This window comes from Myotis lucifugus, unplaced genomic scaffold, assembly GCF_000147115.1.
Source record: "Myotis lucifugus unplaced genomic scaffold, Myoluc2.0 scaffold_157, whole genome shotgun sequence".
Taxonomy (NCBI): domain Eukaryota; kingdom Metazoa; phylum Chordata; class Mammalia; order Chiroptera; family Vespertilionidae; genus Myotis; species Myotis lucifugus.
In genome coordinates, this window is record NW_005871205.1 from 1206277 (window position 1) to 1337550 (window position 131274).

Sequence of the window (131274 nt, forward strand, 5' to 3'; positions counted from 1 at the left end):
TGGAATTTAGCAATTCTAATAACTTAGAGATTTGTCTCTTTAAAGTAATATGTCTTGGTTGTGCTTCTTTTTTAATTTTATTTCTGGTGGCAAGTCTTACATATTCAATTCCAAAGCAATACCTAAGGGGCTATATGAGGTTAACCATAACGTTGTAATCTTTTTTTAAAAAAATTTTTATTTATTGCTTTGAGAGAGAGAACAACACATCTATTTGTTGTTCCACTTATTTATTCCTTGATTGGTTGGTTCTTGTATGTGCCCTGACGGGATCAAACCCACAACCTGTTGTATTGGGACGATGCTCTAACCAACTGAGCTAACCAGCCAGGGCACATTGTTGTAGTCTTTGAATGGCTGTATTGTAATTGCTTGTTTAATGGTTCATCTCCCTTGTTAGGCTATAAACTCATTGAGGGCAGTGATGCTCTTGTACACCACTGCATTTCCAGTGCCTAGAACGGTGTCTGCTATTCAGAGTATTTGTTGAAGAATGAACAGAGTGACTTCCCATTTGAAAACACATGACAAAGGAGAAATGCCGAAAGCTGCCTCATGTAATGAAATATTGAACTTCTGATTTTTTTCCTTGAAACCTGGTTTTTGTAACAGGAAATAATGTCAGCCTCATGAATTTCATTTTTTCTTTTAATAGTAAACAAAGTGAGGCAAAATTTCATGGAAAGGGTCAAACCTCAGAACCTTTACAACCTAAGTTTAAGTCCAAGATCTGTGTCAGCAGCTTAACCTCTACCAACAGTGGAGAGTTACAAATTGGGTATTATGTGAGGATTAATCACATAGTAGCTTCAACAAAAAGTTAGCTTCCTTTTTCCTTTTCTTCTCATATTACATAATTAAAAGTAATTCAGCTTCTCTTCATTTCAAAGTAATCTCCATACTGTTATGTTATTTGGTTAAAAAAAAAAAATGGGACTAGTAGGCCAGCTTCTATGGGAAACAACTAGAGTAGCAGTCAGGAAACCTAAGGTAGTCCTGGCTTTTATTTATTTGTTTGTTTGTTTGTTTGCTTAAATTTTTTTTTAGGGAGGTAGGGAGAGAGAGAGAGAGAGAGAGAGAGAGACTTATTCTCTTTCAGTGATGAAAGAGAATTATTGATCAGCTATAAAGACGCTTCTAAAATGTCAGTATTACCCAGAAAAATTAACTATAAAACAACACAGAAACACTGTTTTTCTTAGGCACCTGAGGTATCAGAGCTGCCATGCCCCCACCCATACATCATAATTGTTCATTTGCATCATTCATTTGCATCATTCACTTTCCTGAAGCAAATTAGTACATTTTGAAATTCATATTTCATGGAGCTACTTAACTAATTGCTGCAATCAGCAGCAATTTATTATAGTAGGGCTGTTAAATCGCTCTGAGGTTGGCATACCATGTATAGTGTGTTTTTTATGGTCATTTTTTAATGATGAGTTTTAATAGGGAAAAATGGTTAATTTGTTCATATTCTCCTGAAAGCCTAACTTAGGCCCTATGTTTTTTCTTTGCCCAATGGTAACTTAAAAGGCCATGGCAAAGTCATTGACCCAGCCGGTGCACCAGCTGCCGGAGAGGCTGTCCCATTTAGAAGGACAGGAAGAGAGAAAGAGCACCCTGTTTCTCCTCTTGTTTGGAGACCCTCATTAAATTACTCAGAAACAATAATCAGATAGCTGCTGTTCAAGTTAATGGCACCTCTGAGTCCCTGTCAAGAGAGCTTTATTTAATGTGCAACAGACCTGGAGTGATGCAGGTGCCTTTTCAGGCCCTCATTTAATTTAAGCTGCTTTTGTTGGCATGGCAACTAGTTGAGACATCTGGGAGACATTATGCTGGGGATTGAGACTTCAGAGGATTTCTGCTAGAGCAAAGCAGAAACCTTATTATAAAGTGATATGTGTGGCTTCTAAATTTCTGCACCTACATTGTTAAGTCTTCACATTCAGGAATTGTATTTTCCAGAGAAATAAATTTGTAAAAGGTCAGCCTGGTTGTTGACTTGTTTTCTATGAAGAAAAAACTGCTTTACTTGAGGAGTGAAAAATATATTTCCAACTAAAACTTGACAAAACATAATCTCTGCTGAGTGGCTATTTTAATCAGTTTGTAAAAATTATACATTTAAAATATTTCAGTCTGTTATATTAAAAAGATATTAGTGGAGGGGAAAGAATATCTGCACAAAGGTAAACCAAATGATAAGTGTAGCCTGGCCTGTTTGGCTCAGAGGTCGAGCGTCAACCTATGAACCAGGAGGTCACGGTTCAATTCCCAGTCAGGGCACATGCCCTGGTTGTGGGCTCGATCCCCAGTAGAGGGCGTGCAGGAGGCAGCCAATCAGTGATTCTCATCATTGATGTTTCTATCTCTTCCTTTCCCTTCCTCTCTGGAATTAATAAAAATATAAATTAAAGACAATTATTTTTAAAATGGTAAAGATAGGCAGGGGCTCTTTGTGGTTTTGCCATAGACTTTCTGGTTAAAATAAGAGTTTATTAACTGACCCCCATTCTTTTCTCACCTAGTCTATCATCTCAAAAAGCAGAGATATGAAAGTAGCACTCTTAAACTCTCCTTTCTTAAATATTATAACAGGAAGTTGAATGAAAGGTTTTTCAAGTTCACTGATCCTGAGGACAGAGACATGGTGATCTAGTCATTTGTGTTTAGCGGAGGGAATACCTGCTGGTTTATATTTTGGGAAATAAAATAAGTTATTTTGTGAGAGAAATTACGCACATATGTATGTGGTCTTAATGTAGAAGAATTGACTTATCATGCTCTATATTCATTTTGAACACTTTGCTTTTCAATTTTTTGCTATCTGGTAATACTTTGTGTTAGGTTGAACCATATGAAATTATTATTTTTGTTGGTCAAAAGTGGTCCCATATTGTCCATTCAAATCCAGTAGGTCAATAACACCCTGATCTGGAAATAATGTTTTGTAAAAAATGGCAAATGAAATGTAAGCATTTTTTTCTGAAATGATTAATTATTTTTAAAATATCTGGTTAAAACCAGGACCATGCCAGCCAGACAGTGTTTTCTTTTTTCCCTTTCTTTGAGAATGTAGTCACTGTCAGAAGAAAGCATATGACATTATTTTATACTTATTCTCTGTTTTTGGTTCTTGTATCAGTTTGTTTCTTTTATAAATCAAAACAAGATTTTTCCAGTACCAGCACTATGAATGCAACTTGATAACTTGAAAATTAAGGTGTTTTCTCTCTGCCGCTTGCATGCATACCAAGTGTGTCTACTGACAGTAAAGATTCTGGCATCATAAGTTGGCTGCCAGTTTTGTGGATATGGGAGACAGAATAGAATAGAACCTGCTCTTCACTTCAATGCAAGAACTTTTCAATCCTGGCAGGAACAAAAAATTGTCAATTAACCCAGCAGACATGACTGACATCCCACAGTGCTTCATACTCTATTTAGGATTTTTTTCTCTGAATAAAACCTCAAGTGACAACACAATACGGTGATGGCAGTTGTGAAGTGTTTCTGGTTTTGTTTTGTTGCTTTGTTTTTTCCTTGTGTAATGTTTCTTTGTCTTTGTCCCTTGAGATTCCTGGAACCAACTCAAGAATATTGGTACTTCTGATTAAGGCTTAATGGTACAAATAGAAGTTTTTTCCTGGCTCTATCCTATGATTAAGATTCTAATAGGAAAATTATCACCCCAGTAGAAAATTGAGCAAAGGACAAGAACAATTCTCTCTCTCTCTCTCTCTCTCTCTCTCTCTCTCTCTCTCACACACACACACACACACACACACACACATACACACACACACACACACACACACACACTCACTCTCTCTTTTCCTTTTTTTCTCTCATACTCATACATACTAGTATGTGGCCAATAAACATTTAATCAGTTTTTAACATGAAAACACAGATGATAAAACACAAATTCTTATTGCCAGTCTTTCCTGCAGGGTCCATAAAATGTCAGTAAAGGATTAAAAACTGCAAGAGGCAGAAGCCTATGCCGGCAGTAGTGAGAACCCAAAAACAGGTTGGTTCTTGCTATAGAATATCAGAACAGCTCAGAAATTGGAAACATCCGGTACCTCAGAAAGTAGGGATGCAGGTAGGCCTAAATTCAGGATTGGTTGCAAGCCTCTGTAAAAAGTAACAAGATGTTTAAATCTTAGTAGAGTTGCTAGAACAGCCGTGGGCAAACTACGGCCCGCGGGCCGAATCCGGCCCGTTTGAAATGAATAAAACTAAAAAAAAAAAAAAAAGACCGTACCCTTTTATGTAATGATGTTTACTTTGAATTTATATTAGTTCACACAAACACTCCATCCATGCTTTTGTTCCGGCCCTCCGGTCCAGTTTAAGAACCCATTGTGGCCCTCGAGTCAAAAAGTTTGCCCACCCCTGTGTTAGAACCTAGTAGGTAATCAATAGTGCATTCACTCAACAGATGTTTATAGGGACTTCTTTTATGCAGGCATTGTTTCTGAGAGTTGGGGATAGATATGAATGAAACAGACAAAAGCCCTTGCATGGAGCAGGGTTGGGCAGACAAACAATAAACTAAGTAAATTACGTAGATAAGTGCTAAGGGGGGGAGGGAGTAGAGCTGTGTGAAGGGTGGCAGTTGGACAAGACATGCATGATGCAGTATTAGAGTGATCAAGGTAGGTCTCACTCGAGTCAAGCAAAAACAAACAGGGTGAAATAGCCTAGTACAGTGGTCGGCAAACTCATTAGTCAACAGAGCCAAAAATCAACAGTACAACGACTGACATTTCTTTTGAGAGCCAAATTTTTTAAACTTAAACTATATAGGTAGGTACATTGTTATTAACTTAATTAGGGTACTCCTAAAGCTTAGGAAGAGCCACACTCACGGGGCCAAAGAGCCGCAGTTTGCCGACCACGGGCCTAGTAGATGTCTGGAGAAGCACAGTCCAGGCAAAGGGAACAGCTAGAGCAAAGGCGCAAGGCCAGAGGTTGTCTAGCATGTGTAGAGAATAGCAAGGAAAAAAGTGATCAGAGAGAAGGTCAGAAGGCCAGATCATTTATGGCCCTGGAAGGACATTTTTAGGACTTTGACTTTTACTCAAAATGAAATGGGAAGCTTTTTGCAGAATAGTGACATAATCTGACTTTCATTCTAAAAGATTGCTCTGTGAAATGCATACAGAAATAAGATGAATTGATGAAGGGAAGGAGCCATGGATAAAGTGTGCTAAAACAAATATGGCAAAATAGTGCAGAATCTAGGTGATGGGTATGTCACTGTTTAATTCTTTCAAATCTTATGTGTGTTTGAAAATTTTTATAGTAAAAAGTTTTAAACTGTTAAGAAAAATTAAATCTAACCCTGATGATCTATAATAATAAAAGCATAATATGCTAATTAGACCAGGCAACCTTCCAGACGAAGCCGTGGTGGTGGGGGCCGAGCCCCTTTCATGAATTTTGTGCATCAGGCCTCTAGTAATATTATAAATTAGCTAATGTGTATCATTTTATAGGATGATTCTAACATTCTGTACTGAACTATAAGGAAATTCTGCATGCCAAATCTCCTTTCCTCACTAACCTTCATTATGAATAGAATGTATTTCTTTGAAAAGAATCTGGTTGCCCTGGCTAGTTTGGCTCAATGGATAGAGCGTTGGCCTACAGACCAAATGTCCCCGGTTCGATTCCGGTCAAGGGCATGTACCTCAATTGCAGACTCTTCCCTGACCCAGGCCCAGGTCTATGCAGAAGGAAACCAATCGATGTGTTTCTCTCACATCCATAGTTCTCTCTGTCTTTCCCTCTCTCTTCTACTCTCTCTAAAAATCAATGGAAAAATATCCTCGGGTGAGGATTAAAAATATAAATCAATAAAGGGGAAATTTGATTCTTTAAAAAAATAAAAGAATCTGGTTAATAAAATCTAAGATAAAAATCTTACCTACGAGTGTAAAAGCCATAAAAATTATATTTTCTAAATAATAAAGTGACTGTTAACTTATAAACAAAACAAAAATGTAACAGTAAAAAAATGTATTCTAGCTGTTATATTTTAGAAATCTAGGGGTCATGGGCCAGTGTGGTAAGAAGTGGTCAAATTCTGTGGCTAGATTTTCAAAAGACCAACAGAATTTTCTGTTAAGCAGTCATGTGCCACATAACATGTTTCCTTCAACAATGTACCACATATATGATGGTGGTCCCATAAGACTATATTGGAGCTGAAAAACTATTGCCAAGTGATGTCATAGCCATCATAATTTCCTAGTGCAACACATTACTCATGTGTTTGTAGTGATGTGATGTAGACCAACCTACTGCACTGCCAGTCGTTTAAAAGTATAGCATATGCAATTATTTATAGTACATAATACTTGATAATAAACACACTGCCAGTCGTATAAAAGTATAGCATGTGCAATTATTTATAGTACATATTACTTGATAATAAACAATTGTGTTACTGGTTTATGTTTTTACTATATTTTTATCATTATTTTAGAGTGTATTCTTTCTACTTATAAAAAAAATAATTTTGAAAAGTTGGCCATATTATGCCAGCAGCCTCATACATCTCATGTTTACCATGTCTTTTGATAGCACCATTTTCTCTTGTGCTTGATTTAATATTGTGTTGTTTTATTCATCATGGCCCCTAAACATACAAAATCTGCTAATGTTGCTAGTAACAGACTATGTTGAATTATTGACCTGGATATGAAATAAAAGTGATTCAGGACTACAAAGGTGGAAAATGAGGAAGGTTATTGGTCAGTCAAGCATGCCCCATTCCACCATAGGTACGATCTTGAAGAACAAAGTGATGGAAGCTGTTGAAGGATCTGCTTCATTGAAGCCATCAAGACTAACAAAAAGTTGAGAGGAACCTATATCAAACATGGAGAAACTTCTAATGACCTAGATTGATGACCAAACACAGAAGCATATCCCTACAAGCCCCATAACAATCAAGGCCAAAGCAAAAAGTTTGTTTGCGATGTTGAAAGAAAAGGCTGAACTTGACTACAATGTTGAATTTACTGCTAACTCTGGGTGGTTTAAATGATTAGAGAATTGTTATTCATTACATCATGTGAAAGTGATTGGTGAGTCTGCAAATGCTGATGTGAAGACAGGTGAAGAATTTTTGAAAATTCTAGATAAGTGATTGAGGAAGAAAATTACTTGCCAGAAGAAATACAGCTTATAAGCAAATCTATGATGGAAAAAAGCAATCAAGCAAACCACCATGGACATAGTTCTGAACCGAGTGACACTTTCTCAAGAAGAGCCTCAGGCAGTCCTTCAGTAGGTATTTTAGAAGACAATGTTATCAGAGGAGATGACAGCTTCATGCATGTTACTGCCCCTGAAGAGTTTTCAATGAGATACGGTGTGGAGTGGAAAATAGTGATATCAATTATCCTGATCAATATAGGTCTAGACCCCTGGTCGGCAAACTGCAGCTCGCAAGCCACATGCGGCTCTTTGGCCCCTTGAGTGTGGCTCTTCCACAAAATACCACGTGCGGGCGCGCATGTACAGTGTGATTGAAACTTCGTGGCCCATGCACAGAAGTTGGTATTTTGTGGAAGAGCCACACTCAAGGGGCCAAAGAACTGCATGTGGCTTGCGAGCCGCAGTTTGCCAACCACTGGTCTAGGCTAATGTGTGTTCATGTCTTTGTTTTTAAAAAAATTAAAAAATTTTAAATAGAAAAGCTTATTCTATATAATATAACCCTAATATGCAAATCGATCAAATGGCAGATCTACCTGTCGCTATTATGCGCACTGACCACCAGGGGCAGATGCTCAACACAGCAGCTGCCCCTAGTGGTCAGTGCCCTCCCAGTAAGAAGCAGCGAGTAGGCAGACAGTGAGGAGCAAGGGGTCCCGGACTGCAAGAGGGCACAGGCCGGGCTGAGGGTTAATTTATTATTGAAGAAAGAAAAATATTTTTTGGTAAATTTAGTGTAGCCTTAGTGTCCATGATGTCCTAGGCCTTCTCATTGACTCATCACTGACTCACCCAGAGCAGTCCTGCAGCCTCCATGCATGTCCTATGCAGGTGTACTATATTTTTTATCTTTTATACCAGTGATGGCAAACCTATGACACGCGTGTCAGAGGTGACACGCGAACTCATTTTTTTGGTTGATTTTTCTTTGTTAAATGGCATTTAAATATATAAAATAAATATCAAAAATATAAGTCTTTGTTTTACTATGGTTGCAAATATCAAAAAATTTCTATATGTGACACGGCACCAGAGTTAAGTTAGGGCTTTTCAAAATGCTGACACGCCGAGCTCAAAAGGTTCACCATCACTGTTTTATACCATATTTTTACTGTACCCTTTCTCCGTTTAAATACACAAATACTTACCATTGTGTGACAGTTGCCAACAGTATTCGGTACATGCTGTAAAGGTTTGTAGCCTAGGAGCAGTAGGCTATCCCAGATAGTCTAGGTATGTAGGAGGCTATTCCATCTAGGTTTGTGTAAGTACACTCCACGATGCTCACACATGGACGAAATCGCTTAATAATGCCTTTCTTAGAACGTATCCCCATCAATAAGTGATGCATGATTTTACTTAAATCAAAAAACTCAAAATGAGTTCTCAACTGCAGGCAGGCTAAGACATGAATCTGTTCTGTTCTAGACCTTACCTTTGCAAGAGCTCTGAATTCCACATCTCCATTGCTCCACAGGCCCTCACCTTGGATCATCTGCTGTGTGTTCATTGAGCAAAACCCTGAGAATATAACAGAATATAAAGCATGGGAAGCTTAAAATTTAATAAGGAAGATATAAATATATAAAAATTAAATAAGAGAATTTGTTAAGATTACATGACAACTTCAATTTGAACTAACCATTTTACACATTTTTAGGAGTACTATACTTAACAATAACAGTTGATAAGTAGGTCATCATCTTTTCCATTGGTGCCATGGTGACCTAGGGTGAGACCACCGACTCTCTCGTTGGAAATAGACTCTAAGTCTGGTCTTCACACTCTTCCTGGCCTGGCTATCATTTAAAATGTTTACCCTTATTTTTCTCTTTTATAATGCTGATTATAGGGAAGTCACTTGGTGGTTCTGCTAACTTTTAAACTAAATTCTTAAAATTTTGCAATGTCTTCTGAGGGCTGGGTTCTCACCTCTATTATGCTGTCTAGAAGCTTTCTTTTCCTACGCTTTTACCTGCCTTAAAAATAGAAGTTCTTCTTTTGACCTGGAGCCCACTTTGAGGGCATTGGGGGCTGAATTCTCTGAACTCTCCTTAACTTAATGCCTCAAGATATGTTGTCACAGAATTGATGCAGAGTGACCTACATAAAATTATCGTGTCTCCTCAACCACTCAGCTCAGATCATGTCAAAGTTTTTCTTTATCAGATTTTGCGAGGTAAGATTTTCTTCATGAAGAAAAAGATAGTGTCACTGTAAATGAAATGTTTTACTTTTCATTTGAACTTTAACTAATCTGACTTTCCAAGGCTTTCTTTTTTCCTAAATACTTTTTTCTTTTGACCAAGGTATATTTAATAATCTCTATACTTGATATTAAATAAGAGACTTTTAAGGATAGCCAAATGGTTTTTATTTTTAGTGATGGAATAGAGTGTCCTAATTTATTAGGCAGTTGAGTAGGTCCATCTATACAGGTGAATAAGCAGGATGGTTTGTTAAGCAGCAGTGGTTTAGTAGGAGATGACTACTAATAAATTGAAAAGTCACTGTGTGTTCCCTATGGATGTCGTCCTTTCTTCAAGCCAGTATTAGGTGGTCCTGATCAGAGTGTTGGCTGAGTCCAACTCTAGGAAAACAAAATGATTATTAAAGTGAAAGCATGGAGGAGACTGATAGAAACAGCCAGCTAAATAATTCTCCATTCTGGCTTATTAAAGAGCAAGGACTTGATAGAGAAGCGATTTGGGCTGACAGTGTTGGAATTTTCTCTGGCCATCAGGTGTGTCCTTCAGAATTTTTGCTATTACAAATTGAGAATTGTTTTTTTTTTTAATATATTTTATTGATTTTTTACAGAGAGGAAGGGAGAGAGATAGAGAGTTAGAAACATCGACCAGCTGCCTCCTGCACATCTCCTACTGGGGATGTGCCCGCAACCCAGGTACATGCCCTTGACCGGAATCGAACCTGGGACCTTTCAGTCCGCAGGCCGACGCTCTATCCACTGAGCCAAACCGGTTTCGGCACAAATTGAGAATTGTTTACAGCTGACACAGCTTTCTGACCTAGAAAAATACTCCCCCACCTCCCACTGTCAAGATTCATAGAATTAAGACATTCTTTATAAAGACTGAAAAGCATCAGCCAAAAGGATGAAAACATATGCACAATATTGAAACTAGAAAGCCCACCTTCTGTAGTTGTGTGTTGCTATTCAGCAGTGGGGGGTGAGGGGAGATTTATAATTGTAAAAAAATGTGATTTGCTGTATTTTACTCAAAGGACAGCCTTAAAGCTATGACCTTTGTCTGGCAGTGCTAAAGCTCCCTGTCTTTTAAAGTGTAGTTAATTACCCTCTGGATTCTCCGAGGTAGTAAATACTGCCAACAAACATGGGCAAGTTTCTGAATTTTGTTGCATCTGTCCTGGGAAAGACTCCCTATTGGCTGATGGGAAGTATTTTGTTGAAGCATGCTCGGAATCACAGGTTGGGGGTCATTAATAGCAGAGCTCCAGTAGCCACACTTATGAGTAACTTAAGGATATTGGTCAGCATTAAGGCCAGAAAAGCTTATCTATCCACAAACCTAAATAATCTTTTGAATTATCTCTAGATTATGTAAACCTTTGATGACACTTTATTTTACTATAGCAAAATAATATTTTTTTTTTGAGCTAAGACTAAGTCAAGCTTTTTAATTATGATCACTAAGCATTTAGTTAGGGAACCATTTAAAATCCTGTATTCTCTGTTTCTATGGTTTTCCCCAGATCAGTGGTTGAGTAAAAGGAATTAAATATCTGCAATTAAATCTGCTTGTTATTTCAGGTTTGAAATATCTTCATTCAGCTGGCATTTTACATCGAGACATTAAGCCAGGGAATCTCCTTGTGAACAGCAACTGTGTTCTAAAGGTAGCTTTTCCATTTATTTAAATATCTGAGAAAAAATCAGAATGTCAAGGCAGGTTTAAGAAAAACACATTTTTCTGAAAGAAATCCTTATTTTTATTTTCATCACTTAACCAAATATTAAAGAACCCAGTTTTCTCTAGTGATATCACTAGTCATGGCCATAGTAACTAATTTATAGTATTGCCTCATGGTTTCTTCATGATATTTTGCATATGTTTTGGAAAACCTGAAATTGGAATTACAGTGGGACTAAAAAACAATAATAGAGGTGATTTCTTTTCAGATTATTCCATTATTAAAGGAAGTATATATCGGAGGAAATATCGAAATACCAGTAAGGTTCTATTTATATGAAAATGAAGTATGACTTTTTTAAGAAGACTGTGTTTTTACACAGCTAACATTTTTATATGCTGTTAGAGGTAGCAAAGTAGGAAAGTGGAAACATTTAAAAGCGAAAATACTAAGCTAGAAAGGGGTCAAGTATTTATTAATATACAGTATTCTCTTCTGAAGGAGAATTGCTTATGGGACTAATTATAGTTAGTAGCCCCAAATTTTCATATTTTAATTTCAGTTTTACTAATCACCCCTCCCCCTTGTCTTTTGTTAGAACGACTCACAAAACCCACATATGTGCATTTCCCCACCACTAATAGAGATATATATTAGCAAAACTCCTACAAAGCGAGAGATCCACCATATTTTTCCCCATCATAGGAATTACAGATAAGGGCCTTCCTGGAACTGTGTCATCTCTGTGTGAGAAAATTAAAATTCCACTTATTTTATGAGTAACTACAGTATTTATGGTGCTTCACCTACAATAAATGTAAAATCTTAACATTTTAGCTGATATATATGAAAAAGAAAATTTTTTTAAATGTCTTCTACTTTAATCAACAGAGGGGAGATGGGTGAAAAAGGTGAAGGGTATTAAGAGGTACAGATTCCCAAGTTAAAAATAAAAGTAATCCAGACTATCATTATTGTTGAGCTTGTTGGTAGATAAACTAAATATTAAAACCAAATATATAAATGAATTTCACTTTTTATTTAAGTGCTATCTTTCAACTGTAGGCCAGTTTTCTTTAAAAGCTGGTGTGTTATGCAGCTTTTGAATAAAAATTTTCCCTTCATACAGTTTCCAGAACTTTGTTCCTGTTTTGATCCTAGAAAGCTTAAAAACGTGTTTTTCATATTTTCTCTGAAACCAGCTAATGTTGTAGTTTAGTCCTTTGTTTCCACAAAGAAATTAATTATCCCCAAAATCCCTTGAAGTAAATATTCCATCATAGGTCATTGGGTTCATTCCCTGCCACCTATGCCCATAACCCGTATAATTTAAAACCTTATAGTCAGGAATTCTTTGTTCTATTCAGACCAAATCAGTTTTATGACAACTTAGCCAGTTTATTTCAGTTTCTGTTGGGAGAACTTCACAAAGCATTTTGTGTTGAGTCTGTCATGCTTGATGCCATTAACTGCTTGAGGTTCATTTTCTAAATTGTTATGGTGTTGTAACCTCTGGCTACATGAATAAGTAACTAAAGGAAAATGTCACTTATGAATAAACAACACAAATTAAAATTTTTCTCTGCTCCCTTGACTTGTCTCAGTGGCCTACTTTTAAAAGCCAGAGTAGAATGCAGGCTCTCTCTTCTCCAATGTACAAATTCATCAATAATATTATGGTAAAATATTTCTTTTATTTTTTAAAAGGTTTTTTTTATTGATTTTTAGAGAGAGAGGAAGGGAGAGGAAGAAAAGAGAGAGAACGATGTGAGAGTGAAACGTGAGAGCAAAACTTTGATTGACTGCCTCTTGCACACCCTCTACTGGGGAGCGAGTCTGAAACCCAGACATGTGCCCTGACCAGGAATCGAACTGGCCACCTCTCAGTGCACAGGACAACACCCAACCAACTGAGCCACACTGGCTAGGGCTCCAGACTGATGTTTTTAACAAAAGACTTGCTTTATAACAGAAAACAGTTTTGGGTGGGTGGGTGGGTGGGGTGTTTGTTTTTTAAATATAAATACAAGAAAGATATAGGAAAATGGAGATACGTTTTTTGTTTTGCTTCTGAAAATATGCTAAAAATTCATGGCCAAGTAATAGAGTTTTAAAAATTAGTGTCACTAGCCTGTGGTAGTATTTGAATATCCCCATATACAAACACAAATTCATTTGATGGGACCAGACATAATAAATTGAAGACAGAAAGAGAGGATTGTCAAAAATTAGGTGTAAAATTTGTTTCCTTTGAAGTAGTGGTATTTTATTTTTTCAAATAAAATCATATGCAAGGACCTCAATGTAGAAAACAGACAAAAAGTGTTATTTTGTCATTTGTAATATTGACTCATAAAGTTAATCAGTGAGAACACTGGCGCTTAGATGGCCGTTTCTCTCTTATCTTCAATGCTCCCAGTGGTTGTTTTGGTTGCCCGGTATCAAGAAAATCTTCATTTCTAAAAGTAAGCAGAAGTTGCCGGCACTGCAACTGTTTACTAACAGCTCACCTTGCAATCTCTTTTTAGTTAAAAAAGAAAAACAAAAAAAAGATTTATCTTTAGGTCTACATATTTATTAACCAGTCTTTCTCATTTAATGTTGTGTCTCCAGGTTCTAGCATACTGCCTAAAACATACAGGCACTCAATTAAATATTTATGGCATGAAGAAACAAATGAATCTAGTAGCACTGGTATTACACAGTTTACTACATTTTGACATTTTTACACATCTGAGTGTGAATTAGTCTTTTAAATAAAGATACACGTGAAGTTTAGGTACAGTGGTTATGGAACTCCTGAGATACCTCCTGCGAACTATATTTAGCAGGATTCAATTGGAAACCTATAGCTTTAAAGAAATTTTACTATATATATTTCCATAAAGATAGTGAACATAGCTCAGGAAGTCTTCAGGTTATACTTTTTTAAAATAATATCTTTCTTGATAAGCCAGCCTTGAAAATAGATAGCAACTTAGTTTCTATATTAAACCTAGAAAAACACACTCAGCTGTTTTTTGTTTTGGTTGCTATCAATTGAAAACATTAAAGGTGAGAAGCATATTTTTAAGAGACATCATTTTATATAAAAATATGGAAGTTTGAGAATTTTCCCTCTTTTCCAAATACAGGGTAAGGTCAAATTATATATTGACACATATATTCTCTACCTATATCATTGAAAACTTTTGAAAGTTCAAAGATCTATCAGGATTTTGGTTTTTTGTTGTTTTGTTGCACTTTACCATTTGTCTGTTTGACAATATTTTGAAAATCTTTTCTATTTAGATTTGTGATTTTGGATTGGCCAGAGTGGAAGAATTAGATGAATCTCGTCATATGACTCAGGAAGTTGTTACTCAGTATTATCGGGCTCCAGAAATCCTGATGGGCAGCCGTCATTACAGCAATGCTATTGACATCTGGTCTGTCGGGTGTATCTTTGCAGAACTACTAGGACGAAGAATACTGTTTCAGGCACAGAGTCCCATTCAGCAGGTATGATATTTTAGGCTTTAGAAACTTCCAATTCTATTAACAGACTTAAAGGAAAAACTATCTTGCATATATGTCTTTGGGCTTGTTCATTGTACTGTCTAAATTGCTTTTAGCAAATTCAGGTTCACTCACAATTCAGAAAGTTAGGAAGTTGCAGATTACAGAGAGACTCATTTTATAACTTACGGGCCTATTAGAGGGAGGGTTCACTTTATTGCATGCACTGGTGCATAGCAGCAGCCTGTATAACAATTTGCACAGGTATAATCTTCAGTTGTCGGAGGGCCTCTGTTCTTTTTGGCTGACTAGGTCTGACTTGAAAATGTATTTGGTGGCTTAATGTACTTAGACTTTATGCTTAGAACATAAATTTTGAGTGCTGGTTTCTTTAAATCTAAACATTTAGACACATTTCTAACCTTTATTATTGGGCTAAAATATTTCTATATGGCAGAGAACATCAGGAGCTGATTAAAATGTAGCTTTGGGACACCATAATGCTTTCATTGTCTGCCTTTATAGCTAATTCATTACTACACATATTTTCTTGGGATAATTTCTAATTATTTTTTATTCATAAATTTTAACAGTATTATTTGCTTGAGAATAATGTAACAATGATGAGCTTAGGCTGTGGAATCAAATCGGTGGGTTCAGATATTAGCTCTGTCACCTATCTATCTATTAAATATTGGCCAGGTTAAACTGTTCTGAGGATCGTTATACAGATTAAATGAAATAGTAAAGCTGAAAATAAGGCCTGGCATACAGTAAGCCCTCAAGAAATATAATGGTGGTGGTATGCCAGGATGCTAGGATTGTAGCAGTAAATAAGACAGTTCCTGCCTTTGTGAAACTTTCACATGATACAGAAATTAAATAAGTATACAAATAAATATAATCCCAAGTAATGATAAATTCTATGAAGAAAAATTAAACCAGCCCTAGCCGGTTTGGCTCAGTGGATAGCATTGGCCTGCGGACCAAAGGGTCCCAGGTTCGATTCTGGTCAAGGGCATATACCTTGGTTGCAGGCTCCTCCTCGCTCCTCGGCCCTGGCCCTGATCAGGTGTGTGCAGGAGGCAACCAATCGATGTGTTTCTCTCAAATCCATGTTTCTCTCTGTCTTTCTCTCTCTCCTACACTCTCTCTAAAAGATCAATGGAGCATGGCCGATTTGGCTCAGTGGATAGAGCGTCGGCCTGTGGACTAAAAGGTCCTGGGTTCGATTCTGGTCAAGGGCACATGCCTGGGTTGCGGGCTCGATCCCCAGTGGAGGGCGTGCAGGAGGCAGCCAGTCAGTGGTTCTCTCTCATCATTGATGTTTCCATCTCTCTCACCCTCTCCCTTCCTCTCTGAAATCAATAAAATATATATATATAAATAAAAATAAAATCAATGGGAAAATATCCTCAGGTGAGGACTGACAAAAAATTAAACCAGGTCGAGATAGAAAATGCCGATGGAGCAGAGCAGTACTAAAGAATTCTCTGAGGGAATTACATTGAGGAGTCACCCAAGTGAAATGAGGAGCAAGGTCCTGGGAAAGAGTGTTCCAGGAAAAGGGACACCAGCATAATAAAGCTTCTGAGGCAGGAGCAGGTGTGGCATGTGAGAGGCATGCTCAACGAAGAGCACGTAGGAGCTGAGGTCAGAGAGAGAAGGAGCCTGGCCGTGGCAACCTGATGAGGCTTTGGATTTTTATTCTATGCAAAGTGTGATGGGAAACGATGGGAAGATTTTGAGCAAGGGTGTGTTAAAATTTGATTGATTACCCTGACTACTGTGTATCTTTGTAAATAATTCATGTACTTGACCAAAAATGGAATCTTTTTTTAAATTCTCTTTCTACAAAGAGTTGTTAACTGATACATTAGAAACTACATACGCTATGATCAACATTTAAATTTATTTCTCTGCTACGTATTCAAAGTCCATTTTTTAAGGTTTACATCTTAAAAATTGATCCTAGTAACAAAAAACTTATATCTAATTTAATGTTGGGTACTATTGACAGTATCCATTCAATATTTTTGGAAAATAGAGTTTAATAGACTTCCCTGTAAGACTACCATTATATTTGGACATGAGGAGCTGCCATACAGAAAAGCTTAAGTAATATGTTAAACAAGGATCTTGCCAGGTCGTGGGTTGCTTCTGAAAAGAATATTTAAAGGGCCCTAACCGGTTTGGCTCAGTGGATAGAGCATCGGCCTGCGGACTGAAAGGTCCCAGGTTCGATTCCGGTCAAGGGCATGTACCTTGGTTGCGGGCACATCCCCAGTAGGGGGTGTGCAGGAGGCAGCTGGTCGATGTTTCTCTCTCATCGATGTTTCTAACTCTCTATCCCTCTCCCTTCCTCTCTGTAAAAAATCAATAAAATATATTTTTTTAAAAAAAGAATATTTAAAGGAAAGTGTGAAGCAACTGGGATGGGATGCAGATTATCTCATTTTCTAGGGAAATACATAGGTCTTGAGTTTGCCAGTGTGACATAGCCACTGAAGGAGAACTCACATCTATCTATCATCAGTGTATTTTAGAGTGAAATATTCAGGCCTAAAGTGAGAAAAGAGTCTAATTTCTAAATGGAAGTAGTTATTTTCTGTAGCATTTTCTTTGCATTTTTTGAGAAATAACTAGCCTAGGTTTTGTAATACCAGCAGACTTCATAAAAATGTGTCTCATCCATGGATCTGACCCATTTTAGACAATTTTCTGAATGGATCCATTTGTTTTCATGAGCCAGTCATTTCCTTCTGCCTTTAAGGGTAGTTGTCTAAGGTCCAAAAGTACCACCAACACACTTTTCCCAAAAAGCTTTGCATAGAGATCTTTACTTGTGTGGAAAACAAGCTACGCAGATGTCTCCGTTATCCTGGAGGGCAGTGATACTGATGGTACCCCATGGTTCAGATAAGTGCAGAAGGAAATAGTGCTTTCCATTTTGAAGGAATTCGAATGAAATGTTATTGCTAGTTAGGCTGTGAAATTAGAACAGTTGTAGCACTACAGAAAATTATGAAAATGCTTTGGTACGTACAAAGGCTTGTTTGTGAGAAGACAGTTTTTATTGGTCTCTTTTATTGTGCCCAGTTAACTAAATGAGGCCTTATTCCACGTCATAGTTAGATTCTAAGTACCACAGTTTCCTGTCAGTGTAAGAGATTTCTAGCATAATAAGAATATAAAGGGGTGTGTAACTGGCTCAAACATTGATGGCTTAGCTTTAATTTCAGGTGTGAATGTTCTAAGTATTTACTAAATCTCAGCTGCCTGATCTGTGGATTAGCTCCTTGATAAGCCTGAGTCCATGTGAAACATCAGAATCTATTCATTAACGTTTGAAAATAATAGTCATTAGCCATCAGCCAAAGAGCAGTTCACCTGTGCAAGGATCATAACTGCTGTGGTATCAAGACAGGGCAGGTAGAAGCAGACTCCTAAATTACTATAACTGCAGAAGGCTATGTTTGCCAAAACATGTTTTCTATAAACCTATCATATAGGTCCCTAATAAACATTTTTCTGGGGTTTTTTTTAATAGTCCAAAAAGTGAAAATAGGAGCTCCTATTAGTTAATCTGGAATTTGTCTTAGGTTTATTTCCCCAAAATTTCCTCCTCATCACTAATAAAAAGTTGTTTTCGTGAGCTTACTATCCATGTATTTCATGTTTCCTTGTAGTTGGATTTGATCACGGATCTCTTGGGCACACCATCACTGGAAGCAATGAGGACGGCTTGTGAAGGCGCTAAGGCACACATACTCAGGGGTCCTCATAAACAGGTAAAAGGAGAAGGAAGGGATCTGTATTGGGTAACCCTCTCTTTGGGCAGGATTTTCCTCCCAACAGAATAATGAAGTGAGATTTTTTTTTTTTAATGGATATTTTTTTCCATTGACTTTTTTAGAGAGAGGAGTCAGGAGGGAGAGGAGGGGGAGAGTGCAAGAGAGAGAAACATTGACATCAATAGGTTGCCTCCCACACATGCCCCAAGAAGAGCCAGGGTGGAACCGAACCTATAACTGAGGTACATGCCCTTGGCTGGGAATCGAAATCGGGACATTTTGGTCCACAGGCTGATGTTCTCTAGCCACTGAGCCAAACCAGTCAGGGCAGAAGTGAGAATTTTTAAACAAAAACATTACGTGTAGCCCTGCCCGGTGTGGTTCAGTTGGTTAGGCGTCATACCATGCACTGAAAGTTTAGTGGTTCAATTCCAGGTCAGGGCACATCCTCAGGTTTCAGGCTAGATCTCCGGTAGGGGGCATGCAGGAGGCAGCTGATCAGTGTTCCAGTCACATCAGTTTTTCTCTCTCCTCCTCTCCCTTTCTCTCTCTAAAATCAATTTTTAAAACCACCATATCACTTGTAAGTTTTATTTATCCTGTATGTCATTTGTCTGTAAGAAAGAAAATGTTAGATCCAATAAAATACAGTAATTCCTAATGCTGTAGGAGAAAGGAAATATTTTTGTAGTGCCCTTGCTAATAAATGACCCCTGGTATTTTTGTGTTTTGGTCTTTTGATGTGTCTGATAAAAGTCCCTAGAGGTGGATCTTTAACCTCAGTGCCATAACCTAATACATATATATCAGGATGTCCTTTCCAAATACTGAACCAAAATACCTAGTATCTCTTAATGCAGCTGTGAATGTGAAGCTGTTTCTATTGCACTCTTGCCACTGACACACAAGCAGATGCGAGTGTTGTTAGAAACGAAGTATGAAGAGAGAGTGCCAGATTTACACTGATTGATATTACTTGCACCCAGCCAAGTCCTTGCTGAGAAAGACTAGATGTTTTTTTATCTCCATCCTATTGATTTAGAAGCATTTTTTAGAAGCATTTTTCCTAATCTTCTTTGGACAAACAGCTTAATGACATGAAGAGTGAATAAATGGAATACTTTTCCTAGGAACAACAAACTGAAACAGAAGAGAGAAGGCTTAAACAGGAAGACTCAGCAACTAATTTTCCTGGGCTTTGCCTTGGTTTCTTTTAAATTGAGCATTTGGAAGATCTGATTGATCTAAGTGACCAAATGACAGACCGAGTTTGACACTCCCTTCTCTCAAATTAGCCAGACCTTTGGTCAAGGCCTTACCTTTTCCTTCAGTTCCCTCTCTGTGGGTCTAGTGCAGGGGTGGGCAAACTTTTTGACTTGAGGGCCACAATGGGTTCTTAAACTGGACCGGAGGGCCGGAACAAAAGCATGGATGGAGTGTTTGTGTGAACTAATATAAATTCAAAGTAAACATCATTACATAAAAGGGTACGGTCTTTTTTTTTTTAGTTTTATTCATTTCAAACTGGCCGGATCTGGCCTGCGGGCCGTAGTTTGCCCACGGCTGGTCTAGTGTGACTCCAGAGCATCCATTTGCACAGGCACAAAGACAATGAGTAAAGTGTGTTACGTCCTAAAACCAGCCCGAACCAGTAAATAGGGTTGTAGATGCTGGTATTTTAAATAGCCCCTGGCTGGTGCGTTCTCCCTCACCTGTCCCTCTGGGAGCACAAGAGCACACCTGCTCCTTCCCCCTCCCCTGTTCCTTCCCCCAGGTGCATTACCTTTCCCTCTCCCTCTCCTAAGCTTCAAGTGCCCTTCTTTTGCCTCTGAAGCCCTGTTTCTGAGCCTACACAGCCCAGCTGGCTCACTTCTCCTACCTCTGTAATTCTCTAAATAAACTATAACATAATTTGAGGCCCTAATTTCTTTAGAAGAGGACAGTAAGTCTTAACCTACAGGAAGGTTCCATGTTAATAGAAAACTAAAAAGATCTATTATGTTTTATATATTGGCCAATATCAGGAATATTAAACTATTGTATCAATACCTCATGGTAAATGTGTCCTTGGAAATAGCAAAATAATTTTCCTGTTTTACTGACCTCTTTAGGTCAGATTTTAACTATTGCTAGTGGTTGCCGGTTAATTCATCCTGTATGTCAAAGAGTTACTAAACAGCAACCAAGAGAGCCAGACTTCCTAAGGAGTTTCCTGCCTGCTACCTGCAACAGCTCGAAAATGTAACTTACTGCACCAAAAGTCACTTTGCACTCCTTTGAGAATTCCTGACAAATGAGTCCTTTTTGTACTACTGATTTTAAAAATCTGTTAGTTGTAAAAACCTGGAACTTTAAATTAAATAAAAAATAGTAAATGTCATTATTATTTAAAACAAAGGGTGGGAGAAAGGAAAATGTAACTTAACTAGTTAAATGGGTTAAGATGTTTAGCAGAATTCTTATACATTTTTACATGAATTGGCTTCATAACAGTAATGCCTCTTAGAGTTTGACATTTTGCTTATCACTAAGTTTTAGTGATGGCCTTAAAGAGCACCATGGTAAAAGTTGGGATGGCTCTGGCTAGTCTTGAGATGAAAATATTTTCATTTTGAAGAGAAGACTGGTGGAGTAAAAACTAATTAGGAGACCATTTCTGGAGACCATTTCTGCTCAAAAATTAGATATGCTTTTCACAGATCTTTAGAGGACTTTTAACCAGTGCTGGAAAGGGCCTCTTTAGGCAAGTGTTCATGATCTTTGAACATTAACACAGGTAGATTTGAATAGAGTAAGTTATACCTACCATATATATAATTGAATGTAAATTAACTTAGCATAGTACTTGGTACCATTTTTCCCCCAGTATGGAAATTCAGTTTATCTACATTTCCTAGTTGATCTTTATATTACCGCTGCTCTCAAGAGAAGTTAACCAACCCTTGAAGCTCTCTAGTTAAGCCATTAGTCAAATTCTCCCCCTTCCCTTCCCATTCCCTACTCCTTCCCTTACACCATGATGCATGTCTTATATGCCTATTGTTAGCCCAATAGCAGCTGCTTGAAGGTATCTCCATTCATGTTATAGCTATTTAGAGCTGACATTGGAAGACACAGACACACCCACACACAAATAAATTTGTTATGTAGCTACTTGGATTTTTTTTTTTAATTAATTTGGTCCCCAATCCAATATATGCAATATAGCTTCTGTGCTTCTGTACATCATGATGATTCTGCAAAGGGCATTGTGCATATCTCAGTGCTCTGTTTGTTTCTCTAGACTGTAGTGACTAGGAGTGCAGGCTGTGATGTCAGTGTCAGGCTTACCACATCACACAGGATGTTGAATGATGTCCCAGGAGTTGTACACTACAGTTTTCAGACAGACTGTGTATGACTCCCGACTCTACCAGTAACTCACTTTGTGACATTAGGCAAATTACTTAACCTTCATGTGCCTCGGTTCATTCATCTGTAAAATGTGAACAAAAATGGTTCCTACCTCATTAAATTGTTATAATGATAAAGAAATAGTGGATGCAAGGAGAACATATAATAGTGTCTGGCATTCTAAACACTTAATATATATTAAAAATTAAAGTTTTGATAGTATAAAGATCAACTAGGAAATAATAGCTTATGATTTTTTTTTAAATAATATGATCACATGGAGCTTATCCCAGGAATGCAAAGATGTTCACCTTAATTAATACCTTAAGTCCTCAAAACACTATAATGTGACATTTATTATTCCTTTTTGCAGATGGGAAATGGAGGATTATAGAGGTTAAATAATATGCTTAAGTTCATAAATCAAATCTCAAAAATAGATTCCTCTAATTTTATTTTTATTTTTTTATTTTTTAATATATTTTATCGATTTTAGAGAAGAAAGGAGCAGGGGAGAGAGAAACATCAGTGATGAGAGAGAATCATCGATTGGCTGCCTCCTGCACACTCTCCACTGAGGATCGAGCCCGCAACCCAGGCATATGCCCTTGGCCGGAATCGAACCCGGGATCCCTCAGTCCACAGGCCGACACTCTATCCATTGAGCCAAACCAGCCAGGGCAGATTCCTCTAATTTTAAAACCTATGTTCTTAGCCAGTCACGGCCTGGCACATATATCTTCACAGCAGATTCTTTTAAAATCTCACTTGTTGCCGAAACCGGTTTGGCTCAGTGGATAGAGCGTCGGCCTGCGGACTGAAAGGTCCCAGGTTCGATTCCGGTTAAGGGCATGTACTTGGGTTGCGGGCACATCCCCATTAGGAGATGTGCAGGAGGCAGCTGACCGATGTTTCTCTCTCATCGATGTTTCTAACTCTCTATCTCTCTCCCTTCCTCTCTGTAAAAAAATCAATAAAATATATTTTAAAAAAAAATACTTTTAAAATCTCACTTGTTTATATGCAAGTAATATGTGAGTACATGTAAAATAAAAATTTTACAGAGAGTTAGTCATCCTTAGCTACCCCCCACACCATCCCAGTCTCCTTTGGATTAATTTGAAAATAGCTTTCCAGACATATTTTTCTGTGCGTTTATTTACATATATTTGTACAAACACAAATATGTACTATTGTTCATTGGGACTTTTTGAAAAATATATACAGGAGAACCTAATTATCTTTTTAAAGTCACAAATTACTGCCTCAAGTTCATTTACTTGTGTTGATTGATTAATATGTATATTTCCATGTTGTGTAACAGTCAGGACTCTTTCCAGTGAAACTCAGTTAAAACCGGCTTAAGCAATAAACGGAACTTACTGGCTCATATAACTGAAAAGTCTTGGGCTAAAGCTGACTTCAGGCCCTGCTGGATTCAGATAGTCAAGTGATGTTCCATACCAGGAATCTGACTCTCTTTTCTTCTCTGTTTTTCTGTGTGTTGGCTTCATTTTCAGACAATCTTACCCTCATATGTTTGTAAAAATGGACCCAGTAGTCCCAGCCTATGTTCTACTGGCATATCAGTCATTTGGGAAAGAGCTTCCCCAAATAGATCCAGAAATAATATTTGGAAATTCTCTGATTTAGTTAGGAATGTGTTTGGTTATAAGTAATAGAAAATCTTGTTTACAGTGGTTCAAAGAAATAGTTCATTTTTTTCCTCAAGTCCAGAAGTAGACAGTCTAAAACTGATATAGCAGCTCAATTATGTCATCAAGGATCTAGTTTTTTTCTTTCTTTCTTCTCTGCCATCTTTAGAATGTTGACTTCGTACTCTCTCACTTATCGCCTCAGAGTCACAAAATAGCTGTAGCGTATCCAGAAATCATATCCTCTTTTTTTTTTAATATATTTTATTGATTTTTTTACAGAGAGGAAGGAAGAGGGATAGAGAGTTAGAAACATCGATGAGAGAGAAACATCGATCAGCTGCCTCCTGCACACCCCCTACTGGGGATGTGCCCGCAACCAAGGCACATGCCCTTGACCGGAATCGAACCTGGGACCCTTCAGTCCGCAGGCCGACGCTCTATCCACTGAGCCAAACTGGTTACGGCCATATCCTCTTTTAAAACAATAAAAAGGAAAGAGGGGGCACTAGCAGTCTCTGTCCCTTTTGTCAGGAAAGCAAAGTTTCCAAGAGGCCTGCCTAACGAACTTTTGCTTATATGTCATTTTCCAGAACTGTGTGATATGTGCCCTCCCAGATGCAAGACAGGCTTAAAAAATGAGAATTTTCTCTCTCATAAAATGAAGGTAAATAAGGGAGAAGAGGATTGGGGTATGTGTTGGATTAGCCATTCCATGTCCCTTGCATTTTTTATTTTTTAGACCATGTGCCCATCCTGGAGCCAGTCATGATGCTCAGGGAAATATGTCATTTGATTGTCCAGGCTTGGGTCACGTGCCATCTTGGAGTTGGGAGATTGAAATCCAGGCCAGTCAAACCACTTGAGTGAGAAAAGAATGGTTCCCTGAAGGTCAGGGAATGCTGAGTAGACAAAAACACTGCACAGTGTTGTGTGTTTTGTTTTTGTTTTTTAAATACATTTTTTTAAATTGATTTCAGAGAGGAAGGGAGAGGGAGATAGAAATATCAATGATGAGAGAATCATTGATCGGCTGCCTCATGCACGCCCCCTACTGGGGATCGAGCCTGGAACTGAGGTTTGTGCCCTTGACCGAAACCGAACCCGGGACCCTTCAGTCCCAAGCCGCCCCACTATCCACTGAGCCAGACCAGTAGGGCTGTACAGTGTTTTTTATTTATTGTTACTTTTATACAGCTTAGAATCTTAGATGAAGAGAATCTTAGCTGCCACGGCCTACATCAGTATCTATTAAGGTAGATAGTTGTTGAGGCACTGACCTGTGGGTAGAATTGAAAAGTCTAATTTAGTCCTTTTGTTCGTCTCTAATAAGATTTTCATTTTTCCTCAGATTGTTCCCAGCTAATTGTGTCAGACGTAGATATATTTTCACTGAAGTTAAAATAATCCTGTCTTATCTTACATTTGATAGAATCAGAGTATGTTAGAGAGTTCATTCAGTTCAAACTTACTATTTTTCAGGTGGGAGTTTCTTTTATATAACCCCCAAGTGCTTACTGCCATGCACTTCACATTGTGCATCCTCAGTTAACATTGCTGACAGACGATAACAGCTTCTTTGCGGCCAGGTGAAAACTAACAGAGACATCTAACAGACTCACAGCCATGCTGACTTGACTCCGGGGACCAGCTCGCTGCAGTTGGCTCATGATGACTGTGGTATATCCATTTAGGGCCTCTCACCCAGTTCCAGAAGCTCATCCTTGCTTCATTTCACTGACAATTAATCACAGTCAGTAATAGAGCACTTTTTATAACCCTTCCTGTCCCCACTCGCTGGCACCCACTCACTCCTGCATTGCTAAGTGACTTATAAACTTGCAAAACAAACAGAAAATGGACTGGTATATTTTAAAGGGGGAGGAAAGTGATCAGTATAAATGTTAGGGGAATTAGCAGAAACTTTTTTCCCAATGAGATATTTAGGGTATATTTTTAAGCATTCTATTTTTTCTCTTATTCAAGTAATTCCAGTACTTGATGAGAAATACAAACTTGTTCTGGTTCTATAACATGGGCCAAATTGGTTTCAACCATAATGGCTGGTGAACTGGAGGGAGGGAAATTGAATTAGAAATGCAGCATCTCACCCTGCTGGTGTGGCTCAATTGGTTGAGCAAGGTGACTGGTTCGATTCCTGGTCAGGGCACATGCCCAGGTTGCAGGTTCAATCCCTGATTGGGGTGCATAAAGAAGGCAACTGATCAATGTTTCTCACATCGATGTTTTTCTCTCTTTCCTCCTCCCTTCCTCTCTCTCTAAAATCAATAAAAACATTCTTTAAGGGAAAAAAATGGAGCATCTCTAACATTATATTTTTTCTGTGGAGCCAGTGCTGAGAGCTAAATTATTAGTGTTTTTCTTACTGGAGAAGTATTGGAATGACTGAACTGACTGTTCTTTCTCTCTGTGCCTCTTTTTTTAGTGATCAGAGTGGATCTGTCTTTTTTTTTTTTTTAATATATTTTATTGACTTCAGGAAGGGAGAGAGAGAGAAAGAAACATCAATGATGAGAGAGAACCATTGATCGGCTGTGTCCTGCATGCCACACACTAGGGATCGAGTCCACAACCTAGGCATGTGACCTGGCCGGGAATCGAACCATGACCTCCTGGTTCATAGGTCGACACTCAACCACTGAACCACGCTGGCCGGGCTCTATTCCTCTTTTCAACATGCATATAAACCCAGAAAAGTAGAAGACAGCATAATATGACTGTTCTAGGCTAAAATTAAACTTAGCCTTATTTTAGTGTATTTGTTGGGATGTAGTTTTATGAAGAAAGGTACAATTTGGGGTGTGAGGGTTGTTTAAATTTCAGGTAAACTTAACATCTTCTCATTGGCTGTTCATAAACTCCCCGTCTCATATCCAGGCATCCTCAAGTCTTATAAATTTTGCCTTCTAATTTCTTCTCTATCCTCCATTCAGTGGCTTCTGGAACTAATTGGTTATGTTTTCCTTGCCCACCAGAGAGATATTATTCATCTTAGTTGCCCTAACACCTAGCCCAGGACCTGGGATTTGGTGAACGTGAGATGATTAGCAATGATGTTGGTAGGTAGGCAGGTCTGTGCTGGTGCAGTCTAATAGATGAGAAAGCCAAGGTCCAGTGACTTAACCCACCTCTAGTGATAGCAGAGTTAGAATTAGAACCCAGTATTCCCTTCCCTGAGCTATGACATACCTCCTCCACAAAACTAGCATGAGGTGCATATGCACTTGGGGAGTGGAGAGGAAAGAGTTGCTCATGGTGAGATAGCAGAGTCAGTAAGAATTGGCTGGAATCTGGCTGCCAACTCGCACAAGCCAGTGAAGAAGAGGACAGCTATTCACTGTCAAAACCAAGAATCCACACCTTTTAAGGATATCAATTTACTTAATTTCACACAATAAAAAAATTATTAGGGAAAAATACATATAAATTAAGTTGTAAGTTAAAGCTCTTCCTGAACACTCTCCACACTACCCCCCTTATCTTGACGAATACAAATAATTTCAGAGCTACATAGACCTACATAATTTTTAACAAAAAATACTTATCTACCTGCAAACATGGAAATGCACCAAGGGATAATAAATTGGTCTGCAAATATGTGAATATCAACTATCTCTAGGTTCTGTGTACTTAATACTTGTTATCTGTGGTAGTCCTGTCGAGTCTCACACGAAAGTAAACTGAAGAGATCCTTTAGTCCAACCTTCTCGTTTAATACTTAAGAATACTGAGATTCAGACATGTTGATTTATCTAATTTGTCAGTGAACTAGAATCCCAATCTCATCTTACTAGTATACCCATCTCATCTTATTGCTATGACTCCTTGATCCTGAAGAAAACTTCTGTAAGTTGAATAATTACCTCCTGATGGTTCCAGGGTGTCTTGTTCTTGTTGGATTTTCCTGTGTGGCTTTGTTGGAAGGAGATAGATATGGAAGTCTTGTAACAAGACTCTGAAGCTGTGATTGAGATCCGACAAGACCTTTTAATGTTATTTGTGTGACAAAGAGCAGAGATGCTCTGTCCCCAGCTCTCCAAGCTGTGAAATAGCTTTATAAGCTCTGTGGCTTTTCAGGTCCTAAAAGCCAGCTCCCTGCATCAATACAAGAAGGCTAGATCTTGACAACAGGACATGCATGCCACTTACAAAAGACAATTATCGAATGAGAAATCAGGTGGTAAAGGCAAAATAGTAGGTGGACCCAGTGCAAACAATGTCATACGTTCTGAGAAAATTCTTTTTACATCTCCTTTAGGACTAGTGTTTTAGCAGCTTTATGGTAATGTTGCCATAAGACATACTTCACATGCTTAAGTTTGCATGTGGCCAAGGTATTAAATCCTTTTTCTCTCACTTCTAGGCATGTTTGTTCTTCTCTTCCTGCTAAAGCATTTACAGTATAAGGCTAATACTAAAGCATTTACAGTATAAGGCTAATACTAAAGCATTTACAGTATAAGGCTAACAGGAGCTCCATGGTTACAGGGTTAGCTTTCATTTTCCTAGGCTCCTTTGTGCTCTAACCTCCAATGGGTAATCATGCAATATAAAATATGCTACTGGGAGTCAATGATAGTTGTTTTTGAGACTAGTTATGGGGGAATACTCCTTCTCTTTGAGTTATTACTGATGTGCACACATTTTTTGAGCTGGGTACTTACCTTGCCATAAATGAGCTATACTGCGTATCTACTTACACTCCTTTACATATTTGAATTCTTTATTTTTTCACAGCCATCTCTTCCTGTACTTTATACCCTGTCTAGTCAGGCTACACATGAAGCTGTTCATCTCCTTTGCAGGATGTTGGTCTTTGATCCAGTAAGTAGTTTTTGTTTTTATACTTTGTAATGAATTAAAAATAAATGTGTTCTAAGAAAAACATCAAGAGCTGGACAATGTAAATAATGACTTTGCACAAGATAAACTTCAGTCCTCAGTTTCATGTGTATCATGCTCACTCATCATACAGAAGTTTGATTATTAACCCCTAAGAGCTGAGGGGGAAGAGAGATGAAGAACTGTACCAGCTTTATTTTTCTCAATTTGTAAAAGGAGTTTGGCACCAACTTAAATCAGGAGGAAAAGGATTTTAACATAGTTTGAAAAAAATCTGTCCGTTATATTGTATAAGGAGTTGTTGGGATGGTAGCTTTTCCAGATGCCATTTTTTTTTATACAGAGAGGAAGGGAGAGGGATAGAGAGTTAGAAACATCGATGAGAGAGAAACATCGATCAGCCGCCTCCTGCACACGGCCCCCCTGGGGATGTGCCCGCAACCAAGGTACATGCCCTTGACCGGAACCGAACCTGGGACCTTGAGTCCGCAGGCCGATGCTTTATCCACTGAGCCAAACCGGTTAGGGCCAGATGCCATTTTTGGACTTGACTCTTTTGGAACAAAATTTAGCTCTTCATTTATTCATTCATCCAAAGAATATTATTCATATCTGTACCAATAACTGTTGTTAAAGAAGACTCAAAAATGGAAGCATTTAGAAAAGAAAATTTTACTTGCTAAGAGTACAAGAAAGTCACCAAATACAAAAAAACAGCAGGTATTTAAAGGGGGGAATGCCCACAAAACTAACAGTTTCTACGTTTACATTAGTCTGTTTGTGATGAGAAAACAGCAGCTGTCTCACATGAGGATCAAATCCACAAAGGCCAGAGCTGTCTTGAGACATCAGCATAACAAAGATTAGGGATAAAAATGTTTTGTTAGAGTCCAGGTTTGTGAGAAACAGTCAAGGTTTTATTATTTGGGGACCAGAACCAATCAGTGACCAAGTTACTTTTGTTACATCTCAGGGTGCATAGTGGATTTTTATTTGTTTGGTGTTTGTTTGTTTGTTAGTTTTCCTTTTGTTTGTTTACTTTATTACTTTGTGAGGTACTTAGTAATACGGAAGCAGGACAAAGTGGCCGTTCTCAATTCCACAGTCCCTCCTTGTGGTCAAGTTCCTGCCATTAAGGACCATTCCAACCACATAACTTGCTCAGTGAGCTAGTGATTTAGTGTCATTAGTTTGGTATTTTGTTTTATTTGGCAAGTCTATATAGCTAACAGGAGATGTTGATTAATACATAAAGACCCTTTGTATGGTTAACAAAACTAGAGCCACATTAACTTCTAGCTTCAGAGGTAATTTCTGTCTGCCCATAGAAGATTATAAAGGCCCTGAGGTTAAAATTTCCTTTTATGTGTCAGAAATATCTTGTGTTCTTTATTAGTTCTATTTAGATTAGGAACCAAAAACCATGTGATTCACCTGTACCAGGTTTTCCCTGCAGTACTTATAGCTGTAAGGTATCCTCTTTCTCAGGGAGCCCATGTTTATTAAGGCTCCTGACCTGCCCGAACTCACAGACTTTACAACCTTAAGGCTGGAGGGTCCTAAGCTGTAGAGCAGATACCACACATATTATCCTGGGAGGCCTGTTAGACTCAGTTCTATGTGAAAGGTAGTCCTTATTCCTCAATAGTGGGATTGTCACACCTAAATAAATGACTTTTTTTTAATATTTTTTTTATTGATTTCAGAAAGGAAGAGAGAGAGATAGAAGCATCAATGATGAGAGAGAATCATTATCAGGTGCCTCCTGCACAGCCCCGACTGGGGATCGAGCCTGCAACCTGAGCATGTGCCCTTGACTGGAATCGAACCTGGGACCCTTCAGTCCACAGGCCAACACTTTATCCACTGAGCCAAACCAGCTTGGGCAGTAAATGAAACTTTTGATATCATATTTACAATTAATTATCTTTATAAGAGGGAGGTAAGATTTATCTGGTAAAGAGAACAGATTCTTATTGAACCTAAGTAAATTACTACACAGTCATTAAAAAATAAAGGAATTTATTTGGCAAGTTAAGGATCACTGCATAATATTTAACCATTTTTTATCATTTCTTGTAGAACAAGTCCAACCAATAAATGTGTTGTTGTTTTTTTTACAGAATTCTTATTTTTAAATTGGCCTGATGCTTTATTAATTTAAAATCGACATTAAAAGTAGATATCATTTTTAAAGAATGTTTTATTCTGTTTTTAACCTGTTGAATTTAGGTTTGGCCGTACATTAAAAAGAAAGAAATGAGGGGTTTTTAAATATCCATTAAAAATAGAACACTAACCATAATTAAATCAGTTTATTTAGCCTATTTAGTTGTAGTAATTAATTACTTATTGTTGCTATTGGGCTAAGCCAGTGGTTCTCAACCTTGGATGCACATTAGAATCACCTGGGAATCTTTTTAAAATCTTTTTTGTTATGGGGTGAGGCCACAACATTTGTAACAAAGAAACAGAATTTCCGGAGGATGAGGCCCAGAAATCAGGATTTTAAAAAGATTCCCAGGTGATTCTAATGTGCAGCCAAGGTTGAGAACCACTGGGCTACGCAGTCTGTTGCCATATGTCTGCTCCTGGACTGAAACGTTCCTGGAAATCCTAGCTCAGTTACCTGGTTCAGTCTCAGCAGTGGTGTCTATGGGGATGATATCAGTTACACCCATGAATTCATACCATGAAGACAGTGGTCAGAGTACCATCTGATAGCATCCTTTACTGAGGTCCTTGTGATATTTCTTAAGGAATACTCAATTCCTGATCTTTAGTTTGTAGCAGGAGCCTTTAGGCAAATATAAGAAAAAAGGAGCCCTGGTCAGTGTTGCTCAGTTGGTTGGAGTTTCGTCGTATGTACTCAATGGTCTCAGGTTCCATTCCCGGTCAGGACACACACCCAAGTTGTGAGTGCGATCCCCAGTTGAGGCATGTACAGGAAGCAGTCGATTGATGTTTCTCTCCCTCTCCCTTCCTCTCTCTCTAAAATCAATAAAAACCTATTTAAAAAAAAAAAAAAAGACCAATAGGGAAGCCAGACTCCAGCTACTGGTGGCAGCTCATAGGAACCCAATTTCTGACATCTGCCACCTGACAGAAGTGACTTAATGGTCAGATGGTAAAATTAAAACCCAGATTCAATCATAGCGGTCACCAGTGTGGACATAATCACTCGTTTCAATCGGAAACAGAAATAGACCTGGCCAACAACCAGATTTAGTGAGCAGAAGCCGAAGAGCTCAATCCATATGTGAGACTGGCCAGAGACACGGGTTGAAGGGCCCTGTCTCGGGAAAGGTGCACTGTCGGCCAGCTAGTTTCTTTTGATTCTGACAGTAGACTTTCTTTTTTTAATATATTTTTATTGCTTTTAGAGAGGAAGGGAGAGAGAGAGAAACATCAGTGATGAGAGAGAATCATTAATTGGCTGCCTCCTGCACGCTCCACATTGGGGATTAAGCCTGAAACCCGGGCATGTGCCCTGACTGGGAATCAAACCAGCGACGTCCTGGTTCATAGGTTGATGCTCAACCACTGAGCCATGCCAGCCGGGCCTGACAGTGGACCTTTATTCCAGTGCAACCTCCAGGAATAGCTGGATTAATTTACAAAGAGAAAAGGTTTACTTGCTAAAAGTACCAGTGAATCAGTTCAGCTGGGTCACCAAGTACAAAACAACAGGAGCAAAGCCAAGGTTGTCACGTTTACATTTGTCTGCTCGTGGTGGAGAGACAGCAGCTTTCATTTGCGATGATCGTCTCCTGGAAGGGCATGGCATGCCTTTTAGCATCAGCCCAGCAAAAAAGCAGAGGTTAAAATGTTTTGGGGGAATCTGGGTTTATGGGAAATAGTTAACATTTCATTATCTGGGGGACCAGAACCAGTCAGGATGATCTGGTGTTTTTTGTTTGTTTTTTATTGTTGTTGTTTGCTTTAAGTGCAAATGTGTTTGTTTTTTGGGGGGGGCGGGGGGTTAATCATGTTATGTGAAATGCTTGATCATATTGCAAGTAGGGCAGTGTCAGTTTTTATTCTATTCTCTGCTCCTGAGCCTGTCCTTAAATCCTTTCTCTCACACAGTAGTACTTATATGTCCACTGAGCTCAAAGGAAGGACTTTTTTTTTAATGGAGAAATGAGTTTAAAAGTGTATGGTTTATCAACCTGAAACTAGTATACTATGTATTCTGATCTGAAGTGTCAGGAAACAACAGGCTGCTGATATTCAGAGTGAGCTGGATATTAAAACATGGCATTCAGGCTGTTACCTGCTGCCTAATTCCAGCAGCTTCAGATATCCTATTTTGACTTGGCATTTTGAGAGAATTAAAGTTTCAAGCAGCTTTGTAAAATTGCCACTGTGATCACATCTCTTCTAGATGCTGAGACATGTTTAGGAAATATAACTGCTATTTAAAATGTAAACGTCTGCCCTAGCTGGTTTGGCTCAGTGGATAGAGCGTCCACCTGTGGACTGAAGGGTCCCAGGTTCGATTCTGGTCAAGGGCACATGCCAGGGTTGCAGGCTCGGTCCCTAGTGAGGGGCGTGCAGGAGGCAGACAATCGATGATTCTCTCTTATCATTGATTTTTCTCTCTCTCCCTCTCCCTTCCTTTCTGAAATCAATAAAATTTTATTAAAAAAATAAAAATAAAATGTAAATTCCCCTCCAAAGCATTACATATTTAAATGTTGTGATATTTGTAATTGTGGGCACTGCATACATTTATTTTGAGGTAGGAATTCTTTGGGATCTTAGCAGAAAGTCACTTCATACTCCCTCAACTGCTGCATTACCCACCCTGACTTCAGTTATCCCTCTTTACACAGGATGTACCATAAAGTATAAGCAGTTACTGTGCCTTGAGAAAGACCCTGTGTGGACAGTCGTGTTTATCTGTAGTGTTGATGTGCTGGTCTCTAAATTTGATTTCAGTCCAAAAGAATATCCGCTAAGGATGCCTTAGCCCACCCCTACCTAGATGAAGGGCGACTACGATATCACACGTGTATGTGTAAATGTTGCTTTTCCACCTCTACTGGAAGAGTTTATACCAGTGACTTTGAGCCTGTCACCAACCCCAAATTTGATGACACTTTTGAGAAGAACCTCAGTTCTGTTCGACAGGTTAAAGGTGAGTACCTTTTTTGGCCTTCGGCCTGGCAGGATCACTAGTAACGTTTTTTATTACGTGGCCCGGAAGAGCTGAGATCTCAGGTTTATTTTACAGCCTCGAGTACAACTCTATTCAAGTCATGTACCATGAATGCTATGTATGTTATAAAAACGCTCAGTTAGTACTACATCCAGGAGAAGGACAGGCAGAGGAATAAATATTTTGTTCTTGTTTTCAAAGCTAACTTACTTGATGAGTGTGACTCAATATATTTAATATGTATTCATTGAGTGTAATTAATTGAATGGAACGTATTAGATGTATAACATGCAAAGTTTTAAAAAAGGTAAATATCCACTGAGGGATCATTCCATGGATGGTGACAAGAGAAGGAAATTTCTCCTAGTCGACTCGTAAAATTTCCTGACACCACCTCCTTTTGGGATGGGGTGGGGGGTTATGACATCCAAAATTCTGAATGATTTGAGTGTCTGCTATAGGGCATTTTAGAGGAGAGAGCAGTTCCCAAAGAAACCAGCCCCAAACTGTATCTAATCATCAAGGTATTTTAAGTGATTTTCAAGAAGATGGTAATTACCAGCAATTTAGAAGAGTTCACTCATATTGCCAAACCCTGTGGTGTCAACTCTCAAATTTATAGACCATTTTACTCCTCCCACGGATGGGATTTTCGCCCTGAGTGAGGCGCTTTGGGGGGTTTTGCCTGTGTTTCGCAGCACCTGTCATTTGGTTTCAGGAAAGTTCTGCTGGAGTCTGCCTGACAGATGATGTGTGTCTGATTTAACTAAACCAGCAGGAAATGCTGTTCTGACGCTGGCTAGCGTTAGCTGAGAACCCGCCGCTCCCAGACCTGCAAATTGGCATGCCTGTGTGTTTGTTTTCTCCACAGAAATTATTCACCAGTTCATTCTGGAACAGCAGAAAGGAAACAGAGTGCCTCTCTGCATCAACCCTCAGTCTGCTGCTTTTAAGAGCTTTATTAGGTAACTATGTGAACGTAATTCTAACTTTCTTGTTAGTATTAGGAGGCCGTTGTGATTTTGTTATTCAGCATATTTCTGTTTTTATTTTGATTCAGTAACATAGATAAAAGGTCCAACAGAAAGTTTCTGTTATGAACTTTGGCTTTAGTCAAAAGCATATTAAAATGTTAGCATTAGTTTTTACACTGATGCCAATTCACTGTGGTTGCTTTGGTAGTTTTTCCCCCAAATGACCATTGTGCTGCCTGGTCATGTACATGGGGATCTCCTGCAGCAACAGTGTGGTGACCATTGTCCTGGAGTTAGACATGGTCACCGGGGTTCCCACTGCCATCCCCAGCACCTTCGGAATAAGTGCAGCAAGAACATTTATTTTCATAGATGCACTGCGGGTGTGTCCAGTAGACTTGTTGGTTCAAGAGCTAGAAACCTACTTTGGAACCTAGAAGCCTCATTCTCTTTGTCCTTGCCTTCTCAGTCTCTCTTTCCCTGACTGACTGTACCAATCAAGGCCCAGACATGAGAAAGAAACCACACCCATAAAATTTAATAACAGAAGCATTAACTAGGGAAAGAGTGAACAAGGAAGAAATTAAGACCTTAGAGGATGTCCCTTCACCCAAAGCTAATAAGATTTGGAGGTGATATGGCTGCCACAGAGACACACCCAGGAGGGTGGTGAAGAAACTTTCCAAACGTGGGGGCAGAACTCATCCATCAAAGAGGCCTGTTGGGCTGCAGAGCAACTTGTCCGAATGTTCGGGTAGACCACAGCTGGGCCTTTCATATTAAAATAAAGAAGTAAAACAAAATAAAAAGGCACACCGAACCGGGAAGGGCAGCTGCTTCCTAATGCTATGGCCGTGCGGTGCCTCTCCAGCACCCTCTGTCGACAAAGGCTAGCATCCAGCAGGTGGCCAAGGAGAAATGTGAACCGCATCTGGCTCCCGTATCACAAAGGAGCACAAAGAAGGGGGGGCGGTTTGGATCTGAGAGGCCACACTCTATCTCCTTTCTTCCCCACCTGCCTTTCTCCCTCTTCTTTTTCCCTCTTCTCTCTGATTCTCTTTCCCTTCCCCTCATTTCTGTTTTAATTGGTCTTAACATGGTATTGAAGTTGGTTTAATTTATTGAATCAAAGTCAAGATTTTTTTGTTTAGAATTATTCCATGTATATGTTGTTAGAAAGAAAGAATTAAGTTGCATTTTTACTTCTCTGTTGTTTAAAATTACTTTGTTTTAGTTTTTTCCCCCTAACAGTCAGTGACCCAGTACCTTTCCAGGTGCAAGTTATTCATTATTCTGGGCCCCAGAGAAGCAAAGTGCTTACACACAATCCCTAGATTATGTTTATAATCTGGTTGGCAACATTAGAAAGACATATGAAATAACTGATAAAACAAATCAATGGATAACAAATGCTAAATGATTATCCATTACTACTCAGTTAATACTTGATAAAGAAAGCTTATGAGGCTCATTCAAAGTAGGTCCCCACTTCGATGGATGTGTCTCTCTCACTTACATGTTTCTCTCTCTGTTTTTCCCCCTCCCTCTCACTCCCTTTAAAAAATCAATAGGGAAAAAATATCCTCAGGTGAGGATTAAGAACAACAACAAAAAAAGCCCTATCCAGTTGCTAAGTGGTTAGAGCGTCGGCCCATGGACTGAAGGGTCACGGGTTTGATTCTGGTCAAGGGCATGTGCCTCAGTTGCAGGCTCAATCCCGTTCAGGGTGTGTCCCAGAGGCAACCAATCAATGTGTCTCTCTCACATTGATGTTTCTCTCTCTGTTTCTTCCCCTCCCTTCCACTCTCCAAAAATCAATGTTAATACTCGGGTGAGGATTAACAACAAAACAAAAAACCGGTTCCCACTTAAAGTCACTGTATTTTGAGAGGTTACTTTCAAATGGATAATTCTGCATCGTTTAAGGTTATTTTTCTAATTGATTATAAGCATTACTATTTATAATAACTATCATTTACTTTATATTATGAAGTAGGCACTGTGGAAAGCACTTTACATACATTATCTCATTTATTCATCACAATAGCATTCCCTGCCCTAGCTGGTTTGGCTCAGTGGATAGAGCTTCAGCCCACAGACTGAAGGGTCCCGGGTTTGATTCTGGTCAAGGTGTGTACCTTGGTTGCAGGCTCAATCCCCGGCTCTGGTTGGGGTGAATGCAGGAAGTAACCAATTGATGTGTCTCTCTCACGCTGATGTTTCTCTCTGTGTGTCTCTTCCCCCTCCCTTCATCTAAATGATCTTCGGGTGAGGATTAACAATAAAAAAAACAAAAGCATTATCCCTCTCCAAGAGGAAAGATGAAGGAATCTGCTCTGTGTCACACAACTAGTAAATGACATTGTTTCCAAGGCCGTGTATTAGCCACTGTACCATATTGCCTCACTAAACATAGATCCTTAAGCAAACAATTTGGAACAGATGCAATTTACAGAAGTTAAAAGAAGCCAATCAAAATCCACAACTGGACTTTACAGGTTTTTTTTAAAGGCAGAGAAGAAAACAGGCAACAGTGAATTGCCCTTTGCCCTTTGTGGTGTTACAAGTGTTTTCACCATGTCTCCTTTTTTTTCTAGTTCCACTGTTGCCCAGCCATCTGAGATGCCCCCATCTCCTCTGGTGTGGGAGTGACGGTGGAAGATAATGTACTACTGAAGATGTAATGTAGCTTTCCACTGGAGTCTGGGATTTGCAATTCTGGAGGTTAATCATGCTTGTACTGTAATTTTACTAATGAAGTTTTAAATTAACAACCACTACTTGTATGATATGAATAATATTTAGAAATGTTACTAGACTTTTAATCTTGTAAAGTGGTTGTGCTTTTAGAAGAAAAATATTTTACCCAGAGTTGCACATGTTTTATGAATTTAGTGCAGCTGTTATGGCTCACCTCAGAACAAATGAGAATTGAACCAAATTTGGAAGTTTGGGGTTTTGTGTTTTTGTTTTGTTTTTCTTTTTTTTAATGAAGTGGGATTGTTCACACACACACACACACACACACAGGACAGTCATACATTTTGATATTTGAGCCATTCCTGAAAATTAAGGGTTTTCTAAAATGAAAGAATCTAGAAACCTTGCCTGTGACCAATCATGGAGCCACGTGAGCTGATCGTGGCTGCACCGGGGGGGAGGGGGGTGGGGCATGCCACCTAATGATCAAGCCCTATAATTAGCTTCTCATTAGAGCCGTGACGGTGATGTGTGCTGTCTAAAATCCAATGTTGTGGGTAGAAAGAATGAGTTTGTGACTAGGAGAGACTAAACTTCTGTTTTCCTTACCCAGTATAAATATATATATATATATTTAATCTATTTTTATTAGAAGTTTTTCTGCTCTTTCTTACATAAAAGAACCCCCAAGCATGCATCTTTCATGTGTGTAAATAATTCATTTCTGGGCTAATTTCAAAAGAATTCCAACATTGCTGTATAGAGAGAGAACTAGCTTGCACATTTTAGGTCTGTGAAATTTTGTGAGACTTTTCCTGCACTGGACAATAAAAAAAGATAAAAATAAAAGTCAAAAACAAATTTTAAAGAAATTTAAAGCCACAAAAAAAAAAAAGGCACATAGGGAATTATGTCAAATGTGTTTGTGTCCTTAGGCAAAGCTGTGGGAGTCTTGAAATGTCACAGTAGTAAATAACTTATTACTTTTTGACAAATTCTTTTTTCTGTTGGAACACTGAATTCTTCTGTGCATATGTATATATGAATACAAATTGAAGGCCTCTACCTCCTGGAGTTATACAACTTGGCTTGTTTACCTCCACATGCTGATGATGACTATTTTTTTTTTTTAAGTTCAATGTGGAGACTTGAAACTTGAATGTCCCTTCCAACTTTTATATTAAAAATAAAAAGAGAAGAAAACTGAAGATCATTTTTCACCTGTACAAGGAATATTAATGGATCGTCTTAAAATTGGTCTAGGAAAAAACCTTGGTGTGTGTTATGGACAATTAACTGTTAAAGTTATTGTAAGTTATCTGTATTTAGCAGAGTATTTTCATCTTGAGTGATCTGAGCTGAATTTGAAGACTATTAATAAGTTATGTTTGGAAGTTTTAACTTCAATGAAGTAATTATTTGCTGTGAAAGAAACAAACATTGAATTACTAAACAAAGATGGTGCAATATCTTTGTTTCTTTTTTTTATGAGGCTCCTGAGAATCAACCCAACTGAAGCATTTCAATTCACTTGAATGAGAAACGTGTTTAGTATCAAAAGAGCCCAAGAAGACACTGGTGTGAAAGGTACAATCTCAGAGGTTGGTCAATTACCGTGGCACACTTATTGGTCACTTTGTACAATGTAGATTTGGAGTACAGTGGTGAAAACATTAAATGTGACATTTGAAAAAAATGTGTCATCTGTTTATTTCAGTTCCTCTTTTTTGTTTTCTCTTCAGTACAGCTTACTTATTGAATTTGCAAAGTTTTGAGACATTTCCTACTTATATTTCCACTTAGATCTTTGAGGAAATTAGATGTGCTTTTTAAAAACCTTCCCAGAAGCATTAGCTTGCCAAAACCATATTGAAAATTTAACCAATATCAAAGACATTGTGATTTAAATATATACAACTTGAGCCTGGCCGGTGTGGCTCAGGGTTTGAGCGTCAACCTTGTACAGTGACTCATTTCAAAGCATTATGAATTGCATGTATAATACTTTGGGGTCACGGTTCGATACCCGATCAGGGCACATGCCCAGGTTATGGGCTCGATCCCCAGTGTGGGGTGTGCAGGAGGCAGCCAATCAATTATTCTCTCTCGTCATTGATATTTCTATCTCTCTATCCCACTCCGATCCCCTCTGAAATCAATAAAAATATACTTTAAAAATAAATAAATATACAACTTGAAAATCCACACCTTTAGAGTATAATCCAGTGTATTTTAAACTTTTTTTTCTAAACAAGGAATCCTATTTTCATGTGAAACCAAACTCCAGTATCTATATATATAAAAGCCTAATATGCAAATTGTCCCCTTGGGAGTTCAATCACTCACCATGACATGCACTGACCACCAGGGGACAGCGCAGAGGGAAGCGAGGCCCCTGTCAGCAGCCGAAAGGCCCCGATCGGCCCTGATCACTGACCAGGCCTAGGGGACCTTACCCGTGCACGAATTTTGTGCACCAGGCCTCTAGTATTAAATAAAAGGGGAGTGCTCAGAATGAAGGGGACTGCTGAGGGAATTTGATTTCCTCCCTCTTGCTTCCTGCTCCTGGCAGCCCAAAGATACTTCCAGCTTAGGAAGAGGTCCCACCTGGGTGGTGGTGTAATTAAAACCTGACACCGCCTAACTTCAGAATACTTTTCCTGTGGCTAGATGAAGCAACATCACTTGTAGGTTTGTAGATAGCAAGTACTTCTGTCTTTTCTTGGTTTAGCAAAATGAATGGATTTTTTTTCTGACATAAAATGAGTCAATTGTTCTAACTCATCTAAATACAAGTACACGTTTTTATTCATTCAACAAACTTTTGAATACCTACTAAGTGCTTCCAGAAAACTAGTTTTCATCACTTACAAGAAAGCATTATGAATTGCATGTATAACACTTTGAAACTAAAGTTATTCAGAGATAAGAGAAGATATACTGACCTGTTTCCACTGGAACCTGCTCAACTAACCAAAGAATCTGTGCCTTATTTAATTAAAATTGTTGATAATTGCAAAAATGTGGAATTTCTAAGTGGAGTCAGTGTGGACAGATAAATTAGGGCTCTACCAGCTGCACTTTCTGTGCAGTTTAATAATCCAGAAGATGAAGATAATCTCTTGTGATGGTTCATAAAGTTTAGAATTTTCATTTTGTTTTTCCTATGATATCTCATTTAAATAAAAATCAAGGAATAAAATGCAAGGCCCTGGCCAAGTAGCTTAGTAAGCGTCATCTCAATACACCACGGTTTCAAGTTCAATCCCTAATCAGGACACAAACAAGAAACAACCAAAGAATGTATAAATGAGACAACAAATTGATGTTTCTCTCTCCCCCCACACCCTGAAATCAGTAAATTTTAAAAAAAAAAAATAGAGCCCTGGCTGGGTGGTTCAGTTGGTTGGAGCATCTTCTTGTTCACCAAAAGGTTTTGGGTTCAGTCCCTGGTCAGGGTGTGTACGGGAGGCAGCCCATTGGTATTTCTGTCTCTCTCTCTCTCTCTCTCTCTCTCTCTCTCTCTCTCTCTCTCTCAAATTTGCATGAATTTTTAAGTTAAGGTAGCTGCTGGGGGGCTGTTTCCTACTGTGCTCTAGTAACATCCAGACATCATGTTAGTAGATGGATACTTTTAGAGTCTTCTCTGCAGTATTTGACTCTCTACCTTTCTTTTTTATTTTTTTAATCCTCAGCTGAGGATATTTTTTACATTGACTTAGAGTGGAAGAGGGAGGGAGGGGGAGAGAGAAAGAGAAACATCGATGTGAGAGACACATCGATTGGATGCCTCCCACAAGTGCCCCAACTGGGGCCTGAGATGGAACCTGCAACCCAGGTACATGCTCTTGACCTGGAAAAGAACCCAGAAACCCTTGGGTGCACAGGCGACGCTCTAACCACTAAGCACACTGGCCAGGGCTCCACCTCCTTTCTTAAGCAGTCTTTCCTTGGCTTCTGTAACAGTTTTTCTCCTCTTGGGGGCCACAACGCTCCCTTACAGGCTTCTGCTTAATCGTCACATGTCTTCCCTGGGCTAGGATCAACCCTGGGTTCTCTTCCTACTCCAAAGCCAAGGGTTCTTGACTTTGCTACTCGATAGAATCACCTGGAGACGTTTCAGAAATCCAGTGCCTGGGCTGCACCCCGAACCAAATTAGGTCAGACTCGAGGCAGGGTCAGGCATCAGTCTGTGTTGTCAGTTTTGTTTTTGTGCAGTCAGGCTTGAGATCCACTTCGTCCCCATCCCCATTCCTCATGGTGTCCTTTTCCGCCTCCTGTCAATCATCATCCTGCTTCACAAAAGGACATGCTTCTCACACATCTTACATGTTACTGTTGTGCAACGTCCCTGCCTGCAAAAACTTTCTGGTTGCCAAGTAGACGGACAATTGGAAATGGTTTTTGTTTATGAAGACCTCACCTCTTTCATCTCAGTGTCAAATAATACATTGATCCTGAGAGAGAACCCTTTGAACGTAAAGCAAGGAGCATTAGGAGGATATATTGAGACTGGCAGTATTTTATTTCACTCAGGAAACAAATTCATGGCACAGCTCTGACTGTATTAAGATTCAAAAGATGTGTGTGGGTTTTGTTTGTTTTTAATGGAAACGTGTAAGAATGAAGACTTTTTTCAACAGAAGATAAATCAGTTTGACTGCTTGATTTGCCAATGAAGATTTTCTGATTAGTTTATATGGTAGTCATTTTTCCATAGTTAGGTGGAATCTGCAGCTACAAAGTTCTGATAAAAGCATGTTTAAAGGGAAATATTTAAAAATTATCAAAAAGTTATTGGCAAAAATGAGAAATTGGAACCTTTGCATTGCTAATGGCATGTAAAATGGTGCTTCGCTTTGGAAAAGTACGGTGGTTCCTCAAAAAAATTAGAATTACCCTTTGACCCAGTAATTTCATTTCCGGATCTATACATAAAAGAATTGAAAGCAAGGACTCAAAACAGATGTTTGTGCACCAATGTTCATAGCAGCATTATTCACAGGAACCAAAAGATGGAAACAGCCCAAATGCCCATTGGTGGGTGAATAGATAAACAAAATGTATATACATACAATGGATTGTTATTCTGGCTTAAAAAGGAAGGAAATGCTGGTAAATGATACATGGATGAAACTTAAAATAAGGCAGACACAAAAAGCAAATCTTGTATGATTCTACTTATATGAGGTAACTAAAATAGCCAAATTCATAGGTAGAAAGTAATGAATAGTATAATAGTGGTTTCCAGGGGTGGGGACGGGTGGAGTGTTTATGAGTACAGAATTTCAGTTGGGAAAGATGAAAAATTTTTGGAGATGGATGGTGGTAATGGGGCCCAACAATGTAAATGTACTTAATGCCCCTAAACTATACACTTAAAATGGTAAATTTATTTTATATATATATAATCTCCACAATTTAAATATATAAAACTGTACTGTCCCAGAACTGGAAAGATGTATCAATACATAATTTATGTTCAGTCTCCCTTTTCTAAGTAGTAAAAACATTTAAGGACATAAAATGAATTGATTGTAAATATAAGGGTTTATTTCTGGACTCTTTTCCACTGATCTATGCCACTTACTACACTGTCTTGATTACTGTCGTTTTGCAGTAAGTTTTGAAATCAGGAAGTGTATGTACTCCAACTTTGTTCTTTTTCAAGGTTATTTAGCTCTTCTTAGTGCCTTGCACTTCCACATGAATTTTAGAGACTTTCCACAAAAAGGCCAGCTGAAATTTTGATAGGGACTGCATTGACTCTGTTGATAAATTTGGGGAATATTGCCATTTTAACAATATTAAATCTTTTGATCTGTGAACATGGGATGTCTCCATTTATTTATCTCTTCTTTCATTTAATGTTTTGTAGTTTTCAGGTACAAGTCTTGTACTTTCTTTCTTAAATGTATTCCCAAGTAATTATTTTTTATGGAATTGTTTTCTTAATTTCAGTTTCAGATTGTTCATTGCTAATATATAAAAAATACAATCAATTTTTGCATATTGATATTTATTCCACAACCTGGCTGAACTCTTTGATTAGTTCTAATAGTTTTTTAATATATTCCCCTTAGGATTTTGTAATAAAGTTTAACATCCTCTGGAAAACATTGTAATCTAAAAATTATATATAAAGCTTATCTGTTTTTTTTCCTGAGTGTAAAAGGAATAATGAAAATTTTCCAGTTTCATTAAAAAACAAAAACATTAATGATGGCATTTATTAAGAAAATCATATTTTGTTTATTGAGGGCAGTTAAGCTTGGCCAAAAACTCTTTATTGTAAAAGACATCAAACCTGTTGAAAAGTAGAAAGAAATAGTATAATGAAAATCCATATACCCTTCCCCTAGATTCACCATTTAAACATTTGCCAAATTGCTTTATTTGTCTATATACAAATATGTATATATATTTATGTATATAAACGTGTACTTCTTAATTTTTGCTGAAACATTATGAAACTTTACCCCCAAAGTATCTGCTAAAAACAAGGGCATTATCCTACATATCTACAGCCCCATTATCATACCTAAGAAATTTAACAATGGATACGTTACCTAATATACAGGACATACTCAAATTTCTCCAATTGACAAAATTACATTTATAGCTGTTTATTTTTAATTCAGGATATAGCCATAATTGTGTCTTGCATTTGGCTATCATGCCTTATTAGCATCCTTTAATCTAGGAGTATCTGCCTTTTTTTTTTTTTTTAACTCCTCACCCGAATATATGTTGCTTTAGAGAGAGGAAGGGAAAGAGAGAAACATAGGTGTCAGGGAGATACATCGATCAGTTGTCTCCTGTAAGTGCCCCAAATGGGGATCAAACCTGCAACCTGGATATGTGCCCTGACCCAGAATCAAACCCATAACCTTTTGGTGCATGGGACAATGCTCCAACCAACTGAGCCACCGGCCAGGGCTGCCTTTTCATTCATGGCATTTGGCACTTTTGAACGTGCAAGGCCAACTGTCATGTAGGATGTCCTACGACGATGTGGATTTTTCTGATTGTTTCCTCGTGGTTAGATTCAGGTTGAACAGACTGTGACAGAGGTGATGTGGTTACTTCCCAGCCCATCAGTTCAGGGGTGTAAATGTTTGTCCCACTTTTGGTCATACTAAGTTTGGTCATCTGATCAAGGCTGTGATTGCCAGATCTTTCCATTGTCAAGGTGCCTTTTTCTTTTGTTATTAATACGTAATCTATGGAGAGATATTTTGAGACCACCTCTTACTCCTCAACAAACTTTTATCCAGTGCCATCCATTGATGATCTTTGCCCCAATTATTTATTACATTAGTGGTTGGAAAATAGTGATTTCCTAATTCTATCATTCCTTCTACACTCAGCATTTTCTCTTCCACCCTAAACAGATTCACCCATATTGAAGGATTCATCAAACTTTTTTGAGTATATGAACATACCTTCCATGAAGGTTCTGAAACTGCCCCTAGAGGAATCTATGGGAAAGCCTGCTCATGGACCACTGAAATCTTCCCTGGCACAAGGCTAGACTACATTCCCAGACCCCCTAGTGGTAAGATGTGGGCACTTGTCTAGCTTGTCTCCTTTGGAATGTGATTGGAAGGGATGTGTGCCTTAGGATGTTGAATGCACTCCCTCTGTGCTTTCTTTTCACTTACTAATTAAACTCTTGGCCTTGACCATGAAGATGACAATGCCATAAAGCAGGGGCCAGTAAACTACAACCACCACAGGTCAAATCAGACCTGATGCCTGTTTTTTAAATAAAGTTTTATTGCAACATGGCCATGTTCACTCATGTACATATTATCTATAGCTGCTTTCACACAACAAATAGCAGCATTGAGTAGTTGGGACAAAGATTGGCCCACAAAGCCTAAAATACTTATTGTCTGGCCATTTATAGTAAAGGTTTGCCAACCCCTGCTCTAGTATACAGTAGGCACTCCTTAAGTGAGTGAGAGCTGTTAACTCTTCCATTAAGCGGGTCCCTTCACTTCCACCACCAAATGTATTTGAGGCATATCTATCTTGAAAAAAAGTCTGACCTTAATTCCTCCAGTTCTTTCCCTTTTTAGCTGCTAAGCTGGAAACACATGATCCTAGTATACAAATTCCAATATCTCGCTTCCACTCCCCTCCGTACCAGTCCACCTGGCACATTGGGGCCAGATGACTATTCCTAAAACACTATTGTAATCCCAAATGGCCTTGCTCAAGATCTTCCGCTGTCTCCCTACTGCCCTGATACCAAATCACCTCTTAGCTTTCCAGACCCAGTAACTAGACCCCTCCTCCCTGACAACCAGGGTTGGAACTAGGGGGAGGTGACTGATACTTCGGTGGGCATCAAAATAACTCAGTAATCAGGATAAATACTATTTTTAAAAATATATTTTTATTGATTTCAGAGAGGAAGGGAGAGAGATCGAAACATCAATGATGAGAGAATCATTGATGGGCCGCCTCCTGCATGCCCCCTACTGGGGACCTAGCCCACAACCCAGGCATGTGCCCTTGGCCAGAATCGAACCTGGGACCCTTCAGTCCGCAGGCTGACACTCTATCCACTGAGCCAAACCGGCTAGGGCAGGATCAATACTATTTTAATGCAATATTTTTAAAAATAAAAATTCAGAAATATGTATGAACAACAAAATACCCAAATTTTAAACTAAATCTTTCCAGGATTAACCCCCACCTGCTCTGTCCCTCCACCCAAGTTCACAGGTTCTCTGACATGAAAAAGAGGTAATCACTCGAGACAGCTGGGCAGCTGCCCTCTGCCTCCGTGAAACCACAGATCTCAGGAGAGTTCGCTCTGACTCTCCACACACAGCGGGGCCTGACAGAATCTTAGCTTTTGCTAATGAATATATCATGTTTTGGCTTTGAGGTGTGAAGCCATCTGCTGATTCTAGAGTCTCGGCAGCTTTCCAGGTCTTATCATTTTCCATTAGTAGCAGAGCCTCCTGAAATTTGATCCACCTCCATCTCGCGGCGGCCATTGGTTGCTGTTCTTGCACCCAGTGTTCTCTTCAGTTTCTCTGCGTGGCAGTCTTCATGTGGCCAAGGAGTCTCTTTCATATTTAGTTCACTCAACAATGGCCTCAGTTTTGTGTTAGTCAATAAAGATGCCAAAAACTCAGTCTTTGCTGTCAAGGAACCTAGTCTAACAGGAAAGGGACTTAGATCAACATTGCTCTGAGTGAAAGGAATAAACGTGTCAGAAAAGAAGTTCAGAGATGACAACGGTGCCACCAAATCAGGGCAACCCTGGGAGGCGGCCATCAGCTGAGGCCTTAGAGTCATTTAAGGGGTTGCGGGGATGGGTGCAGGGAGGTGAGAAGGGTGGGTGCATTTTAAAGAGAAAAGTGAGCCGTAACTGGTTTGGCTCAGTGACTAGAGCATCAGCCCTTGTACTGGTCTCAGAGCGAAAGCATGACACCACCCCATCAAGTGGAGGCAACCAACTGATGTGTCTCTCTCACATCCATGTTTCTCTCGGTGTCTCTGCCCCTCCCTTCCACTCTCTCTAAAAATCAATGGAAAAATATGCTCAGGAGAGCATTAACAACAACAAAAGAGAGAACAGTGAAACAAAAGGCAAAGAGAAGAGGAGAAGTCTTTGTACAGCTGCTGCCAAAGAGGAAAGCAGTTGGACTAGCACAGGCCTGTCGTTGGGCGTATGGTATTTGTCTCGTCGCAGTACAAACAACTTTCAAAAGGTGCCGAGCGTTGCCTCTTCTCCCTCATTCTTTCACACAGCACTGGCTTTGGGTGAGGAATCTGCTGATTAGCCATGTCCTCCACTCCGGGGCCCTTTGCCTTCTACTGTTTATCTGAACTCGTGAAATTAAGAGCTGCGGTTTCCCCACTAGAGGAATTTCAAGCATAAGACAGCAGCTGGACAGAGATTTTTTTTGGATGGAGGGACCTTTCCATGAAAGGGCTTGGCCTTGAAAATCTTTATCTGCAGATAACAAACTTGGCTGGGTAAGGTTGCTTTTGGAGGAACAGTCGCATTAACAGCTGCACATTTACCACGCTCTCTGGGCAAATCCCATCCCCTCCCCGCAGCAAGCAGTCCAGCTTGAAAGGTGCTGCCGTGTCCTGAAAGCCACTCTTGAGGGAAGGGGGAGCATAACTTCACCAGGCCCCCCTGATACAGCTGTGAGCAAGGGCTCCAGTCTGCCCGAGGCCCCAGGAACTTTGTGTTCTGACCATGTGAGCCACCCACTCATTCCCACTCTGCACCCCAGAAGGGACCTCCACCTCCCTCTCCTGCTGGGCTCTGACTGTCCTCAGGAGTAACCCCCCTCCTCTCCAGAGCCCGTACTCCTCTACTATTGAGCTAACAAACCCCTCCACACCCTTAGCTCTCACCTGCTGTAACTGACGCCTGGCTCCCCCGCTCCCCAAGGTCTCAGCTCCCGCCCAGCTCTCTCCAGGTCAGGCTGTTCATTTTCTCACACTCCACAAACTCAGGGTCGGGAGGTGGGGTCACCAGCCTCCCCGCTGACCACATCCACCCATTTCTCTTCCATTCTATGAGGTTTGAGCCATACCTCAGCCCATGCCCACCTTCCTCCTGGTTACTCCCCTTATAGACCCAAGACTTTGACAATGGGCTCACAGTCTTCCCTCCACCTAACTCAGTGATTCCCAAAGTGGGCGCTACCGCCCCCCGGTGGGTGCTGCAGCGATCCAGGGGGGCGGTGATGGCCACAGGTGCATTTGGGGGCGATGAGTAACTGTTATTAAAATTAAAAAAAATTAATTTCCAAAGGCTGAGTAATATTTTTTCTGGAAAGGGGGCGGTAGGCCAAATAAGTTTGGGAACCACTGACCTAACTGCTACCACCACCCTCGGTGGCCTTTGCAGCCGATCAATCCCATACTCCAGGCTCTCTATCCCTTGATCTCATCTCCAAAGACCTTCCCTTCCCCTCTGTTTAGGTCATACCTTCCGATGGACAGGGTCAGGAACTGAGACATTGCACCACCTTTTTTTTTTTTTAATATATTTTATTGATTTTTTTACAGAGAGGAAGGGAGAGAGATAGAGAGTTAGAAACATCGATGAGAGAGAAACATCGATCAGCTGCCTCCTGCACATCTCCTACTGGGGATGTGCCCGCAACCCAGGTACATGCCCTTGACCGGAATCGAACCCGGAACCCTTGAGTCCGCAGGCCGACGCTCTATCCACTGAGCCAAACCGGTTTCGGCGACATTGCACCTTCTTATCATCATCTCTCAACCTCCTGGCCCATTCATCCAGTTACTCCCATCACACTACCACTGCTTCCTCAGCCTCACATCCATTCACTCTTCCACTTTCTCTCTACCAGCCCTTCTGGCCTCATGCCGCTCACTCCCTATCCAGCTTGAACTGCATCTTGTGGGAGCACAGGTCCTCGGACGCTGGGTATTAGACGGAGACGTGAGAAGCTGTAGGCATATATAGGAGAGACTTTATTGGAGATTAAGTAGCCATTGCTACTACAGGAACCATGAGACAAAGTAGTTCTTGAAAGTAGTCCCACAGAAGCAGCCGCACAAGGCAGCCTAGCCCCTGGCTGGTCAGTGGTAACATATATACACGCTCACACAGAAGAGGCCTCATGCCAACTCATGACGCTCATGCTACGTTAACATAAGCAGGGTTACATCCTCTCCTGCACGCATGCGTATGGCAAAGTGGCCTTGATCACCCAGCATACCCCGAATTAGGGTTCCCACAATGCTCCATCTCATCAGTCACTCTTTCAACTCCTCACAATCACCATTTCTTTCTGAACTCCAACCTGCTTGAGTCTAACAGCCTTTTTTCTGAGCAGACCTCACAGTGGAGTAAAGCACACAGCTTAAGAGATTGAGGCCTCCAGATCAATGGCCACCCACCTCAGCTGGGTCCTCTACTCTGCCAACAATTTCTCTGTCCTAGTCCTTATGGGGCCCACCCTGGGAGCACAGAGCTCCTCTAGCCTAACCCTAGCCCTTCCATTTTCTCCCGATCCTCAGGGGCCTAGAGCCACATTTCCTGCTCTCTTCCTCCTGTATGAGCAACATCCCCCCACTCACCACCCTCCACCCCAGAAACTTCCAAAAACAACTAAACAAGAGAAAGTGCTCTAGTCCCCCTCATCTGAAAATAAATAAGCCCTCTTTCTTGAGCACATGTCCCTCCAGCTACTGCCCCATCTCCCTTCCCTTCATAACCAGATACCTACACTCCCTGCCTCCATTTCCCTACTTCCTTACTCCTGGCCCTGCTGTCATCTAGCTCCTGCCTCCACCCTGCCACACCTGCTCTCACAGGGCCACCAGGGGGTACCATTCAGTGTTGCTCTGACACAGTTGATCCTACCTCCGCCCCCCTGTTGTCCACCTGTATCTCAGCTCCCTCCTCCCATAAATCCTGAGTTTGGTGCTCCTCTAAGTTCTCTTACAGGCCCTCTGATTTCAGAACTTCAACTCCCAGCAAATGATAATGCTCATAAATCTACATCTCCAGGCAGGCTCACAGGATGCACTCAGGTATGGCAGAGACTGCGTAATGTCAACATGGCCAGAACCAAATTAACTTCTCTTCAACTCACTTCTCCTTTGTGTCCCTCCTCTCCACGAAAGGCAGCCCCATCCATTCTGTCCCAGAGCAGACCTGGGCCCAGCATATAAACATCAATATTTGCTGAATGAATCAATGAATCCTTGAACCTCCCTCATTCTTCACCGCCAATCACCAAGGCTTATCAACTTCACCTCTTTCTATAACCCTCTGCTTATTTTTATTTTATTTTTTAAAATATATTTTTATTGATTTCAGAGAGAAAGGGAAAGGGAGAGAGAGATATAGGGTGTCCCAAAATTCAGGCAAGATTTGAATTTTGCGTGAGCATTAACAACAACAACAAAAAATAAAAGCCTAATTTTACTTGGTTTATTGAATCAGATTCTAATATCTGTTGCCCTTTGATTTCAATCCTTTCAATTTGATAAGCATTACCAAGTACCAATTATGGCCCAGGAGCAGGGACAATGAAGACCTATGAAGACCACAGCTTTGCGTATGTGCCAGCAAAGCCGTGGAGGCCATTTACCCGATGTGCTATTCCATACATAACCCTATACTGTATACTTTATGAACCAATACAAAATTTACAATTTTTAATTATAAACCTGTATTTTCTATCAAAATTACTTCTTGCGTGAATTTTGGGACACCCTATAGAAACATCAGTGATGAGAGAGAATCATTGATCGGCAGCCTCCTGCATGTCCCCCACTGGGGATCGAGCCCACAACCCGGGCATGTGCCCTTGACCAGAATCAAACCTGGGACCCGTCAGTCCGCAGGCCAACGCTCCATCCACTGAGCCAAACCAGCTAGGGCATCTCTGCGTATTTTTAGTTGAGACTGGCTGCCTCCTAGCATCCCTTGGAAGGCTTCCAGGACCCCTCAACTTCGGCAGGACAGGGATCTTGCCCGGTCTCACTCGCCCGGCCCGTGGATCACAGCGCACGGTCCTTACGGCCCGGTCTGGGACAGTCCCAGCACTGGGGCTCCATCTCCACAAGCGCCCACGGCCCAGCACCCTGGAGGCGCTCTGTAAGCGCTGAACGGAGGGGATGAATGAAGGGACTAACGAGCGACAGGGGACCACAGTGGGCCGCCGCCGCCGAGCCCAGCCGGCCACGCGGTGGGCGCCCGCCCTCCCCACCCCGCACGCCCCTCGGTCCACCCTCCGCGTGGCGGCCAGGAGCCCCGCCCCTGCCTGACTTCCCGACACGCTACATTCAGACGAGCCAATAGACGCGCGCTCCTGCTCAGCAGCCAATGGCAGCGTCCGGCGTAGCCCTGCGTAGCCCTCGGGAGGGGCGGGGCGAGCGGCCGGGCGCGGGTCCCGGGAGGGCGCGGGCTCGGCGCTCTTCCCACGTCGGCGGTCCTGGCGGCGAGCGCAGTCTCTGCTCCTTCCTTCGCGGCCCAACCAACGGATGATGGGGACCCCGAGTGCGCGGCGCGGTCTGGAGTGGCTGCTGGGGCTCTACTTCCTCTCCCACATCCCCATCACCCTGCTCTTCGACCTGCAGGCGGTGCTGCCGCGCGAACTCTACCCCGTCGAGGTGAGGCGCCGGGTCCTGGCCGCGGGTCGCCGAATGCGGGGCCTCCCTCCGCGCGCGGCGGCGGTGCCCGGGTTCCCGCGGCTCCTCTTCCCCGCGCTCGGCCCCCGCGGCGGGGTTCCCCTTCTGTCTCCCTGGCCTTCCTGCCGGCGCTGCGGCCTGAACTTACTTTTCAGCTCGACATCCCCCTCGGGGTTCTCTTTGTCTCCCTCAGCCCCCCCCCCCCCCCACAGGCGCGGGGGCAAACACTGTTCCTGCAAAAACAGTTCTTCCCGGGCGTGTTTAAAGGCTCGCACCACCCGGGTCACTTGTCAGTGTTTGAGGGAAGCAGCGTGGATGAGTCAGTGTGTAAATCGCGCGTTGGATTTGTTTTAAAGTTGTGTTTCTTGGAAGAGCTTTAAAATACCGTCTTATCCCAAAGAAATAATCCAAGTAGAATTAGATTCGTCAAAAGGGCATTTGCAGGTAGTCATTCAAGATCAGAATCCAGCAACTTCAAAGGCTCAGCAATAGTGACGCCTTTTCAAATCGACCCTCTCCATTGGGATCACCTGAGTGGAAACAGGCGCAAAGCCTCATGTTCCTGGTTGGTGGGGAGTTTTCTTTACCCCAAACTTTGCTTCAATGCTTGTTATTTCTCCAGACTTTTATTTTTCCAGTTCTTTCCATGCCTGGACCTTGTGTAACTTTCTTCTATGAAATCCCTGTCCTCGGTTCTGTGTGTCTGCAGTCCGTCTGTAGAACTGTGGGCAAGGCTGACTTGTAAACCTGTGGATTTGATTTTGCCTGTTTCTTCTTAAATGCTTGTTCTGTGCAGAGCGGCTTCTTAACCTGAAGTCCGTGAACTCCCGGTGGTGTTTGCAAAATGTGTGCGCCTTGCGTTTTCTGAGAGGAGAATCTATAGCTTCCATCAACTTTTCCGGGGAGGAAGGGGGTGTCTGACCCTCCTCAGAAGGTCAGGAGCCATTACTCAGCAGTGTACCCCCATTCCATAATATTTCTTTGTTTACTTCTAGATCCAAGCATAACCGGGAAGTCCTCTGACCTATGTTTTCTTGGGAAAACCTCAGGGCAGTGATGGCGAACCTATGACACGCGAACTCATTCTTTTGGTTGATTTTTCTTTATCAAATGGCATTTAAATATATAAAATAAATATCAAAAATATAAATCTTTGTTTTACTGTGGTTGCAGATATCAAAAAATTTCTGTATGTGACACGGCACCAGAGTTAAGTTAGGGTTTTTCAAAATGCTGACACGCCGAGCTCAAAAGGTTCGCCATCACTGCCTTAGGGAGTGTGTGACAGGCACATGCAATGGACTCAGACTGGGGACGGTTATTCCAAGAAATGCTGGAGTGTCTTGGGCAAGTCCGGGCCCTGTAGCCTCAGTTGTCAAGTAGGAGAGTTGGGTTAAATTACAAGCTTAAGTATGCACAGGGTGTATTAGTTTCACTTGTTGCTGCCATAACAAATTAACAAAATCAGTGGCTTAAAACAACCCAGATTTATTCTCTTGTATCTGGAGTCAGCATTCCAAACGAATCTTGCAGAGCTGGATCCTTCGGAAGGTCTGGGAATCTGTTCCTTGCCTCTTCCAGTTTCTGGTGGCGGCCAGTGTTCCTTGGCTTGTGGCCACACACTCCAGCCTCGGCTCTGTCATCACTCTGCCTCCTTTTCTTCTAGTCCCATGTCCCTCTGCCCTGCATGTGGATTACCTTCAGGGCCCACCAGATAATCCAGGGTAATCTTCCTATCCCAAGATCTTTCATTTAATCATGCCTACAAACTCTGTTTTGCCAAGTAAGGGTACATTCACAGGGATCAGGATATGGATATTTTGGGGGGCCGTTCAGCCTACCGCACAGACCTAGACAGCACAGACTCTTTCCAAACAGGTTGTCCACGCTCCGCATTAGCCTTAGTTGCCTTGAAGAAAGGAGAGCCACGTCTGTGGTTTTCAGAGTCTGTGGCCCACAAAATTCAGGCAGGCTGCCTATTTGAAATCTGTAATGTTATGAGTCCTCTTAATATTGGACAAATATGTTACTCCGGATTATTCCAGACTTAACAGTTGTTAGTTTCTGTATCCTTTCTGAATGTGCCATTCCACAAGTCCTTGCTCACCACTCACAAAATACAATTAAAAAATGTCTAGCATAGCCCCATTTAAATTTATATATTTGATTGGGTAAAGTTTTCTCAGCTTTATTTAATGTTGACTTAATATAAAAGGTCAAGGGCCAATGTAGGCAGGATCTGGCCAGAAAGTAAGTGTGTGTGTGTGTGTGTGTGTGTGTGTGAGTGAGAGAGAGAGAGAGAGAGAGAGAGAGAGAGATGCTGTTTTGAAGGCATTAGAAACGGGCATCCTGGCTTGGAAGGCCTGTATCTCTAGTCATTTTTGTTGCTCTGGGGTGGGGAATGATAGTTTTGTTGCTTCTCTTTGTGGAAAATAATAATAGAAGCTTTGAGTTATTCTCAAATTCTCTTTGGAAATATGCCAAAATTTAACATTTGTTGCTTTTCCTCAAGTAGAAGAATTTTTTCCCTAGAACTTAAAAGCCCACATAATGTTTGGGCTAAATAATCTTTCTTGGTTTGAACCAGCCCAACGCTTAGAAAAACTATTATGAAACAGTAAGAATTTACTTTGGATTAGAACAGCAATTTTCAACCTGTGTGCCACAAGAATTTTTAAAATATGCAATTCTTGACTTTTTAGTCAGAGAATTTTTAAAATATGCAATTCTTGACTTTTTAGTCAGGGACACGGGCCTCTTTTCCCTTGGATTGTCAGATTAAAGAAATGACAACAGCCAACACAACAATAGCTCTCCAGTGTGAGTGAATCAAAATTAGACTTCTTTTTTTGTCAGATTGACAAACGATACCTTTTTTTGGTGTGCCTCGGAATTTCAGTCATTACTTTATGTGTGCCATGAGATGAAAAAGATTGAAAATCACTAGATTGGAACATGGAGAGGATGGGAAGCATCTTATAGTATCATTTGCAGCTGGGTAGCATTGCTTCTGTTAAAATAAGGAAAAACAGGTGAGCGAGCATCTAGGTTTGCAGTCGGTCTGTGACCTCATTCTAAGTTAGAGAAGTACAAATTGTTCAGCAGCTCCTGGTTGAGAATCCCATGTGCGCAGGCCAGGTAAATGTTTGTAATGGATAACAATGTTAAGTTGAGTGAAATGTGACAGATATATAAATGGAAACAGTTTTATTATTACCTTTTGGGGGGTCTTGCTACCTAATAAGAATAGTTCTTATTGACCATTTGCATGCTGAGATGTTAACAGGATTAAACTTGAACATCTCCAGATATGTATTAATTACAATCAAATAATCTTTCTGTGCTAGTTCATTGTTCTAAAGACTGTATGCATTAACTCACTTTATTTTACCAACAGTGAGGTCGGTACTGTAACTGGGAAACAAACGTAGTGGGATTAAGTGCTTGGTCCAGAGCCAGCACTCGGGTCCCATGCTCGTCACCCTGCTGGAGGCCTGTGCCTGGCCTTCCACCCGCCCTCCTCCTGGCGCGGGCAGGTGGTTGTGTTCTAATTGGTTCCGAGAGCTGAGTGATTTTTTTTTTTAAATATATTTTTTATTGATTTTTTACAGAGAGGAAGGGAGAGAGATAGAGAGTTAGAAACATCGATGAGAGAGAAACATCGATCAGCTGCCTCCTGCACATCTCCTACTGGGGATATGCCCGCAACCAAGGTACATGCCCTTGACCGGAATCGAACCTGGGACCTTCCAGTCCGCAGGCTGACGCTCTATCCACTGAGCCAAACCGGTTTCGGCTGAGTGATTATTTTAAATTTTGCTAATTCCATCCTGCAGCCCTTAGAAATTACAGTACTGTACAAATCTGCCTGGGTTTATGAAATAGGTAGATCTGAGAGATTGTATACAAATGGAATGGAAAATGAAGTTCAAATGAACTAGAATGCCTTTTAAATTCTGCAGCAAATCTTTTAAAGCTTTTTCCTAAGTAAATCTGGAAAGCAAAGAAAATCTTCAAAAACTTAATCCAACTTGCTTGTTTATTTTATTTATTTTTAAAGCATAGGGTTTTTTAAAAATACACTTTTGATTTCAGAGAGGAAGAAGACAGGGAGAGAAACATCAGTGATGAGAGGGAATCATTGATTTGCTGCCTCCTGCACGCCCCCTACTGGGGATTTAGCCCAAAACCTGGGCATGTGCCCTTGACCGGAATCGAACCTGGGACCCTTCAGTCGCAGGCTGACGCTCTATCCACTGAGCAAAACCAGCTAGGACCCAAGTTGCTGTTTTACAGGCAAGGAAATAGAGCCCAGGAGAGGTGCAGTGACCTAACCTGTTTGTGAACGTTTTCTACTGCATTACTATCCCAAAAAGTGCTCAGGAGGAAGCCAAGGGTATTGCTGCGAATTTAAATTTCAAGTCAAGTACACATTCAGAGATCACTTGGTCAATAAATTGGTCATCTAGACAGAGCCTGTCTTGTTTTTTAAATATATTTTTTAATTGATTTCAGAGAGAGGAAGGGAGAGGGGGAGAGAGAAACATCGATGGCTGCCTCCTGCATGCCTCCTACTGGGGATGGAGCCCGAAATCCAGGCCTGTGCCCTGACCTGGAATGCAGCCGGCAGCCTGGTGCGTGGGACTACGCTCCACCAGCTGAGCCACACAGCCCGGTTCATGTGCTAACAGAACATTTGTCTCTGGATATTTGCTTAAAGCTCACTCACAGCAATGAGACCTCGATTTAACAATAGTGAGCTTTATCTTCTGACTAAAAATTAACAGGAATATCTTTAGATTTTCCATTGTAAGCTAAATTCTTACTTGGGAAGTTGCCTTTATTTATTAATATAAATACATATTTGGCTTTGATGGCAGGTGTGTTGAAACCATGCCATTTCCAGGAGGTTAAATGCAACAGACTTATGTGGAGAGCCCGAGGCCTTGCGGGGGCTCTTTAAAAAGCACAGAATGGGCAGCCTCCAGCCCTCTTTTCTCTGCCTGTAGCCAAGTCAGCATGGATCTGTATCTTCTTAGTTGACAGCATAATTATGAGGGTGGGGCCCGAGCTAGAATGAAGGCTTTGACATAGCCTAGAAGCTATATAGTTTGTGGTTTGGAGCAGAGTTTGTTCTTCTACAAATATCCTACTGGTTTCCTAAAAGAAAAAACTAGGGAGTCAATGACAGTTTGGCTTGACCTACGTGGCTCAGTGGTTGAGCGTCGACCTATGAACCAGGAGGTCTGGGTTCGATTCCGGTCAGGGCACGTGTCCTGGTTGTGGGCCCGATCCCCAGTAGGGGGCATGCAAGAGACAGCCGATCAGTGATTTTCATCATTGATGTTTCTATCTCTCCCTCTCCCCTTCCTCTCTGAAATCAATAAAAATATATTTTAGGGGGTGAGGGGAAGAACGACAATTTTAAATTGCCTAAAGTTGCGTCCTCGTAGAGGTTCAATTTACCTCCTTTCCATCACTGCCCCCTCCCCAAATTCAGTTCATTTCTGTATTTGAGGGTATCTGGCCCTCAGAGCTCGGCATGCAATTGCTGTTGTGAAAGGGCACATGTCAGGATGGTTTTTGTCGTTCCTTTATACAGAACGATGCTGTTGGCAGGTATGTCACGTTTGTGTGTTCATTCGGCAAACTCGGTGCCAGATACTGCTTTTGACAAAGGGCAGCACACCTCGGTAAGTGTTGCCATGGAGTCACACACATGCTGGGTGGCACAAAGGGCTGCAGGAGCTGAGGAAAACTTCCTGGAGAAGCTAACATTTGGGTTAGAGCTAGTGAGCTTTTTATTAAATGACCCCTAGGCTGTATCAGTCTGCTGCCAAGGGGGTTGGAGCTGCTGCGCCTACCCCGCCTGGTGGTTGTATTCATTGTGATCTTGATCTTTTGCAGTTGAGGAACCTGCTGACGTGGTACGCTAAGGAATTCAAAGACCCTCTGCTGCAGGACCCCCCAATGTGGTTTAAATCCTTCCTGTTTTGCGAGCTTGTGTTTCAGCTGCCTTTCTTTCCTATTGCAACATATGCCTTCTTCAAAGGTTGGTGAATGGTGGGGAAATCCCATTCCTGCTCAAACCAGGTCCCAGAAATCTTGGGGAAAGTATCTTCAAAGGAGAGAGGAGGGGCCCTGTGGTTGTGCGAGGGGGTGGAGGATGTGGTGGGACGGCCAGGATGGCTCCTATAACGGGATATCATGGGGCTCAGGCTAATGTCTGTGGTCGGCTGGGCTGCATAACTGCTCAGCCAACTGGACATCTCTCACACGGGAAACTTGAGGCTCCTTAAAGCTTGAACTTGTTGCTTTTTATTTCTTTTATCATTGGGTTTCATTTTTCTGTTTTAGGTAGTATCATGCTGGCTTATAAGTAGTAGCATCAAGCTAATTCCGAGGGTTAACTTCTTTTTAAAAAATGATTCTTACAGTGTCCCCATATGTCTGATGCTGTTATAAAGAAAGTAGTCACACCGACATACGTGGTAACTAAGCTTGTAGAGCTCATCTCCCACTGCAGCTCCCAATCCATCTCTGGGCAGAATCTACTGATCCTCTCACCTACATATACTATAATTACTTAACAGACATGTTGCTGTCAGCCCCCCTTCCGCTCCCCCCCCCCTCCCCCCCCTGCCACCCACACACACTTCAGACCAAACAGGTTTAACTTTTACTGCCCTAGAGTTTTCCTGAATTAAATTCCAATTCCCACCCTGGCTCTTTGGGAAATTTGCACATTTAGGCAGCATTATAACACATCTGGTTTTCCATTTGTTTCCACTTGGTAAGGGAGGTAGAATGGTTCGGCTGAAAGGAGCAGTCAGAGGTGTCCTGGGGCGTGTCATGGGCATCCCTGGAGTCATGGGCAGACCTAACGCTTATCCCTCTTCCCTACACCTGCAGGAGGCTGCAAGTGGATTCGCACCGCCGCCATCGTCTACTCAGCCCACACCATGACAACCCTGATTCCAATTCTCTGCACGTTTCTATTGGAGGATTTCTCTAAAGCCAGCGGTTTCAAAGGACAAGGGCCTAAGACTTTACGTGAACGCTTAACCCTCGTATCTGTCTATGCCCCTTACTTCCTCATCCCTCTTATGCTTCTGCTTTTCATGTTGCGGAGCCCCTACTACAAATATGAGGAGAAAAGAAAGAAAAAATGAGAACTACACAAGGAAAACTGCTCAGAACCCATGTCTTCAGTAGCATTTGAAACACCAGCAGCAGGAGCCATAAACTGTCACCTTCCACGGGCACTGGCACAGACCCCTCACTGAGGACCGGCCACCTTCACCATGTGCCCACCTTCCATTGCAGAATTACCAAAAACAGGGCCAGACCAGAAATGGATAAACTTCTAAGAAACATATCCTGCTTGGCATTTTCATGAGTTATTTGATCCACAATATGCATGTGACTAAACCCCTTGACTCAAGATTCTCTACAGCAAATCCCTATTCAGCAAAATGAGTAGTATGATGTTTCAGGCCATTTTTAAGTCTCAAATTATGCCTCTTCAATATTCATTAAAAACTGTTGTTTTCTTGCCTGTACCCCGGGTGGGGGGAGGAGAGAGAGAATAGTCTGCAAGAGGTTTATGGTTCAGCCCTGGCTGACCTTTCAGTCAGATATGGGTTAAACCAGAAGGTGCTTTGTTTCTGTTTTAAATGGCTCGTCCCAGAGGAGAGATTTTTTTTTAAAGTCTCCTTGTTTATCTTCTTTCCAAACTTTAGTCCTGTCTTTTTACAGACCACCGGACAGGAGTCCCTCTACTCTGAGGTCCGGTGTCTCAAACCTGACCTGGAAGTGTGCTGCCTTCTCGATAACTACATTCTTCCCAATAGTTTAATCATTCCTCCCCTTGTTTGTCTCAGTCAAATGGGGGGACAGCTGGGCATAACATGTCCACTGTATGCATCTAGGGTCTCTTCACGTTAGTACCTGGTATTCCATTAGCTTTCTCTAAGTTCATACTCAAAGCTAACTTAAAAAAAAAGATTTATGAACACGGACAACAGAAGAAATTGGTTCCAGTCAATTCCCTCTTGCCTGTTCTCACAAGCCATATTACTCTAATTATTGGGAGTATCCTCTGACTCGTGTCCAGTCCAAATAAAGGCAGCTGCTGGCCATTGCCTGGTTTGTTTTGTGGACAAGGGGCTGGAGAGTCCAAGGTTCTCTTACAAGTGATTAAGTGTACACTTTACGGGCACCAGGAAAAGAGGTAGATAAGCCATTTGAAAACAATAATTTATTGCATTTTTTCTCCAAAGCTTTGAATTTACAAAAAAAAAAAATCAAAGTTTACAGACTGCTTGTTTCAGAATAAGAATGCAAGAGGTGAGAACCTGGGCCACCGCGGTCGCAGGGCGTCTACCAGATATGCACTGGCATCTGAAACAAGCCCCCGCCCCAGATCTGTTTTATTGCCTTCAGAGACGATGCATCCTTCACACACCATCTCACATGATATACTTGGGTCATTAGTCAAAGTCACTGGAATGGTACAGAGGTTTTTTGTTTTTCTACCCTCCTGCTATACAATGAAATTTTCAGTTCATTTCTGAAAAATAAATTGGTCAATAAATTCATTTTGTTCTGCTTCTACTTTACACAAAGCTTCATATTCAACCCGATACCTGAAAAACAAAATTGTTAGAAGCCCTAAAAATGGATGAAATAAACCATGGACTAATTCTTCTAGAGAAGAATATAGGTGACTTAAATGATTCCAAGAAACGGTGTTAAATGAAGTTAGGGCAAGAGAGAAAAGACTAGATGTGCAGAGCCCTGCACAGGGCCACCATGAGAAATCTTCCGCCCTTAGAGGGTCTTCCGCCAGCCACCTTTGCCCACTAGCTACCTGAGTCTTCACACTCTCAAACTACTACAAGTGATTTGATATTAATGAGTTTTCCATCAAATTTTATTTTTAAAACTTTCAAATAGGATGACAAGTGAGACACTTTCTAGGAGAAAAATGAATAAGGATAAGAGGTGACTGTTAAGAAGGAAAAATAGCCAGAACCGGTTTGGCTCAGTGGATAGAGCGTCGGCCTGCGGACTCAAGGGTCCCGGTTTCGATTCCGGTCAAGGGCATGTATCTTGGTTGCGGGCACATCCCCAGTGGGGGGTGTGCAGGAGGCAGCTGATCGATGTTTCTCTCTCATTGATGTTTCTGGCTCTCTATCCCTCTCCCTTCCTCTCTGTAAAAAAAAAAAATCAATAAAATATATTTAAAAAAAAAAGAAGGAAAAATAGAACTGCAGTGGAGTGAAGACCTGCTTTACATAATGTCTTACCTTTCGAGCTGCATTTTCTTTTCCGCTATTAGTGCTTGGAGTTGCTGCTGTTGGGCTTCTCTTTGCTTTGCTATAGATTTGAGCAAATTGCGAGCACCAATGGCCTAGAAGAACAGTGTTGCCAAAGAAAGTCATGGCTTCATTCAAACCATCTTCAGTGTTAAGTCCTCAACTGGGTAAGCACCACTTTGGGGCTACCTCACTGCCCAGAAGGGAAAAGAAGGTTGAACCCCAGAGCTTTGGGAAAAAGAAAGGATTAACCTCAGGATTCCAAAGTTAGAATTGGCCTAGAGCTCTGAGGCAGATCTAGGAGTATCCCCAGGGTCTGGAACATTTAGTGCTCTTTGCCAAGTCATCTATACTCTGTACATCTTCATTTATAAGATGATAAAACCATCTATTTCAGTGATGTGACGATTAAAGGAAATAATGACAGTATACTGGCATATGAGAATTCAAAGTAGGTTAATTGGACCAGGAATTGTTTTTTAAAAACAGGTATAATTGACATGTAATATTTCAGGTGTACAACATGAGTTGATACTTGTATAGGAAATGTTATTTAAAATCTTGTTTTATTAAAAGAACATCCTCCTCAACACCCCCCCCCCCCCCCCCAACACACACACACAAAGTCAAGAAGGCAGAAGATGACAGGATAGTGAACGAGGATCCCAGGCCAAGATTGAGATAAAATGCATGCTGATCTTACCTTCATCTTCTCATTTTCTGCTTCTTTTGCAAGTTGGTCAACAAGCTCAAGTAAACCACCAACTATTTTCTGAAATTGGCCAATTTCTTTGGGGGAAAGAAGAAAATGTTTTTATTTCCTCAGTGTCATCACTCTCCCTCAGTGCTCCCTTTCAGCAGGAGGGAAGGACTGACTGCCCCTGCTAATTTGCATCCAAACAATTCCGTGCCTGCTGGTCTGACGTCTGCCCCCCTTGGTCTGGACCTAGAGATGACAGGCCGTGTCCAGAGCTAGACTGGGGAGTATCTGGACTTTGAGCCCCCACGACCAGCTAGCTGCTGTTACCTCAGGCTATGAAGGCCCTGGTGGACCTATTCTATGGGTGGACCCCATCCTGCCGCCCCCCCACCCCCACCCCACCTTCCCCCAGGAGGTACAAAGGGCCACATTCATGAAAGGACTGCCTCAGGACAGGAAGCTGCCTCTTGTAGCCACAGATACACTAGATTTCAGTTGGTGGGGCTATCCACTGTGACCACAGCTAATAAAGAGCTCAAAGCATTTAAGTGCCTAATCTCCCATTCCCTTTTTTTCAATATCCTTGGGTGTGGTGGAACCCCCACTCCTGAGGAGTAAGCTAAGGCCCAAGAAGATGGGACAGCATTCCCAGCATCCAGAAGGCTGGCAATAGAATTCATGCTACCTTCACCAGGTGAGCTCTCCACAGCCTACAGTCCCCGGAAGGCTCGGAAATCCCTGCTCTAGCTAGACCTGCTCTTTATTCGCGCCACTGGTCTTTGCCTGGCTGCTAGGACAGGAGGTGTCCTGGGTATCTCCTGTTAAAAGATGTTTTCATGGGGTCTGTTGAGCTGCTTCTAGGGACTCCAGTTAACTTTTACTCCCAATGCAGACAAGCCCACTACTGAGAATACTATTTCTCCCAAGAAATCAAGTCACCAGTACATAACTCTATTTCCTACTCCCAAGCCATAGTTCTGCTCCCATGAAGTTTAAGGTTTCTGAGAGCAAAAAAATCAAAGATGGCATATCTCAAAACACACCCTCCTCTCAGCATTTCAGCGTCTGCTTTGACTGGTGTTCCCTGTGGGACTACATGAGAGCATAAGAAGAGGGCAGGTAGATAAGGTGGGTAGAGAGCAGGTAGATAAGGTGGGTGGCTCATGGGAATTCATAAAGGTCAGGGTCAACCTTCAGGGAGCCAGCAGCTCCATTCTGGCTGGGCCAAGAACAACAGCTGGGAGGCAGGGATGGGGCACAGTTGGAATAATTCAAAGCTGAGTAGCAACATGTCTCCCCAAATGACACTCACTGTCCACGAAGTCCTTGCACTCTTCCTTGAGCTCTGTGGTCTGCTGGCTGACCTCTGGGTCCAACACCCGCAGCTTGTTCAGTTCATCAAAGTGCAACCCGGCTTCCCCCAGGATGTCCTTGGCCATAGCTGTAAAAAACCAACCCCAATCCATGATCACCTCCCAGCCGTCCAAAGAAAGGCCTGCTTCCAGCCCAGCCCACTCCTGCCCCCAGATACCAATGCCAAAACCCCAGCTGTTCCAAAGACTCCCCCGTCCCTCTGCCTCCACCTCTCTAAGCCTCACCTGTTTCCCTTCCAGGTTCTCTAGAGAAGATCTGCTCTGAAGGAGTGACAGTAGCAGCCAGGAGGAGATGTGTCATAGGATCAAGGGTCAGGAAAGAATAAAGTCCAGTTGCTTGTCACAGGCATCGTTCATTCAACACATATTTCTTGAGTGCCTACTACATGCCAACATCGCTAGATGCTGGGGGTACAAAGATGAGTGCAACATGGTACCCGCCCTGGAGGAGCACAGTTTAGCTGGAGGAAGACAGACACGTAAACTGAAAAATTATACTGTGTTAAGTGCTTTTACAGAAATATCACTAAAGCACTAGAGAACAGTTAACTTGGCCTGAGGAAGTTCACATCTGAATTAAGTTGTTAGCCATAAGCATATTTATTTATCCCCAATTATATACCCAAAAGGACACGAAAAAGCTTTTCAAATGCAGAACTGCAACAACACAAAAAGCAAGTGAAGAGAAAGTCTGGGTGAATTAAAAATCAGGGTTAAAAAAATAAGCCAGGAGTAAGCATATTGCCCACAATGTATGCCAGGGGGTACTGTGCGCTTGCCTGAACCGGGACCCAAAGTCGGGTCAGTCTCTTTCAAGCAGAAAACACACAGTAAGGAAGTCAGGGCAGGCATTCCAAGCAGAGAACAGCATGAACAGCAGCCTGACGTCACTGGAAGGGCCTAGAAGATGAAAGGACAGAGGGTGGAGCTGGAAAGGTCAGGAGGAGCCAGATCAGAGAGACCCTGTGTGCCAAGCTGAAGAGTTTGGGGTTCTTCTGTCGGCAAGAGAACCAGCACAGACATCTCTTCCCTTCCCAGGCCACCCTGCATTCCTGGTCTAAAGGAAGCCTCAGTTCTTGGAAAGAAACACTGAAAACTCACCCTCATTCTGGCTTTAAAATAACACACAAAACAAAGAACACATGCCCTGTCTAGAAAGGAAGGCGATGCTCTTCAGGACTAGCCACTGGCCGCTATACCAATTCCAAACCCCAGGGGTTCCAAAGGCTGCCACCACCTGGCCCCGCACCAGCCCTCCCTCTGCTCCCACCTCCTCCAGCCCAACCCTCCCCTCCCAGCTTCCTTAGAGAAGTTCTGTTCTGAATGGGGTGATTCTGGGACTGACTGCCCAGACCACGTGTACCATCAGAAGATCAATGGTTTAAAAAGCTGGTGTGGCCAAGTTGGTTGGGCATCGCCCATGTACCTGGGGGTGGCCAGTTGGGTTCCCATCAGGGCACATGCCCGGGTGGCATGCTCCATCCCGAGTAGAGGGTGTGTAGGAGGCAGTCGATCAAGGTTTCGTCTCACAAGGTTTCTCTCTCCCTCTCCCTTCAAAAAGTCAATAAAATCTTTAAAAAAAAGGGGGGGGGGCGTTAAGTCCCACCATTGCCAGAACTGATTTTCAAGAGGACCAGAAATCCAGATTTACATATGGAATCTGATTTTTAAAGGAAAGTATCTAACTCAAAAATTCAAAGGAACAGAACACATCCACAACTGTGTGGGCCAACTAATGCACGTCCACAGGTTGTCTGTGTATGACTGGGGCCCAGGCCTGTGGCCTCCCTGGAATCCACTCAAGCAAGCTGGGGAGCATCTTCCTTTTGAAACATTTTAATCATCCAGAGCTTCCTTATGATCAGGTTTTTTTTTTAAATGTTTTTATTGATTTCAGAGAGGAAGGGACGGGGAGAGACAGACAGAAACATCAACGATGAGATGAGAGAGAACCATTGATTGGCTGCCTCCTGCACGCCCCCCACTGGGGATGGAGCCCACAACCCCGGCATGTGTCCTGACCCAAATCGAACTGTGACCTCCTGGTTCATGGGTCAACGTTCAACCACTGAGCCACACCAACTCTGCTGATCAGGCTTTTAAAAAATATTTGTTCATATTTTTTAATATCCTACTTGTTACATTTACACATATACTCTGAGTCCTTAACACCTACCGGGGGATTAACCAGATCAACTACTCTAGAAAGTTCCAAGTAACCTGCGGGAGCAGACATCTGCATCAACTTTTGCTCCCTTCCCTGAGAGCACGAATTTATTCAGAGACACCTACTGAGCCCCTGCTCTGGAGACAGAATAATGAAGAAAATGCTTTCATGCTATAGCTCCTGAGCTCTGGATGAAGAGTAGACAGATCATCACAAATGATGGTAACAGTATGAGGAGGCCCAGGGTGCCAGGGGACAAGGCGGCGGCAGCAGCAGCACATGCTTCTTATGGGGGTGGGGGTGTCACAAAAGCCTTCTGCAAAGGGACACTGAAGCTGGGACCTAACAGATGCCCAAAAGTTTGTCAAGTGAAGGGGGGAGGCGGCATTCCCGGCAGAGGGGAAAGCATGTGTGAAGATCCTGAAGCTGTGACAAATTAAACACATCCCAACAACTGAAGGAGAGGGGGCGCGGGACAGGACGCCGCTAGGGAAGGGAGCTGGAGCTGGAGCTGGAGCTGGAGGGGGAAGGGCTCTGAAAGCTGCAGTAATGGCCTTGGGTTTTATCAGAGGCTTCATGAACAGCCAGTGGGTTCTCAACAGAGTGACATGGTCAGATCTGCCTTTAGAGAGGCCACCGTGACCCAGGACGGAGACTGGGCTGGAGGACAGGAGGGTGGGAGTTCATCACGGTAACCCCAGCATCCAGCGTGGGGCCTGCACATAACCGGCACTCAGCAACTGTGGAATGAAAGACTGTGAGAACAGAGCAGGTGACTACAGTCCCCAAGGCGGGGAGCTGCAGAAAAGTGTTCCGATTTGAGCTGTCTTGTAAGTCGAGTTGTTAGGATCGAGTAAAGGAGTGACTGAATGTAGCAGGGGCTTCGGGGATGAGGGAAGGAAAGAGTCAGACAAGATCCCCGTGTTTCTGGCTGGAGACAACTGTAGGGCTGAATGCGATGGGTAAGACCAGAGAAGGGGGAGAGGGTGCACAGCTGACTATCCGGTCTCTCCCAACTCCCACCACTCGCGCGTCTGAGCCTCTGAGCAACACCGGGCGCAAGAGCCGGGCTGAGCTCTCCGGGAGGAGGGCGGCGACAAGCTTTCCGCCCCCGGCTCCCCCAGGTCCATGCCAGGCACCGCGAGGAAGCTCATCCATGGGGCACAGGGAAAGGGCACTGGGCAGAAAGTCAGAAAGGTCTGGGTGGTGGAACTGGCTGTCTTCACTATGTAAACTCCTTGGACTTATCTGAGCCCGTTTTCTCACAAGGTTGTTGTGAGCACCCGCGCGTAAAGCTGCAGGCCCACGCGGCGTGTAGTACCGCTCCCGAAGAGTTGGGCGGAATTCCCACGTTTCCTTCCGCCTGGGACGGTCTTTCCTCGAGGCGCGGGCCTGTCGGATTTATCTCGCCCCGGGTCCGCCCACGTCTCCCGACCGGAGTCACGGCCTACCTTCCGACCCTGCGGCGGCGGCGCGCGCGGCAGCCCAGGCTGAGGTTGGCAGAGAGCTTCTCTCTCGATCCGCGGCAGCGGTACCTGGCCCGCCAGCCTCAGCCGCTGCCACGGCTACAGAACCTGTGTACGCATAACGTCACTACTTGACACCGGAAGCATTTACTCCGCCTGACCCGCAGAGCCTGCTGGGAAACAGAGGCCCGCCAAGTGGGACCGCTGCCTACAAGATCCAGAGGCCTTTGCACCGGAAAGTCTTCCGGAAGTAGTTGTGAGCTCTCCAGGGAATATTCTCGCAGTGGTTCTCAACCTTCCTAATGCCCCGACCCTTTAATAGAGTTCCTCGTGTTGTGGTGACCCCCCCAACCATAAAATTATTTTCGTTGCTACTTCATAACTGTAATGTTGCTACTGTTATGAATCGTAATGTAAATATCTGATATGCTATATGTGTTTTCTGATGGTCGCGACCCACAGGTTGAGAACCGCTGCTAGGAACTCTTCCCTCTCCCCTGGTTGGATGCTGGGCATGCCGGGACTTATAGTCTCAGGCTCCTGGGCCCGCCCCGCTGGGCGGCAGCTCGGGAGGGAGTGTGCAGTCGGAGGATGTGATTTCACAGCCCGGGATTGCTGTTTGAAGGGCGGCCACATCCTAGGGGCGGTTCGGTGTCGGCCTGCTACCCACCTGACAGGAGAGGCGCCGCTGGGGACGGTAAGAATCGGGTCTGCCGATAAAGGCGACGGGAAGGGATGGACGGGCCTCGCGCTGGAGCAAAGAGCCCCACCTGGTACTGGGGAAAAGGCGTGGGGCAGCGTAGGGGAGATGGGTGGGGTGGGGTGGGTGTCTGTCTGTGTGTCTCTGTGTCCGGGTCTCTGTTTCTCGGTAGTAAGCGGGGGTACGAGCTGGGAAAGACTCCACACTGGCCACAGAGAGTTTGGGTCTTGTTTAATTTCTCCAGACCCTTTGGATGAAGCCTACGATTTTTACACTTAGGATTTCTGCTAGACCCGCCGTCTCTCCGCACGTCCCACTTCCCCGTGTGTAACTAATTGCTGAGTGTTCTTCCTTTAGGACCCCTCCCTCCTCCCACCGCCGAGGTGGTTTGCCCTTGATTCTGCTCGGGCTCCCCTTAGCTTCGCTGAGTGTGACACGGATGCGCCCCCAGCTTCAGGCACCCCCAGATACCGCACACAAAGTCCGGAAGGAAGAGCACTGAGGCTTCCAGTGGAAACTTCATTCTCACAGGAATTACTTTCTGGGCGTTACCTGCCAGAGAATTCCTGGAACCCATTGGTATGGACAGAATCTGAGCTGACGTCACCCAGGGGCTACTAGCAATTGCTTTGTAGGAAAAAAAATAGATTAACTTTGGGTTTGTCTTTCTCTGTTGGCAACAACCTAGTCTTTGAGTTCCTTTGCTTTGGCAGAATAAGTGTGTGTTTTCTTTGATCCTGGGGAAATGGATGCTAGACACAAAACACACAAGAACTGGTTGAAACCTGTTAAGGGGTGGTTTTGTTCCTTTGGGGTGGGCTGAGGAAGGTAAGGTGATCCCATACTAGTGTTACTTATTGATCGGGCAGTCTTCAGGTGAGGGTTCTTTGTGTCCTTGAAGCAAATGAGAGTCACCTGGACAAGCCATCAGAGGAATTGAGTACCTCACAGCACCTGCTCCGGCCCTTCCTGGGCAATCCTTCCCAGGGACCTACCTAAATTATCAGGGACGATTTCAGTGTAACAGACTAACATATAGTCAGTGCTTTAAAATGTGAATGGCGCCGAAACCGGTTTGGCTCAGTGGATAGAGCGTCGGCCTACGGACTGAAAGGTCCCAGGTTCGATTCCGGTCAAGGGCATGTACCTGGGTTGCGGGCACATCCCCAGTAGGAGATGTGCAGGAGGCAGCTGGTCGATGTTTCTCTCTCATCGATGTTTCTAGCTCTCTATCTCTCTCCCTTCCTCTCTGTAAAAAATCAATAAAATATATTTAAAAAAAAAAAAATAAAAAAAAATAAAATAAAATGTGAATGGCATTGTGCTAAGTTTGGAGAATGGAGCAGTGAACTTGGGAAAACCAGTGCACTGTTTCTGGGTTGCACTTACAAGAGATGATGTGCAACTGTAAACTTCTGAATGTTGTGATGACTAAATGAAGTAATTCCACTCTTTTTCCTGTTTCCATTTTCACCACTATAGTCCAAGCCTTCACCATTCTTCTCTTGCCCAGACTACTGCTTCCTCTGGTCTTCCCACTGGATCTCTTGAACCCTTACAATATATTCTCTGCACAGCAGCCAGAGCCTGGATCCTTTATAAAGGAAGTGTATCCTGTCCCTCAGACTCCTGGGAAACTCCTAGGCTGGCTGGACTCACAGTAGGTTTGTCTGGAAGTCTTACATTCCCAAATGTAAATAGATCATATCAGTCCCCTGCTTAAAACTCTCCAATCGATTCCCATTGCAATTCGTAAAGAATCAGAACTCTTTAATATGGTCTGGTCTTCCTTTCTATCTGTGCACCAGCCATTGTGGCCTTAACTCTGTTCCTAAAACGTGTGTCTACCTGACATTTTGGCATTTACGTTTCCATTCGTCTGGAATATCCTCTCAGACCTCAGCTGGAATGTCACCTTCCCAAACAGGCTTTCTCTGGTCCCCTATCTAGATTAGTGCATCTCCCTAGTCACTTTCTTAATACTGTTTTAGCCCTAGCTGGTTTAGCTCAGTGGATAGAGGGTCCCAGGTTCGATTCCAGTCAAGGGCACATGCCAGGTTGTGGACTTGATCCCCATTAGGGGCCTGCAGGAAGCAGCCAATCAATGATTCTTTCTCATCATTGATGTTTCTCTCTCTCTCCCCCTCTCCCTTTCTCTCTGAAATCAATAAAAAATATGTATTAAAAAAATACTGTTTTATCTTTATTGCATTTCTCACTTTTGGAATTACCTGCTTATTTGTTTTCTTGTTTTCTGTATCCACCAACTAGAATGCAGGCTCCATGAGGCCATGCCTTGTTCTCTTCTGTATCTCCAGTGCCTGGCACGTAGCAGGGGGAAGTACTAGTAAATGCTAACTCTTATCATATTTATTCTTGTTAACATTATGATGCTTTGAACTCCTTGAAGACAGGGATGATATTTTCTCACCTCTCTATCCCTACTGCTTAACCTAATAGGAACTCAATATTGTTTTATTGCTGAATGAATTCAGTGAGTTAATAAATATTAAATGCCTGGAACATTTAATGCAATGAATGTTTTCTATTATTTTTTTCTTCAGTGTATGGATTCTTAGAAAACCAAAACATATAACAAAGTCTAAATCAAAAGAAGTGACCTAGCTTTACTTTCAATTTCCAAATCACTTAATTGATTTTAGATTTATCATCTGGTCTTTTCTAGCCCTTTCTTCCCATTCTTGTTGGAAGGGAACTGAGGAAGAGATAGGGCTGGGCCCCTCCTCAGGAAAAGAAGCAAAAATAGCCATCCTGTAGTTGTTCAATCCTGAAAAATGGTGACAATTTCAGGAACTTAGGATAGGGCTGGTGCCAAGAAACGGGAAGGTCAGGAAGCGCCTGCTGGAGCCAGGGTCACCTCTGCCAGGAACAGTGGCTGGGACCCTCCAGCCCGACTCGCTTCATGCTCTCCTGAGCTGCTTCTACTCGCCTTCCTGAAGCCAGACTCCGGTGTTACTCAAAATAAGCACTGGCGCAGGCTGCTCCTGGGTCTGGAATCTTTAAAAGGAAGCGTACCCTGTCCCTCAGGCTCCTGGAAACTCCTGAGCAGGCTGAATTCCCAGTGGGTTTGACTGGAAGTCTTGAATCCTGGGAATCTTGAGAAGAAAATAACTGGACTCTGATTGGCAGATCCCCAGGGTAAGGACTTCCGCCCTGCCCAGTCTGTTCCTCTGACTGGCTCCAAGTGCTTGCTTGTCCTCCTTGCCGCCCAGAGCTGAATCTCAGGGAGGCTGGTGATGTGACCAGCTCTGGGCTCTGGGATGTGGTTCCTGGTACCATAAAAAACAGCAGGAGCATCTTTCTTACTATTGCTTAGGGCAGTGGTTCTCAACCTTCTGGCCCTTTAAGTACAGTTCCTCATGTTGTGACCCAACCATAAAATTATTTTCGTTGCTACTTCATAACTGTAATGTTGCTACTGTTATGAATCATAATGTAAATACCTGATATGCAGGATGGTCTTAGGCGACCCCTGTGAAAGGGTCATTAGACCGCCAAAGGGGTCGCGACCCACAGGTTGAGAACCGCTGGCTTAGGGCCTTCATCTCTGCCAGGGAATCTTGACTTGTCAAGGAGAGAATGACTGGATGGTCAGTGTTTCTCCTTTTGTCCACTGCTGACTCTCATCTTCTCTCCCATCTCCTGCTCACAGCCTCGAGAGTATGAGGCTCTCACCTCCATTGGCCACTCACTCGTGACCCTTCACCACGGCGGAACCTTCCAAGCCCACCTGTTGCCGTGTGGTGATCTACCTGAAGCGGGAGATGTCGGGGGACACCTGCTTGTGCCCAGCCTCAGGGGCCAAGCCCAAGCTAAGCGGCTTCAAGGGAGGAAGCCTGGGCAACAAATACGTCCAGCTCAACGTGGGCGGTTCGCTGTACTACACCACGGTGCGGGCACTAACGCGGCATGACACCATGCTCAAGGCCATGTTCAGCGGGCGCATGGAGGTGCTGACTGACAAGGAAGGTGAGGTATCGGGGCTGTTGGGCTAGGTGGGAAGGGAAGGAGGCGTTCCTGGGGGTGTGACTTCAGGGCAGGGCGTAAGCCTGGCATATATAGACTCTAAGTTCACTTTTCCAGTTCACCGAGTACAGGACTCCACCTGGCATCCTTAATCAAGCTTCAGAATTCTATTTGGCATTGCACATAGATTATTGTATGGCTACGCACCCATTTCCCAGAGAGGCTATCCATACTTTGTTTTTCTCTTCACATAGGACTAAGATTCTCATAAGAAGCATCACCATAGTGGCGGGGCAGTGGGCAGAGGCAAACAGGGCTGGTGGTTTGTGTTGTCAGGAGGTGGCCTGAGCGTTCCTGTGCTTCGACCTCTGCAGGCCTCCCCAGAGCCTGGGGGCCTGTCTCTCCTACAGTATGTGCCAGTTCTTGGTTTCAGGGGGAGGAGTGAGAGCAACAATGGACTTAAGAGCTTGAGGTTGTTTTCTGTTACCCTATGCTGTGGGCTCTATGCTCATGGGCTCTCTGCCACCTGTCACCAGGCTGTCAGGTGGCCTTTGCTACTGCCTGCTTCTGAGGTACCTGGAGGCAAACAGTCACCCTCTGGGGCCCATTTGAATCCCTAGGCTGGATCCTCATAGACCGATGTGGAAAGCACTTCGGCACCATTTTGAATTACCTCCGTGATGACACCATCACCCTCCCTCAGAACCGTCAAGAAATCAAGGAATTGATGGCTGAAGCGAAATATTACCTCATTCAGGGCCTGGTGAACATGTGCCAGAGTGCCCTGCAGGTATGGCGCAGAGTTGGGGCTGCTTGACATGGTTGGGAGTTGGCCCCCTCCTTCAGGGACATGAGTCCAGTTCCTGGAAGGCTGTGTGGCAGGTATGGTTGACGAGTCCAACCTAGTTAAATATACCAGGTGTTGCCCTGACCGGTTTGGCTCAGTGGATAGAGCGTCGGCCTGCGGACTGAAAGGTCCCGGGTTCGATTCCAGTCAAGGGCATGTACCTTGGTTGCAGGCACATCCCTAGTTGGGGGCTGATCGATGTTTCTCTCTCATCGATGTTTCTAACTCTATCTCTCTCCCTTCCTCTCTGTAAAAAATCAATAAAATATTAAAAAATACACACACATACACACACACACACACACCAGGTGTTGCCCAGGCCAAGCAAGTGGGCAGCCAGTCAGTTTTGTAAGGTGGTGCACTCAGGCCGTATGACTAGGCCCCGCTGCTAGTTTATAGCCTAGATACCTGCATTTTAGCTTTTCCAGAAATGGGAGTCTGCTTGCCAGCTGGCAGTTTCTATTACCAGGGGCTCCTAATCTGTCTGATGCCTCAGCAAGCAGGGCTGGCCATGGCAGAGGGGCTTTGACAGTTCCTGGGGAAAGCCTGGCTAAGCCTGGCAAACAGACCTCAAAGAGGCTTCTCGCTGTGTCACCCAGGACAAGAAGGACTCCTACCAGCCTGTGTGCAACATCCCCATCATCACCTCCCTGAAGGAGGAGGAGAGGCTCATCGAATCTTCCACCAAGGTACTGGGATCTCGGAGGGACACTTGAGGGCTCAGGCAGGGGATTCCGGGACTTGGCCCAGCCCTCACACTCTCCTCCCTCACAGCCTGTGGTGAAGCTGCTGTACAACAGAAGCAACAACAAGTACTCCTACACCAGGTAAGGTGGGCATCAGTGGCGGGTGGCGTTGGTGGGGTTGAGGGGAGGGCCTTGAGGAAGGGCTGCAGAAGCAGCTAAAAGAGACAAGCAGTCAGAGTGGAAGTTTGGCAGCAGACCAAGGGAAGCCACCTGCACTCCTGGCATGGTTGGCACAGGTCTGGGTCTAAGGAGGGAAGGACAGAGAGTAGAAGGGAGATCAGGGCAGAGGCATTTGGAACTTGGTGCAGAGCCCTGGCTGGAATGGACGAGACTGAACATGTAACACCCGTTTAACATCTGTCATGTCAGGCTGCATGCCAGGTGTTTTCCCAGCATTATCCTATGTGGGGTGGAGGAGGGACACTGGGAAACCAGTGGGCTGGGACTCCTCCTAAGCCAACCTTTGTCCTAGGCCAGTTTCCCCCTTGCCCCCCCACCCTGTGCCCCCCCCCCCCTCGCGTCTTCTCAACAGGTCAGTTAGGCTGTAGGAGGCTGCAGGCTCAGGGTCAGTCCCAAATCTTCCCAGTGACTCTTTGTTCCCTTCACCCTCACAGCAAAGGAAGAATCCTGCTAAGATAGCAGCAAGCCTCCTCCTTTCCAGGCCTAATGAGAGGAGACCTCCCTCCCTCAGTTCTCTCTGCTTTAACTTAAAACCAACTCGACTGCTTTTCTGCGCAGGCCCCCAAACCCAGAAGGTGCCCCTGACGCTTCTCTTCCTGTGCCCTCTGGCATCTTGACTTTTCCTCCTTTCAGCGTGCTGGGGGAGGGGTGGGAGAGCCCAGGTAGTGTCCTCCCTGTGCGGAACCTCATTTCCAGGCCTGCTGGCCCCCCTGGGTTTTTCAGCAACTCCGACGACCACCTACTGAAAAACATTGAGCTGTTTGACAAGCTCTCCCTGCGCTTCAACGGTCGTGTGCTCTTCATCAAGGACGTCATCGGTGATGAGATCTGCTGCTGGTCATTCTATGGCCAGGGTCGCAAGCTGGCAGAGGTGTGCTGTACCTCCATTGTGTATGCTACGGAGAAGAAGCAGACCAAGGTAGGGGCTTCCCTCTGCATGGGTGGGGCAGGACACACACCGAAAGGGGCATCCATTTTGCTCTCTGTGATGGTGATAGGCAAGGATAAAAAACAATATAAGGGGGCTTGGGAATGGCATGAAACTATTTGTTCTGGTCAGTTGGGAAGGACCGGGTCTTTGGAGCTGGCCCAGTTCAGGTTTGAATTCTGGCGCCACAATTTACCAGTTTTCTGACTTTAGATAAGCCATCTAAACCATTTGAGCCTCGGTTTCCTCATTTGCAAACAGGGGAATGATAGTGCAAATTTAAGAGCTATTATGAAAATGAGACCATTCTTAAGAGAAGCAGTGCAGTATAGTGGAAATAACTGTTGAGATCTCTTCTCTGGCCCCTGCTACTTGGGTTTCCTGCTCAGTCAGCTTAGCCTCTGCAGTAACAACAGTGCCAGGCATGCGTGAAGGATGTGTTAGGTGACAGTTATAAGCTCAGCTAACCCCGCTCTCCCACACTGTGAGGGTCGGTGTCCTCCCCGGAGAGTAGCTGCCCACCAGAGTGTATGTTCCGGAGACGGCCAGGCCTTGCTGGTGTAGAAGGGCAGCTCCTCTGGGGGAGTCATGGGCATGTGAAGGGCTCAAAGCAGCCACGCTCATGTATTACCTTCTGACCCCCAGGCTACTAAAATGCCTACAGCTGGGCGGTTAGAGGGGCAGAGGAGGACAGCTCAAGGAGGTGGCCCTGCTTCCTCCTGTCATTTTTTGGGCTGGGAGCTCCCATGTGCAGATAGCAACGGAGTGAGGATTCAGGGGGCAGTCTCTGGGAGGGTTGGTTACATTGTGGGAGTGGCAACAGCACCTGTTACTTTCCTGAGTGCTTTCTCTTCCATGAACTTTTTGACTCACATACCACATCTGTGAGAGGCAAGACTAGAGCCATTCTCCCCATTTGGCAGATGAGGGAACAGAAGCTCAAGATGACACAAGTTAGTCTAGAATTCAGGAGCCTTGAATGCATGCCTATTCATCTTTCAATTAATGTTCACAGCTCTCCGAGGTGGATATTAACCATGATTTTATACAGGTGGAAATTCAGGCGTAGCAAGGTGAAGCCCAAGGCCCCACAGCTATTAAGTACTTGAGCTGTATTTGTACCTCGGCTAACCTCAAAGCCAAGGCCCTAACCTCTGCACATACTAGTCCATTGGTCTGGGACCCGGTAGGACATGGATGGTGCTAGTTTTCTGCATTCTTATGTGCATAGGGTACATCTCACACCGCCTTCCGAGGGAGACCTGCCTCGGCCTCATGAAACAGAAAGCCAGCTGTCTCCTGAGAGAGGTCAGGAGGCCTTAGGAGCCAGCACAGGGTCAGGGGCCCTGACATGCTGCTCCCTCTTTGGGATGAAATCTTGTTCAGTCAGTCCTCTTGTCACCCTCACCCTAGGTGGAATTTCCAGAGGCCCGAATCTATGAGGAGACACTCAACGTCTTACTCTACGAGACCCCGCGAGTCCCTGACAACTCCTTGTTGGAGGCTACAAGCCGTAGCCATAGCCAGGCTTCCCCCAGTGAAGATGAGGAGACCTTTGAACTACGGGACCGTGTCCGTCGCATCCATGTCAAACGCTACAGCACTTACGATGACCGTCAGCTCGGCCACCAGTCTGCCCATCGCGACTGACAAAACCCTCAGGGAGTCAGGGCATGGGACACCCTGTCTCCCCTCCTGTGGAACCCTGCCCCATTGGCCACCCCACGCTGCTGCTGGCTGGGCTTCTGCTCCAGCACCCAGAGGCATGATAGGCCCTGCCTGCGAGGTCAGAGGGCCTGAGGAGGGGAGGGACCACATTCCTTTGCCCTGCTCCCTGAGCACTTCCAGATGACTGAGTCCTGGCCCCTTTGCTCAGCATCTCCCTTCCTGTCTGACAGGGAGCTGCTTCTGCCCCCAGGGTGAGTGGATTAATGTGCCCACGTCCTGCTAAGAGCATCCCCTTGGCCCTTTGCTGAACGCCCCTTTGCTTAGCTGAGGCCCACGGGAAGTGGGGTCATTCTGTGGAGAAGGTGCTGCTGGTGCTGTGGAAGCCCAGTTTCTTGGAAGGTGGGGCTCCTTTTCTCTTAAGATGTTTAAGCACAGGCTTGATGAGGTGTTTTAAAATAATCTAGGAAATGAATAGTTATAGGTCTAATAATGAGGGGACTGGGTATTCCTGCTACCCCTCCAGGATGCTAAGACCCTGGACCTGTCTCGATGCCTTTGGGATCTATTTCTTTAAAGCACTTTGTTCTTTTGTTCAGGAGATTTGTATTCTTTCCTGACCTATGTTGTCTTTTTCTGACCCTAATCCCCTCTTCCCGCAGAATCAATCTGAGGTAGGAAATAGAAGAAGCAAAACACTGACCAGTTTTGGCTTTGCCAGGCTGGCCAAACAGCCTGCCCAGACAGTGCTGAGAAAGGATGTGTAAGATGGGACCTGTGGTCCTAGTAACGCCCCTGTGAGAAAGGACACTTTGCCCCAACATCTTAGAGTCACATAACTGACTCCTAGGGGCTAACATGATTGCTCTTTTTGATTCTCTTGCTGTCAGCTCCACGGAATGATGTCCTTACTATAAAGCCAAAACCGTTTTAGGGGCCAGGAGCATGAGCCACAGCAGGAAGGCTGTGGAGCCCATGACCACTGGACAGTCCTGCATTCTCTGCAGCCCTGTGCAGAAATGGTGTGTGCTTGGCCGTACACCGCTCCCCGCCCCCCCCCCCCAATTAATGTTATTGGTTTTGTGTCCTGGTTGGGGATGGGGGTTCTTCCCAGCGCGAGTCTCTAACACAGGATAATGTGAGCAGCCTAAGCCCCTTAAAAGGTTTCTTCCTTTCTTTCTTGTTGGGTAACTTAGCCATGGAGATGCCAAGCACCAGCTCTTAGACAAGGATGCAAGTTCCTCTTCAGGGCTTTGGTTTTCATTATGTTTGGCTTGGCCCCTGGGAGGCTCTTATCTGAATTCTTTTCCAAAGGAATGCCATCAGGAAGGAACGTTCAGCCAGCCTAACAAGTAACAAAGCAGCATAGCCACTTAGCAGTACCCACTCATTCAGGAAGGGACATAAGTTATCAAGTTCAGCTCTCAAATACTCTTACAATAAGCCCTTAAGTGGCTGTTCATGGCTGATTCCACAGAGTCTCTGGGCAAATGCCAGGCCAGGGTTAATAGACACTCAACAAGGACCTGAAATGACATGATGGGGCAGGGAAATGTGATTCTAATCAGGTATTTTACACTTGTCACAATGTATAAAGACTTTCAGGTGAGGCACCCTCGTGATCAGCTATAAACAGTTCTTCCAGCCCTCAGTGAAGTAATAGGATGAAGACAAATCCACTTCTTTGGCCAGATTCTGGCTTTGGCTTTTTCAGAGCCTACTGGCCTGAAAATAATTCTGAGGCCACTGGCCTACTTCCTCAACTGTCCTCCTGATGCCCTTTAATACTCAAAGTCCCAGGTCCCCACTGAAGTATTTTAATGATTGTCCTTTGACCTTCACAGCTCCTGTAACCTCTTTACTGCTTTGACATTCAGATTCTCTGCTCAGTGACTAGTCTTTCTTCCTGGGACTCTAGATATTTTCCCTGATTGAAAATATTTCCTTGTTAAGAAAAACTAAGCTCAATTAAGTAATCTTAGCTTTTTAAATCAGACTGTGTGGTGTAAGGACTTGGAGAATTTTGCATTTCCTAGCCCCATTCAGAAAACACTATTTGTATGAATTTTTCAACTCTGAGCAGCCCAGGGGAAATGTAAACAAAAAGTGTGGATGAAGGTCAAACCTTCTCATCAGTTTCTCCAAAAACTGGAAGCCTGCTGTTAAGGACATGAATGAATATTGGGTTTTATTCAGTTTGTTATCTGACCGGGTCTGCCTAATGGATGGCACAGGTCCTGGCATGAGGGAACTTCTTCTGTATCATACAACTACAAGTCTTTGTTGTTCTGCACAGGTGATGGAAACAAACACTAATTTCTAATAAAATTGTTACACTGCAGTGGTACAGAGCCATGCTTACAGTGAGTACAGCTCGGTCAGCTCGCTGCTATGGATGTTGTTCTTGTATTTGTGTTCACCACCTGACCTCGTGTTCTCCCTCAAGTTCCATTGCACTCAGTTGTCCTGCAACACAGACTCCCCCTGGTGGAGGATTAAGGACAACACTAATAAGGGCCAGAACTGAGATTTAATATTAATTCAAGAATAAAACGACTGCTTTAGCAATCACTATGGTAGTGGGGAAGCAGGAACCCTAAGAATCAGGGCAAAATGCAGCATGTTTCATCTCTGGCTCTTGGAGATGTGTGAAAAGCTCACAAAGTAGCTTGGCTTAGTCACCACCCGTACCTAAAGCTCCTTGGCTGAATTTCTGCATCTGTAGTCTGGAAGCTTGACATCTGTGCTCAAGGCTGGCAGGCCCACTGCTCCAGGAAACCTGGTTGGCTTGCCTCATTTCTCTCCCAGGCCCAATGAGGCCAGAGATGCCAATGGTTGGCCAGCACTACAAGCCAGGCCCTCCTCTGACCCTGATATTGGCCTCCTACTCTGCACTTGGCAGAAGGTAAAGAAGAGAACTAGTCCAGCCCAGCCCCCACCCCACTGACTGAGAGGCACAGTGATCCTGGGAGATGTCTAGCCAACCCCAAGCCTCAAGAGGGAAACATACATACCCTAGTAGAAAGGGAAGCAATCAAGGGCTGTCACTGGGTCAAAAAGGGAGCCTGAGACCTTGGGGGCAGAAATGGCGAGGATGGCCAAGCGTGCACTGGTTTATTGACCAAACCTCACATTCCAAACAACTTGTGTGACCGACTAGGAAACTCCTCCAAGCCTGTGGCAGCCGGACAGAGTTCCTGGTGGAAAGGGCTACTGGAACACAGTGTAGGCGGGGCTTACAGGGAGGCCAGCCTTGGAGGAGTCCTACATGGGTCTTCGGGAGAAAAGTTACAGCCCACCCACCAAAGAAAGAACCCCACATTCAAATGGCGCAACCAATTAGGAGACCCACTGTGGCCCACTGATGGAGAGAGTTCTGCAGCAATTGTGGGATGAGAGCTGTTCAAGGACTGAGCCTGCCCATTCAGGGCCTCAGCTGGCCTACCAGTGAAGGCCTGAGGGTGGTGTCTTCTCATCTTTATTGCTTTCCAGGGAGAAGGGAGGGATCCGGACATCAAAGTGGGAGCCGTCCGGCCTCTCGAAGCGGAATGTCCCCCTGTGGGTCAGAGAAGCTGGTTTAGAGGGAGTGAGGGCTGAAGCCCTCTTGAGGATCTGGATAGCCCTATGTCCTCAGCTCCAGAAGCACGGCAGAGGACAGGCTGGGCTCTCCTCTGCCTGGCTCATGCCAGCCTAACACTGGTCCAGAGAACCAGAGTCCTTCCTGCCCCTACATGAGAAGAAAAAATACAGCTGTCCTGATTCTGGCCCTTAGATGCACACTGCATAAAAAACCCAATTACAGCCCTAGCTGGTTTGGCTCGGTGAATAGAGCGTCGGCCTGTGGACTGAAGGGTCCCAGGTTCGATTCTGGTCAAGGGCACATGCCCAGGTTGCGGGCCTTATCCCCAGTAGGGGGCATGCGGGAGACAACCGATCAATGATTCTCTCTCATCGTTGATGTTTCTCTCTCTCTCTCCCTCGCCTTCCTCTCTGAAATCAATAAAAATATGTATTTTTAAAAATCCAATTACACTTTCAGGTTAAGGAGTAAAATACCGAGGGCGGGGGTGGGGGTGGGGGGGGAGGCAACTATGTAGGCAACACTGCACCATCAAATCACCAGACCTCTTTGGCTGAAGTCCTTACTCGACAAAGCCACAGGGAACTGGAAAACAGTCATAAACAATCAGACAAGTCCCACAACAATGAACAGCAGGTAAGGCTCCATCTCAGGACTTAACTTGGCCCAGAATTAATTGCAAAGCTATGAGCCCCCACTTTTCTGACCTGCAGCTTGTGTCTGTGGAGTTAAACTGCCCCTGCCCCAGCCCCAGCACACCCTCACTTACCACATATGCCCACTGGAAGCTTGCAGGGAGACGTGGCTGCTGTACTGGAATGCAGGCTGCTCCTTGGATAACACCGGTTCCTGTTAGGGTTCAGGCAAAATAGGTCAGGCCAGACAAGTCCCCTGTACCCTGGGGCCAGATGCTACTGCCAGTTGGTCAGGACTGGATGCCTCCTCATGCCTCCCACAATGACTGCCTGCCAGTGCTTCCTCCACTGCACAGCCATGGACCTGGGCCTCTTACTCTGCCTCTGGGAAAGATCATCGTAGACTAAATGTCTGAGGGCACCGGGCAAAGATGCTAGGCACAGGGCCTACTCTGTAAATACCCTTCCAGCGTCCCTTTGCTGAGTGCCTAAGTGCAAGGCACCATGGCGGTGCTCTGCAGACCTTTGCTGACTCAAGTCTCCCAAGTACTCGTAAGGTAAAGGTGTAATCCCCATTTCAGAGTAAGAAACTGAGATTTTGGTTAAATAATTTACCCAAGTTATGCGGTGAGTAAAGAACACAGCTGGCATTTGAAACCAGACTAACTCCAAAGCCCTATTCTTACTCTCTATCCCACCCTGCTTCCCCAAGTCCCTGCTAATTTGGATAAATGCTTGTTCAATGTGACCCCTGCCACTTCTCGTGACTTTATTTCTCAGGAAATGGTGGGGTAGTACAGGAATTGCAAAATCAGATCTCCTCAAGGATCAGCAGAAGATGCAAGCATGTAAAAGGTAGAAGAAGGACAACAGGAGTAGTGGGAGCATGCCCCATCCAAGGGCATTCAAATTCAGATTTTTAAAAAGGCACTGCGGCCCTAACCGGTTTGGCCCAGTGGATAGAGCGTCGGTCTGCAGACTGAAGGGTCCCAGGTTCGATCCCGGTCAAGGGCATGTACCTTGGTTGTGGGCACATCCCCAGTGGGGAGTGTGCAGGAGGCAGCTGATCAATGTTTCTAACTCTCTGTCCCTCTCCCTTCCTCTCTGTAAAAAATCAATAAAATATAAAAAAAAAAAAAGGCACTGTGCTAGCTACAAAAAACTCTATATCAGCTTTTCTCTTTAACCCTCACTCAAGGATATGATTTTCATTGATTCTAGAAAGAGGAAGGGAGAGAAAGACATCGATGTGAGAGAGAAGCATCAATCGGTTGCCTCCCGTATATGCCCCAACTGGGGATCAAACCCACAACTAGATATGTGCCCTGACCAGGAACCGAACATGTGACTCTGGTGCACAGGATGATGCTCAACTAAGCCACACCAACCACGGCTACATCAGCTTTGATGTTAGATCACTTGGATTCCAATCCAGGCCCTGCACCGCTAGCTATGGGACCATGGGCTAGTTATTCAACTTCACAGTCTCATTCTCTTCATCTGTGAAATGGGTTGTAAGAAACCTATCTCACAGGGTTGTTGTAAGATTTCTCACCAATGCATTCACACCCAGAGCCTCTGTCCCTAACCACACACTAAGCCCCCAAGCCTGCTGTGCAGGACCAGGAATTGGGCATTACTGGCCCAATTAATGATGATGCTCACCCTGCCCACCACCCCTCGGCCTCGCACTGTCTCCAAGGTGCCAGATAGACTGAATATCCTCCAGTGTCGCTCCCGAAGCTGTACCACGTCACTGTCAAGGTTCTCCAAGCGAATACAGTAGCGCCACTGTGGGAGTGAGAGAGTTCACATCTGAGAAAGTAAACTTTGGGCTAGTGTGCCCAGAATTCTGAGACCAAAAGGCAAAAAAGGCTGACACCTGCACTGCACAGGCCCCCGCTCCCCAGAGGTAAACTCCCCCACCTCCCAACCTGCCCCACCATGCACCCCTCCTGAGCTCCTCCTCCTCGAGACACTCACCCAGTAGACGTGGGAATTCTGGGCTTCCTGGGGAAAAAAACACAAAGAATTTAAGTCCACTCAACATCTCTCCAATGGAATAGATGTATTCCAGGAAGGTTGCAGAGACAGATAATGCTGGGAATATCTGTGGATGATGACGACTGAACTATGGCCAACAAGCCCACTGTGGGGGGCAGCCTTCCCTTGGTCCATCCCTAGCCTTCCTCCTTTTTTTAAAAAAAAAAAGTCTTTATTGATTTCAGGGAGAGGAAGAGAGAGGGAGAGATAGAAACATCAATGAGAGAGAATCATTGATCAGTTGCCTCCTGCACACCTCCTACTGGGATCGAGCTCAAAACGCGAGCACATGCCCTCACCAGAAATCAAACTGTGACCTCCTGGGGCATAGGTCGATGCTCAACCACTGAGCACTGGCTTGGCGCTGGCCTTCCTCCTTCTTATCCTATCGGCCACAGGACTCGTCCCTTTTTCTGGACCACCCTCCCTGACAATTGCTGCTCCCTACCCCTCACTGCTGGCCCAGGCCACTGCCCGCCTCTTCGGCCCTACCATAGCCCAACCTTATTACAATACTTGGTGTGGTGTATATTGACATCCCTCACTATCACAAGCTCTGGAAGGCAGGGACAATGTTTCATTTTTATCTGTATCCCCAGGACCTAGCTTACAGCCAGGCAAGAAATAGCTCAACAAATGTTTGACTAATGCATAAGAAGTATGAAGATCAGCCTACAATTTAGACAAGTATGTGTATGTTCTTCATAAACACAGCTCCCTTTGAGTCAGAAGAGAGGAGTCAGCCTAGAGGACTCTCCTGGGACCCAAAGGTTTCCCTGCTCTCGGTCTTGGTGTCAGCCCTTGTCAAGAGGCTGCTCAACCCCACGCCATGGAGGACTCGGAAGCAGAAGCACCAGCACATGGTTGAAATTTGGAACCTGCTCCAGCAGTCACATTGGGAAGACCATACAGAATCTGGGGACCTAGCCCTGAGGGAAGGGGCCCACGCCGGGCACATACCCTCATGCCCATGTAGAAGGGGATGACAGTGACACGGATGTTCTCAGTTGTTTCCCGATGGACATCGGAGAGCTCCAGCCAGGGGTGATTCTTCTCTTGCCAGGCCCTTAGTGTCTCCCGAGCCACAAAAGGGGGTGCTGGGGCAAGAGAATGACTGGTTAGTCCAGGCCAGAATCCAGGGCATTATACCCACTTTCCAACTCTCCCTCCTAGAAAACCCTTCCTGGTGGTGGCTCAGATAAACAAGACACCCAAACTGAAGCAAAGCACAGGCTGGAAGAAAGCACAGAGCTGCTTCCAAGAAGCCCCAATGAGGTATGTAGCATCATGGGAAGAGAACTGGACTGGGAATTAAGAGCCCTGGTTTTCAGACTTCGCTCTGCCACTAACTAGCAATCCTTTAAATAAATAAATACATATATATATGTATTTATTTATTTAAAGGATTGCTATACACACACACACACACACACACACACACACACACTGAGTGGCCAGATTATGACCACCTGACGTTTGTAGGCAAATTAGCTATAATTTCGTGCTGAAGTTGCTAGAGGGCCAGACTATTATATATAGGGAAGCAGGTTGTTTACCACGACAGAAGTGATTTTTTCGGAAGATATGGGTAGACAACACAATTTAACAGCCTTTGAATGTGGGATATATTTGAACGTGAGTGGCCAGATTATTATGACCACCCCATCAGTACTTCGTTGGGCCACCTTTTGCCTTCAATACTGCGGCGATTCTTCTTGGCATTGACTCCACGAGATGTTGAAAGGTGATGCGAGGAATCTGACACCATGCCTGATGAATAGCACTGTCCAGTTCTGTGAGATTTGATGGTTGTGGAACCAGCTGCCTGATGGCTCTATTAACTTCGTCCCACAAATGCTCAATTGGATTGAGATCTGGTGATTGTGGGGGCCACCTAAGCAAGGTAAAGTCTCCCTCATGTTCTTGAAACCACTCCTGCACAATACGAGCACTGTGGCATGGCGCGTTGTCTTGTTGGAAGAAGCCATCTCCATTGGGATACGCCATCAACATGATAGGATGAACTTGATCAGCAACGATACTTAGGTATGTTGTGCTATTCAGACGTTGTTCCACATGAATTAAAGGGCCCAAATTGTGCCAGGAAAACATGCCCCAAACCATAACATTGCTCCCACCAGCTTGAAGGGTTGTACTCATGCATGTGGGGTGCATGCTTTCATGCTGTTTCCGCCAAATTCTCACTCTGCCATCTGCATGATGCAACTGGAAACGTGATTCATCAGACCGCATGACTTTTTTCCAATGCTCGACTGTCCAATCCTTGTGTTCCTGTGCGAATTGGAGACGTTTTATCTTGGTAACTGCAGACAGCAAAGGTGTTCGAACAGGCCTTCAGCTTCCATATCCCATACGATGCAGTGTACGGATAATTTGCCTACAAACGTCAAGTGGTCATAATAATCTGGCCACTCAGTGTGTGTGTGTGTGTGTGTGTGTGTGTGTGTGTGTGTGTGTACGCACACACACACATACATACACACACATACATAGATCCCATGTTCAAAGGCTATTAAATCATGTTGTTTACCCGTATCTCCCGAAAAAAAATCACTTCTACTGTCGTGGTAAACAACCTGCTTCCCTATTTATAATGGTCTGGGCCTCTAGCAACTTCAGCACGAAATTATAGCTAATTTGCCTACAAACATCGGGTGGTCATAATAATCTGGCCACTCAGTGTATATGTTATTAATATTATTATTATTTATTTCAGAGAGGCAGGGAGAGGGAGAGAGAGAAACATCAATGATGAGAATCATTGATAGGCTGCCTCCTGCACACCCCACACTGGGGATCGAGCATACAACCCAGGCATGTGCCCTGACCAGGAATCGAACTATGACCTCCTGGTTCATAGGTCGACACTCAACCACTGAGCCATGCCGGCTGGACCTCACTAGCAATCTTGAGTCCCTTCTCATCACCTGAGTTTCCATATCTCGCGGAGATGATAGCCATCCACCTGACAGGTCTAACGGGAGGGTGAATAAGGTTGTGGAAACAGAGCTCTGAAATTACTTCTATGATACTGTTTTTGAAGAAAGGGCCCTCCCTTTCCAGCTTCTCTTCTTGAGAGAGCTTACCTTTTGTCTGGTCATAGAGAAGAAATCTTTCAAAGAGCTCGTGCTGGATGGGAACCTGATCAGTGGAGGTATAGGGGAGGATGTCTTCATGGCTGACATAGTCCAGGCCTGGCACACAGAGGCAAAGAGACAGTGAAACTCATGTAGGTGAGGGGAGGAACAAGGCTGAGAAGAAATACAATTCCTGGCCTTGTCCCAGGGTGGGGTAACCCTGGTCCCATTGTTCTCAGCATCTATAATCCCTCCCAGCAGATTAAAGGACATCAGAAAGGCATCTGAATCCTCTCCTTGAGACACACTAGACCCCTCACTGACAGGCACCATTCAAATGCTCTACTCACCTGGGATGGCATAGAGGGCCCGGCTGTCATCATGGTTAGCCAAGAAAGTCACAGCTTCTGTCTGAGATCTCTGAGACTAAGGCAAGAAGCGAGTCAGACTTTCTTAGTCACTATCCAGTCCTGAGGACTTGGGACCCAGTGCTGATCTGGGCTGTCTGAGTCCTCTCCCTCCCTTTGTGCCCTATGGGATTCAGGCCTTTCCCATGGAGAAGAACCCCAGGTCCAGCCTTCTTGCTTACTTACTATATGTGGACAGTCTCGGGCATCAATCAGCACCTGATAGTAAGTGTGAGTTTTGCCTTTCACCTCCTTAGAGCCGTGGCCAGCAGGATTCTCTGCTCTACAGGGTAGGAGAAGCCGAAGAGCATCCAGAGAGAAATAGAATCAGTGCCTGCCCCAGGTCCCTACCCCAGCCCCTCCTCATCTAAACTGTCTGGTGCCTTCGGGACAATGTTCAACCAATTGAGCCACACTGGCTAGGGCTGGGTGCTAGGTTTTGTTTTCTGCATCTATTGACATGATCACGTAATTTTTATCCTTCATTTTGTTTATGTGATGTATCACATTAATTGATTTGTGAATATTGTATCAAGTTTGTATCCCTGGAGTAAATCCCACTTGGTTATGGTGTAAAAATAAAATATAAATAAAATTAAAACCCCCTCAAGTAAATAAATAAATTAATTAATTAAATAAATTGACTGGTACCTGATCTGAAGGTTTTAGCTAAACCCAGCCCACCACTCCCCAGTCAGGGGCAAACAATGGAATGTGGAGGACCGTGGCATGGAGTATCATTTGCCCTACTCTCGGGCTGCCTCTTAGAAGGAGATGTTGAGAAAATCAAATTGCTGCTTCAGTCCCTAGAGCCCAGAGTACCCCACTCTTCTTACATCCCAGGGCTGTGATCACTGAATGAAGTTGGGACTTTTATTTTTTGTTTTTTTTTTTGATGGGCCTTTTCTTTTTTTCTTTCAAATATATTTTTATTGATTTTAGAGAGGAAGGGAGAGGGAAAGAAACATCAATGATGAGAGAGAATCACTGATCTGCAGCCTCCTGCATGCCCCCTACTGGGAATCAAGCCTGTATACCCTGCCGGGGATCTCCTGGTTCATAGGTCAAGGCTCAACCACTGAGCAACAATGGCCGGGCAGGCTTTTTCTTTATTAATGTATTCTAACGGTGATAAGAGATTAACAGAAAGATTCTAACTGCCCGTCAAGAAATCAAGAAGTCTAGTCTCCCAATGCCTTCTGTGGTAATTATAATACAAACTGAGAATGAGTATCCTGGGAGGTCTAAAGGGACCCTCTGGCTTAAGACTATCCCTGGCACTCAGCACTTTTTCTTCTTTTTTTAAATCTTTATTGTTCAAAGTATTACAGATGTCCCCGCACTCAGCACTTTTGTCTCCATGGGTATTAATATTGTGGGGCTGCTTCTAAGGGCCAGGAGGATGCTATCTTCACTCCTAGGATCCTAATTATGTCTGCCATGAGTCAGGCCCCCTCCTGAGAATACTGTGAGGCACAATGCAGGGCAACTTACTTTTCTGGAGCTGCAGAAGCCACATCCCGGTCATATAGTCTGGCCTGCCAGGGAAATAGGACAACACCGCGGTAGCCAAAAACACTATGAAGGAAAAGCTGGGAGGAAAGAGAAGCCTCAGTGAGTCTGTAATCCAGCAAGGCCACCCAGGTGGGACCCAGACCACAAAGCAACACGGGTGTGCCAACTCCTGCACAAGGTCTGGCCACTCCTTTTCCTTGAACTCTGTGATCTACCCAACTAGGGAACATTCTTACCCCATCTTCACCTGGCGGACTTCTACTCATCCTTTAGGCCACAATGTTGGCCTCTAGAAAGTGTTCCCTGACTTCCCCCCCCACCCCCCCACTTAGCACAGTGCACAGCCATTGACCATTTGCATATCATAATTCCTTTCTAAACTGTCAATGCCATAAAGGCATTGTTTCCTGATTTAATGCCAATGCACAATGCCCGGTCCATTGTAGGCACAGAAAACAAATGTTCAATAAACAAAAAGTCATCCTTACCTACAAGAAGCCTAAATCCACCTCAGTGGATCTAGCACAAAGCTGATACAGAAAAAGAACCTCACACCCAGAGCTTATTGCACGGCGAAGAGCTCAATTATGACAAAACGCCAAAGGTATGCTTTCTGTTTTGTTTTTTTAAATCCTCACCAGAGGACATGCTTAGAGAGAGGAAGGGAGGGAGAGGAAGAGGGAGAGAGGGAGAGAGGGAGAGAGGAAGAGAGGGAGAGAGGGAGAGAGGGAGAGAGGGAGAGAGGGAGAGAGGGAGAGAGAAACATCGATGTGAGAAACCTCAAAAGGTTGCCCTCCATATGCATCCCAACCGGGGATGGAACCTGCAACCCAGACACATGCCCTGGCCGGGAATTGAACCTCATGGTGCACAGGACGACGCTCAACCAACTGAGCCACTCCACCCAGGCAGGTTTGCTTTTCTGAAAGCTCCCTCCACTGGTTTCCCACCACCCACCATGTTAGAGGACTATTCAGTAATTTGGCTCTCTCCTCACTATAGTCCAAACCATCTCTGTCCACACTCACTTGGAGAGAGAACCCACTGATACATGAAATGCATTCAAATCCAGGAAAACAAGAAACCCACCTTTAAACACTTGTGATTCTGGTCTGGTACCAAACACCAGGGCAGCAAACGGTAACATGCAGCCCTACGGCCCGCTCTGACCCTTTCAGAAGCAGAGCACACCATGAAAATGGAAGATGACCCAGCCCAGCACTCACCTGCCCAGTCTCATATTTTCCATTCTGTTTTGGCACCTCAAACACACCAACTGTCTCCAAAACTTTGCCCTCTGGTCGGTTTCTGATTAGGAAGGAACAGAACAAGCCACTGAGCAGCTGAGGAGGTAATAGGACTTATCCATCAGAAGAGGAAAAAAAAGCTACTAGGACACCGAGGGGCCACGGCAACAACAGCAGAGAAGGGTCAGGTCAGTGGGGCCAGCTGCAACAGGTAAGGGTCCTGCCAAATCACCGCTCCACGGAGCTGCCTGTCCTCCTCGCAGGTCCAGCCACAGGCCCCTCCTTGGTGTCCAGGTTAGGCCTGAGCTCCCAGGTCACTTGCGTCTCTTCATTCTCGGCATTCTTCACATCTTGCCTTCATACCCTCCTCCTTTCTTCCCTGAGCTACCCTCATGACCTCCCTCAGCACTTTAACTGTCCTTCCCACCTTGCATTTCAGTTGTTTGTATCCATGTCTTATCTCCATTAGAAACTACGTTCCCTGAGAGCCTGATTAGCTTGTGTTGCCCCTCAAAGCCTCATGAATACCAGGAGCTCGAACAACATTTGTTCTCCGTCCATGTGCATCTCCCCCCTCTAAACGGCAGTCTTCGCCCTACCCTGGAAGGGCTTACTCATCCTCTCTAGATTTCCTGCTGTACTCCCTTCGCTGCACCTAGTGGTCTTGAAATCTAGTTTTCGTGCCGATTTACATCAATTTGCACCGGGATCTGAAAATGCAAACAGTTATCATCTCTCCCCAATGTAAGTGTCTCAGCTCAGCCATTAAAAGGTCAGTTCTCCCCGCGACCTCTCTGGACAGGTGCTTCTTCTAGGGGGCTCTTTAAAGCACTGTTATTCTTACCATTGTTGACATGTGAACATGATGTTTCCTTGATTCACTGGCCCGAATTTAAGCTGCTTATGACAACGTTCACACCATCCTCACCCATGACCTCAAGCCCCCTTCCCCAGATCACACAGAGACCCAGGCTCCCCAAGGTCACACTGCAACCGGGGACCCGTGCGGGGCTCAGACTCAACAGTCCTGTTTTCAACTTCGAGCATCTTTCCGCGGGAGTTCGAAGTCAAAAGCCCGAGGGCTTCGTGAAAAGGCTGCCTGCTCACAGCGGCTCGCGAAGATCCCCACGCGGGGAGGCAGGACCCACTCTGGGTTACGAGTTCCCCCCCGGGGCCAGCCCCGCACAACCCCAGGCTCTGGACCGCGTCCCTTTCTCTGCTCCTGGCACACATCCCACGCGGCGCAGGTCGGCCCCCGGCCGGGACCCTCTCCCGGGTCCAAAACCAAACACCCTCGGGGGGCAGGACCTCCGGGCCTCCTTCCCGGCCGGGAACACGCTCCCTCGGCGCCGGGCCCCTGCCCCGCGGCCGGTCCCTCACCGGGACGATAGGTGCCTCCGCGTCGTGGTCGCCGCTGGTAGGAAGGCCCCAGGTCCACCCGCCGCACACAGCGGCCTTGGCCCCCGGGCCCCGGTCAGCGACCGGGACCACCAGCGGCTGCCCACGGCCAGGACCCGCCGGGCCACACAGCCCGCCATGTCCCCCTGAGCGTCTGCTGTGTTGCTGACACAGGGCCCGACCCGCGGCCGGGCGGCGTCCCGCCCCCGCCCCACACTGCCCCGCGACGCGCCGCGCCCGCCCCTTTGGCCCTAGGCCCGCCCCCGCCCCGCCCCGCCAGCGCCGAGCTCCTTCCGGCGCACGGCTGGCGGAAGTCCCGGCCGGGGGTCACGTGACCGTAGAGCGGACCAGAAATGGCGTCTTACTTGATTGCCGGCGAGCGGCTGGTGCGCGCCTTGGCCCCCGGCGGGGAGCTGGAGCCCGAGCAGCTTCCACGCAAGCTGCGGGCGGAGCTGGAGGCCGCCGTGGAGAAGAAGCACAAGGGCGGTGACCGCCCCCGGGGTCCCGCACGCCTGGTTCCCTTCCGCCTGGTCCGGGACCTGCACCAGCACCTGAGAGAACGGGGTGAGGCCCACTCTCCAGTCCGGAGTCGCCTCCTTTCCCCCAGAGCCTGTTCCCTCTTGAGGCCTTGATCGCACCTCCAGCATCTTTACCCGTCACGTTCCTTCGCCCGCGGAGCGGTCACCGAGCCAAGCCAGGACTCACCTTATAATTAAATCCCAGGGCGACCTACTCCCTCACAACTTCCGTGGGAGTTCCTACTGGATGGCAACATGCACTTGTGCGGTTTCTGCTTTCTGCAGAGTCTCCACTTCACTTCCGGGCCCAAGGAGGCCCACCTGACCTTTGAAAAAAGTCCCAAGTCCCGACCCAGTACCATGTCACAGGTTCAGTTCCTTTTAAGCCACAGCAAGTATAGTGAGCTTGTCCTGTTTGCGAGCCTGGATTTCTTTCCATCTCAGAAGTAAAAGTCGTCAAATCGGACTCTTTTTTGTTGTTGTTAATCCTCATCCGAAGATATTTTTCCCATTGATTTGTAGAGAGAGTGGAAGGGAGGGAAAGAGAGAAACATCGATGTGAGGGAGAAACATCAGTTGGTTGGTTGCCTTCTCCCAGGCGCCCCGACTGGGACCCACCTACGTGCCCTTGACCAGAAATCCAACCCGAGACCCTCCAGGCTGCAGGCTGGTGCTCTAACCACTGAGCCCACCGGCCAGGCACATCTGACTTTACATAGGATGATAGACAGCTGTGTGGGAAGGTCTGAACTGGGAGTGGCACCTGAGCCCTAGTCCGAGCTCTGCCACTGACTCCCATGGGAGGAGTCATTTCTCTTCCTTGGACCTCAGTTTCCTTAACTGTAAAGGGAGGAAATAGGACACACTGGCCTGTAAGGTCTTTTGCTAAAATGAACATTGCCTCCCCAGAAGTACAAAGGATAGACTGCTTGACTGTTGGAACTAAAAGGACCTTACAGATCCTCTAGTACAGTGTTCTTTGAGTAGTCCACACCACTGTGACTTTAACTTCATTAGGGCAGTTCTGTGGTGGCCACAGAAATGACTTCACCTACAGGCAAATGTAAATGGCTTACGGGTTAGCGGTGACATCGCCAGGGTAACTGAGAGCTGACAGTTAAATGCAGTTGTGCAGCAGTAGGAGATGATTATGTGGAATTGTCTTATATTCTTCCCAATTGAAAATGATCTTAGAGGTGAATTGGTATAGGAATGGCCATGTTTTATTTTAGGGGAAAGACTAGATCCTTCTCTGATCTTAATCCTTCGACCTCAGCTCTATGGATCATTATGTTTGTGGAAATCTTTTTCTTCCCAGATTCCACACTGTACCTTCATGAGCTCCTAGAAGGCAGTGAAATCTATCTCCCAGAGGTGGTGAAGCCTCCTAGGGTATGTAAGGGGTATATTTGTGACAGTGGATATTGGCTGAATTGAGCTTATCTGTGATACAGCCAGGTTTATAGGTCAACTTTTGAGTTCAAAATCTTGTCTTTTAAATCCCTGGGAGCTGGGTTGGGGGAACCAGATATTGGTCCTCTACGTTTGACATAAAAGTTTCCAAAGCAGTGGAGGTGGAACTGGTACGTGGGTCTCCTAGTACCCTTAGCAGTGCTTTGCCCCCTGAAACCAATGACTGTGACATGTTTTCTAGCAAGCTGGGAATGTCATTCTTCTCATTTGATTTTCCTGCCTTAGAACCCAGAGCTAGTTGCCCGTCTGGAGAAAATTAAGATACAGCTGGCCAATGACGAATATAAGCGGATCACCCGCAATGTCACCTGTCAGGTAAGGGCCTGCTCTTCAATACATGGACTTGAGTAGCCCCAGAAAGCAGGGCCCTGCACTGGAAGGCACAGAGGAAAGAAAGAACATAGCTTGTATACTCTTCAGGGACCAAAGCAGCTCTGTGTTACATAAAAACCAAATATAATTCCCAACTTATTCACTGAGACTCTGGGCTTAGATGGTGACCGATTCTTCAAGGTTGTAGAGATGGGAATGAGCATTGGAGCCTTTCTTCCAACAGGTCATGCTCCTGCCCCAGAACAGTCGAGGGGTAGATGGGTACTGGGAGCCTGTGTCCTTTCTTTGAAATGTTTGATCTGTGGTCCAGAAAAGAATCTAACTGGTCACAGACAAAAGAATCCATGGATAAGAAGGAGTTATAATGCTTCGGGGAATAAAAAGGGCTGAGCCCAGACTAACAAATGGATACTCTCTGGGCTGCCCCTGATCTGCTTCCATTCTGAAATCATTTGTTTTTTCTTTTTCCCAGGATTCAAGGCATGGTGGGATTCTAAGTGACCTGGGCAAGGAAGGTGAGAGACTGAGATATTAGGTGCTGAAGTCTCTCCCTACGAGGGCTCAGTCATGATACTCCTTCCCATCCCAGTACTCTGGGGTTAAGCCTGAGCTGTTCAGGTTTGCTGGTTAAGGGAGACCCAGTAGACGGGGGAGGCAGCTGTAGAGATAAGAGGACCTCCTGGAGGATGCTGAGCTAAAAGTTTCTTCCCTGGGTTCCTCCCCAAAGTGAGGTCAGTGAAGGCTGTGGTCATCACCATCTTCAACTTCATTGTCACGGTGGCAGCCGCCTTTGTCTGCACTTACCTTGGAAGCCAGTATATCTTCACAGAAATGGCCTTGGTGAGTAAGCACTGGCAGGGTAGGGTGCTCCAGGTGCGGGTGTTAGTGGGAAAGGGAGGATGTATGTGAAAGTGCCTTGCATAAGTTAGGCAATGAATAAATATTTGTGCAGTAAACAAGAGGAGTGTTTGCTAAGTCAGAGAAAGATAAATATCACATGATCTCTCATTTGTGGAATATAATGAACAACATAAACTGATGAACAAAAACAGATCCAGAGACAGAGAAGCATCGATCAGACCGTCAAACCTCAGATGGAAGGTAGGGGAGGGTGGGGGTAAGGGGGAGAGATCAACCAAAGGACTTGTATGCAAGCATATAAGCATAACCAATGGACACAGACACCAGGGGGGTGAGGGCATGAGCGGGATGGGCGTGGGGGGACAATGGGGAGATAAGGACACATGTGTAATACCTTAATCCAGTGGTTCTCAACCTTCTGGCCCTTTAAAAACAGTTCCTCATGTTGTGACCCAACCATAAAATTATTTTCGTTGCTACTTCATAACTGTAATGTTGCTACTGTTATGAATCGTAATGTAAATATCTGATATGCAGGATGGTCTTAGGCGACCCCTGTGAAAGGGTTGTTTGACCGCCAAAGGGGTCGCGACCCACAGGTTGAGAACCGCCGCCTTAATCAATACAGAAGAAAAAAAAAGAGGAGCATTTGAGCTTAATAGTCTTGGAGGTGGTTAATAACCTCTGGAGACTTCAGATCCTCATTTCTTCCTTTCCCCCCAACTTATGGGCTGGGTTGGGGTTCTCTTCATCCTTATTAGAGGTGTTGGAGGCTGCAGGGCTGGTGGCTGGCCTTCATCCCCTGAGCCTGGTCCTTTCCCTCCCCAGCGGATACTGGCTGCAGTGATCGTCGCCTCTGTGGTGGGTCTGGCTGAGCTGTATGTCATGGTGCGGGTGATGGAAGGCGAGTTGGGAGAGCTATAACTGGTGCTTCATCATCAAAGTCTGGAGACGGTTTGGAGGGGCTCCAGGCTCCCAGCTGCCAAACACTGACTCTCAGTCAATCCATCAGGTTCTTTGTACTCAGCTCTAGTCAGTCAGGGCCACGCCACTGCTACCTGCTATTTCCGTGGGCAGCCTCATCTGTCAGTTGCCAGAGCGGGCAATAGAGGAGATTCCGACAACTGAACAGAACTGGCCTGTTGGTACCTGATCCTGATCCTGATGCCTGTCTGCCTTCTCCGTCCAGTCCAGGCACTGCTGGGCTGGGGTTTTCCATCGAGAGTAAATAGAATCCAGGCCTTCCCGGAAGTGGGCCATGCTGCTTGAACTTGCCCAAGTGTACAAATAGGTCGTCATCCTTGTTCCACACATCCTGGATGCTGGCCTGTAACTTAGTTCTGAAGCCTCCAAAAAGCAGAAAGGATTCCCTTTCTCCAGGTTATGGGGAAGAACTGATCGGCGGACATAAAACAAGAAGAGGAGGAAGATGGGTCTGTACAGAATGGCGGAGCTGGGTGTAAGGCAGCTATCTTTTTGGAATTTTAGTTTCTATCTACATTTTCTTCCTTCTGCTTGTCTTTTTTAGGGTTTCTATATGCTTCTGCCTGTCTCTACCACCCACCAGCCCTTCTTAAACTTCCCGTCTTCTCATCACCTTTTGCTCTGTCTCCAAAAATGAAAACAATTCAGGTCGCAAAACAGTGTTTCTGCTTTTAATTGCAAAATCCCTTGTACTTGTTTGTGTTTGTGGGGAGAGTATGCCTACTGTGAGATTGCCTCAGCTAGTAAAGGGAGGGACAGGGACGATTTTCAGATTTAACTATGAATAAACATACACATGAATATGTATACATAATACATTATGAATATGTATACATATTTTTATATGTGAGCCTAATACAGGATGTTTTCTGTGGGGTTCTTAAACATGTTTGGGTGAGTGTGAAAAATAATATGTAAATGCTCACAGTTGACTAATTGTTTTACATAGTTGTTTTTGGTCTTTACAATAGTCCTGGAGGTTAGAAAAGGAAATGGTCTTAGGCCCCTTTTCCAGATGACAAAACTGAGGCTGAGAGAGATCAAATGATCTACTGTGTTCCTTCCTCTGATAAATGGAACCAAAGACTCCTAGATGGTCCTGAAGTCTCTGTGTAATGTTAAACTTCTGGAACTTAGATTAGTGGTGCAATGATAGAATCTGTATAAAGCATAATAAATATTTATTGTATTCAGTGTACTTTTATTTCAAATCTGTGAAAACACAAAAGCCCAAAGATTTTTATAGTTCTGAAAATTGTGCAGAGTCTGCTCCTAATGGTAGAGTCCATGTTTCCATTTGTTCACTGCATAAGCTCCAGCGGTCTCCCCCCACCCCGTCCCCGGGCATTCCTCTGTTCTTAGAAATTATATACTCATTGGCTGAGTAGACATTCCCTCAACAATGTTTGCCAGTTATAACAAGTCTGAGCCTGTCCTGGCAGTATTCTACATGAGAGAGGAGGAGGTTTTAGGCCCTTCTGTTCACCATAGATCACATTGAAAAATCCTAGGATTTCTGTTTTTAGTTGGCAGGAATGAAAACAGGAGAAAAATGTAGGTGGCATTTTACAGTGTTTCTAGCAACCTAAACTGTTTTTTGTTTTTTAATATTTGTATTGATTACAAAGAGAAAGGGAGAGTGGGGGGGAGAGGTAGAAACATCAATGATGAGAGAGAATCATTGATTAGCTGCCTCCTGCACGCCCCACACTGGGGATTGAACCCAAAACCCCAGGCATGTGCCCTGACTGGGAATCGAACCTCAGCTTCCTGATTCATAGGTTGGTGCTCAACCACTAAGCCATGCCAGCCGGGCAACCTAAACTGTTTTAAAATTAAGTTTTAAAAGCTTTTTGGAGATTCCTGGCTCTCATTTCCAAAACAGAGAGGAGACAAGTATTCTCATCCCCATTTTCAGGCTCATAGACTGAGAGAGTTGCAAGGTTACTTAGCAATGCCAGGATTGCAGAACAGCTCCAGAACAGGAGGCAGCCAGATTGTCCTGGAACCGGCAGGGTCAGGGCAGGAGTTGCCAGCAGAGGTTCCCACCTCCCCAGGGTCTGTCAGTGAGAGCCCTAAGCCCTTCAGTTAACTGTCCCTCTTAACTAATCCCAGCAGAAACCTGGGTAATGCCTCCCCCACCAGAATCTGTGGAACTTGGCCCATTTAGAGATTAGGTGATGGAGATAAATTTCAAAAGCAAAGGGCCTTCTCGTCCCCGTTTGTTTGTATCACACAACAATCCAGATTAAGATACAGAGTTTGGGTTTTATTTGGAGATTAGTTGGTATTACAGATGACAGTGATAGCAAAACCCAACGCTGCCGTGCACACACCACCCTACCCTGTTCAGATCTGTCAGGTTCTCTCCACAACCCCAGATCAGAGGGCAACCGATCTGATCTTTATGGAAATTAAATCAGTGTAAGCTACAAGCTCCTGTTTCTACTTTATTACTTTAATATCACTTCTTCAGATCCATGGTTCTGATTAATTTGTCCAGGTGGTAGGAGGTCAGGAGAGACCCTCGACTATGAAAGAGTTGGTCCCTTGCAGTCTAGAATTAGGACCAGCACACTCTCCTCCCCTCGCTCACTTAGCAGTGAGGTGCTGACCTGAAGGTGAGAGGCAGCTTCCTGTCCATTTTCCTTTAGAGGGAGACCGTGTCTTCTGCTTGGGTGAGAAGAGTTGGGGGCCGGGCCTGGCAGGACAGGGGGAAAACATGGCCCCATACCTCATCCCTCTGAAGGTCTCTCCTGCCAAGACAATGGGCATATGCCTCAGGAGGTGCTGGGAAGCAGGAGCCAGGTCCCATTTACTCCATAGGTCCCGCATCTAGGCTGGCCTGGAGGACAGTGGAAGGGAGGGATCCCTGAACTAAACTTTCTCCCCATGAGAGAATGCCCTCGTGTAAAAGAAGAGGGTGATGTGTTTCAGCTCAAGGGGCAGGTGGGCTACAGGAGCTAGAGATGGGGGTTTGCAAGTTCTGACCTAGATTAGGAGTGGTCCAGGTTGGTGACAATGGCCGAGGCATAGATGAGTTCAGACAGGCTGCCCAGTGAGGTCTGGGGAGTAGTTTGCTCTGAAGAAAGATGGACCCCTGAAGCCCCAGCTGGCCCCCAAGGAGCTACAGCTTTAGCCTCCACCCAGCCCTGCCCTGGACCCAAGCCAGGAGCCGGACAGGAGGCATGTCGACACCCTGAGGTGCACTGAGCTGTGCTGTTGGAGAGTGGAAGCTGTCCTAGTGTTTGGGGCTCCTGAGACTGCTGGAGGGCATCTGAAAGAGAACGGGGTCTCTGGGGGGGCTCAGGCCTGGAGTTTAGGCCTCCTGGCTTCCTGTTCTTGATTCTCTTGGCCCTCCGGTTCTGGAACCACACCTGGGAAGGGAAGAAGAAGGGGTCTCTTCTGGCTCCAGTATCCCCTCCCCCCAAGCACAGGGAAGGCAGAACTTGGAGGCAGGATACTCAGAAGGAGCTGTGGGTCAAGCCCAGAAGCTGGCTGTGTGAGAGTATCCCACCCTGAGGGGGCGGGGCCACAGCTCACCTGTATCTTGGCCTCAGGAAGGCAGGTGACCTGGGCCAGATGCTCACGGGTGCCAATGTCAGGGTAGGGCCGTGCTGCAAACACCCGCTCCAACTCCAGCAGCTGTCCTCTGCTGAAGGTGGTCCGCTTTCTCCGGTGGGGACCCAACCCACTGGCATGGCCTATGGGCCGAGGTGGAGATCAAGCCAGGACTCGCTTCAAGAGCCTCCACCCCAACCTCAAAGCCCCCAAGAGACCCTGAAGCATCTGCTGCCTGCCCAAATTTCCCCCATCATACCCTCCCTACATCCTTCCCTGCCAGCCCTTTTCCCATCAGATCACCTGTTGGCGATGCATCCACAGGGTTGGCCATGGAGCTGGCAGAGAGTGAGGAGCCAGAGGGCCATTCCCAGGCTGTGCCCACACCAGACTCCTCTGATTGGGGTTTTATCCTGCTCAGAGCGCTGGCTCCACCTCCAGGAGCATAGAGGTTTATCATCCAGCTTGAGGAGACATGGGTGGCCAGGGGCTGTTGGAGCTTGGCTGGGTATAGGTGGGGCAAAAGTTTGGGGGCCCCTGCTCCTCCAGGGCTCCACAAAGGAAGCTGGTCCCAGCCCCACTCCTTGAACTGCACACTCTGGCAGTCTGTGTCTGAAATCCTGGTACTTCATAGAAATTCTCCCAGGGCTTCTTCCAGGAAGCCAAAGAAATCCCTCTCTCCAGTGTTCCCAGGGCTTCAGCCCGGTGCTGGCTGCCTTCAGGGGAGAGTGGGTGCAGTCCTGTCCCACAGCTGAGGACTGGGCTCCATAGGAATCCTGTGTCAATTGCCAGAGGGGGCAGTAGAGGAGACTCCGACAACTGAACAGAACTGGTCTGTCGGTACCTGATCCTAATCCTGATGCCTGTCTGCCTTCTCCAGTCCAGTCCAGGCACTGCTGGGCTGGGGTTTTCCATCGAGAGTAAATAGAATCCAGGCCTTCCCGGAAGTGGGCCATGCTGCCTGAACTTGCCCAAGTGCACAAATCAGCCGTCATCCTTGTTCCACACATCCTGGATGCTGGCCTGTAACTTAGTTCTGAAGCCTCCAAAAAAGCAGAAAGGATTCCCTTTCTCCAGGATATGGGAGAAGAACCTGCTGAGGCTGGGCAGGGTGCAGAGGATGATGGGACAGCAGTAGGGCTGGGAAGCAGCTGTCACCACCAGATCTCCCTCAGGTCTGCTTTAGAGCTTTGTTTTCATCTAACCCTTTCTCTCTGGCCCCTCGAAAGCCCAGGTGGGCTTCCTAGAGTCCAGGAACCTGAAACCAGAGGAGGTTCCACAGGTACAACTGAGGGGTTTTAAGGAAGATGTTTGTATTTACAGCGCACTGGTCCTTGGAAATCTTCTGGGCCACTTACTAAGAGATGTAGGAACATTTGAATTTCCTTTGGGTCCCTGCCTTTCCTATCTCTCCTAACCTCAGTGCCCTGCACCCAGACCCCAGACAGAGTCCTCACAGATGGGGGTCACTAGGGGAACACAGTGACAAGTTCCCTAGGGACTCAGGTGTCTGAGATAACCACATTTCAGGCTCAAGATGACCAGAAAACTGAATCAAAAGCCCATCCCCTTCACCCCTTCTCTGTCCTCTAAGACCCTAGAGCCGTGGTTGGCAAACTGCGGCTCTCGAGCCACGTGCGGCTTTTTGGCCCCTTGAGTGTGGCTCTTCCTAAGCCTTAGGAGTACCCTAATTAAGTTAATAACAATGTACCTACCTATATAGTTTAAAAAACTTGGCTCTCAAAAGAAATTTCAATCGTTGTACTGTTGATATTTGGCTCTGTTGACTAATGAGTTTGCCGACCACTGCCCTAGAGGTCAACTCCAAGAGGTAAAGCAAGCCCAGGGCTGAGAGGGGGCGCTTGGTGACTCCTGTCATCATCAGAGGGGTTCAAGCTCCTGCTTAGTTACTGGTGGGTTGTTGGGGGCTGCTTAGCTCAGGAGGAGGGCTAGCAGCCACGAGGCCTTCTCCAGCCCACAGCTTTGTGGTTCATTAGGAGGCCCTGAGCCAAACATGGGCTGGACAGAGGAAGGCTCTTCTCTCCAAGCCACCCTAACAGCCCAGCTTCGCCTCCCTTACCCAGGCAGAGCCTTGCCTCCTTCCTGTCTACCCGAGTCAGGACAGTAATCTTAAACTCAACGCCAAGGGATCTTTATTGAGCTGGGAGGAGGAGGTTAGAGGAGGAAGCAGCGGAGGGCCCAGATATATGGGCTCGGACTCCTACTGGTGATCAGGGGCTGGGCAGCCCAGCCAGTACTGGGCGATGTTCCGTGGGTAGGGAGGGCTTACAGTGTCCACTCGCTGTGTGCGAAGGTTGACTCGGTAGTACTTGTCTGGAAGAGAGGTTGGGGGAGAGTGAGTGAGACCCAGCCTGGCCCTGCCCACGCCTGCCCTAAAACCCGGTCTCCCCTGGAAGGGTAAGTGAACATACAATGCAGGCCAGGACTCCTGACCTGGCTTTCCCAAGTCACTGCTCAAGGGCTGAGTTCAGCTCATGGGAGCGAGAGAGAGCAGGGCGGGCCACTGCTGAACCCGCTACAGGGTTTGCAGGGGCTCCTACCTCCTGAGAAGAAGTAGACGCTCTGGATGGGCTCACATTTGGGAGGCACAAGCCAGTCCATGTCGTAATCATAGTTGTAGGTTCCCAGGCCACTCTCCTCACTGGAGAACAAGGACAGCCAGATTGAACGGGATTTCCGGTGGGAGTTGGGGCTGTGGCCACCGGCGCGGCCACGGCGTGATCGGTAGCGTTTACGGTTGCGACGCTTAGACTTAGTGCTCTTGGTCAAGGAGGAGCGGGGAGCTGAGCCTGAGATGTAGATCCGGCCAGCCATGGCTGCATCCACTTTCCCGGGCACACCAGGCCAGTCCTCGCTGATGGACTGGGGTGGTCTGGTACCACCTGTAGCAGGGAAGGGGTTAATGGGGAACCTTGAGAGCCTGGACCCTCCCCCCCCTCACCCCCCACAGGGTAGTTCATCAGGTGCCTAAGGGCACAGCAAGCTAGCAGCAGCAGAGGTCAGCACCCTGGCTTTCTGACTCTGTTTAATGCCCTTTCCCCTGGCCTCCCTCCACCATGTCCCTCCCCATTTACCTCAGCCACAGCCCCTCCTTTTGCTGGCTGTGCCCTTGGGCATGCTAGGCAAAGTCCAAGGTGTGGGGTCCAGGTGGAGGCAAGCCTTCCCCCCAAAGGTCAAAACAGATGCAAAGTCTGGCCTGAGCAAACAGCTTTTGATGGATAGCTCTACAATCACTTCCCCCTCTGGCCAGCCCAGCCGCCCTCCCTCTGTCTCCGGGATCCCAGCCCTCTTGAAGGGGAAACAAGACCTGCCCTCCCTCCATACCAGAGGGTCTGTTCCAGAAAAGAAGCTCAAAGATATCCTCCCAGCCGGACCGCTGCATCATGGCAAAGTGTTCAAACACGGTTGACAGGGAGCTATCTTCACACTCCTCCCGACTGGGCTGCTGCTGGAACTCGTACTCCCAGTACTGTTGTCCTGGGGAGGGGTGGGCATGAGCAAGGCTGGAAAGCCCAGAGGCTGTTAGGAGCTCCAGGCCGGGGCAGGGTGGAAGGAGGATGGACATAAGCATCATCTAGGCCAGTCCCCCAAAACTGAGACTGCTCCACTGCCTGCTCATTCTCCCCTCTACCCCCTGAGTACCCTTGAAGAAGTAGACCCGCTCCCGTCCATTGTAGTTGTGAGCGGGGAGGGCGAAGGCTGCATCCACGTTGTCTGGAACGCCCGTGAAGCCTTCAGAGATGCTGCGGGGGTAATCGGGGTCCAGGACACCATCCTCGAAGCGCCAGTACTGACTTCCCTAAGGGGGTAGGGAAGGAGGAGGGAGGTGAGGAGGTGGCTGGCTGGGCACGGAGGCAGAGTCCCCCATCCAAGGCAGCAGTTTCAGTTCTAGACTTGTCACCCAGGACCTGGAACCTTGGGCTTCCTTGACCTCACAGAGCTTCAGACAGACACCAAAGGCTGGGATTCAGCCTTCTTGCCCACCCTGGTCGTCGGCACAACAGCTCTCAACTCCTGCCTGGATACCCTTGACCCTGACCCACAGCCCCGGGCTTGGCACCTTGAAGAGGTAGGTCTTCCCCTGACAGTTGATGCGGGTGAAGGCAGCATCAATGGGGCCCTCGATACCCCAGACATCTTGGATGAGCTTGGGGTACCCAGGCCTCACTGCATGTTCATCCAGCTCATAGCAGTACTTCCCTAGAGTGGAGGAGGCTGTGTGAGGGAGGGAATGTTCCTGGGGCAGACCCCCGCCCCAGAGACCTGCCCCTGGAGTCACCTCGGAAGGCAAAGAGGGAACCATTCTTGAGGTCAGTGAAGGCATCAAAGGGCTTCCCACTGCACAGCTCCTCTGCTGAGGATTCGAAGATTTCTTGATGGGTGCCCTCAGGCCTTAGGGTCTCCATGTCAGGCCCTGGGGTCTCCTGTTCTGGTCCTGGGACCTCTTCCTCAGGATTCAGATCAAGTCCCTGCTCAGGAATGCTTTCAGCGGGCTGTGGGTTACTGTTAATGAGGGTGCTCTCTGTCTGTGTGTGGACACTGGGATTTTCTGTCTCCGAATCGAAGCCATCAACCCCGTACTCATCTTCTGCCATAGTGAACACATCCCCGCGAGTCACTGCAGGCAGAGTGGGTGGTGTGAGTCTCCAGCTGCAGAGGGGACCCCAGACCCACCCAGCCATTCCGAACGCACCTTGGGGCTTGCACTCAGCCACGAAGTCGTAACAGCAGCTCTGGTAGTAAGAGCAGAGCTCATCACACTGACACTTCTTTTCCTGGTTGAAGCCCTCGGTGCAGCGATCCTTGCATGACTCTGTGGGGAGGGAGTTTCAGTTGGCACAACCAAGACCGGCCCACTCTTGCCCACCCTACATTAGCCCAACTGGCCACCAACACCCTCCTGCACCTTGGTCAGCCAGAACAGCCCAGGCCAGCAGGGCCAGCATTAGAAGGGGCCTAAGGGGTGCCATGGCAGGGCCTCTAGCCGCGAGCCTGGCTTACTGGGTTCTGTGCTCTCTGCTCTGATGCCTGAGAAAGGGAGGGAGAGGTGGGAGAGAAAGGGAGGGAACCTGAGAAGAGGAGCTGCCTTTCCTGCTGCTCTATTTGTTCAACCTCTGGCCCGGCCCCCAGTGCCTTGACCCTGAGAGGTTGCTGTTGCACAGGGTCACATTCCTGACACTCTGGGCCTGGGAGAGCTGCAAACAGGATCCTTGCCAAGCTTGGGGTTATTTCAGGAGGGAAATAGTACAGTGTGTCTGGAAGGCAGAAAGAAGGCCTACCCCACCACTTACTGGCCGCGTGACCCTGGGCAATCTGCTTTACCTGCCTTAGTTCTCTTTTTGGTAAAATGAGACTAATCATACTTGGGAGATTATATGAGTTAAGCAGACAAAATGCCCAATGCCTAGAGTAGCCCCGACTTCAATCTCCATACATGGTATTGATCTATGATCTGTTTGATCAGGCACACCCACTCATTGTGTATTTAGGGCAGTGAAGTGGGGAGGGGAGGAGGAATGCTGGTAAGCACCCTGGGGAAATCTTTTTATCAGGAAAGAACAAAGTTTCATTTCTGGGTTCATCCCTTGGGTGCATTGATTTTCCCAAGCTGGTCTTCACAACACAGGAAATTGAGTGACTATTAACCCTTTGGACTGCATTTGATTCCTGAGTCTTCCACTAATTTACTGCTCCTGAGCAGGCCACTGCCTGTCGCCACCCTCAAGAGTGATCTGGTTCTCCCCCATTTCCTCCCACTTTAAGGCTCTACCCACAAAATGCCCACGAGCACAGAATGCCCGATTCTGTGCCTACTTCCAGGGGTCCACAGAACTCCTGAAGTCCTCCCACCACCTTCGGGAAGTGATCCTGAGAGTTTCCAGCTGATTTTTTTTCTGTTCTCTGATCAGAGGGGAGTGTGACTTGGGGCAATCTCTTTTCCTTAGGCCTAAGTCGGTTCGCCTATTAAATGGGAACAGTAATTCCTCCCTCAGAGGCAGGTTGTAAGGCCGAATTGAGAAAGGCATAAACCGCCTCTAGAGTTGTACAGAATCGTTATTATGATCACTTTAACTACTAGTAGGGGAGGGGACACACAAGGGTGCTGCTTGCCCTCACATGGCCAGTGTCACGGTTAAAACCGAGGCAGTCTTCTCGCTCTCCACCCGCTGCCCCTGCACCCGGCGGAGGGGTGGGTGGCGGAGGGGAAGCGGGGGTGGGGGGGTGGGGGGGGGTGGGGGGGGCATGCGACGAGAGGGGAGAGGTCTGGCGAGGGCGTGGGCGGGGCGGGGCAGGACTTGAGGGCGGAGCTACGCAGGAGGCAGGGGCGGAGCCCCGCGAGACCCAGAGGCGGGGCGTCGGTTCCGGTCCGGCTTCTCAGGGGCGTGGCTGCTGAGAGTACCTCTGCCAGCCAAGCCGGAGCTGGAGCCGCGCTTTGTTCTGGTGGCTGCTGCCTGCACCCTCCGGCGTTTGGGTCCAGCCCCGCTTCCCAGCTCCCTCCTCCCGTCCATCCCCAGTATCTGGGCCTGCATTCCCTCTCCCAACCGCTTCGTCCTAGATCCTGTCCTTCTCTTCTCCCCAAACTACTGGCCAGCGCCCTTGCCTGGTACCCTGCTCTCCATCCCTCCCTCCTGCATCTTCTTCCCCCTGACCTCCTCTCGGGTCCCCTTTTTCCCAAGGTCCGGGTCGCTCCGCTCCGCTAGGTCCCGCCCCTCCAGGCCAGGGATGCCCTCTGCAGCCCCGCGCCCATGGTCCTGACGCTGCTCCTCTCCGCCTACAAGCTGTGCCGATTCTTCGCCATGTCAGGCCCACAGTCGGGCGCCGACCGGCTGGTGGTGCCGGGGCAGGACGGGAGCGGCAGCGCGGGGCCATGGTGGGTCGCGGGCGGCCGCGGGCCCCGCGAGGTGTCGCCTGGGGTGGACACCGAGGTGCAGGGCGCCCTGGAGCGTGCGCTGCCCGAGCTGCAGCAGGCGCTGACGGCGCTGAAGCTGGCGGGTAGCGCGCGGGCTGTCGGCGTCGGCTTGGCGGAGGTCTTCCATCTGGTAGAGGAGGCCTGGCTGCTGCCGGCCGTGGGCCGCGAGGTAGCCCAGGGTCTGTGCGACGCCATCCGCCTGGACGGCGGCCTCGACCTGCTGCTGCGGCTGCTGCAGGCGACGGAGCTGGAGACGCGCGTGCAGGCCGCACGCCTGCTGGAGCAGATCCTGGTGGCTGAGAATCGGTGAGGGTGCCTGGCTGGGGAGAGCGCCGCGTGGTGTGGGGCAGCAAGGGCTGTGGGGTGCCTGGGTCGCCCGTGTGCCTTGCACTATGCCATCCTTCCCTGCCTCACCTTACTACATCCCTGGTGGGGATCAACGTATCCATTTTATGAATGAGAAAACTGATGGGAAAGTTTAGTGACTCGCCCAGCGTCATGCAGTGAAATAATGGTGCAGCCAGGATTCACTCCTGGCTGGTGAGGTGAGGAATGAGATAGGGAGAGGAGGAATGGTGGAGTAGAACAGGAATTTGTCCCTGATTCTGAGGATGGAGATAGGATCCTATTGCCAATGCTCCCCCTAAACCCAGTAGCCCTCCTCCAAAACAAGCCGGAATGCCTTTTTATTCTACCTTCTCTCTCCTATATCATCTCCCTCCTCCTGAGAGAGGGAGAGAACACAATGCTCAGAAAATGGGTGCCAATCTAAGGGTTTTTACCCTCTTCATGCCATCCCAAATCCACCTCCTGCTTCCTCCTTCTTCATTTTGGTCCATGTAACAGGCCAGGCATGATCTCATCCTGCAGCTGCTGATAGGAATCAGAAGGTTTTCTGCTGAGACACTGAGGGTGCTGGTATCTCAGCGGAGTTCCTTTCTGTTTCAAACAGCCCCTAACCCTACCTGACCAGCAAGCAAAGAGACACGGATTCCCAATGAAGGCAACAGGAAATGGTCTCACCACAGGCTGGGCTGAAAGAAGGAGGGGGAAAAAGGTTTTCTGCTAGATGCATGGGTGGGAGAAGAGGAAAGTGAGTGCAGGGCTAGGCAAGGGCCCAGACAGAGTATATGTTCTCTCCCCTTTCCCACGTTGTGTCAAGGTGAGTAGGTGGGGTCCAATTGAGGCCCGGCTGCCACTCTCTTGGCTGCCTCTTGGGGTCTCCCCTAAAATATGAAAACCCCTGAGCACTCTCGTTCTCTCTCCTTTGATGCTAGAGCAGATCCGGATGTCACACTTCAGGCTCAACCTGAATTCTCAGGCCCCTCAGGTTTTGAAGGGTTTGGAAGGGTCACTTTCAGTTCATGCAGCTCTCACAAGTGTGATGATCACAGGGTAGCGGTGCTTTCCTTGCCATCTTCAAAAAGTGAAAATAACTTTGTGGGGGATGGAAATTGTGCAACTCTCAAAAATCATGAATGAAGACATGTAAATTGGGAAACCAAGTTTTGGTTCTGCTTGTTCAGCAAGTCATTGACCTCTCATCTAACATCACATGCCCTAAATTTATGGGAATGGACCATACATTTAGAGGGCTAGCAAACAGAGTGGGTGCTCACTGGATGTGTGGGCCCATGTTGGTGGGTGTGCCTTGTAGGCCTGGTATGCGGGATGGGGCAGCTATAACTAGAACTCCTGGAGAGTGGGTGCAGCGAGCACCCTAGGAAGAGGAGGGCTACAAGATGCAAATAGCGCTGATATTTTTAAGGCTGGAAATAACATTTCTCACGTGGTTCAGAACTACTGAGAGAGGCATCACACTAACCAGTGTCGTTGGTCCCAAGAAACCACGTACTGGTTGAGGCATTGGTTCAGGTATCACTTCAGGACCAAGGACAGATCCCAGCGCGCCTGTTGGGGATCAGAGTCCTTCCAAAGAAAGGTAGAATCTACTCACTCCTCTGGACTGTGCCTGGAGGAGACTGGAAGGGGAAAAACAGGGAGTGACACACAGATAATGTGTGTTTATGAAATATTGTTCTTCCTTTGCCAACCAACTTTCTCTTAAAGAGGGTTCTTCCATCAGTTTCCCACGCCTTTTGCCATTCTCAGTTCTGCAGCTCTCTCCTTCCCAAGATGCTGCCACACCCACTTCCCAGGAGCCCAGGTGTCAGCTTCCCTCACCTCAAATATCAGGATAAGTGCAACCTTGGTGTTTTGGGACTATGCTCTAACTAAACGAACTCCCCGACCAGGACCAGGGCTTCTTGCTGTCTTTAACCTTTTGCATTTTAATTATGATGTGTCCTGGTGTGGGCCTCTTTGAATTCATCTTGGACTTGTAATGTCGATTTCCTTCAAGTTAGAGATGTGTTCTGTCATTATTTTTTCAAATAGGTTTTCCATTACTTGTTCTCTCTGTTCTCCTTCTGGCACCCCCATGATGCAAATGTTGGTGTTCTTGAAGTTGTCCCACAGGCTCCTTAAACTATCCTTGTTTGTTTGTTTTTTGTTGTTTGTTTTTTTTTTTTAATTATTTTTTCTTTTTTCTGTTCTGATTGGGTGTTTTTTGTTTCCTTATATTCCCATCGCTGATTTGATTCTTGGCTTCATCTACTCTACTGTTGATTCCCTGTAAATTATTCTTCATTTCAGTTAGTGTGTCCTTAATTTCTTATTGGTCCTTTATTTATGCTGTTGAGGTGCTCACTAAGTTCATTGAGCATCCTTACAACAAGTGCTTTGAACTCTGCGTCTAGTAGATTGCTTGTCTCCATTTTTGTTTAGTTCTTTTTCTGGAGTGTTGGTCTGTTCTTTCATTTGGGACATGTTTCTTTGTCTCCTCATTTTGGCAGCCTCTCTGTGTTTGTTTCTATGTGTTAGGTAGAGCTGCTACGTCTCCCAGGCTAGATCGAGTAGCCTAAAGTAGCAGTGCCCTGTAGGGTCCAGTGGCACAGCCTCCCCAATCACCCAAGCTGGACACTCAAGGTGCGCCCTCTGTGTGGGCTGCATACAGCTTCCTCTTGTGGTTGAGCCTTGATTGCTGTTGGCATGTCAATGGGAGGGATTTACCCCCAGGCTGATCAGCTACAAGGACTGGCTGTAACCTTCAACCACCATGGAGGATCAGCTGTACAGGCCCCACCCCACAGAGCAGGACTTACTTAAGCCGGGCTCTGGTGCCCTCTGAGTCTACCCTGTGAGTGTGTTGCTTGTGAAGGTGGTTGGGGGATGGTGCTTCAGCATGGTATGAAGCTGTCCACCGGGTGTGATGGCTCTAGGGCCTCCTGGGAAGTACAGGCCAAAGTCAGCTGCCACTTGTATTCTGCCCTGGGCCACCTGGCATGAGCTACAAAGCAATCTGCATATGGCTTCTCCTTATGATGAGCTTGGAGGTGCCCCAGCGAGGTCAAGCTCTGAACCAAGGTTGGCTGCTGCTAGTGCTGGGCCTAGGGACACTTAGTGAGAGGTATGGGGCTCGCTGAGGCCAGATGCTGCTTGTTTCAAAGATTTTAGCAAAGTCTGAAGCATGAACCAGGTCAGGCCAATCATATGGAAAAGCCACCAGAAACAACTTGGGTGGGCCTGAAAATTGGGTGGGGCAGAGCCTCAGAGAATCAGGTTAATGGGGTCTCAGATATGGCTCTGTGGAGGGAGGGCTCATCAAAGGAACAATGACGTCTGCCTGGGAGAAAGCTGCACCCCCAGCCCTGATGCTGGTCAATTCAGTTCCTCCCCATTTGTCTCTGGTGCCTTTCAAGCTGCTGCCCCCCAACCCCCATGTTGGAGCTCACAAGAAGTGAGTTCAAGTTAGTCTGTGCACTTAAAGAGGAACTGCTTGGGACTCTAACAGCCTCTGTCTCCGTCAACCTCAATGTCCACTGGTTTTTACAGCCAGAAATTATAGAGTCTTCTCTTCCCAGCACTGAAGCCCTGAGCTGGGGAGTCTAGTGTGGAGCTGGGACACCTCACTCCTCATGGAGTACCTCCACAGCCGAGATATTCCTCCCTATTTTTACCTGATACACATGGGTGTGGGACCAGCTCATACTTGTCTTCACTCCACCTACCAGTCTCGATGTGTCACCTTCTTTAATTCCCTACCTGTAGGACTTTAATTCAGCTTGCTTTCAGGTGGTTCTGAATGATGGTTGTTCTGTAGTTTAGTTGTACATAATTTTGATGTGGTTTTGAGATGAGGGGAGTACCACCATGTTTTCCTATGCTGCCATCTTTTATTTTCCTTCAGTCTTTTATGTTAGTTTTTTAAAAATTCTTTATTGTTTAAAGTATTACATGAGTCTCCTTTTTTCCCCCCATGGACCTCTCCCCTGCCACCCTCTCCCCCAAGCACAAGCCCTCACCCCCCCCCTACAGTCTGTGTCCATTTGTTTTGCTCATATGCATGCACATAAGTCCTTTGGTTGATCCTATGCTGCCATCTTGACCAGAAGTTCCCCTTGTCTTGACTAATGTCCCCACCATCTTTCTGACTTAATCCCATAGGCAACCATTCAACATATAATACATATCTTCCTATCTGTATTCTGGTAAAATCTTTGTTCTTGTTTTGTGCATACATTTTTAATTTTCACAAATTGTGCTGAATTATATTCCATTTCTTACTTTCCCCCACTCAGTGTTATGTTAAAATCCTTTATGTTGCTATGTTATCATCTGCTCAGTTACTTGTAACTGCTCCACGGTCCTCCAGAACTGGGTACCTGCCCATATTATCTCTCCACTCTCCCAGGCTTGATACTGGACTGTCCCCAGTTCCCCCCACCACAAATAACACGGCAGAGCATGAACTTGACTATGTCCTTTTGTGGATCTGTGTTACAATCTCTTTGAAATAGAAATCTAAGAGCCCCAATTTCTGGCCCATTCAGTGTGTATCACCTTAATTTCATCCACTCATCCCAGCCTGCTCCCCAAATGGACTGTCCTAGCCTGTACGTACACCCACAGGGCTTCAGGGTGTTCATGGCCCCACACTTCACTAATTTTTCGTGTTGCCCAGCTTCTGCTTTTTGCCTAATAGGTGTAAAGTCATTGCTGTTTTCATTTTCACTTCTCTGATTAATAATGAGTTAGAGCATCGCTTTGTTAGCATTTTGGATTTCCTCTTTTGTAAGTTGCTCATTTGTGTCGTTTGCCCGTTTTCTATTGGATTTATCGCCTTTTTCTTGTGGATTCGAATATTTACTTATATTTACTTATATAGATTATATATGAATCCCTTGTTGGTTTTATATTTTTCCTTGTTGGTTTTAGACACTGCAAATATCTCTGGCTTTCTATTCTTCAAATATGTCAGGCTCATCAGCCCTCAGGGCTTTTGTCCTGGCTGTCCTCTCTGCGTATTATGTTCTCCCAGATACTTGCAGGCAGTGCTTTCTGGACATTTAACCCTCAGATGGCATCTCCTCAGATATATCCCTGCACCCAAGCACTCTCCATTATGTCACCTGGTTTTGCTATCCTTCTGGCCATATCACTATTATCCTGTTCATTCCCTGTTTATTTGCTTATTGTTTGTCTCCATATTAGCTGAGTCACTCTTAGTCACTGTTTAACTTCAGCCACTAGCTCAGTGCTTGGCACACAGTAGGTTCTCAATACATGTCTGTTGAATGAATGAATAAATACACTCAGTCGTGCAGCATGGAGTGAAGAGAAGTTTGAAGGCAAGGCCAGGAGTGGTGTGCTTCAAGTGACACTTCAAATGATGATAAGAAGTTAACATTGAGTCTTTCCTATGTGCCAGGCACTGTGGCAAGCACTTTACATGGATTATCACATTCATTTCTCACCATAAACCTATAGAGTAGGTATTTATAATCCTATTTATGAGATGAGGACACTAAGGTAGAAAGGTAAAGGGAGGTACCCAGGGTCTCGCAACTAGAAAATGGCAAAGAATTTGAAAGCAGGATCCAGGGGATCTGCTCCAGAGCTAGGTTTCTTAACCAGGACCCATATAGCTTCTCCAAGGGAGGGTATAGGAAAGGGAATGGGTGTGGCCAGGAGAAAGCACCCTTATAATCAGAGAAGTCTGGTCCTCCCAGGCAAGAGGTGAGGGGGTTGGGGGGTGGGGGAGGCAGGGAGAATAACGCTCTCCCTCATGTCTTATATGAGGTCCACAGAGTATACTAGTGACCAGGGGACAAGCCAGACGCCGCAGGCCCGGCAACTCCACCGTCCCCTCCACTTTCTTCCGGCAGGGACCGCGTGGCGCGCATCGGGCTGGGCGTCATCCTGAACCTGGCAAAGGAACGCGAGCCGGTGGAGCTGGCTCGGAGTGTGGCCGGCATCTTGGAGCACATGTTCAAGCACTCGGAGGAGACGTGCCAGCGGCTGGTGGCGGCCGGCGGCCTGGATGCGGTGCTGTACTGGTGCCGCCGCACCGACCCGGCGCTACTCCGCCACTGCGCGCTGGCGCTGGGCAACTGCGCCCTGCACGGCGGCCAGGCGGCGCAGCGCCGCATGGTGGAGAAGCGCGCCGCCGAGTGGCTCTTCCCTCTCGCCTTCTCCAAAGAGGACGAGCTGCTGCGGCTGCACGCCTGCCTCGCGGTGGCGGTGCTGGCTACCAACAAGGAGGTGGAGCGCGAGGTGGAGCGCTCGGGCACGCTGGAGCTCGTGGAGCCGCTCGTGGCCTCCCTGGACCCCGGCCGCTTCGCCCGCTGCCTGGTGGACGCCAGCGACACCAGCCAGGGCCGCGGGCCCGACGACCTGCAGCGCCTCGTGCCGCTGCTCGACTCCTCGCGTTTGGAGGCCCAGTGCATCGGGGCGTTCTATCTGTGCGCTGAAGCTGCCATCAAGAGCCTGCAGGGCAAGACCAAGGTGCGGGTGCAGGTGCGGGTGCGGAGTGAAGATGGGGGTTAGCATTTGGGAAGGCTTCCCAAAGCAAGGAGAAGGATGAGGAACCAGTTATTCTGGTCTTGCAGGCAAGACCAAGGTTTTAAAGCAGAGGGACACGTGTTTTATAAAGATTACCCAGGTGCTGCCTGGAGATGGGATTGGCAAGGGTGAGGTTGGAGGAAAGGGGGCCAGATAGGAGGCCATGGCAGGGGTGCAGTTGGGATGGTGGGGGTCAGGACTAGTCCAGAGAGAGGCAGAGAGAAGTAGCTGCCTACTTCCAGAGGTGCTGAAGAGCTAGAATTAGGACGTGGTGGGTGGCCGGGTGAAGGAGAGGGAGGAGCTGAGGGTGACTCCTGACTTTGGACCCAGTGGATGGTGGCACCAGGTACTGAAATAAGGTGAGCTGTGTGAGAGGCAGGCTGGAGTCCCGGAGGGGAAGAAAGTGAGTTCACTGGGACAGATCGAATATGAGGTGCATGAGAGATGAGCAGGTAGAGAGCTCCCGTGGGCCATTTTGTCATTTGGGTCTGGAGTCCAGGAAGGAGAGGGAGTGTAGAGACAGAGGAGCAGGTTGTCAGTGTGTCTGCCAGAGAACTCCCACCGGAGTCCCCATAAGCCCCCGTGCCCAGGGCCTGATCTGAAACCTTTGCCCTCTTCTCTAACTTGCTGTGTGACCGTGGATATCTGGCTTCCCTTCTTTTGTGTCTCATTTTTATCCTCTGGAAAATTGAAGGAGTGGACGGACCACAGCAGTAGTTCTTACCCTGGATATGGGACTAGTAATAGTTAAAGTATCAAAAGTCTGAAATTTTATTTTTAAAAATATTACAGAATCAAGATTATCCCTATAGTGTCACCCTCCCTACTTTCTGTTCCTTTGGGAATTTGGGGGGTTGGTGACAGCTGGTGCACAGAGAGCGGAACACACCACATGAACCACCCTGTCTGTACCACAACTGTCAGCTGGGGCTGCTCAGAGGAGTGTGTCTCTCAGATGATTGTCATGCATCGTGTGTGTCCTCACAGATCAAGGAGACACTTGGTGTTAGGGGGTCTCTGAGGCCTCCTCCAAGGTCCAGTGTTCTAGGAGTTTCTGATTCTCCTCTCTGTGCCTGCTCCAGAGATGGGCCATGGGAGGACTGGCTTTATAGAGCGGGTCACTTTGCTTTGGGAGAAGAGCCTTGAGGAGAGTTGGAGTAGGGAAGTATTGGGCAGCAGCTATGACCACCAGCTCTGCACCCCTTTCCCAGCCAAGCTAGTGAGTGCAGTTCAGTAAAGACATAGTAAGCCCCCACTCTGTGGCCTGCACAGGACTCCTGGGGTGACTAAGACATGACCTCAGCTTATCACCCAGTGGCAATTGCATTATCAACTAATGACAGTGGCATTCAGAGTGTGGTACAAGGTCAAACTACAAGGTCAAACTGGAGATGTGGGCCAAACTGGGGGAGGAATCGATTTGGATTCCAATGGATGAATAGGATTCCCCCAAACAGGCTGGAGGAACCAAGGGTCTGGGAACACGTTGGGCCAAGGCCAGAGGTGGGAGAACCTTTGTGGGGGGTGTCAGACAAGTGTGGGTTGGTGAAAGGGGAGGTGAGCTGGAGTTGTGGACAGAGGCTGCACTGTGCCAGGCCTGGCCGCCATACTGAGAGCTCAGACTTTATCCGCAGGACAGACAGAAGCTGTGGAGGGGAGACATGAAGAGTTAAGAGCTTTGAGAGAGCTTCAGGAGGAATTCAGACTCCATGATTATTGGATGAAGGCAGGGCTAGGGCAGACGGTGGGACTTTCAACAGTGAGAAGAAGCTGGGCACATTTGGGGTGGCTGGCTGGAAAGTTGGTGGGTACAAGGCACCCTCTCCTCACCTCTCCCTAGGTCTTCAGTGACATCGGTGCCATCCAGAGCCTGAAACGCCTGGTTTCCTACTCCACCAATGGCACCACCTCAGCGCTGGCCAAGCGTGCGCTGCGCCTGCTGGGCGAGGAGGTGCCGAGGCCCATCCTGCCCTGCGTGCCCAGCTGGAAGGAGGCCGAGGTCCAGACGTGGCTGCAGCAGATCGGCTTCTCCCAGTACTGCGAACGCTTCCGGGTATAGCGGCGCGTAGGGCTGCCTCCCGGAGTCAGAGCCTGCGCATCCCCAAGGACGCGTGGCCCCTGGGGCGCCATGCACACAGGCCACTTTGCCCCCTCCTGTCCCGCAGGCCCGAGGCGCCAGCGTGGCCTTTTTGGGGTGGAGAGCCTGTACTCAGCAATTTTCAGGGTCACTTGGCTCTGATCAGGGTCTTATCCTCTTCCCCTACCTCCGTCTCCAGTTCCCTCCCCTTGCATCTTGTGCTTGGGGGTCCAGGGCTGAGATGGGGAGCCCTTCCTTCTTTCTTACCTCCGACTCCACCCCAGGAGCAGCAGGTAGATGGCGACTTGCTTCTGCGGCTCACGGAGGAGGAACTCCAGACGGACCTGGGCATGATATCCAGCATCACCCGCAAGAGGTATGGAGCCTCCTGCTGCCTCCCGCCCCCCTACCCCCGCCCACTCTCAACACCCTCTCGGCCACTAGCCGGTCTGAGTCAGGACTTCAGTGACCCTCCTCCCTGGGGTGCAGATTCTTTAGGGAACTCAGGGAGCTCAAGACCTTCGCCAACTACGCTACGTGCGACCGCAGCAACCTGGCTGACTGGCTGGGCAGCCTGGACCCGCGCTTCCGCCAGTACACGTACGGCCTGGTCAGCTGCGGCCTGGACCGCTCCCTGCTGCACCGCGTGTCCGAGCAGCAGCTGCTAGAGGACTGCGGCATCCGCCTGGGCGTGCACCGCATGCGCATCCTCATGGCCGCCAGAGGTCAGCCTGCCCGCGTGAGACCCGCCCCTGTCCCATCTCCATCCCTGGAGGGGCGAGGGGAGACATGTGGTGGGGCCCGGAGCCAGCGCTGTGCCAGACTGGATTCTGAAGATGCGAGGATGAATGTGTTGCACTTTGCCCTCAAGAAGTTCCCAGTCTGCTGTGGTAGGAGGAAGGCAGGGGGGTGACCACAGCAGGAGGGATGCCCTGTCCACCCAGGTCTAGGCATTTAGAGGATGTCTGACCAGGTCTTGAAGGATATCCTGGGTGGGTGGGGGTCGGGGTAGCAGCGGCAGGACAGAGGGAGCCGCATGTGCAGGTGAGACAGAGCATGGGGGGTCCATATGCGAGATATGGGTGGGAAGACAGGTGGCTTATTCTATTAGACAACAACCTGCACAGTATGGGTTCTAGAGATACTTTAGGGAGGTCATGAGGGCTCTAGCAACCCTCTTTATTTACTATTTAATTTACTAATTTACTATTTAGCCAATCTTTATTGTCAATTACTATATGCCAGGTCCTGTATGAAGTTTAAAAAATTTTTTTTATTGATTTCAGAGAGGAAGGGAGAGAGAGAGAAAGATAGAAACATCATTGATGAGAGACAATCATTGTACTGGGGATCAAGCCTGCAACCTAGGCATGTGCCCTGACCAGAAATTGAACCGTGACCTCCTGGTTCATAGGTTTACCCAACCACTGAGCCAAGCCAACTGAGCTTAAGTTTTGAACAGTCATTGTCTCATTAATCTCTACATCCATTTGATGAAGTGGGTATTAATTTTTTCAATCAACTTTTAAAACTGTTTAAAGAATGAAAGAAGTATAATTTAACTTAAAAGTGTCCAGTTTGAAGGGTTTGGAAACATGCCTACTCCTGTGTAAATACCATCAAAATCAGAGATAAAGAATATTTCCATCAAGGATGTTAATTTTAAAGATGATAAAACTAAGATTTAAAGAATTTAAAAGTATTTTCCAATGTTTAAAAGCCATTAAATAACAGAATTAAGATTTGAAACCCTTCCTTCCTGCTTCATAAACAGATAAAAGTTGTCTGTGGATGTTAAGTCTGAATATTATGAGAAGACTAGAGGCCCGGTGTATGACATTCCTGCACTGGGGGAGAGGGGGTCTCTCAGCCTAGCCTTTGCCCTTTAGCAGTTTGGGCGCCCTCAGGGAGCGGGCCTAAGTCGCCACTTGGACATCCTTAGCGCTGCCGCGGAGGTGGGAGAGGCTCCCACCACCACCACTGCACCAGCCATCAGCCCAGCTTGTCCCCCTGTGGGAGCGCACTGACCACCAGGGGACAGCTCCTGCATTGAGTGTCTCCCCCCTGGTGGTCAGTGCGCGTCATAGGGACTGGTTGTTCTGCCGTTTTGTTGATTTGCATATTACCCTTTTATTATATAGGATGGATTCTTTTCATTCATGTATTCATTCAGCAAGTACTTACTGAGCTTTGTCCCATGCTTTTGCTTCAACCAAAGCAGGTCAAATTTGGTCATTTTTACTTTGCAGCTCTCAGGAAAGCCTTAAGAATCTTTTTTTTAAAAAGGATCCTACAGGGGAAAAATAGCTTACAAATCTCTCTTCTACAGGGAGTAGGGAGCAATGACATGTTCAGACTTGGATTTTAGAAAGATCCCTTTGGTAGCTGTGCAACAGATTAGCCTGGGCGAGTGTGGATTTGGGGAGACCACTGAGAAGGCTAGAGCTGGGGGACATAAGGAGGGCCCTGAGGCTGGAGTCTAGTTGTTTAGTAGGAAGAATCCACAGAGCATGGTGCCTGGCGCTGGGCACTGAACATCAGCTCTATGAGGGCAGGGTTTGTTGGTTCTGCTCACTGCTGTATCCCAAGCACTAAAACTGGGGCCTGGCACACAGTAAGCGCTTAGTAAACATGGTTGAGTGAATGGATGAGAGGCAGGAGTTGAGGCTGACACCCAGGTCTCTGACTGGTGGGAAAGTAGGAGGAAGGGTTTAGGATGTGTTGGGTTTGGAGTGCCTGTGGGCAGCTGGCTGTGCAGGTCTGGAGCTCCAGAGAGCGGGCAGGGATGCAGGTGCATTTCAATGTCCCTAAAACACCACGCCTGCCTCCTGAGAGGGACTCACCAAGAGTTAGCGGCCTTCCTTCCTGTAGACCCCAAGGGACGATGTACCTCATTATGAGTAATGGTGAGGGGCCACCCTCACCAAGCTGTCTCCTGTCCCCCTCAGAAATGCTACACTCCCCTCTGCCCTGCACTGGCTGCAAGCCGAGTGGGGACATTCCGGATGTCTTCATCAGCTACCGCCGGAGCTCAGGCTCCCAGCTGGCCAGGTGAGGAGGAGGGGGCAGGCAGGCAGCCTCAGGCCTTTGGGTGAGGCCAGCGCAGTGACAAACGGCCTCTTCACAGCCTCCTGAAGGTGCACCTGCAGCTGCATGGCTTCAATGTCTTCATTGACGTGGAGAAACTGGAAGCCGGCAAGTTTGAGGACAAGCTCATCCAGAGTGTCATGGGTGCCCGCAACTTTGTGCTGGTGCTGTCAGCCGGGGCCCTGGACAAGTGCATGCAGGACCATGACTGCAAGGACTGGGTGCACAAGGTAGGTGCTGGCCTATCTCTGTGGTCCCAGCCTTGGCCTGTGGCCCAGGGACAAGGGTCTCCTGTTCCTTCTCATCTGCACACCCCAGCAACCTCCATGGCCCAGCTGGAAGTCAGGAGTCACAACTCAGACTGTAATAGAACTCCAGCAAGCCACTGAGGCTCTCTGGACCCATGTCTCTCATCTACAAAATGGGGGTAACTTACCTGTCCTATTCACTTTGTAGGATTGTTGTGAGGGTCAGAGAGAGATGAACATACTTTGAAATATAACCTCCAGGAGGGAAGAGGGGCAGGGGAGCAGAGTGAGAGGCACAAAGGAATTAAGAACACAAACCTTCTCATTTGTGCAATGGAGAGGTTCCCCAGGAGTCAGTCAGGGTTGAAGTTATGCAGGGACTTTCCCAGGAAGGCTGTGCTCAAGGGTCTTGGCACCCAGCAGACTGCAAGGAGGGAGGAGGCAGGCCGGTGGTGGGAGCCTTTGCCTTGGACCAGTAACAAAGGCTCCATCATCGCTCCTCGGTAGTTTTTAGAGCTTAATTGCCTTTGGTTTTAAAACTCCTTTCCCCGAAGCCACATTTGGTGGGTAATCAATATGGAAAACCACAAGTGAACTGCACTCAGGGAAATCCAATCCCTGTGGTTCCCCTTTCAAAGGGAAAAAACCCATCGAATAAGCACTTACCAGAGCACCCATGAATAGTAAGTAATATTCTCAGAGCAACCTTGTGAAGTAGGTTTATTATCCCCTTTACAGAGGAGGAAATAATAGCACTTATTATTTATTAAGCGCACTACATGCTGGGAGCTGTTCTAACCACTTGCCATGGGGTATCGTAGTTATTCCTTCCAGTGATCCTACAAGATAGGGACTGTCATTCACCCTCTTTTGTTGTTAATCCTCACCTGAGGATATTTTTTCCATTGATTTTTAGAGAGTGGAAGGGAGGGGGAGTGAGAGAGAGACATCGGTGTGAGAGAAACACACCAATGGGTTGCCTTCCGCACAAGCTCCGAGTGTGGAACTAGGGATCCTGCAACCCAGGTACATACCCTTGACCAGGAATTGAACCTGCAATCCTTTGGTGTGTGGGCTGACACTCTAACCACTGAGCGACACTGGCCAGGGCAACCCTATTTTATATATGAGAAAACAGAGGCTTTGAGAGCCAGCTGTTTTTGCCTCAGGTCACAAAGTCTGTGTGGTAGACTCAATGTGAACCCAGATCTGATGATTCCAGAGTACGCTCCCTAACTGCTATGCTATGTTGTCTCATTCATTTATTCATCCAGCCATCCATTAAGTATTAAGCAAGGGTTGACTATGGGCATGGCTTTGCGGGAGATACTGAGATATAACCTCATCCCTGCACTTTTATCTGCTAGGAAGGACAGATATTAAGTAAATCACTCATTAATTAACTTAAATTTTTAACTCTAGCATGTGCTGCAGAAGCTATGAGAGCCTATAATAGGGGAATCTGACCTGGTCAGGAAAGTGAGGGAAGACTTCCCTGGGAAAGTGTTGATTGGCTGCAGATCAGAAAAATGAGTCGGCATTAGCACAGTGAAGAGCATTCCAGACAGAGGAAACAGCATGTGCAAAGGCCCTGTGCAGGGAGGGAGGAGGGCAAATCTAAGGGGCTGCAGGGTCTGTGTGGCCGGGAGGTCAGTGCAGACATGGAGTTTGAGAAGTGAGCTGTGGCCAGCCACGCAGGACCTGCAGACATTAAGGAGTTTGAACTTCTTTTCTGAGCCATGTAAAGTCCTGGGGAGTTGTAAGTAAGGAGTGACATTCTCAAATTTGCATTTTGCAGAGTAGCTGGGTGAAGGGGCCATGTAGAGAACAAATCAGAAGGGAGCAAGAAATGGATGCGAACAGACCTGGAGGAGGATGAAGATAAGCGAGGAGGATGGAGCAGGAGAGTGGTGGGGTACAGGGAGAGAAAAACGGGTGGATTTGAAAAGTAAGAAAGAAAAAAGAGTACACTTTGCAGGGCTTGTGATGGATCAATTTGGATGCAGGGGGGTGTGATGTTTTTCTTCTGACACCAAATCGTGTGGGTTTATTCCCACACCAATAACCAGTTCTCCAACTCACCACCAATTGGGTGTCCCACAACTCAATTCAATTCTGATAGTAACTACCCACAGGGAGTGTCAGACTCCACAGGTAGCAGGGCTCTGTCCCACAAGTCTGCCCTCACTTCAGATGCCAGTCGAAAGTCCCCGGTTCCCAGGCTACCCACACTTCTGACTTGGCTACAATTCAGGGGTTCCCATGACTCTCCACACCAGGCTCAATAATTTGCTGAAATGATGTGAAGAGCTCAGGAAAGCACTTTACCTACTGGATTTTTATAAAGGATATGAGGGCAAGGTAGGGGGTGGGGACGCAGGCAGGCGAGGCCCAGAGCTCCCATGTCCTCTCCAGGACACTCTCCCAGCACCTAGATGTGCTCAACCCATGTTTAGGCGCTCTGATGGAGGTGTTATTATGTGGCTATGATTAAGTCATTGGCTGTTGGTGAATGACCTCAATCTCCATCCCCCCTCCCCTCCCTGGGGGTGTGTTGGGGTGAGGGAGCTGTAAGTTCCAACCCTCTAATCAGACCTTGATCTCCACCCCCTACCAGTCCCCATCCTGAAGCTATCTAGGCACCTTCACCCAGATATCTGGAGGTTAGAAGAGCTCTGTGCTAAGAACCGAGGACAAAGACCAAATATTGTTTATTCTACCACAAAGGGTGAGCGAGAAGTCAAGGTGGACTTTAGGGGACCCTGATCTCTTCCTCCTCCCTCCTTTCTCCAGGAGATCGTGACTGCTTTGAGCTGTGGCAAGAACATTGTGCCCGTCATTGATGGCTTCGAGTGGCCAGAACCGCAGGCCCTGCCCGAGGACATGCAGGCCGTGCTCAGCTTCAACGGCATCAAGTGAGGAGGGGGTGGTGGGTACACAGGCCTCCAGCCAGCAGTTCCCTCTTCCCGGCCCTCTGACCCGCGGCCTCTGTGCCCACAGGTGGTCCCACGAGTACCAGGAGGCCACCATTGAGAAGATCATCCGCTTCCTGCAGGGCCGCTCCTCCCGGGACTCGTCTGCAGGCTCTGACACCAGTTTGGAGGGTGTTACACCCATGGGCCCGACTTAACCAGTCCCCAGTCCCCACGTCCTGCTGTGACCCCCATTTCCATGGTCTCCCTGGAAGGAGCAGCTCCGCACACCGGCCTCCCTGGGCTGAGACAGCCTGGGCCCTTCTCAGGAAATGGCTCTCCCTCTCCCAGACCCCCATGGGCCACCTCAAACCCAGCTTCCTCAGTATCCAGAAAGGGAAGCGAGGCATTGGGGGCGGTAAGGGTTAGACCACCCTTAAGCCCTGCCACCAGGTTCTCTGTCTCAGGTGTGGGAGGGTCACGGATCAGTTCTGGAGACACTGAAGAGCAAGGGTTCGCTGCACACAACCCCCTCTCCTGCCCTGACATCAGCCAGCTTGAGTAGGGGACATCAGGCAGCCTCTGACAGGAATTAAGGCAATGCCCAGTCCACCCAGCCCAGCGGCCTGGGCCTGGGAACCAGCAGGGATAAAAGTCCACTGATGGCTCTCCACCTACACTGCGCTGGTCCTCAGGCTCACCACTTCCTGCCGCCCTGTGGCCTTGCCCTGGAATCACTCAGTGTCCTTAGCTGACCTGGTCTGGTCCCAAGTCCCTTCCTAGCCTCCCTGAGGCACAGCCTCTCTCGCCACATCCTGGGTCGGGATTGGGCTGAGCCAGCCCCTCCTCTGGCTGCTTTGCAGCTGCGGCTGGGTTGGAAGCACTCACAGGTACATGGCACTCCTTGCTCGGGCCTGGGCAGCGGCGGCCATGTCCCAAAGGGCTGCCAGCCACCCTCCCATGCCTTGGTGCTGTGCCTCAGGCTCCTGCCCCCCCAGCTCAGCTGGCCTCCCCAGCCCCTCCCAGCAGTAGCCTGGGCAGAGCCTGCAGCTCCTTGGGAGGAGGCAGTGTCCTGAGGAAGGGCAGGGGGTACATTCAAACCACCTGGGAATTTTGTTACAATTCCATTCAGGTGACCTGGGATGGGGCCTGGATTTCTGCATTTTTGATTCCCAGGTGAGCCCATGATGGTGGTCAAGAAATGACACTTTAAGTAGCCAGGCTCTGAAATACAAACCCCTCACCCCCCTTTACCAGCTCCCCGGCACCCCGCTCCATGGTCTCCGCAATCATCAGAGCCATTTTACATTATCCGGTGTGATCTCCGTTTTACAGAGGAGTCAAATGATGTGCCATTTTCTAAGCCATGAGTGGCAGCCCAGGATGCAGACCTGGCCTCCTGGTGCTCAGCCCACTGCTGGTGGCACTGCCCTCCTGAGAATCATTCTGGAGGCTGAGACCCGGCTGGGCTGCCGCTCCACAGACAGCTGGCTTCTTCCTCGGCCCAAAGAATCTAGAAGTGGGGATAGGTTTTTGACCCAGGGGCTCTACGGACATAAATGAGCAGGAACACCCCTCTGCCCCTTCCTCCAGGAGGGTAGGAAGGCTCCAGCTAACCAGGCCTGCCTCTTCCCTCTTGAGTAGCGTGTTCGCACCTCAAGGCTGGCTCAGCTCCCAGAGTGCCTCCTGCAGGTGCTGGCCAGGTCACTCTTAGCTCTTGAGCCACATGGTCAGGAAGTCAAAGGTCTCACTCCCCCCTCGGTACTTCTTCCACTCCCCTCCCTGCCAAAGACACTTTTTAGCTGGCCCTAGCCCCAACTCTGGCTTTGACTGCACTTTCTTGTTCATGCCAACAGGGGGCCCACCGCTGCCGGGCCCTGGCTCTGATGGTGACTAAGGCAGACTAGACATTGCCCTCACAGAGCAGAGGCAGTAACAATACAGTGTGGCGAATACCCTCCAGGAGCTTTCTGTCTTTTTGTCCCCAATCCCACTCCCTCCTGAGGTCCCCCATGGACAGTGCTCAGAGAGGTTTGCAGCCCTGTTTTTTCTGTTTGGCACACCCTCCAGTGCTGCCCCTCCTGTCTCTCTGGGGAATCAGAGCTCAGCCTCCCCACCCCCCAAACCCCCCAGCAGCTGAAGTGATGACCCTCCCCGCAGCCAAGCCTGAGTGTTCTCGGGACTGCCTCCCTGCCGTGACAGGGCAGGCACCTTGGCCACCTTCCACCTAGGCCTGGCCTCACAGGGCTGGCCCTGAAGCAGAGAGCTGAGAATTAGCCTTTCCCCCAAAGCCTGCTCTGACGCAGGTCTGCAGGGCCAGGGTTTTCTGCTTGGCTGGATTGTAGCTGCTGTTCCCATGTTGGAGCTGAGTCAACTAGGTCTCTACCCCACGCCTCCCCAGGGACCAAGAACTGCTCAGGGACACTCAAAGATCAAAAGTCCAGCTCCAACTCATTTATTCTTCCCCCAGGTCCACAAAGAGAGGCATCTCATTCTAGAACATATGAGGCGGAAAGGATCTCAGAATATTACCTCTAACCCAGTGTTTCCTAACCTGTCCAACCATGATCAGATCCAGCCTTTCGTAGATGGGCTTGCTCAAGGTCACCTGTGGACCAGGCAGTGGCTGGAGTAGAGCCCAGGTCTGAGCCCAGCCCAGCGCCTTCCTCCCCCCGTCCCCCTCCTGCCTCATGCTGGGACAATCAATGGATTGTCCTCTTCTTGCTCCAGTCTTCCAATAACAGGGGACAGTGAGGTGGGAATCTAGAAACAGGCCTGGGCTGTAAAGGCCACATTGACCTTGGTTTGCCCTAGGCCACACCCACTTTACTTGAGTGATTTCCAGCCAGGAGACTGACTGGCAGGGCTGGTAAGAGAGAATGGGGTAGAAATGGCATTAGGGGGCTGGACCCTGTGGCCAAGTCTGGTTTGAAGAGTCAAGTACCACCTGATCTGGGTCTGCTTGGGGGCTTATGGTACCTTAATATCAAATCCAATTTTGCCTTTGCAACTTCAGATCCAGGCTGAGGCACGGTCTCAGCACAAGGCCCGGCTGAAATACCTGGCGATGGGAGGTGTTGCAGGGCTGAGTGATAAAAACTAATTCTGCTTGGGCTGTTGTTGCCAGGGGGACCAGTACTGGCGCCTTCAGGGAGCGGATCTAACCCTCAGAATGAGCGGCCAGGGCTCTGCTCCAAGCCTCCCTGCTTGGCTTGATGCAAGTCTGGCAGCCCTTCATCTCCCAGCAGCTCAGGAGAAGAGAATGGGCGGTCAGATGAGGTCTGGGCTGGCCACGCCCAGGACCAATCCCATGGCAGCTCAGGGGCTTCTGCCCAGCCCAGCAGCTGCTGTCTGACCCATGGGGGCAAACGGGACAGAAAATAAAGGGCCCACAGCCCAATGCCTTGGGTACCAGACGATTCATGTCAGTGTGCTTATACTGATTTATTATGATGGTTGGCACTGCTAAGCCCAGGGGCTTGATTCCACTGAGTCCGTAGCACTCTCTCTCCATCCCCACAACCCTTCCTCCCCTCGAAATATTCGTCATTAAGGCATGGCTGGTGGCTGCTCACGATGAGTTGGAAGCAGAGATGCCAGCCCTCGTGCTTCAACTGGTCCCTGAGGCATCACCTCCATCAGGACCTCCTCTCTCCCCTGGAGGGTTTTATGTAATTGCATAGAGGATGAACAGAGACCCCTGTTCCAAATGTCCCCCCCGCCACTGCCTGCCCTGGAGTCAGACTGTCTGGGTTACAATTCCAGATCCTCGAGTCATAGGCTGGCAAGCTTTGGATGAGGTGGGGGCCCTGGTGTAGCTTGACCACCTTATCCAGGGTGAACACTGCCTTTGAGGGGAGCTGCTGCTGCTGCTGTGGGTGGGGTCCCAGGGGCATACTTCCAGCTGGTGAGTGCTCACTTCACCCCTCTTGCCCTCTGTTCTCACGTCTGGGCAGATCAGGGGCTCTGGGGAAACTGCTGGAATTCAGAGCGAGGCTCAGTCTTTCCAAGAATCCTGCGAGAGACCAGAGAGAGGGTTCAGATTTGACATATGGGGGAACCCTCTTCAACTCCTGAAGAAGCGACACGGGCTTTGCTGGGTGGGCCGGTACGGGTATCCCCCTCCCAACATAGAGGTGAAAGGCAACATCCTGAGAAGAGGGTTCTGGAAAGGGAGTCGGAAGGCTATGGGGGCAGAAGTCAGTGGGCAGGCCAGCCTGTGGCCCAGCCACAACCAGCCAAGGAGGCTCTCCGGCTTCCCTTTGGCAGATTTGTCGCCATAGTTCCATCCGTAAAATGCGGATGGAGCGGGACGAAGGGGAGAGACCAACCTTGCCAAGAAGCAAGGTTCCCCTACTGCCCCCCTGTCCTGCCCTAGGGAAGTGGCTCCAGAGGATTAGGCAGCCATCTGCAGGGGGAGAGTCAGAGAGTCAGGCTGGGCCTGAAACACCCACAGGAAGGGGTCCAGGCGGCCATTTCTGGTCGGCAGGAGGAGGAAGAGGGAACCTTTGGGATAAAGAGCACATGAGCCGGGGACAGAGTCCTAAGTTACCCAATCAGAATGGCAGGGATGAAGAGGAGGCCAGCTCCCAGGAGGAAGGGAAACCCCTTCATGAAGTTCAGGGTGGCTGGGTAGAGCGAGTTGAAGATGCTGGAGGCCATCAGCATGGCCAGGCCATTCACACAGGCCACAGCAGAAAAGAGAGCACCTGTGAAGAAAGAAATATCACACTGTGGAGTCTGGAAGACGTAGGTTCAAATCCTGGCACCACTGCCTCGCAGCTGTGCGAACTGGGGCACGTCACTGAATCTCTCGGAGTCTCACCCTCCTCACCTGTAAAGCCTACGTCACGTGTTGTGATAAGGTTTCAGTGAGGCCATTCATGGAAAGCACCTGGCACACAGGTGGCTGTTGTTAAATCCACGCAGCCAAAGTACATGTGATTATCTTCGAGCAAAAGCCTGAGGAAAATGGTTGTTGGTTTAACCCCTTCAGAATCATATCCTGCTTGAGGTTCCTCGTGGGGCTAATTCCCAGTCCCAACACTTATTAGCTGTGTGGCCACTGAACAAGTGCTTAACCTTCTGGGTTCTTGCACCCTTTTTGTTACATAAGGATTCTACCTACTTCATAGATTGGTGGCAACATTGAATTCCCATGTAAAGCTCCTATCACAGGGCCTGGCCCCTGGAGGGAGCCAGTTAGTAAGGGCTGTTCTTTTTTCTTGTTCCCCCAGCACCTCCGGGCAGAGTCAACGTGCTGGATAAAAAGCTTATTGAGTGAATGAGGGAAAGCACCTGGTCGGCTCCAGGTCCTCCTTCCAGGGCAGATGGGGAGAAGTGGATGAGCCAGATGTTTCTAGATTGGGGTCTGAAGACCCAGAGGCCAGAGAAAAGCTCTGCTTTATAGTTATGCCAGCAGAACCCAAATTTTGTGAAATGAGCAATAATCCAATGGAAGTTGAGATTAAACTGTCAGACCATCAGAGCTGGAAGGGCCTGTAGATATCATCAAGAACAAACCACTCATGCCCTGGCCAGTGTGCTCAGTTGGCTGAGCATCATCCCGTGCACAGGTCAGGGCACATGCCCAGGTTGCAGGCTTGGTCCCCAGTAGGACGCGTGTAGGAGGCAGCCTGATCAGATTCTCTCATCATTGTTTCTCTCTCTCCCTCTCCCTTCCTCTCTAAAATCAATAAAAACATTTAAAAAAAAAACCACACACAACACTCTTATATAAATGAGGAAACAGTCCCAGAGAGGGAAAAGGGACCTGCCTAAGATCACACAGCCAGTGGGTAACAGAGCCAGGACTAAAACCCAGATCCCAAGACCTGCTGCTCTTAAAAACAGACCTGGGTTTGCATCCTAGCGCCACCACTTACTGAGTGACCTTGAGTAAGTCAATTTAATCCTCTGGGCCTCGGCTTCCTCATCTTAGGGACAATGAAACCTACACCACAAAGTTGCTCACGCCCTCTGAGCTTGTACGCTCTGACCCCAGTGAAGCAGGGCACGCTGGCATCACCGCATCCATTTTACAGATGGAAAAGCTGAGGTCTGGAGAGGGCAAATCCTCTGTTTGGGTTACCCAAAGACCAAAATGGTGCTCTGCTGACTGCAAATTCCAACTCTGTGGTCTGAAAACCCCAGGCACTGTGGTCCTCTGCCTGCCCTGGGCAATTTGTTCCGAGAACATTGGGCACAAGGAACCGGATGCTGGTTGACCATGACACTTACCCTGCTCTGACGTGCTCACCAGCTTGGAGAGCTTGGCCCGGACAATGGGTGTAATGACTAAAGACAGGAAGAGGAGCCCGTACCCTGTGGAGAAACAAACACCAGGAAGATGGGGTTAGGGAGGGGGGTGCCCAAGCAAGATGTAAGCAGAGCTCCTAGACCCCCCCAGATGGGACTCAGGTTAGACACAGGAAGAACTTCCTTGATAGAGAAGGACACAATGACTAAGGAGGGATGGAGACTCCCCTTCTCAAGCTTTGGCCTACCTGCTACCTCTTTTATGAATAAACGCTGATTCCCACCCAACGGCGTTTTTGTCAGAACACCTCTTGTGGTCCCATCGGGTAACACCCACATAGTAGGGAGATGGCAGAGCACATAAAACAAGCCCGGACTTTGGAGGCAGTCCTGAGTTCAAAACCTGATGCCATCACTGTGTGGGCTTGGGCCTGACTCCCATCTGTAAAAGGATAACAAGGCCTTCCCCACAGGATGATTCTGGAGTGTTAGGAGGCTGAAAAATGGCCCCAGATATGAGGTCCTAATCCCTGGAATCTATAAACGTTGCCTTATTTAGAAAACGAGATAAAGTTAACAATCTTGAGATGAGGAGATGATCCTGGATGATGACAACCTGATAAGTTGGGCCCTAAATAATTTGACACGGACAGAACAGAGAAGGCACACAAATGAGGAGGCAATGTAATCACAGAGGCAGAGATCACAGTGATGCAGCCAGGAGCCAAGGAATGCTGGCAGCCCCCAGCAGTCAGAAGGGATGAGGGACGGATTCCCTCCTAGAACCTATGAAAGGAATGTGGCTCTCCTGACTCTGATTTTGGTCCAGTGATATGGATTCTTGACTTCTTGCCTCCAGAACTGTGAGAGAATAGATTTGTGTTTTAAGCCACCAAACTTGTGGTAATTTGTTACAGCAGCCCTAGAAAATGGATACATCAGAAAACATCCATGAAGAGCATGGCGTAGGAAGCACATAGTGAGTGGAAGTCCCTTTTCACTTTGCGTTTTGTTACTCACAGGCGTACGCTATTCCCTTTACAACCATTTCTTTCCCTTGTGTGACTATTGCCTCCTCAGTAAAACTGCAAGCCCCTAGAGCAGCAATTTTCAACCACAAGAATTTTTAAAACATGCAATACCTGACTATGTAGTCAGGGGCATGACCTATTTTCCCTTAGACTGTCAAATAAAAAAATGACAACAGCCATCCAGTAGGAATGAATCAAAATTATACCTTTTTTTTTGTCAGATCGGCAAAAAATAGAATACATTTTTTGGTGTGCCGCAGAATTTTAGTAATTAGTTTATGTGTGCCATGAGATGAAAAGGGTTGAAAATGGCTGCCCGATTGGACAGTAGATCCTTCAAAGTGGGCATATGATGAGGCACCACAGGGCCCCTTCGGGTGTCAGGCTCCCAAATCCCACTCTGCTGAGGCTCCCCAGAGCAATGACAGCGTCTTCATCATCTCTGAGCCCAGCACCGAGTCGATGGGAGATGCTGTGGGCAGGAGAGAAAGGTACCTGGTCCCCTTCAGCCTCACTGTCCAGGCAAGCAGCCAAGTTAATACATCTGTGATTACTGAATGGCTCACTTTGTACACTACATAGTTTAGACTCTAAACTTTAGAGCTTTATCAAAATAAATCTGTCCCTTTAAGAAAGTTAACTTCCTCATTCCCAGCTGCCCCTCTCCCACCAACATAAGAACTAACGCAAGCAAGAACTTGATAACTGTGGTATGAAAGGCTGGCTCTTTTAAAAACACCCAAAGAAGCTGACTAAGGATATTTGAGGTAGGTCCCGTGATTATCAGAGAAGTGAGTATTAAGACAGTAATAGCATGGACTTTGTCTAAGAATATCATGAATATTGGCTATGGGAGGCCAAGGAATGAAGCAATTAGTGCATGAGCCATACTTTTGTCGGTTGCTCTGTCTTACTAACAATATTTATGATTGATAATGTGGACTAATTACTTTGGCTAATGAAGTTCAATATTTTACGTATAACAAAGATGCCAGCCCAGTTGGCTTGGCTCAGTGGTTGAGCGACGACCGATGAACCAGGAGGTCACAGTTCGATTCCCAGTCAGGGCATATGCCCAAGTTGTGGGCTTGATCCCCAGTGCGGGGGGTGTAGGAGGCAGCTGATCAACGATTCTCTCTCATCATTGATGTTTCTCTCTCTCTTTCTATCTCTCCCTTTCTCTCTCTCCCTTCCTCTCTGAAATCAATAAAAATAAATATTTTTTTAAAAGATGCCATTTTTATGAGGTTTCTTAGTTGTCTGTCTTCCAGTGCAAGCTGGGAACATAACGATGTTTCCAAAGGCATAAACCAGCAAGTGGCTGTTCCCCAATCTTCACCCATCACCTCTGGGATAAACTGTCCCTGAGCCCCCACACATTACCTGTGAACATCAGGGGTGTGCTGGTAGCGAACGCAAAGACCACCATCCCCAGGATGTTAAAGGCCAAGCCAATCTCAGCCACCCAGGTGTCCGTCAGGCAGAATCGCATCAGCCACAGGCCCAGCAGGCTGGTGAAATACGGGAGGTGTCTAGCTGCAGAACCGTAGCCAATCAGCTTGGAGTCCCAGCAGAGGGGTCTGCTCAGCTCATAGATGGTCAGGATGTCCTGGGCCCCAAAGTGCACAGTGATCACCACAAAGATGACCAGTGAGTACAGGGCCAAGTGCTTCCTGGACTTGTCCGGGGCCGGAGCCGTGTAGAGCTGGACAATGGATCGGTGGTGACGGAACGTGAAGAGCCGGGCAGGTGTTGGCTCCATCACAGTCTCGCCAAAGCAGAAAGCAGCATAGAAAGTCATGAATATCAGCAAGGCCAAGGCCAGCCAGAAGGGGTTGGCATAACCCTGGGCCTGGAGCCAGTGGCCCCCAATGAGGCTCGCCACCATCCCTGCCACCCCGATGCATGCTTCCAGCAGGGCCATTCGGATGGTTCGATTGCGGTGAGAGCTGACATCTGCCACGGAGGCAAAGCCAGCAGCCAGGAGGCCACTGAAGTCGCCGAGGAAGGCACAAAGGATGCGGCCCAGCACGAAGTAGCCGACGTGTAGCTGCAGCTGCACCACAAGGATGGATACCAGCGCCTGGAGCAGCAGGCCCAGCGAGGCCAGCACCAGCAGGGGACGACGGCCCACACAGTCACTCCAAGCACCCAGCAAGGTGGACGAGAAGAGCCCCACCAGGAAGCCGCCCACGTTCATGTAGAGGGTCCAGTGAGAGGTGAGGGTCTCCACTTCCTGTGGGGGCACGAGTCTCACCAGGGCGTTCTTCCTCACTCTGAGCTCCCTCCACCCCCACTTCCCGCGAAACTACCACCATCCTGGGAGAGACGGGGATGCGGACTTTCTTTGGAGCCCTAAACTCCAGAGAATTTCAGTGCAGCTCTCAAAAATTGGCACTAGAAGGAGGGTTATAGAAAACGGGCCTAGGTCCTTTCCCCTTCTTTTTTTTTACCCTCTTTTGTTAACTCTTAAGGCCAGAGGAACTTTACGCATCCTTCATACTGCAGTAATCGGGCAGGCCCACCACCCAAAATCCATGACCGCCTGGGAGGCCCCACCTTCCCGCCCGCCCCGCCCCCTCGTCTGTCCCCTCGCGCTAGCTCAGGGCCCGCTCGGTGCCACCTCCCCGCTTCTACCTGCATGATGGGGTTCGCGCTGTGGTTGCTGCAGCCGCCTCTGTCGTGGGTGCCATTGTAGCCGAGGTCGGCACTGAAGCGGTGCCACAGGTACTGCGTGGTGAGCGGGCCCTGCAGGACCAAGGAGAAGTTGGCAAGGAAGAGGATCGGCCCCACGGGGCCGCGGAACAGCACCTTCGCCGCGGGGTGGCTGCGGGGTGCGCCCGCGGAGCTCGCGGGCCGCTGCCGCTCGGAGCGCTCCATGCGCGTGCAGCTCCTGCCGAGCCTTCTGCGCCTGCGCCGCCGGCGCCCCCAGCTCAAAGTCTGACCCGGCTGGCCCCGCCCTGTCTGGGCTGACGAGGGCGGGCTCCCAGCTCCCAGGACAGACAACTAATGAACCTCACCTGCAAACTGTACAAGGATACTGCCCTGCAGCCCTCCTCTCCAGTCCCAGGTGAACAATAAGGAAAACATCAGCTTTTAACATTTATTGATCGTTCACTGGGTGCCGGGCACTGTACTAAACTGTGTGCTTTCACCTCCCAATAACCATATAGACTAGCCACTATTAAAGACCCCCCATCTGCAGAAGAGGGAACGGGGACGTGGGGCCCTCGAGGCCCAAGTGATGAAACACAGGACTTCTGCTGCCCATGCAGATGTTCTGCGCTGTAACTCCGAGTGGGTTAGGGTGCAGCCTGGAGCTTTATTTACTGACTCCGTTCTGTTGCATAGGCTGTGCTACTATCTTGGACAAACCCGGACCTCCCTGTGCCCCAGTTTCTTCACCTTTAAAATGGTGAGGAGCCTGCCTCCAAGCGTTGCTGTGGAAGAACGGTGTCTGGTACATTGTAGGTGCTATTATTGTTACGAGTAGGCTGTCACTTGCTCCACTCCTGCCCTAGGATCTTTTCCTGGGAAATGAGTCTTGTTTGGGGGCCAGAAGCTGGCTCTGAGGCGTCGTTGGAGAGATGGCGGAGGAGGAGGAGATGGGGGAGGGCCTTGGAGGCTATGGGGTGTGGCTCTTATTTGCTAGGAATTGGGCCGGAAGGCCTGTTTTATGGCCTGTAAAAGAGAACAGCATTCTCTGCCTTCCTCCCTTCTTCACTCATTCAGTGCATTTATTGAGTACCCTGTGTGGGTCAGGGACCACGCTGGGGAACCTCTGGAAACACAGCAGTGAAGGAAACAGGACCTGTAGTTTCTAGAATGGCGAAGGAGAGACGTCAAAGAATCCTACTAATACATGTATGATTTCAACTGTGGCAAGTGCTGTAAGGAAAGGAGTTGTGGGACTCCAAGGGTGCTAATTCAGGAGGCTGGGCCTGGTCTGAGGGGAGCAGAGCCAGGAATGATGGTGGCAACGTGGCAGCTGATTGGATTTCTGGAGGCGGGCCCTGATTTTTGGGGACGGGTGGGCGGGGCTCCATTTCTGGCCACCACAACTGTGAGTGGCCTGTTGCTGGCTGTTTGACAATCCTCCACTTCCCGGGAGCCAGGAAGAGTCCCACGCTCAGAATAAGTAGATGTTGGCTATTTACTGTGCACTGAATGATGGCCTGCCCCTCACAGGACCATTGCCACCTTGTGGTCTTCCTAAAGATAGGAAATTCCACATGAAACATGAGGAACCATGGGTTGGCTCCCTCCCCTCTCCACCACCTACACAAAAGTTTGGCCCAGTTAGGTCAGCTACAGTGAGGGAGGAGTACCCAGCTGAAAACTTAGAACTATCCTATATAATAAAAGGCTAATATGCAAATTGACTGAACAGAGGAACGACTGGTTGCTATGACATGCACTGACCACCAGGGGGCAGACACTCAATGCAGGAGCTGCCCTCTGGCGGTCAGTGTGCTCCTACAGGGGAAGCACCACTCAGCCAGAAGCTGGGCTCATCGCTGGCCAGTGCAGCAGCAGTGTCAGGAGCCTCTCCTGCCTCGGTGGCAGTGCTAAGGATATCCGACGGATGGGCTCCCAGACTGCGAGAGGGCGCAGTCTGGGCTGAGGGGATCCCCCCCTCCACCCCGAGTGCACCTCTAGTATATATATATTTCCAACTCTTCTAATATAAACTTGTCTTTTTATCATGGAGCATATAAAAATGTTTTAAGTCAGATGATGTTCCTCTAGTTCACACCTATTCTG

General features: G+C 46.5%; 10 protein-coding genes across 23 annotated transcripts in view; 5 read left to right on the forward strand and 5 right to left on the reverse strand.

Annotated features, from left to right (window-relative positions):
- NLK (nemo like kinase) overlaps positions 1–38873 on the forward strand; it is a 128442-nt gene extending 89569 nt beyond the window's left edge. Inside the window, exons 4-12 of one of the 3 annotated variants that reach the window (XR_001349561.2) lie at positions 9315–9421; positions 11036–11121; positions 14428–14637; positions 18324–18425; positions 28235–28321; positions 33284–33482; positions 34375–34468; positions 37075–37201; positions 38312–38873. Coding sequence is in view for 1 of the 3 variants with exons in the window: in XM_006095505.3 (XP_006095567.1) it covers positions 9315–9421; positions 11036–11121; positions 14428–14637; positions 18324–18425; positions 28235–28321; positions 33284–33482; positions 34375–34468; positions 37075–37129 (940 nt within the window). In the remaining 2 variants the exon portion in view is untranslated. Of the gene's footprint in view, positions 1–9314; positions 9422–11035; positions 11122–14427; positions 14638–18323; positions 18426–28234; positions 28322–33283; positions 33483–34374; positions 34469–37074 lie in introns of all 3 variants that reach the window. The other 2 variants (XR_330245.3, XM_006095505.3) reach the window with 2 other exon arrangements.
- Positions 38874–51084: 12211 nt separating this feature from the next.
- TMEM97 (transmembrane protein 97) lies at positions 51085–59931 on the forward strand. 2 transcript variants are annotated; one of them, XM_023759503.1, is made up of 4 exons: positions 51176–51313; positions 56934–57024; positions 57239–57383; positions 58244–59931. In XM_023759503.1, exons 2-4 carry the CDS (start codon positions 56938–56940, stop codon positions 58501–58503), a joined length of 492 nt encoding a protein of 163 aa, XP_023615271.1. In that variant the 5' UTR covers positions 51176–51313; positions 56934–56937; the 3' UTR covers positions 58504–59931. The 2 variants fall into 2 exon arrangements, with proteins under 2 accessions (XP_006095568.1, XP_023615271.1); XM_006095506.3 differs by lacking the exon at positions 56934–57024 and having other exon boundaries at positions 51085–51313; positions 58244–59927.
- Positions 59573–66485, reverse strand: IFT20 (intraflagellar transport 20). 7 transcript variants are annotated; one of them, XM_014461557.2, is made up of 6 exons: positions 66343–66485; positions 62950–63185; positions 62664–62792; positions 61355–61440; positions 60643–60746; positions 59573–59903 (listed from the first exon to the last, which is right to left on the reverse strand). In XM_014461557.2, exons 2-6 carry the CDS (start codon positions 63023–63025, stop codon positions 59834–59836), a joined length of 465 nt encoding a protein of 154 aa, XP_014317043.2. In that variant the 5' UTR covers positions 63026–63185; positions 66343–66485; the 3' UTR covers positions 59573–59833. The 7 variants fall into 7 exon arrangements, with proteins under 7 accessions (XP_014317043.2, XP_006095569.1, XP_006095571.1 ...); XM_006095507.3 differs by having other exon boundaries at positions 59573–59979; XM_006095509.3 differs by having other exon boundaries at positions 59573–59979; positions 62950–62985; positions 66343–66482.
- A 427-nt stretch (positions 66486–66912) lies between these two features.
- Positions 66913–77751, forward strand: TNFAIP1 (TNF alpha induced protein 1). Of its 3 annotated transcripts, XM_023759501.1 has the most exons (9): positions 66914–67054; positions 67415–67636; positions 68540–68717; positions 70731–71047; positions 71665–71834; positions 72491–72580; positions 72666–72718; positions 73541–73736; positions 75159–77751. In XM_023759501.1, the coding sequence occupies exons 4-9, from the start codon at positions 70843–70845 to the stop codon at positions 75393–75395; spliced, it is 951 nt and encodes a 316-aa protein (XP_023615269.1). In that variant the 5' UTR covers positions 66914–67054; positions 67415–67636; positions 68540–68717; positions 70731–70842; the 3' UTR covers positions 75396–77751. The 3 variants fall into 3 exon arrangements, with proteins under 3 accessions (XP_023615270.1, XP_006095574.1, XP_023615269.1); XM_023759502.1 differs by lacking the exon at positions 67415–67636 and having other exon boundaries at positions 66913–67054; XM_006095512.3 differs by lacking the exons at positions 67415–67636; positions 68540–68717 and having other exon boundaries at positions 66913–67054.
- On the reverse strand, positions 73782–89538 carry POLDIP2 (DNA polymerase delta interacting protein 2). Of its 3 annotated transcripts, none has more exons than XM_023759500.1 (12): positions 89316–89538; positions 87915–87996; positions 86668–86765; positions 85360–85456; positions 85117–85192; positions 84776–84883; positions 82629–82765; positions 81609–81635; positions 81291–81416; positions 79760–79839; positions 78856–78966; positions 73782–73800 (listed from the first exon to the last, which is right to left on the reverse strand). In XM_023759500.1, coding segments are annotated over exons 1-12 (1101 nt in total). In that variant the 5' UTR covers positions 89474–89538; the 3' UTR covers positions 73782–73799. The 3 variants fall into 3 exon arrangements, with proteins under 3 accessions (XP_023615268.1, XP_023615267.1, XP_006095576.1); XM_023759499.1 differs by lacking the exon at positions 73782–73800 and adding an exon at positions 77573–77894; XM_006095514.3 differs by lacking the exon at positions 73782–73800 and having other exon boundaries at positions 77922–78966.
- A 125-nt stretch (positions 89539–89663) lies between these two features.
- TMEM199 (transmembrane protein 199) lies at positions 89664–94700 on the forward strand. The gene is made up of 6 exons (XM_006095515.3): positions 89664–89897; positions 91170–91243; positions 91550–91639; positions 92130–92172; positions 92385–92497; positions 93347–94700. The coding sequence occupies exons 1-6, from the start codon at positions 89687–89689 to the stop codon at positions 93440–93442; spliced, it is 627 nt and encodes a 208-aa protein (XP_006095577.1). The 5' UTR covers positions 89664–89686; the 3' UTR covers positions 93443–94700.
- A 1747-nt stretch (positions 94701–96447) lies between these two features.
- SEBOX (SEBOX homeobox) lies at positions 96448–97523 on the reverse strand. The gene is made up of 3 exons (XM_006095518.3): positions 97367–97523; positions 97046–97206; positions 96448–96879 (listed from the first exon to the last, which is right to left on the reverse strand). The coding sequence occupies exons 1-3, from the start codon at positions 97521–97523 to the stop codon at positions 96499–96501; spliced, it is 699 nt and encodes a 232-aa protein (XP_006095580.1). The 3' UTR covers positions 96448–96498.
- A 1683-nt stretch (positions 97524–99206) lies between these two features.
- Positions 99207–102115, reverse strand: VTN (vitronectin). The gene is made up of 8 exons (XM_006095517.3): positions 101991–102115; positions 101778–101897; positions 101364–101702; positions 101145–101284; positions 100727–100883; positions 100409–100561; positions 99625–99966; positions 99207–99397 (listed from the first exon to the last, which is right to left on the reverse strand). The coding sequence occupies exons 1-8, from the start codon at positions 102052–102054 to the stop codon at positions 99285–99287; spliced, it is 1428 nt and encodes a 475-aa protein (XP_006095579.1). The 5' UTR covers positions 102055–102115; the 3' UTR covers positions 99207–99284.
- Positions 102116–103454: 1339 nt separating this feature from the next.
- On the forward strand, positions 103455–120145 carry SARM1 (sterile alpha and TIR motif containing 1). The gene is made up of 9 exons (XM_006095516.3): positions 103455–104300; positions 110222–110840; positions 112738–112950; positions 113259–113350; positions 113464–113699; positions 115923–116025; positions 116102–116291; positions 119103–119224; positions 119310–120145. Exons 1-9 carry the CDS (start codon positions 103831–103833, stop codon positions 119437–119439), a joined length of 2175 nt encoding a protein of 724 aa, XP_006095578.1. The 5' UTR covers positions 103455–103830; the 3' UTR covers positions 119440–120145.
- Positions 120146–122804: 2659 nt separating this feature from the next.
- Positions 122805–129392, reverse strand: SLC46A1 (solute carrier family 46 member 1). Its single transcript, XM_006095519.3, has 5 exons — positions 129148–129392; positions 127894–128746; positions 125462–125545; positions 123774–123930; positions 122805–123236 (listed from the first exon to the last, which is right to left on the reverse strand). Exons 1-5 carry the CDS (start codon positions 129388–129390, stop codon positions 123179–123181), a joined length of 1395 nt encoding a protein of 464 aa, XP_006095581.1. The 5' UTR covers positions 129391–129392; the 3' UTR covers positions 122805–123178.
- Positions 129393–131274: the final 1882 nt, after the last annotated feature.

What these genes read in the sequence shown, in the direction of transcription:
- TMEM97 (XM_006095506.3), top strand. Translation starts at nt 51,185, where the DNA reads ATGATGGGGACCCCGAGTGCGCGGCGCGGTCTGGAGTGGCTGCTGGGG. An exon ending in GCGAACTCTACCCCGTCGAG is followed by an intron (nt 51,314 to 57,238) that starts GTGAGGCGCCGG and finishes GATCTTTTGCAG; the next exon opens with TTGAGGAACCTGCTGACGTG. An exon ending in AACATATGCCTTCTTCAAAG is followed by an intron (nt 57,384 to 58,243) that starts GTTGGTGAATGG and finishes CTACACCTGCAG; the next exon opens with GAGGCTGCAAGTGGATTCGC.
- IFT20 (XM_006095507.3), bottom strand. Translation starts at nt 63,025, where the DNA reads ATGACACATCTCCTCCTGGCTGCTACTGTCACTCCTTCAGAGCAGATC. An exon ending in AGAACCTGGAAGGGAAACAG is followed by an intron (nt 62,793 to 62,949) that starts GTGAGGCTTAGA and finishes GGTTTTTTACAG; the next exon opens with CTATGGCCAAGGACATCCTG. An exon ending in GTGCAAGGACTTCGTGGACA is followed by an intron (nt 61,441 to 62,663) that starts GTGAGTGTCATT and finishes TTTCCCCCAAAG; the next exon opens with AAATTGGCCAATTTCAGAAA.
- TNFAIP1 (XM_023759502.1), top strand. Translation starts at nt 70,843, where the DNA reads ATGTCGGGGGACACCTGCTTGTGCCCAGCCTCAGGGGCCAAGCCCAAG. An exon ending in TGTGCCAGAGTGCCCTGCAG is followed by an intron (nt 71,835 to 72,490) that starts GTATGGCGCAGA and finishes TGTGTCACCCAG; the next exon opens with GACAAGAAGGACTCCTACCA. An exon ending in CGGAGAAGAAGCAGACCAAG is followed by an intron (nt 73,737 to 75,158) that starts GTAGGGGCTTCC and finishes CCCTCACCCTAG; the next exon opens with GTGGAATTTCCAGAGGCCCG.
- POLDIP2 (XM_023759499.1), bottom strand. Translation starts at nt 89,473, where the DNA reads ATGGCGGGCTGTGTGGCCCGGCGGGTCCTGGCCGTGGGCAGCCGCTGG. An exon ending in TCTCTATGACCAGACAAAAG is followed by an intron (nt 82,766 to 84,775) that starts GTAAGCTCTCTC and finishes CTCTTGCCCCAG; the next exon opens with CACCCCCTTTTGTGGCTCGG. An exon ending in CCACCCTCAGGCCTTCACTG is followed by an intron (nt 77,895 to 78,855) that starts GTAGGCCAGCTG and finishes ATCCTCCACCAG; the next exon opens with GGGGAGTCTGTGTTGCAGGA.
- TMEM199 (XM_006095515.3), top strand. Translation starts at nt 89,687, where the DNA reads ATGGCGTCTTACTTGATTGCCGGCGAGCGGCTGGTGCGCGCCTTGGCC. An exon ending in AAGTGACCTGGGCAAGGAAG is followed by an intron (nt 92,173 to 92,384) that starts GTGAGAGACTGA and finishes TCCTCCCCAAAG; the next exon opens with TGAGGTCAGTGAAGGCTGTG. An exon ending in TCTTCACAGAAATGGCCTTG is followed by an intron (nt 92,498 to 93,346) that starts GTGAGTAAGCAC and finishes TTCCCTCCCCAG; the next exon opens with CGGATACTGGCTGCAGTGAT.
- SEBOX (XM_006095518.3), bottom strand. Translation starts at nt 97,523, where the DNA reads ATGATAAACCTCTATGCTCCTGGAGGTGGAGCCAGCGCTCTGAGCAGG. An exon ending in TGTGGATGCATCGCCAACAG is followed by an intron (nt 97,207 to 97,366) that starts GTGATCTGATGG and finishes CTCGGCCCATAG; the next exon opens with GCCATGCCAGTGGGTTGGGT. An exon ending in TTCCTGAGGCCAAGATACAG is followed by an intron (nt 96,880 to 97,045) that starts GTGAGCTGTGGC and finishes TTCCCTTCCCAG; the next exon opens with GTGTGGTTCCAGAACCGGAG.
- VTN (XM_006095517.3), bottom strand. Translation starts at nt 102,054, where the DNA reads ATGGCACCCCTTAGGCCCCTTCTAATGCTGGCCCTGCTGGCCTGGGCT. An exon ending in TTCCCTCTTTGCCTTCCGAG is followed by an intron (nt 101,285 to 101,363) that starts GTGACTCCAGGG and finishes CCTCCACTCTAG; the next exon opens with GGAAGTACTGCTATGAGCTG. An exon ending in GCGGGTCTACTTCTTCAAGG is followed by an intron (nt 100,562 to 100,726) that starts GTACTCAGGGGG and finishes ACCCCTCCCCAG; the next exon opens with GACAACAGTACTGGGAGTAC.
- SARM1 (XM_006095516.3), top strand. Translation starts at nt 103,831, where the DNA reads ATGGTCCTGACGCTGCTCCTCTCCGCCTACAAGCTGTGCCGATTCTTC. An exon ending in TCAGGCTCCCAGCTGGCCAG is followed by an intron (nt 116,026 to 116,101) that starts GTGAGGAGGAGG and finishes GCCTCTTCACAG; the next exon opens with CCTCCTGAAGGTGCACCTGC. An exon ending in GCAAGGACTGGGTGCACAAG is followed by an intron (nt 116,292 to 119,102) that starts GTAGGTGCTGGC and finishes TCCTTTCTCCAG; the next exon opens with GAGATCGTGACTGCTTTGAG.
- SLC46A1 (XM_006095519.3), bottom strand. Translation starts at nt 129,390, where the DNA reads ATGGAGCGCTCCGAGCGGCAGCGGCCCGCGAGCTCCGCGGGCGCACCC. An exon ending in CACACCCCTGATGTTCACAG is followed by an intron (nt 125,546 to 127,893) that starts GTAATGTGTGGG and finishes GTTTCTCCACAG; the next exon opens with GGTACGGGCTCCTCTTCCTG. An exon ending in GGTGAGCACGTCAGAGCAGG is followed by an intron (nt 123,931 to 125,461) that starts GTAAGTGTCATG and finishes CTTTCTTCACAG; the next exon opens with GTGCTCTCTTTTCTGCTGTG.